At 41.8% G+C, this 114,997-nt stretch overlaps 1 protein-coding gene and 1 long non-coding RNA gene across 10 annotated transcripts; one reads left to right on the forward strand and one right to left on the reverse strand.

Moving 5' to 3' along the window:
• Nucleotides 1-225: 225 nt before the first annotated feature.
• chd6 (chromodomain helicase DNA binding protein 6) lies at nucleotides 226-101,454 on the reverse strand. Of its 9 annotated transcripts, XM_030419215.1 has the most exons (46): nucleotides 100,401-100,768; nucleotides 80,874-80,923; nucleotides 55,303-55,930; nucleotides 53,422-53,527; nucleotides 47,597-47,750; nucleotides 46,225-46,374; nucleotides 45,492-45,557; nucleotides 45,293-45,354; nucleotides 42,456-42,573; nucleotides 41,174-41,260; nucleotides 40,821-40,958; nucleotides 38,222-38,343; nucleotides 37,204-37,447; nucleotides 33,367-33,543; nucleotides 32,919-33,062; nucleotides 32,704-32,802; nucleotides 32,448-32,604; nucleotides 31,979-32,189; nucleotides 31,660-31,855; nucleotides 30,173-30,337; nucleotides 29,854-30,033; nucleotides 29,137-29,247; nucleotides 28,049-28,251; nucleotides 26,880-26,960; nucleotides 26,545-26,663; nucleotides 25,935-26,094; nucleotides 25,277-25,366; nucleotides 24,941-25,044; nucleotides 24,548-24,677; nucleotides 21,022-21,100; nucleotides 19,007-19,064; nucleotides 17,566-17,938; nucleotides 17,078-17,286; nucleotides 15,639-15,736; nucleotides 13,161-14,012; nucleotides 12,940-13,044; nucleotides 12,790-12,900; nucleotides 11,855-12,167; nucleotides 9,476-10,909; nucleotides 9,161-9,312; nucleotides 7,985-8,248; nucleotides 5,803-6,438; nucleotides 5,375-5,614; nucleotides 5,070-5,237; nucleotides 4,453-4,557; nucleotides 226-4,262 (listed from the first exon to the last, which is right to left on the reverse strand). In XM_030419215.1, the coding sequence occupies exons 2-46, from the start codon at nucleotides 80,901-80,903 to the stop codon at nucleotides 3,024-3,026; spliced, it is 10,668 nt and encodes a 3,555-aa protein (XP_030275075.1). In that variant the 5' UTR covers nucleotides 80,904-80,923; nucleotides 100,401-100,768; the 3' UTR covers nucleotides 226-3,023. The 9 variants fall into 9 exon arrangements, with proteins under 9 accessions (XP_030275075.1, XP_030275070.1, XP_030275069.1 ...); XM_030419210.1 differs by lacking the exon at nucleotides 100,401-100,768 and adding an exon at nucleotides 101,349-101,454 and having other exon boundaries at nucleotides 12,790-13,044; XM_030419209.1 differs by lacking the exon at nucleotides 100,401-100,768 and adding an exon at nucleotides 100,875-101,018 and having other exon boundaries at nucleotides 12,790-13,044.
• A 94-nt stretch (nucleotides 101,455-101,548) lies between these two features.
• LOC115582955 (uncharacterized) lies at nucleotides 101,549-104,125 on the forward strand. The gene is made up of 2 exons (XR_003984283.1): nucleotides 101,549-101,742; nucleotides 103,656-104,125. It is a non-coding gene; the product is annotated as an uncharacterized LOC115582955 (long non-coding RNA).
• Nucleotides 104,126-114,997: the final 10,872 nt, after the last annotated feature.

The following is a 114,997-nucleotide window of genomic DNA, read 5'->3' on the forward strand; positions in this document are numbered from 1 at the left end:
ACACACACACACACACACACCCCCAAACACTCTCACAATCTCACACACACACGTACAGAAACAGGTCAACATTCACAAAAAGACATTGTGCAAAAATAATGTTTTCATGTATGAAAACAAAACAGGAAGTGAAGTCCAAACGTCATGAACAGAAACATTTTTTGACATAAACCCCTCCTCCAAAAAACACGGAACCCTGTTCTGAAAAGACTGAATAGAACCAGCGACTTGCATCCATTTAATGTACAGTACAGTCCGGTTGATACAGAGAACACTGGGACTAAGCTCGATGCAAAACTCCCCCTCGCATTCGTCAAGTATTTCTCTTTTTTTTTTGTTTTTTCCCAACGGAGAAACAAAAAGGTGAAAGAAATGAACGGTGCACTAGAAAAAAACAAACAAAAAAAAAAAACAGCAATATACAGCGATAGATTTACATATTTAGAAACTCTTAGCATGAACTGCAATTAAAACTAATCTGAGGGAAAAAAGAAAGGAGACGAAGAGCACCGACGAGGCCGCTTTGTATCCCTCCTCCTCCTGTTTGATCTGTTCCGTTAGAGACAGATATTCCCTTTCACTGGACAGATGGTTGACGACGCACACAGAAAATCTCTCTGGACACGGACTTTAAAAAAAAGGAAAAAAAAGAAACAGGAAGGAGAGAATGGGCAAAAAAAAGATGCTACAGGTCAGGATTGTAACCTCTTCGTGATGAGCCACAGTTTCACTGATTTCCTGCGAGTCAATTTCATTTGGGACTCAGTTAAAAGAATAAAAAAACCCACCTCTTCTCCTCTTTCCTCCCTCCACCCTCACGTTGTCAGGGACGCGATACAATCGAGTCTGCCTCATATCGCCCCCTGCTGACCACACTGAGCTCTGAACTTTGAGATTCCTGTCCTAATCTCTTCTGAAGGGGAATCTCTCAAAAGTGACTTTGTGTCTGAGTTTATAAAAACAAAAATCTTTACATGGCGCTAAAAAAGAAAAAACAATAAAAGAAATGAATCTCATGATTGTTCTCTGCTTTTATCAATGAAAGCAAAAGAGACGGAGTTCTTGTTCTGAATATCACTCAACACTTCCTGTTGTTGGGTTCGGAATTATTACTCTACACTCGAATCAATCATTCGCCTGAAGTTTTTCATCACATGTACATTTGTAATAGAATTCTTTTACATAAGTTCAATTTAAAGCCAAGATTTTCTGTCAATTTGAGTCAGTGTGTAGAAATTAAATCACCAGATGTGTGATTTATTACAGGAGACAATAACCCTTCTGAAAAGTTACTTTTATGTAAAATACTTAAAAAATAAATGTTCAAAAGACACATCATGTTTATATAGAAGTTCCCTTTAACTTTGTACATAATGAATGAACGAATGTTTGTGTAATATATTAATACTATCTGATCCTTCTTTTATTTCCCACTGAAGTTTCTCAAAAATCACTTGTGCGTCTATTTTGCAGGCATCTTAAATCTGATCATGTCACACAGCGCAGCCTGAAGCTCACATGTGGTCTATGCTTTTTAGTTTTCTAAATATTTTTGCATATGATAAAAATGCTGAATATCACCCTGATAGAGGTGCGAGACTGTGGCGCTGTCCACAGTACTGAAATGGACCGGAGGCGATCGATCAGACGGACAGAACATTTAGTTTAGTTTCTAAGCCTGCTGCTTTTTCTCTTTCAGCCATAATTCCACTGCAGCCGTCCACAAACGGAAGACAAGACGCATCAGCTCAACATGATAGAAGAACTCTGCCTTAAATCCGACACTTTACAGTGAACTTATGTCGTAAAAACTGAAAATGTACATGCAATTAAAATGCTTCAAGTCACAGTTTGTTTCTTTTTTTTTTCCTTTTTGAGTGTAGTGTGAAAAGAAAATTACTTTGTAACTCTGAACTTCTTCTAAAAGAAGTTATAGCAGCAACTGTGTAGCGTTTATAATAATAATAATAATAATAATAATAATAATAATAATAAAAATAATAAGCGCTGGCAAGTTAAAGTTGGCGTAAATGTGAGAAAGTAAAATGAATTAATGAACATTCAGTCCTGGGATCTATTAACCTCACTGGTGTTGTGACGTTTTGGAGCTTCCAGTCACCGTTTTTCAGATTCGGCAGCTTTTTTTTTTTTTAAAGTACAACATGTCCTTTTATTCTTTGAGTCACTTTAAGAAGTATGAGGGTTCTGAAATGTATCTGAGCTGCTGTTTGTTCTATCTGAACATTATTCCCCTCAGTATCGACGTGGAGTTTTAGTGTCACATGAATCTGGGACTGCTGCTTCAGACTGGTTAATTAATCTGCAGGTTCTTCGACATTGCACAGAGGTAATCTAAACAAATATCACTCAGTGAAGTGGAGTGTGCCAGAAGACAGTGCTCGGGTGAACAGGCTCGGGTTTGACCTTGAACTTAAGATACACAAGTTGCTGCTCTGCTTCTCTAAATTCCCAAACTGTGGTGAGAAATTCTAACGGCTTTGAGGGGAAACGCGACCGACGCGACTCTGCGTCACCGTCCTGCAAACGCACCAAACCTAAATCTGAAACTTTGCGACAGATCGTCTCATAACCGGATTGATTTTTTTACAGCCGACGCCGCTCCTGGTTCGCACGTCTCGTCTGCAGTGTGTGTGTGTATATATGTGTGTGTGTGTGTGTGTGAGTGTGTGTTGACAAGCGTCCCACCTGACCCGGTCTTGATGCAGAATGCAGGGGAAGAATACACAGAAGATTTCTTACACTAGTTTTTTTTTTTTTCTTTTGTATACAAGGAGGGAGTGGAGAGGGTGGGGTGGGAGGGGGCGGGTGGGGTCTTGGTATATAAACATAACCGAGGTGAATATAATCATCATCGTTATTATTAGTCATCATCATAATAAAAGTCTTTACATGGACATTGACTGACAGACACGGCACAAACTTTACACTGTTGCTCAGTCGAGAAAGAGGAGGCAGGAGGAGAGAGCAGGAGGTGGTCGTCTCTCTGCGAGTTTTCTCCTCCTCTACGCCTCCTCTCCTTCCACCTGTCTCTGCTCCTCAGTGTCCTGCTTCTCCTCCTCCTCCTCCGCCGCCTCCCCTCCTGTGTCCTCCTTCTCCTCTGTGGCCGCTCCCTCCAGGTGGTTATGGGAGTCTGGTTCCTGGGGCTCTGCGGGCCCGTCCTCTCCGTCTCCCTGCCCAGTCTGGGGCTCTTCAGTCGGAGACAGGCCCGGGTCCGGGGCCGAGGTAGAGGGGATGGAGGGAGATGAGGAGGAGGCTGGCTGGGAGGTGACAACACGTTTAACTGTACTTTCTTTCTCCTCTACCTTCCCCGTCACCGCCTTCTCCCTCTCCTCCTCTCTCTCACCCTCCTCCCGCCCTCTCTTCCTCCTCCTCTTGGGGCTGCCCGGGGAGCCGTCCACGGCACCGGGGGGCATGGCGGGCAGCGCCATGATGCCGCCGTGCGGTAAGAACATGTGCGGGTACAGCAGACCGTGGGACATGCCCGGGATCAGGAAGGGGTTGAAGGTAAGATGGCTGCCGGTCCCGCCTCCGAGATGCGCAGCACCAAGATGTGCCCTGCTGGTGGAGGTGATGATGGCTGCCGTCTCCGCCCCTGCTGGTCTTTTGTTTGCCTCCACTGCTCCTTTGTCCTCCCTGCTCCTTTCCTTTTCTCCACCACCAGAGCCAGAGGAGGCGGCGCTCTCTCTCTCAGCAGGCGTCGTCGACGAGGGGCTGCCTGCCTCCGATGTCGACGGTGCGGTTGTCGTGGTGACTTTTGCAGCAGACAATGAAGAAGAGGAGGAGGAGCTGGGGTGAGGAGGTGGTGGCGCGTGCGCCATCATTGCACCAACGCTGAACAAGGCGTGTTGAGGGATCCCAGCCCCATGGGGGTGCGGGATGCCATGCAGCATCATGGGTAACATATTCAACCCGTTCTTGGCATCGTCTGCCGATGCTCCGGGTCCACCCGCCTGCACGGCTGCAGAGAAACCATGAGGGAATCCTGCCGCCATGATCCCAGAGATGGGAATTCCGGGAATACCACTGCGGAGGTTCTGCATGGCCACCATGGAGTCCATGCTGCCGATTAATCCGCCGTTCATGAAGAGTGGAGGGCCGAGGCTGGATGAGGTGGAGTCAGAGACAGTCAACAGGGGCTTCGGCATCTCACTGCGAGGCCGCCGCCCACGGCGCCGAGAGCCCGGGTCTCTGTTGACCGGTTCGGTCAGGATCCTAGAGAACTTCCCTTCAGGGAGGAAACCCTGCAGGAGAGGGGGAGGAAGAAGTTAATAGTCAAGGAGTTACACATCAGGAGATTACAGTCAGTGTGTGACGGTTTAGTACAGAATCAACATTTGGATTTTCAAGTTGAAAATAAAATATGATTTAATTGCCAAGTGCACAACTCTGCATGTTTGTTCAGCAGCAGGTGATGAATGTTGTTCTACTCACGGAGTGTTTGACCACATCCGCCCAGTCCGGAGCTACATAATACTCTGAGTTTGCATCCAACCACCTGGAAAGCTCCTTTATGGCCGGAGCCATGGCGCCACCAAGCTGCAAGACAGGAAAACCAAAGGAACATTATGACAATGATCATCAACTCATCCTCATATTCATTTTTATGGCTGCCTGTATTACGATTAAGGATGCACCAATTTGTTTACCAATTTTAATAAAATGACAGTCATTGATGGCAGTGACTGATGTTTATCTGTAGTGTCAAGTTAATTTTAGCTGAACTACTGGCTTGTGTGATGCATCAGTGTGAGGTTATGCAAGTAAAAATTCTAATGGTTGAATAGTTATGTGGCAAAAAAATCTTTAGAAGCAGTGACTTCAAAACAAAAAATGTTTGAATGTGAAAGAAGGTTATTCTAAAAGTCCTAAAAAATTTCATATTCTTTATTTTGTTATTTACTGTGAACACTGGTGATGTCTTAGAATTCAGGAGGATTCCTGATTATTATCAGACACTTTTTATAACCATTTCCTACGACTGAATATATTTTGATGATGCGGACGAGCTGTTGTTTATGTGCTCGGTGTGTTGTTTGTGTTTTTCCTACCCTGCGTCCGGTGCCTCGGTGCACAACAGGAACCCTCTCCTCCCCCGTCAAAGAGTTGATGTCCAGCTTGGTCGGGTCTTTGCAGCGATGCCTCCGCTGCTTTGGACGCTCCACGAAACCGTGTAGCAGACCCGCTCCAGACTGCAGCGTGGGAGAGAATAGACAAGACTGATGAGAGAGAAGAATGAGAGGATTACTCACACGCTCAAAAAAAAGCAGCTCGTTTAGGAAATCGTTTACAGAAAATATGACACTGATACAGACGGTTAAACACGGGAACAAGCAAATAAAATGTCCAGACTTACATGAGTGAACGTGGGGAGGTCCATGCTGTATCCCGGGTTCTGTCTCAGCCACTCGATCAGACCTTTGCTCGCCGCCTCTCTGTCGATGGCGATGATCTCTGGCTGAGGTGGCGTCTGGGTGGGGGTGGGCGTAGAGGAGGAGGACGGCGTGGGGGGGCCGGCGGGTCGCTCTGAAGGAGAGGGGGACGGCGAGGAGGTGGAGGAGGAAACGGAGGAGTGGCTGATTACCTCCACCCGGCCCTGCAGGAGGAAGGACACACACACAGGTGCAGGTGTTTTTAACAGTCTGATATTAGACAGAATTACCTCTCGAATGCAATCTTCTTTTCTTTACCTGATGATTTTTTTATCCCACAATGCCCTAGGTGTGTTTTCTCTCTTTCACATTGAAGCACATACATGATAATTGCCCTCCTCCCTCCACCCACCTGTGTCTCCGGGAGGTGCAGTCCTCTGCTCTTGGTGAACTCAGAGTACAGAGCTTCCACGTTTCTCCTCCTCCCTCTCCTCCTCCTCAGTGAGTCATCTCCCCTCAGGCTCCCGTTAACTATCTGTCCCGTTACAGGATGGATGAGGCCGGCCTGCAGTATCCCGGCCATGTCGATCCCCACAGAGCCTGTGAGTGGCGCTGTGATGGGCGGTGGTGGAGGCAGCTTATGACCGCTGCCGGCACCGGCACCGTGGTGGCCGATAGCCGGTGCAACCACAGCTTCTCCCGCCCCACTGGTGGTGCTTATTTCTCCGGACGACTTGGTCAGATCAATGGCCGTTTCTTGCCAACCATTAATCAACATGGCTCCCGTACGGTGAGAGGGCGGGGCCACCACCGGAGTAACGCAACTGGAGCTGGTGGTGGTCGCAGTAGTGTGGCATGACGTCGCTGATTTGCCAGCTAAAACCTTGGCGGCGGCTGCAGCGGCAGCTGCCTCGTAGTCGTAAGACCTCCGCCCTCCCGCTCGTTTGAGCTCAGGGAGGTAGGGAGGAGCCACGAGCCTCTCCTGTAAGAGAGGCAAGGAGGTGAGGCGCCAAGCTCCGCGCCCGCATGCCCCGCCCCGCTGCATGTACTGTCAGAGTGGACAGGGTGGGTGAGGGGTAGACAAGAATGGGAGAGAGATGATGGCTTTGTTAAACATACATATGGACTGAGACACAACACAGTGGAGGCTATCAACCAGACCTGGGTTAAACCATGAGCGCTACACCTGAACTGATGCTTAAAATCTCCCTCTTCGTTTAAGATTAGGTCATCGGGTGCCTGGAGAAGCTTCTAATGTTTTCCTGTTTTGTTCAACTCTTAAATTACGAGATATGAAGTGAAATAAGTCGCTCACAGCTCCTCTGTTCCCTGACCGATTGAGTGTTACAATTTGGAAGCGATACCATTGGATAAAACCAACTGTACAGGTAATTAAGACTATAAATTGGGTCTAAATAAACAGCACTTGTAAATTATTATCCTTAAATTTAATGAATAATGTATATTTGCTAGTTAAAGGAAGACTAGCTACCCAAGTCTGATATCAACATGTATAATATCAACAGTACACATTACAGAGACAGGGAACTTTACAAAAAGCAACAAAGCGATGGTGTGAACTCGAGGTGCCCAGTTACAGTTACAAACCCACTCCTGCTCACTAATCTCTTTGCTGTATCTATCTTCAGCTGTAGCTAGCTATCATTAGCAAGTTAGCTCAGTTTGTCATGAAGCTAGAGGCCCCATTAGCTGACAAGAGTCTACCTGGACTGTGACCTCAGATCATAAGGGAGCTCAACTGAACTGGGACTGAAAACAGCCTTTAAGACCGAGAACAGAGGTCAGTTTGAAGACAGGGGACACAGTATGGAGGTGATTTACAGTGGCTCTGACCTCCTCACATCTTACTCTGTGAGGTGATTGTAGAAAGACAGAGCAAGACTGTTTTGAGGAGTTATATTTTTTTTATGTCCTGTTTGAATAAAGTGTGCTTTACGATGAGTTAACAAGGAGATTAAGCTCGTCATATCAAATTTAGATGGTACGCGATTATATTTTTCTGTTGAGTAAGAAGTGAGCTACGAGAATTTTAACTTTATTTTTACATTTTTTGAGTTTGTTTCGTTTATTTAGTAGACTAAAGATTAAGAGCTTGTGGAAGATAGAGTACTCACCGCTTGCTACAGCTGAAACTAATGGGACTATACTACTGGACTAGAACAGGCTGGCGCTAGCTGGTTAGCATGCTAACTTCAGTGGACATTTCTGCAACACAGTACAGAGTCTTTGATGTCTTTTAACATCTCTGAATGTCAACACTGTTGTTATTGTTACTTTTGACAATGTTACTTAATTTCTTTTTTGATGTTTTAAACTAAAACTCTGGCCATATCTTAAAAAACTGCCCCCTGAATCTAATAAAGCTAACAAAGATACAAAAGTTTGTTTTCAATGTAAACTACAGGAGTCTACAGTCAGCTTCATTGAGCATTATTAGCAGTGCAAACTGGACACCACTCATATGAACCATGGCGTGAGATAGTGGCGATACATGTGGACAGATGACAGATGCATAGATATGTACATCGAGGGGAGTTCATTCATACGTTCAGAGGGTCACCGGTAATCCTCACCTTAGGTAGTCTTGTGAGAGGAGGAGGGATGGGGAACCCCAGCCCAGCGTTCGCCTGCTGAACCCTGGCCTGACCTGAGACGGAGCTGGCGGCCGTGGTGGGGAGGAAGCCTGTTCGGTGGTGCTGGTGTTGGGCTAAACTGTTGGCCAGGCAGGAGTTGGCAGGGAGGGAGCCGGGCGAGTCGTACTGCTCGCTGGATGAAGGCCACTTCCCCTTCAGGATGGCGTGGCAGATGCTGTCCAGGCGGTTGATGATGACCCGGTCCTACAGGGAGCGACACAACAGAAGAGGACTGAACTAATGATGTGGCCTGAGACGGTGTGAAGGGTTTTATGTTCTTAATAAATCAGACAAACACTCAGCACAACAATCTGACATATGGCTTGATTAATATCTCCTGCAACAAAACTAATCTCCACCTAAAATAATGCATTGACAACATATCAGGGTTAAAATGTGAGTATTTAGCTCATGATGTAGTAGGGGTGTGCCAAAATATCGATACTACGATATATCGCGATATTTTGTCTTGAGGTACGTTATCGATACACTGGTGCCAAATATCGATATTTAAAAATGTAAAAAAAATAAAAACATTTGTTTTGTTTTTTTGGCCCACCACCACCACCCCTCTTCAGAGGACAGCTTTATCTTTATTCAAACATAGGTATACAACCAAATAAAATTTAAATGGTTTAAGCAGCTCCGAAACCCACACATATCGATATTTAATGATAGTTGTAGTCGTTGTGTGTGTTAAGAAGAGTCACTGTGCAATATACTCTTTGTTTACTTGGCTGTCATTCATGTGAAATTGATTGACAATGTTTTGTTATTCTTGTGAAATGGATTCAGTGCAGTCAATAAATTCTGAATTTCTTCAGTGACACAGATATCGTGATGTATCGTGGATGAAATTTCTTGCAATATGTCGATAATCGCAGAATCACTGTATCGTGATATTATCGTTATCGTCGGCAAAATATCGTGATAGTATCGTATCGCGAGGTACTTCGTGATACCCAGCCTTATGATGTAGCACGTCTTGTTGCTAAAAAAAATGTTGTTGTTTGGATGACAGCATTTGGCTGTAACCCTCTGCTGCTCTGTGATGCACGTCATACAATTCTTGAAATATCATAACAGACATTTTAGGCATCGTTGACACCACAGTACCTTCGGCCACTCGGAAAACGAGTAAAGTGCTTTCTCCTGTAACAGCTGAGCGATGGTCGGCTCCCTGCTGTCGTGGAGGCTGTCGGGAATCTCACACATGGAAATTGGAGTTGCAAACCGGGGACTGCTCACATAACCTTCCACCACAGCCACTACAAGAGAGGATGACAGGTTAAAGCTCAACATCGTGTCGTGTTTTTAGAAGCAGAGCATTTTTCAAAATAAATTAAGTCTTCATTAACAATACAGAAATAATAAATAATGATTATTTGCTGCTCTGCTGTGAATAAACCTTTTTTAAAAACACATTCTGACCTGGTGTCGGTGGCCTCTCCTCCTTCACTTGTCCTTTCACCACCAGACTTCCCGACGTGTCCACCAGCCCGTCCGCCTGCTCCAGTTTCGGGGTCAGGACGGTGCTGTCCGCCTCCAGCAGCTCCTGCTTCGTCTCAGCTTTGATCTCAGGCAACACTCGAAACTCGAGGCCCTCCGGCTTGGCCTCAGGTTTGATCTCAGAGCTGTCTGGGTAGGTTGTGAACTCCAGACCTTCTGGTTTTGTCTCAGTCTTTAGCTTGGCTCCATGTGGATAAGCAGCGAACCCGAGGCCGTCTGGTTTTGCCTCAGGTTTGACTTCAGCACCATCTGTGAAGGCTGCAAACTGGAGGACTTCAGGTTTACTGTCCAAACTCTCGGGCTTCATGGGAAGGTTGAGATGTTCAGATTTGGTCTCAAGTGTTTCTGGTTTGACAGGATAGTCTAACCGCTCAGCTTTGGTCACCAACTCTTCGGACTTAACAGCGTAAGAAAATAATTTCTCGTGCTTGACTTGAGAGCTGTCAGGATACACATCATCAGCAGACTCAGTCTTGGGCTCTTCTACCTTGATCGGCAGCTCTAATGGCTGCGGTTTCTTCTCCTCACGACTGTTCGGTGAGAGAGAAAATTTAAGATCCGATGGTTTTGTGTCAATACTGTTTGCAGAAGCCATTTTGATTTCATTTTGTTCAAGCAGATTGTCTTTATTGTCCTGATCATGGGAGAATGTCAAGGCCATATTCCTCAAGTCTCTGCTGCCAGACGGTAAACTCAGATCTTCAGCTGCTACTTCATAGTTTTCCTGATCCATGGAGACTTCCGTTTTGACTCCAGCTCCTCCGCTTTCCTTTGCGATGGTTTCATCAGGCTCTGATGCGACTGCAGGGGATGAGAGAGAAGCAGCAGGGCAGGAGGGTTGTGCATATTGAGAGTAAATGCTCTCCAGCTCCATCTCATTGAGTTTTGTGTCTGGTTGTTTCACAGCCTGTCCAGCAGTTTCATCACACGGTTGAACCACGGGAACCTCCATGAGGGAAACATGATCAATCTGCCCCTCCGAGATCTCATCCACCTGATCTGCAAGATCACCTGGACCCTCCTCTCTGGAATTTTCTACAAACTCTCCTCCTGCGTTCCCTATCAACGTTTCAGCGTCAAGAGAGTTTTCTGTCTCTTCCTCCACTGGTTGATACAAAATCAACCCGTCCACTTCCTCCCCAGGCTCCTCAATAGACTCAGGACATGCAAGGCTACCCTCCTGTTCCAGCTTCCCAAGATAAGGTAACCCGTCTTTGGGCTCCTGCAGGTCTTGAGACAGTTGATTTGAGACCTCCATCCTCTCATCCTGTTCTCCAAGGCTCGGCTCTGGCTCCATCCCATCCATCTGTGGTACCTTCATGGGCGGATTCAAGACTCCCAAACTTCGGTCTGCGCCTGTGACGACACACCATCAAGATTAAATAGTGCAGTATTCGTTCAGTGAGAACTCAACCATGTGGACAGGCGCAAAGCAAAGCTAATTTAAAGATGCTGTCTAGAGGAAATAGCTGTAATTTAAGTAAAATGTTCAGACGGAAAAATGATTAAATGTTTTTTTTTTTATTTCCACAAGAGGTTGCCAAAGTCGGAATCCTCACTTTTCATTAGAGTAACTTATGCCTTCCCGCTTCCTCCCTCCTCCTGTGCCCTGGACATAGTTTCCTAACCCTAACCCTCAGGAATAATCCCTTAAATGTACCTCGAGGAGAAGATGGGAGGACAGGTTTCACCAAGAGCATACAGCGAGGACACACAGGTGTCTCCTCACCTACCTGACTAGAAGCAATTCAGGGAAGCGTGGAGACACGGGAGCATTATATAAAAACACCCAACATGGTTTTTAGGTAGTTAAGAGGGTTGCTAAAGTTAAGATTTATTCAACATTTTATGACCCTGCTCAGGGGATGTCTTTCTTCAGACACTGACAATCTGGATTGCTAACAAATTTAGAGTTGTTTAATTTGTTTGGATAGATTACAGAGCTAAGTGACGGCCCACTTTTCCAACAGTTCTGGCTCAAGAAATGAATTTCCCATCTTTCACTCCACTGATGTTGCAGAAAATCCTTCTATAAAGAATTTAAAGCCTGAAACTAAGCCAACCAATCCTGAGATGAATCCTATTAAATTGATTTGGAGCAACACACATTTGGGAAAGAGAGAAAACATCAAAAGGTATAGATTCCCTGGATTTCAGAATCTGAACTTCAGGAACCTCTCCGTTGAGCTCTATTTAACACAAAACCCAAAGGACACTTTAACAACACAGTCTAGGCTTAACTTCTTTCGTGTGGTCACTTTGGGGATTTAGTTTTTATAGAACCAGCACTTTGTTACATACTTCGGTCTGCATCACACTCTCTTTCCAGACTCGGATCTCTTCCTTCGCTCTGCTCCGCGGTTGCCCTCGACAAGTCTTCCACTTCATCTTCATCTTTGTCGTCAAACTCGAACCCGGTGCCTCCTTCCTGGTCGTCTCCTTCCGCCACGGGACTGGTCAGGCTCTCAGCGACGTCAGAGTGGCCCAGCCTATCCTGCGGCTCGTGGGCAGTGATGTCCGACAGTGAGAGGGGAGGAGGGGGGACGTAAGGAGGAGGGGGACTCGCCGATAGGTCGGTTTGATCGGCGCTGGGTTCCTCGGTCACGCCGATATCCTGAATGCAAACAACGACAATGTTGACATCAGATTTACTAGAGAATCAGATTCTGTTATTGTTTCATTAAATACTAGTTAGGTAATGTTACAGAGAAGTGTGAATAAAAACAAACTAAACAAGTTACTGAGGATTTTGTTTTTCATGCATAAAGACTCAAACGAGTGGAGCATAATTCATTGTCCTGGTCATGAGTGTACATGAGCCATTTTGTAATATGTAAGATAAATATTCCAGACCTTCACTGTGCTCTTCTTTATTAATCAAAAATGTCTCCTGTTGCATAATTCGAACATTCATTAGAGGACACAGTGCTCAGTGTTCGTCAGGTCGAGTAGTTCTTCAACATTTTTATTTAAAATTCAAAAAATGCAAAGCCATTTTAATATATTTTTATATTTCTGTTGGAGAGGTTTGACCCTGAGAGAAGTCAGTCACAGCTGAAGTGGCTCCTTCAAGCAAACATGACCCATTCATTGAATATCTGAACTCTATTTCAGCGTTTTAAAAACATCTTCCTGAAAGCTTTCATACTATAGACGATGGCCCATTTTCTCAGTTTATCTTTTTCACTTCAACTTTGTTCCATCGAATTCACCAGAGAAAAGATTAATTTGCCGACCTTGAAGAGCATGTAACTGGAGGACAGTGGCTCCACAGAGTCTTCTGCAGAGGGGTGGGAGGGTGATGATGATGGTGGGAGGCCCAAACACTCCTCCAGAGTTCCACCTTCCTCCCCTCCTCTGTCTCCCCCCTGCGCCTCCTCGTCTTCCTCCTCCAGAAAGCCAGTCTCCAGAGTGGAAGGACCCAGGATCGGATCGGACTCGTTGAACATGTGGTGTGCAGGACTGGAGTGGTCTGTACCGTCCCAGGGAGCCTGCAGAGACGAAGGTGACGGCCGGTTAAAGATTTTTCACAATTTTCTCACGTTTAAAGGTGTCATTTATAAGAAATGGACAGAATCTAAAAGGTAGCTCTGTGTACAGTGTGTACCTGTAACTGGTCCAACTCCACTGACGGTGCCATCAGCCCGGTCTCCTCTGAGGAGCCCTGCTCTCCAACAAGCACGTCACTCCTCAGTTTTGAATCAAGGTCTGTTCCTCCCACGCCGTACGAGTTGAGCATGCTTTGTCCTCCTGTTGCGGAGTTGAAGGGGAACCCGTTGAGCGCGTCTTTGGAAGCCTTCCCTCCATGTAAAGCCTCTGCAGACATGGCGTCATGGTGCAGCGAGCCCAGCTCCAGGCTCTCATCCAGAGGAGGACAGTCGAGGAAATCTCCCCGTGACCCAGCAACCATTCCCAGACTCGGTGAGGCAGAACTGTGGGCGTCCAATGGTGGAGGGTGGAGGTGAGGGTGAGAGGAAGAGGAAGAGGAGGAGGAGGGAGAAGGAGCTGATGGAGGCACTGTGTGATGCTGGTGGTGATGGTGGTGGTGGTGGTGGTGGGAGGACTGGTGGGGATATTCAGGAGGCTGCGGGGAGTGTCGACCGAGCCCAGAGTCATACAGACAGCAGTGAGGGTGAGGCAGCTGCGGGTGAGACGAGGAGGAGGAGGAGGAGGAGGATGAAGACGAGATGCCAGGGTGAGTCGCCAAGCCCGGATGGTGAGGGTGGTGATGACTTTGAGAATGAAGATGAGCGGGGTGTCCCCTGACGTAGTTCCTGTGAGCCTCCAGGAAGCTCAGCTGGGGGTCGTTCAGGATGTAGAAGTCGGTGCGGCTCAGGCCGTGACGCGCCGCCCCAATGAGGAGGTCACGGTCGTGTTTGCCAGACTCCCACCAGACCGGGAGGTAGAGGGAAGGGCGGCACAGCTGGAGGCGGGTCGAGATTAACGGGTGACGGAGAACCTGAAGCAATACAGGGGGGTGTTAATATAAAACAGATGAAATGCTGAGAATAATAACAACTGCGGTCATCTTTAATCTGCTAGTGATCAGTACAACACCACGCCAACTAGACAAAAAGCAGAAGTTTTCTTTGCTTTTACCCCTTGAACCATGAAGCACTTTTTGCTTGATATCATTCCCTTCATGTATTTATTGAATCTGTCACACTGAGTTTATTATTCTATTTAAGGGCTGTCAAAGTTAACGCGTTAATCGCGCGTTAACGCAACATCCTTTTAACGCCGTTAATTTTTTTAACGCGCGATTAACACTCGGTATTAAAAAAAGAAGGAACGCGCAATTGTTTGATTTACGGCCGTCGGTGGCACCTGTAGTCTTGATCCAAAGGGCGGCAGAATAATAAGAAAGGGAATCAGAAGAAGAAGAGGCAGGGTTGGCGTTCGGGAAAAACACGGTAGACTGAAAAGCAAAAGTGAAAGTAAATGGAGAAAGGACTTATGAACGGCAAATTCACTTTCAAAACACTGCCAGAGGGTTCGGTCCATAGGACAAAAGTTATCTGTACGTACTGTTGACATGAAATGAGTTATGACTGAAGTTCGTCGAGTCTCAAATATCATTTGCAAGCCAAACACACGGCAGATGCAGAGAGCCCACCGCCCCACCTCGCCAAAAGCAGACATCACCATGTTTTGATCCCATTTAGGGTGAGGGGATATTTTTTGAGCCTTTTATTTGAAGTGTTGAATAAACATTTTCATAAAGCAAGCATATTTGCCCTTTCTTATGTTGTTAAAAGTTTTACGAACATGAGAAAAATAAATTAAGGTACATCTAGAACAGAAAGAAAATGTGCCAAAAAAATTGCGCGAGTTAACTATGAACTATGAACAAAATGCGATTAATTTGTTGTGAAAAATTCACAGTTCCAGACAAGACAGAGTCGTCTTTCTGTCCTCGCTTCCTCAGAAAAGGCAAAACACAAAAAAGCCTACTAGGTTCAATCGATCCTGACAACAAGACAAGAGCGAGGAGGGTTTCACTCGCTGATAACGGAGCCGCGCAATTATCCAGATTACTGCCAGGTGTATTTCAGGATATCAAGTGGTCCGGTTTGATATCCTGCTTGCTTTACTATACTGGGAAGTTTATACATAACATAATACCTTATTATGCAGTGAAACAAATGTATATGTGACACAAAAATGCAAGAACAATACCCCTGGCTAGGAGGGACATGGTTCATTTCTGACACTTTTTCTTTTTTGCTTTCAGGATGAATACGTTTTAAGCACTGGCACTTGGGTTCCCATCATGCTTTGGATGATGCAAACAGGATGCAATAAAGCAGTGAGCTCACTGTGGGCATCCCCTGAGCCCCATTTTTTCTTTGTTTTCATTTAGGAGAAAGTGAGGCATGAAAAAGTCAGGGTGCGACAAACAGACTCAACAAGAAATCTCTACACTGATTTACAGACGCGACACATAAAAAGTCAGGAGAGATGAATACGGTCCATTTGTGTCCTGACATGAACTCAAGTCCACGCTAACGTTTTGTGGTGTTGGGGGCGATCTTTGAAGGTAACTTTGAGTCTGAACCAGTATGAAGGATGAAGATTTGCCCACCTGCTCTCTGATCTTGCGCAGCAGCTCGATGCGGTATAAAGTGCGGGCAGCTCTCTCTTCTGTCAGAGGCTCAACAAACACAGCTGGATCCACCAAACCTGCAGGAAAAAAACAGGAGAGCGGACGTCAACACCGGTATGGAGGCAGCGAGAGGCATGACGGAGGTGTGAGAGATGAAGGCAGCGGGTGAGAGGAAGAAGATAAATACGTTCAAGTGTGTTTGTGAGTCACTGCTGTCTTTGATGTATTTACAATTCATCCCTCATGTACAGCGGCTTAGAATAGCTGCGCGAGTGTGTGCTGTATTCTCCCGTCAACCTGTCATCACAGTAGTAGTCATGCTTTATCATCGAAGTGAACGAATATCCAATTTTTGGAAACACGCAAGAGCAAATAAAGTATGTAATATGACCTTACGCTCATTAACAGATTAAAATGCATCATTTTCTAACTGTTTGTCTGTTTTCACTCAGGCTTTTCTCTGCTGGACCATCAACCATCCTGGGAACTTTATCTCTCTCTCCTGGCTGAAAATGCCTCGTTCCAGATGTCTGGATCTGGATCCTCATCCTCCAGGAGTTTCAGCCTCTCTTCTTCTCTTTCCCTTGTGCACGTGTCATCTCTGTCTTTCCCTCCATCTGTGTCTTGTGTGTTATTTCCTCCTCTCTGTTTGAACGCATTTGAGTTTTGCTTCCTGGGTGTTTGAGGAGTTTGTTCTCTTCCAGGTTTCCCCTGGTGGATATCGCGGCTGTTTGGCGACACCTGAAGCTGTTCAACATCTATATGCTTCCATATTCTTCAGGTATATTCAAAATATAGTGAGGTTTACCAGAGAGTATCTGAAGCTCCGACAGGCTTTCCTTCCCTCTAGCACATCCATGACATAACATCCTTACAGCGTCGATAGTATACAGCTGTCAGTCCTGATATTCCATACTTTAATTTTGTTGATCTTTTTGTCCACATAACATCTATTTTACTGTGTATTTTTGAAGACAGATCCCTTCTCTGTTGTTCTATTTTTTCACTGTTAAAGGATTTTTTGGGGGGAGTTTTTCTTTGTCTGAATCAAGAGTCGAGTGAGAGAGAGTGCATGTATGCTGCACAGATTGTTAAGACACTTGAGGCAAATTTGTGATTTGTAAGACTGGGCTGTATAAAAAAAAAAGTGACGACTGAAATGCAAATAACTTGTCAATTAAGATCAAATTAATCCTCCCACCAGCAGAGGTCAGTAATGTTTCCCAGGAGGGATGTGGCTGCACTCCAATGAGACTTGTTATTAATACAGTGTTGGACTCACTGCCAGATGAGCTCGCTACTATATTGTAAAACCAGCCAACAGTGACAATAAAACAAAGCAGGAAAGGAGCAACTTTCACATGTCCATCTGCGTGTGTGTGTGTGTGTGTGTGTGGGATCAATCACAATCACCATACCTTCTTCCTTCCTTGGAGGCAGTTTGCAGGCCGTCCGACACATGTTGACAAACGAGTTGAAGTATCTCTCCAGACTCTCGTCCGTCTTCCTCTCCAGTCGTGCCAGCGCTCTGAACTGAGACCAGTCGAAGGCTTTCCTCTCCGTGTCGTACACGACCCCATAGGACGAAACCGTGCGGTAAAAGTCTGCCTGTTCTCGGCGAGTCCACCTTAAATATGACGGAGGAGGGCGTTATAACGTTTCAAGTATCATGTTCATGAAGTATTTTGAGAACTGCGCTGGATTGATTTTATGTGACACAAACAGCTGCATATAAAAGTAGAAATACGTGCTTATAATTCAGAAAAGATGCTGCATTTTAACAATACAACAGTGTTTTCACGTTGTTAAGTGACGCTTTTCCACAATAAAATACCACAGACGCAGATCCAAAAGTATCTCCAATGAAATAAACATATTGATCTTATAGCATGTAGAAAATCATTACCTCCTCTGCCACTCTAGAAACAGCGGGTCGGGCTCGGTTGCGACCACAGAACACCGCCTCAGCTCTTCACCCAGCTGCCACGCTAACGGCCCTCCAGCGTGATGACTGTGAGTGGCTCCGCCTCCTCCCATCCCCATGCTGACGAGGCCGTCGTGAAGCATGAAGTCGTGCCTGAGCATCGGCTCGCGGCGCAGCGTGAAGCGCTGATAGGCGGTGATCAGGCGCCGTAATCGGGCCGTCAGGGCGGGGCCAGTGGGCCAGAGGGGCCGGGCCTGGACGACGTGGAGAGATGCAACCCCAGTCCCTGTGCCTGTTGTCGTCGTGGTGACCAATGGTCCATCAGTGGCACACAAGTCACCAGACATCTGGGAGTCTGGGAGGAAAAGAGGCACAACGTTTCTTATAATCACTGAACATTAAAACAACCCGTAAAAGCATGTGATGATGATGCTACAACCCAGGATACATTAATAAAAACAGAATGTAATAATTCATGAAGAAGTTACTGACAACGCTGTAAAAAGAAATCAATTCAAGAAAAATTTTAAAACCCTGAACCTAAAAACAGCTAGCTATACAAAGATGTTTTTCTACAAGATTTATCAAATGTGCGATATCAATCTGTGTTCTGTCGGCTGCATCTTATATGACCCAGCGTGGATTTGAAAAGATTCTTAAATTCTCGCTACAAGGCAAAGAATCTAGGAGCTGGAAATCACCAAAACTCAATCGATCAAAATGGTAAGTTTTAAAATTTCATTTGCTCATCTTCGAAAATGTAACCTCATACTCCACCTGTCCTTAAATATTCTCTAAATTCCCTTCATATAAAATATTAAAATACACCAGGACAATGTCAGGATATTTGGCATTCTAGTTTGGAAGTCTTTCCATTTCTTTCTCCAGGGAGCTATTCAACAATTAGGTGTCCATTAAACGTACACTCCGAGACAGAGAGCACCATTAAAACTATCAAAACTCATTTCACACACTGGATCACCCCTGGACTCTGCAGAGCAGCTGTGTAATGAAGACTTCAGCTGAAAGGTGAAATGGGTTCAGATACAGCCAGAAGCGTCGAGGGAAGGAACCTCTTGGACTGAATGGAGGGTGAGATGGATCGGAGGAGAGGTCATATCATGTGGTCTGAAGGGGATTTCTGACTCATTACAGAAAAATCAAGATAACTAGTGAGAAGATATCCTCAACTGCCTTTAAGACCTGTCAATCTCACAGCTATCTGTCTAGTTGGCATGTGTTTATGTGCGTCTGTGGATCTTCAGCGTAAAGATGGTTTCCCCGAGTTCGTTCTTATTTCAAGGTCATTTATGAAGAACATTTCTCTGCAGACCTGCCGTGTTACCCACATGGCTTTGTTGTTATTAACAAGCATGTTTATTTGTATGACAAAAGTAAAAATGTACAGTGCGTCTCGTCTCACCTGGACCTGTGCTGTCAGGCTTGTCTGAGGTGTCTGTGCTGGAGCAGGTTTCCTCTCCCTGTGAGGTAAAGACACACAAATATTAACAAAACAGAAAAAAAACCTGAGTAACACAAAAGCAATATATAAAAAAACCAACACAAGGATGAGGGCTATCAAGTCATAACTCTAACACACAGAGTAACTACAAGAGACAAGTCAGTCTGTCAGACGTGTACCTTGTCCAAAGCACGGGAGCTACGGCCAAAATAAGATAAGCTGTACTTTTACTTCGATCCCGGTGGGAGAAATTCAATTTGACACAGCAGCACAAAGGAACAAACAGAATAAAAACAATAACAAAAAGTAGCAGCACGAGGATAAGAAGAGAAAAACAAAACAGAATACAATAAAAAATATACTGTACGCAAATAAATAGATACGTAGAGTAGAATAAAAATGTTATGACCACTAGATGGTTCTGTGTCCAGATACCTGTGCAATGTTCATGGAAATGGGTAAATGTTACCTGAGACAGAAATACAGTGTATAAACTCATATATTGTACATACAATGTTGTATACACAATATTATCCTGGATCCACACTCAACACTTTTGTCATTATTATCTGTGTTAAGGTCTGTCTTAAACTTCAGCGCCTTACAAGTACAAAAGGGAAGGGAAAGGGGAAAAAAATGTCTTTGGAACCCAAAACAGGATCATTTTTTCCATCATTTTGAATTCCAGCCTGCACACAGTGCTGTTCAGGAAAAACTCACTGAACACAAACCAACACAGCCGTGATAACGTGATAATATTTTTTTTAAATACTGTAGTTTCGGTACGTTGATACTCTTAAAAACAAATCTTGTATCACTTTAAACAAGTGGGATTGAAAAAGTTTTATAGTATTCATAATTTTGACAACCTTAATCTGTTTATTCTGTGTTTTTGTACACGCAACTTCTAATGCATGTCTGTCCTCTGTGAAAGAGGGACGGCTCTTCCTCAGGTTTCTTCTACTTTCTCCCCTGTTAAAAGGATTATTTAGGGATTTTCCTTATAAGAACCGAGGTTGTCATACACTGTAGAGATTGGAAATCCCCCCTGAGGAATCGTGATTTAAATTTATGGGCTCTGACACCGTAGAACAAACAAAACCTTTTAAAGGTATAAAATGCACTCTTGACTTGCATTTACTTGAAATAGATGAACTGGATCAGAGAATTTTGTAACACAACATGATCTGATCACGTCATCGAGACATGATTCCACAGAAAGGCTAAAAACAATTACATTTAATTACGGCCCATCCCGACCATTTCCTATTAAAGAAAAGCCAGAACAATGTTATAACTAATGGTCTCAAAATGAGAGGAAGCTTAACATGAAATTGTTTCCACCTTGTTGGGTTGCTTTTCTCCATGATCTCATCTCCTCAAGTGCAAAACATTTGTAACTTGTCGTGTTTTCAATCTGTCGACTAGAAGATTTCGTTGAGGTGTACGTTGCATATTTAAAAACAGCAATTACACCTTTCATGAGTATTTAATTAAATATAGCAAGACCAGAACACATCAGTTACCTGGTACTTATTTTGTTAGCATGAAGTTTGAAGTTCTTACTGTGATGAATGCAGATTTAAAAAAAACAAACTTAGTTGCCCTGAAGTTAAAAGCGTAGAAAGATGAAACGCAATAAAATAAGCAATAAAAAGATACCAGAGATTATTTTTTACACATCATCTGTTCAGTTATTGAAAGTGCTCTGTATTAAAATGCATCATTAACTGTACACAGTTGTTTTTACAGCACCTGGAGGCCAAACTGTTCTGTTTCTCATCAACTCGGAAGGATCCAAAATGTTTAAATATCCCAGAGGTAGTTTTAACTATCACCACAGAAACTTAGACATTTTCTAAAGAGGTTCACGATGACGTGTCCGACTACAAATAAACCGGATCTGCGTTTGTTTGTGGAGTGAGTGAGAAAGAGAAGAGAGATCTTCTCAAACATTAATGTCTGAAGAGCCTCACCTTGCTGCTCTCGTCTCGATCTTCGCCTCCGTCAGCTTTAATTTCAGTGTCGTCCTTCACCTCCTCGGTTTTGCAAGCACTGATGAAAGAAGACAGACAAGAGCAGCTTTAATGACAATGATAATGTCCCACTGAGCTCCGAGTGTACGACTGCGGGCGACACGTGTAAGCGTAGAATTCAATGGGAGCTGTAAATATGTACTCCAAGTTTCATTGGTGTTTGACTGAAGAAACGAGAAATGACACAAAAAGAAAAGAAAATGCTGTTAACAACGCCGAGACGCAACAAAGAGCCTGTCAGCTTACGACCTGACAAATTGTGATCAGATGTACAGACAACAGATAAAACACGAGACATCAGCGTACATCATGCAGTTGTCTTTACGCGTTAAACTAAAGACGTCCTTAGGCACAAAGAAAAAAGGAAAATACGCAGACGAAACGTTTTTAAATCAATAACGAGGCAGCTGAACATGACAGCGTATCTCCAGGCGTTTGTCTGATGGTAATGTATGAACGAAGGAGGTGAAATACACAGAAAGGCTCCATGTTTCTTCTGTCTTGTTCACAGAATGCAATATTTGCAAAACAGAGTTAAACAACAAGAAGATGATGCTACATCCTGTTTCATCAAGTCCTGCAAATACAATCTTTATTATTATATTATAATTATATAACTAAATTAAAGTGTTGTCTCAGTGTTTGTTTGGAAACAGAGTCTTTCTCTGTCATTTTTCACAACACACAGGCATCCTGCTCCTCCGAGGGCTTTTTTAAAAACCCTTAAAATAACCAGGCTGGTTTTTTAAACGTCTATTTAAAGACACAGCTGAGTGTGTTTTGTTGCGTGTGTGTTTTTCACAGTTTAAGAAACAACCAAACAAAGAACAACTCACTGGTGGGACGTTAAAGTCAAAGTAAGTATTTCACTAGTATTTTCACTCATGTCTGTATGTCGGTTGTTTTGTCAGTAGGATTACACAAGAACTACTGGAGGGATTCCCCCCTCAACTCGGATGGAGGATGGGTCTCATCCCAGAATAGACCCTAATGAGTTTTGGTACGGGACAGATGCAGGAATTGTGGATGTTGGCGTCGATTACCATGTCGAGTGCAGAAGCTTCCAAGCGTTCAGTCCAGCTCTCCTGCACACTTCTCTGGAGCCGACAGTTCTTTTACAAATATCATCCAAACTCCGAAACGTTTAAGTTTCATAAACACCGTCTTTGCTTCCCACAGAAAGTAAACACTTCTAACGCTGCAAGAAGTGTAACATTTTTGCAAAAACTGTTTGCAGGTTTTGAGGAGGCTCATTTACTGTTCCACCTGTGTGTGCACACATTCATCCGTGTAATGTTTCCCGTCTGTTCTGTGTACTTGTTTATTTGTTTCCCGGACCTGTGCAGGAATCCTGCCGAGTTAACATTCTGAGACTAGAAGATCTTCCTGTCACACAGTCGCATTGCTCAGCCGGGAACAGCTTCAGGTTGAACAGGTAACAAAGCGAACGGCAGCTTCAATTACCTTCAGGAAGAGGATCAAAGCTTCCTGAGCGTCTCATCTTCATAACTCTGCTGTCAGCCGGAGCAGCGGCACCCAGAAAATACATTTCCACACCGTGTTTTCACTTTCCTCTTTTTCTCTGTCAATTATTCCAGTCTGGCTCGTACAGGTTCCTCTCATAAGTGCAGTGAAACTACCAGAAAAATGACTTGTGAGGACGGTTTTCACAGTTCTTGTGAGGAAAAACCAGAAACCTTTTAAAGTTCAGCTGTAGGTTATGGTGAGAAATTTAAGACTTTATGGACATTTAGCTGCAGCTGTGTATGTGTGTCAGTCTGACATCCGTATAAACGAGTCTCTTGACATTACTAGCGTCTCTATGCCACCCTTTGGATGCATATTTCTAATTTTAATGTGTTTATAATCTTGTTCTTCCCGCTCAGGATGTAGAGCAGGTGTGTGGGCAGGGAGGTGGCAGCGGCGACGAAAACAAACATGGCAGCAGAGAGGACAGGATGTGTTTTTCACACCAGCGATGGCACCTGCTGTGAACGCTACAACTGAGAATAAAAAAGAAGCAACGACTGGTGGAAGGAGGAAGTGACTCCTGCTGAAGAGCTGCAGGGAAGCGAGGAAGCTGATTTGTGGACGTGCGTGTCACCTGTTACTATACGAGTACGAGAGCCCCACTGACAGGGCTGGATAAACAAATGCGCAAAATACTGGCAATTAAATGAGGGCCGTGATCACACCGGTCACATGTTGTCGTTTGGCGAGTTTAACTGAAATTCTGACTTTAAATATGCACCAACAAAACGAAACAAAAAGGTATCTGTGTCAAAATCTAGTTTCAGATAAATACTGACAGTGCACACAGACATTTACATATTATAATCAGACGTGTATCAGAATATGTCATCCAGGTAATAAACACCCAGATCTTGCTGATAAAACGCAACACTAAATCAGTGGAATACAATTAAAATATTCTTAATTAACGCGATAAGTCTTTCTTGGGTCATTATCATCCTCACTGAAATCAGATGTTTGTCCTGCAATTTAAGATTGTGGCAAAACATCCCCAGACTCCATTGACAAATCAAGCAGTTTTCTGGAAGGTTGAGTGAGAGCAAACTTTATTAACTTACTGAAACACTGTAAACTACAAATCCTGGATTATTCATCCCTTCTTGTAAATTCGGCAAATATAATACTACAAGTTGTTTCTTTGTTTACCGCAAGTTACCCTGCGACTAGATGAATTATACGGCCTTTTAACCGAAGATCAGCTGCACAGACTGTGTGTCATTTGTTTCCCACCAGTTTTGTTTCCATTTTTTTACAGTTCTGTTAAATAACACACTTCCAGTTGCTTTCTTGCGCTTTAGATTTGAAACACTAAATCTGAATGCTATGCTGTGAACTGCGTTTAAACCTAACTAAGGTCTGAACACAATGTGAGCCAGACTACATCCAGATGTGGCAAGTCAGCCAATCACATTCCAATCACGGCACAACATGTCCTAATGCAGATCGCATTTTAACACCAGATGTAAACAGGATAAGAGTGATAAGAACAGTCGGTTATCAGGGCATGGAAATCTATTTTTTACTGTTGAATGTGTTTTTGTATGTTAATTACATTCTTTATTAACACGTCTAATTCAAAGTGTTACTGTATATTTATTTTTGCTGTTATCTTTGATAGACACCTGTATTTTTCCACTGTAGAATACAAGATAATCACCATGTCTTTTATCTTGAATAACCAACAAATCACTGACGAATGTTTATTACAGCAATTTTTTGAAATAAGAATATTGCCTGAAAGATACAGAGCTGCCAGAGTTTTCTCAATAATCAGCCTTAAAACCACTTCTGCTACTTGTATTTATATCAAAGAAAATGCAATTGAGAAACAGAAAACACGTGGGTCCTTGTAGGTTTGTGTTTAAATCTCATGTCCACCTTTAGGTTTTACCTTCAGTATAAACCTGTGTGCATGCGTGTGCGAGCAGATCACCTGTCGGTCATGTCAGGGACCCCCTCGCCTCCTCCCTGTTCAGCAGTCAGCGCTGTGACATCTGGCATCCCCACTCTCTCCAGGAAACACAGGTCAGGATCTGCACGCATGGCGTTGTACCGCTCGTAGCCTGAGCAAAGACACACGTTGATAAACACACAACTAATTAAAAAACGGAACCCACACACACATAATGAGGGCGGAACATTCAACATGTACAATAACAGATGCCACGTTTGTGCAATTTAATTAGCCTTAAATCCCAGCATGAAAATTAATTGTTAAAAATATAAGTCAACTGTGTTTGTGTAACCGTCCACACACAACAAAACAATCTACAAATTTGTTGCATGTTTACTAATAGTCAAGCTGTGAGCAGTCTCCAGTCCTCACCGTATTTGTGGACGCCTATGAGGAGAGACTTGTCAGCATCTGCGTCCCACCACGTAGCCGGGATCTCGATGTAGTCGATGTCGGGTAACGCCACCTCGAGTTTACTGCCAACACAAACAGACACACACGCAAACAGACGATCAGAGCTGTCAGTGTCGAGACAGGACACTCCGGCTCGACAACACAAACATCAGTCAAACTGCATTCTGACGGCGCGTCTCTACCACATTTTCAGTTTACTGTAAACAAGCAGGAAGACAACGATATTCAACAAGTCAACAGACAAACTGTCCAGTAAAGTTTTGGTTGAGCATGAACATGGAGCCTCCTTCATACCTGGCAGGTATCCCCTCCTGAGATTGAGTGGCAGCCTCACCCAAAACCTCCACCTTCAGGTAGTAAAGCATCCGCACCCTCAGCAGCACCCTGCGGAGAGGAAGACAAATTAGATTACTTAGAATAGATTACTCTCTCACTCTGAACAGATTCCATTTCAGTTTGTTCAGACTGGCTCAATAACTCCCCAAAAATGCGCAACTGTGGACTGTTTTATTGGTTTATTTATGCTTTTTTAAATCCTCTTTCTCTTTTCTCACAGATGTTTGTAATCTCAGCAGCAACAGAAATCTGTTCTTCTGTTATCACGCTCTCTTATAATTAAATAAATTCAAAGTCACTGCTCCCACCTGGCCACACAAGCTGATCAAGGAGTGGCGAGCTCATTAAAATAAATGAAACAGCTCCAAATATTTTACATTTTACAAGCACATGGTTTTGTTTTGATACTCATGCTGCATTTATTAAAACTTGAATAACACTGCTTTCAGATTAATCAATCACATAAATGATCTTTAAGACCGAACACATAAAAAAAGCACAGAGCAAAAGTCGAACTGTTACATCATCAAGCTTGTTCATCCAGTTAATCTGAACTACACCCAGTAGTAGACTACTGTTAACAAATAACTGTAATTAACAGTGTAATTAAACTGACTTGTTGCAGTGTTGTTTGAGGTGTTTCTTGTAGCTCTCATCCTGCAGAACCACCTCGGGGTTACAGTGGACCAGCCAGTCAGCGTTCTTCAACTCAGGGACGTTCAGCTGATTCTTCAGCTTCTTCCCCTTCCGACCCCGAGGAACCGGAGCCGACAGACCTGAGGCACAAAAAGAAGGAGAAGGAGAAAGGAAACATAACCATCACATCAGGGCAGATCCTCCTGCTGTCGGAGCTTTGAAGGTTAAAATTTGTTTTGAAAGTGAAATGTCAACTTTTTCGGACAATAACGTTACAATGAAAGTCAACGGATGAAGTTCAAAGACTCCAGTTCCACTGGGAGGAATACATAAAAGAATAAAGAAGAAAAAAAAATCACAGAAAGAAAAATAAAGGAATAAATAAATGTCAAAAAACAAAGACAAACAACAAAATATAAAGGAAAAATGTGCTTTTATTCATGCGTTTCTGTTGTTAATTGTATATTAATCTGTTTTTGTTTGAGAAAACTGTATTCCTTTTGATATAATGTCATTTATTTTGTTTATACCTTTATTTTTCCGTACTGTTTTCATATCATTAAAGTGCATGTTAACGGTGAAATGCTGACCAGAGTGGTTGAGCAGCGTCTCTTCCTGTCCTTCCTTGGTCGGCGTGATCAGATCCCAGATGAAGCTCTTGATCTTGTCATCACCTTTGTAGTGTTTCAGGCAGTAAACCAGCAGAGCCCTGCACAACAAAAAGTAAATACATTTTAAATTTGTACATGTTTTTTATTTATTTTTTTGCACTAGTCTATAAAATGATGGCTACAGCTCTGATCCTGGTGCTCAGCTGCTTCCATAACTTCAATTGTTTTTCTTATTGTTACTCTTCCTGTAAATCCTCCTGGACGTGTTTTATTTCAGTGAGATAAAACTATCAAGACGGACTCGTTTTCCTTACCTACAGATCACCTCCATGTCTCTCTCTGCCAGGTGCCATTTAAACCGACCGTGGTTTAAGATGTCCTTCCACCGACCCCACCTGGAGACACAGTGAAAAACGGAGAGGGGAGTAAGACGTGTAGATAGGAAACAAAGGAGAAAGATGGCGCTACAGAAAATACAGCAGGTCATACAGAAGGATGGAGAGTAATAAATACATATCAGCTAAAACATTAAACAATAATAGTGTGATCACAAATAAAATGTATTCTCTTCACTTCAAACATCAGTGCAGGTTGTTCTCATGTGTTTTCCGCGATTTACGTTTCACTCTTGCAACAAAACAACCTTGTAAACAAAAGATAGGAGCTTTTTATTGCACTATTAGTAATGTCATCCCACAAGGTTTAAGATTTTGGCGGCTGGGTGTGAAGGATGTTTCTGGATGGGTATCGAGGACTGGTAATAAATTAGTACCTGACTGGTTACTACCGAAATATTGCTAAGCTCCTGGACGAATGGTGCTGCCATCAGTTTTTATGTCATATTAATGACAGGCTGATGTGCCAAACTAAAAATCCGACCGTCTCAACCTTGTCAAGTCAGGGTAACACCTGCTCATGGAAGGTAATAGTCTTCCTTTTTAAGACCGGTTGGGTGGTTTTATGAGATTTCTGCTGGAAAGCTTTCAGGTGATATAAAATATATATATAAAAAATTTAAATTACAAGACTTGTATTGCAATGAAATAAAATTACGTGGTCAGGTTTTAGAAAAGATCGTGGACTGGATTGTTAACTTTGTTTCACTTTTGGTTTTACACGGGACAGGAGAAGCGATGATCATCATTTCGGTTTTTTAATGCGAGCTGACGAGAACACACATCAGGCTCGCAGCACTCTGTGTGGCGCAGGAAGTAAGGTGCCTCCCCCGAGAGGAATACCAAGCCTTTAGGGAGGCCTGTCAATAGGTATTGCTATAATAAGACGTATCAGTGGGATGCAATGTCCATGACGCCCATTCAGAGGCTGTGCAAATAACGAGTGACTGTCAGACAGAAAGTGGGCATGTCTGTGCACACCTGCAGCATTAACCGTTCCAGAAACACTCATCAGGGTACTTGACTAAGAAAATAAACTGAACTGAAGTTGTTTTACGATCTGATGTGTAAGGTATGCAAGGTCGTACCCGAAGATAAGCAGATTCTTTTCAACCCGGAAGCACTCAGCGCGGAGGTACCGCCGGGTCCGTTCGCCCAGGCGACGCGTGCGGCACGGCCGCTCCTCCGAGTCGCTGTCCAGCTCCGAGAACTCCATCAGCTCGTCGTCCTCGAAGGAGTTGTAGTGACGCGTCTGTTTCCTCACCCGAGGCGTGTCGATCACCAGAGACTCCTGCGTGAGAGAGAAGAATTTAGTCTGAATGAGAGAAACAAGTGTTTTTAGACTGACATGTAAAAACAAGATGAAGCAGGTGAAGAGAGTTTTTTGGCACGTTACACCTGTTCATTAACGGAGTCAGCCATTAAGGATTCAAAGTACGAGTCATGGTCAACACACACACACACACACACACACACACACACACACACGGTATGAAGACAGTAGCAGAGCTGTGTGTGCAATCTGCTTCATTCATTAAGGCAGTCCATCTGTTCAGAGAGGGAGAGGAGAGGAGAGGGAGAGGAGAGGAGAGGAGAGGAGAGGAGAGGGAGAGGGAGAGGGAGGAGAGGAGAGGAGAGGAGAGGAGAGGAGAGGAGAGGAGAGGAGAGGAGAGGAGAGGAGAGGGAGAGGGAGAGGAGAGGAGAGAGAGGAGAGGAGAGGAGAGGAGAGGAGAGAGAGGAGAGGAGAGGAGAGGAGAGGAGAAGCATGATCCCTGCTTTATCCTCATATCCTCCCCGTCCTTGTTTACTTATTTCCCAGTTTGGAGCTGAGCTTAACTTCCCCTCCCTTCGTCTTCGTGTTCACTTACTTGGATCAGTTCCATTTTTCTGTCCAAGCCTTATGTTGTTCCCCGTCTCACTCTCTCCTTCTAATCCTCCAGTACTACTCCTTTCATTTTTCTACCTTATTCTTACGTTTGCATGATGGAAGTACATCTCCTGCATCACTTTCACTCCACTTTCTCCTGTCCATCCTTCAGTTCTTTGCTTTCTTCTCTGCCACTTCTTTTCTGTCTTCATCCTGTCATGTTCTGTTCCTTCTTTGTGAAACTCCTTTATTTCTTTTCCTTCCTCTCCTGCCTTCATTCTTAAATCTCTTCTCTCCGTCTCTCTGTACCTTCTCAGACTTGGAGTCGATCTCCACCTCAGCGATCTTGGCCCACTTCTGCCAGAAGTTGGGGTCGTCCAGAGAAATGTCCGTTCTGTTACCGGATGAGATGAAACTGGCCTAAGGAAAGAAAAACAGAAAGACGGAGTCAGAAAAAATAACAGATTCATTCAAGCGAAGATTTAGACTGAAGCTGCCAACTGCTGATGGTTTCCACAAACATTCAGTATCTTCACTTTTGATCTTCACGCCAAAATACTCCAAGTATTCAGTGTTTCCTCCAACAAGCCTCTGAAACAGCATTTAGACTAAGAAATTAAATCAACATTGTTTGAAGTCAAGACAACAACTGTCAGTCCAGCTTCAAGGCCTCCACTAAGTCAATCAGTTCACATTGAACACGATATGAGATATATTTTTACAAAGCTACATCTACCTACAGCTGCAACTATTCGCTTATCTCGTTTGTCAACTTCAAGCAAAAATGTCAAACACTGTCTGGTTCCTGGTCATTAAATGTGAGGATTCGCTGCTTTTCTTTTCTAAATGAAGAGTCTTTGTCTTATAAGCGACAGAAAAAGCAATCAAACAAGTTTTTGACATTTTTGAAGACAAAAAGATGAATTGATTAATTGTAAAAGGATGGAGGATGCTCTGGTGAATACAAAAGTGTTTGTGTCTGTGAATAGAGAAGTTTTAATGAATGCTTAATTGAAGGATTTCTACCTTGGCGAACGTCGACCCTTTCCCTTCAGTCTGGATGGTGATGGTCTGAGTTCGTCTCTGAAGAATCTGATCGATGTCTTCCTCGCAGAACTTTGAGCCCTCGTCTTCTTCGTCCATCAGTGCTCCGTACGCTCCTTTTTTTAACAAATCCTCCACCTCCAGCTTAGAGAGCTGCTGCACCTGCAGCAACAAGCCAGCACTGTAGTCGGGATGTACTGTATGGTTGTTTTATCCAAAGCTAGCTGCTGACACGTCCCTGAAGAAAACATCCTGATGCATGCAACGATATTAAAACATCTTATCAGAGGTAAGCTCTCACCCCGTTGAGGCTTCCTTTGCGGTTGATGTCCTGGAGGACGGCTTTGTCCAATCCCAGCTTCAGACTGGCCTTGTCAAACATCTCCCTCTCGTACGAGTTCCTGGTGATCAGTCTGTACACTTTCACCGCTTTGCTCTGGCCAATCCGGTGGCAGCGTGCCTGGGCCTGACAAGGACAAAAAGACATACATCATAGCAGTACTAAACATTATTATCATATTTGCCAACAGACTGAAGAATGGCCTGCTTTGATATGCTCCAGTGTTACATCAGTGTGTCTACTGTGAGCCAACCTCACTGTGGTTACTACATTTTGATATAATTAAATAAAAAGCCAAATCACATTGCAGTGGATTTTAGAGCCGGAACAATACAAGCAGATAAAAAACTTCAATAGGTTCCATTAATTGCTGTGATAAAATAAATTGATAATAATGAGGCATGAAATCCATTTTTGATCCTGCCCAAAAGGATATTAAAAAAAAAAACACACACACTTTAAATTTCCCTTGAAAATTGTTGAAGAATTATGACAGGATTTAGTTTCACGGTCTGACAGCAAGTTTTCACAATAGATGGATGATCAACTTATCAGGGACGGATTAGAAATATTAGGCTGACATTTTGGCACAATAAATCCACCACAAGAAACAATACACTACAATCCACTACATATTCAACAGCGTAGCAAGAAGGACAATTATTGTCCCTAACTGAAAAATGCACTCAAGTCTTTTGGCAAGAAATAGAAACATCCACAGCATCAAAACTGTGAGAAATAATCGAACCCACAGACTCGCAGGTAACACTGCCTGCTCACTTCATTATTCCAGGCAGAAACATCCTCTGAAGCTCGCATTTTGTTATTGTTTCAGTCCCAGATCGTATCATTAACGTCACGACAAATTAAACAGCTCAGACAAGCAGCGACAGCCAGAAGAAAACATTTTTTTATGCACTGGTAAATTTTTGGGATTTTGAGCTATTTTGCTTTCATAAAACATCTTCTTTGAGATTAGTGGAAAGAAAATGAGCAAAATACACATTCAGAAAAATTATCTTTTTATGGCTGCGGACAGTATTTTCTGATTTATGGACTGATTAAAAGAAATATCCTAAATACTCCCGGTGAAAACTTTGTAAAATATCAGCTAAATCAAACAAGACAACAGAGTTTAAATTTGGACCTTGTTCAGCTTTCTGTTCTGTTAGTAGCGCACTCTTTTTTAAAAATTGAACCATTCGCATATTTAAACATAACATTGCAGAAAACTAACCTAAAAGTTTAAAGACTATATCTGTTAATTAAAATCTTTATCCTCCTCACCTGCATCTCCCCTAAATAGAAGATCTCCATTTCATCGTGATATGACAACTCTGTTTAAGTGGTTTAATAACTGATGCTCTGCTCTCTTCAGCAGAACCACAGCGTATTGATTGAGTTGACATCATCCTCCTCTATATAAACTCTCCCAGCTCTCTGCCCACCTGCAGGTCGTTCTGTGGGTTCCAGTCTGAGTCGAAGATGATGCAGGTATCTGCGGCCGTCAGGTTTATTCCCAGCCCTCCAGCTCTGGTGCACAGCAGGAAGACAAAGCGGTCCGAGTCCGGCTTACAGAACCTGTCGATGGCCGCCTGCCGCAGGTTCCCTCGCACGCGACCGTCAATGCGTTCGTACGTGTAGCTGGAGGAAAGATGCACAAATAGATTGATTTCTAAAACGAACTGATGTTCCAGAAATGCACCGTTCCCTTCCTTCTTTAATCTCCTTCCTCCCTCCTTCTCCTCCCACCCCGGTCCTGCTCACCGTCTCTGTATGAGGTAGTCCTCCAGGATGTCCAGACAGCGGACCATCTGGGAGAAGACCAGGACTTTGTGTCCCCCGGCCAGCAGTTTGGGCAGCAGCTTGTCGATCAGCACCAGCTTACCGGCTGCCTGGATCATCGCCTGCAGCTGGAAGTCCAGCGCGTCCGGACTGTGGCACTTCCTGAAGCTCTCCAGAATCTTCTCCTCGGCTCCTGAAAGAAAGAAGGGGAAAGGTGAGATCTATAGAAACTTTTCAGGTTTTGAGTTTCTCATTAAAAGACAATATTTGTGTCTTTTGCGCTCAATTTGAACACTATTTTCTCTCTTTCTCGCCTTGTTTTGACAGTCCGCTGTTTTACACTTTTCTGTTGTGTTGTGTAATTATAGATGAGATAAACTGCTAATTAAACCAAACAGAGAGGAACATCGTCACTGATTTGTGTTCCATGTGTTGGCGTGTGTGCTCTGACCTGTGATAAGGTAGGGGTGGTTGCAGCACTTGCGGAGCTCCATCATGGTGTTAATGAGGTTTGGCATGTTGTGCTGGTTTGCTCCTTTGGACAGGAAGGAGAAGTTCTTCTCTAAGATGGCTCGGTAGTATTTCTTCTGAATGTTCGTCAGCTCCACCTGCAGGAACACCACGAGTCAACTTAGCTTTAAAGCACAGATGGGTAATTAACTAATTTGACATATGTGACTGTTTATATCAAACACACACAGCCGTACCTCTATGATGGTCTCTTCTTTAGGCGCCAGGTTCTTCTCGACATCGTCCTTCAGTCTCCTCAACATCATGGGCTTTAAAATGGCCTGAAGCTTCTTCACCTGATGGATAGAACACAGGAGGAGGTGCGATTGTTACAGACATGTATCATCATATAACATTTTAGGAGGCAGTTAGCTGGTTTTCAGGGCAAAAGCCAACCGATATCTAAACACACCTGTTCATCTGTTTTGAGGTCTCCGAATTCTTCCAGGAAGGTGCTTTCTGAAGGAAACTGCAGCGGCTCCAGGAAGTTCAACAGGCTGAACAGCTCCTCTACCGAGTTCTGCAAAGGAGTTCCTGTCAGCAGAACCTTGTGTTCCTGTAAGAAACGCGAAGAGTAACACAAAGAGCATGAAAAATAACAGAACGAGCTGCCTTTAATGACATTTATTAAAACCGAACTGGAAACAAGACGACATTAACACAGATTAATAGAAACGAGTATTGAGAGTGGGCAGGTTTAAGAGGATAAGGAAGATTAAGCACGTTGCATAGCCTTTCCCATTCATAAAAAAAAAACAACAACAGTGACATAAAATAATAAGCCTATTCCTGCAGGTATTGTATCATCATCATCATCATCATCATCATCATCCCCACCACACACAGACTGACAGACTGACCAGGTTCATGAGTTTGAGTCCCTCCAGCAGTTTGCAGTTCCTGTTCTTCAGTCGGTGGGCTTCGTCGATCACCACACAGCGCCAGTGGAGCTTCTTCAGCTCCGGACAGTCGGCCATGATCATCTCGAAGGTGGTGATCACCCCGTGAAACTTGAGCACACCTGGGATAGTGTTACCCTGTGGGACAGACAGAGGGTGAGATTCAGTACAGTTAAATAGCACACGTTAAAATTTGGAAAACATAACTTTTGGAGCGTACAATGACTGCCTTCCCCACTCTCTAAAGTACCATCTGATGTTTTTCTCTGAAGTTTTAGCGACCAAAGTAAACCTGTCTTTGCAGACTTTTGTCAGCACACAACTCAACAAAATACATAACAAAAGCCTAGTTTTTTTTAGACATGTACATCTTTAGAGATCCTAACCGGGGGTTCAGGGATGGATTAATGTCTCCCTCCCGTATTCTCCACCTCCCTTCACTTTTAACCTTCTAATAAAAACACTAAATGCCTCCCAAAGATGTTGAAACTGCTGAACGGATGAATTTATCAGCCGTGACCAAAATGAATATTCACTCCCTTTGGATATCTGCAGAAAGCTAAATTCGAAGCCATTAGCTGCATACAGCATTGTGATGGCAACTCTCTGTATTCATCTGAGACTCCTCATGCAGTAATAAGAACCCTGCTCTGTTGTGAATATTTATACCAGACCAAGTTATCACCGAGAAGGAACCTGGCTTTCTAAATAACTTCACAGCCGAAACCACCAAGAAAATGTCAAAGATTCTGATCGCTTCACGGCTCAAGATGGATCCACTCTGCAGGGAGAGCGAGGTCGAGGGAAAGGAGGTCAATGAGAAGGAGAGAGAGGAGAGAGAGAGACAGAGAGAGACAGAGAGAGACAGAGAGAGAGAGAGAGATATTTGATAAATGTCCTCTAACTGTCTGTCACATACACAGTACAAAAGTCTCTCAGACGGAGTACGGACGCATAAATAAAACCGCTCTTAAATCTGAAGAACCACCTGGCAATCATGAGGAGAGAGCACAAAAAAGCAGCTTAAGATAACAAAGCAAATACAACTCGCTTATATCAGTATTGCAGCAATATCGTAGAAATGACTATTGGTACTTTCACAACATTTCAACATGATGACACTTTTGACAGATAATCACCAGTAATGTGGACGTTATGACCAAGTGGGTAAAGACCAATATTAGAACAAGTAGAACGACATGACTTTACCGTGATGAAGCCTTTAAAACTAGGAAAAGACAACACTCACCAAATAACAGCATCCCAAATCAAAGACTTATAGAGTCTCATAGCATGATAATGATATATATGGTATATATTACAAAGCCCTAAAACACGATAATAATGGAACACTCAATAGATATGGCAACCTGGGCAGCAAATCACCAGAGAGACCGTTAACGACAGCTCGTCTGAGTTCCGGAAAAGAGAGAAACTAGAATTCAGATGTGTTTGTTTTTTCCATTTAGTAAGACAAATATTTAAGAAATATTTCTTAGGAAGTTTATTTTGTTTATTCACAAAAAAAAAAATAAGCTAAGAGCTAGTGAAACATTCTATCAGGCTATTGCCTAGTGAGGTAGAAAGTGGTATTACAGGGTTTGTACACATTTTTCAAGGTCAAATTGAAACACTTTTCAGGCACTTTTAAAGGTCATTTTAAAGATTTTCCAGCACCTTACTGCTGGGGTAAAATACGTATCTAAAGGAATATATATACTTGTGATTTTTTTCCTCACATTTTATCACAATTATGTACATTGTATTATGCTGTAAACATCTAAAATTATATTCTATAATAGCAAAAACTTCAGAAATTAATTATCCAGTCTGACCCCAATTTTGTAAAAGACAGAGTTATAATATCAAGCACTTTCAAGCACTTAAACTAAAATCCAAGCACTTTTCAGACCTTGAAAACACAACATTGAAATTCAAGCACTTTCAATGATTTCAAGCACCCGTACGAACCCTGTATTACCAGACAGTGCTATCTTTTAAAGGTTATAAACTAAAATCCTTGACATATCTTAAACGTCGCAGCTTCTTTTCTCAGGCTGTGAGGCTCCCTCAATTCATCCTCCACGCTCCATTAGATGGAATAGTTTTCTGTCACGCCGCATAATTGAAGATGATAATAAATTAACTTTTACCTTTCTAATTTTTGTTTTTAAACGATTACCAACTTAACAACAGAAGGGACTTAACCTTATCCCTGGATTATAAGTTTAAACAACACTTTTGTAAAACCGTTCAATAGGAACTGTTCAAGAGTCTTAAAAAATGTGACAGTAAAAACACTTCAACACTTCTGAGGGGCATGTCAGCTCGTTCAGAATAATCCAAAGGTTGTGAAGCGTATTGAAGAGGATTTAACACCAGTGTGAGAAAAGAGGAGATGAGGAGGGGGGGGGGGGATACTGCGAGTCTGGATCCAAATCACATTCATTTGGTTTCACAGATATTAAGAAATCTTGTCACCAGAAGACTTGAGAAGACTTATGAGGATCTGCACTGCCTAATTTATTTAACACTACATGAATTATTGAACTTCACAAGTGTTTTGACTGACATCAGGGCAAAGAAGGCAAATCAAGGAACAACTTCTCATGTTACTGAACTTGTCCAACAACCAATGATTTCTCATTTTATAAAGCCACAACCCTAAAGATAGCCTCGTAAAAACAAAGCAACGCATCACAGTTACAGTAACAGGGGTTGAACATGTGTTTTTGAGGGTAATTAAACATTTATAACCTTTTTTAAAAAGCTCAGCTGTCTTTGCCTTCATGTTACCTCCACAGCCTTTATTCCCACACTACAACATCCACCCTGCACTCTGCAGAGACTGATGAGACACAGACCTTCACGCTCTCTCTCCAAGGGTTTGTCTTCATCAGTAATCAGAGGACAACAGAGTAAACCAACGTGCAACGAACGCAGCCACAAAACTCTTTTTTGAACTCGATTCTCAGTTAGGAAAATAAATTTTTTCCACAGCGATCTCTGTTCTTGGCCAACCTGAACAACTCAACACTGAGTAAAAGAGTTTGCACTTGTTTCCTCTGAGGTTTCCCGACACTTCACTAATTAGTCCTTGCAGCAGACGCAGACACGTGAATGTGGGTTCACCAAAAGGTAAAAATCTAATCAGCATTAGATCATTTCCCTCATTGATTTATCTCTCAAATGTATTTTCTATAAGGCAATGAACTGTTTTGCAAAAAAAATATCTGGATTTAGTAAAAAAGTTTTGTCCTCTCAACAGCGCATGAGCCAGAGATACTTTATTTACAGCTCAACTAATAACTGTATTGACTAATCAGTAATTCCTTTTTCAAGAATGAAAGAAACTGCCCTCAGGAAGATGCGACGGAGCTGCTGCAGCAACATTTACAAAAAGTTTTTCATACCAAAGGCAATAACTTTGCTAAAATTGCTAACTTCCTTTACAGTGGAACCACGTTCTTTATTGTTGTCGGTACTATGCATGTCGTATGATTTATTAGCGTGTACAGCCGAAGGCAAATGTCCATATTTGTGAACAATAAAGCAAATTATTTCATTGTGAAATAAAGCTGGAACAATTTAAACTCCAGAGACAGATGATTCACAACTGAGTCACTAGATGCGTTGGGACAATTTCCTTTAAAAGAATACATCCAGCAGCTGAATGTCGGCACTTTCAAGGATTTCCTTCATGTTTCTATCCTCGTGAGGGATCTGTGGTTTAGCACCTGAACAAAAGTAAAAGAAACCCACCACCACTGATCAGTAAGAGTCTGTTAACACCCCTACCTGTGGGTCTCTGTAAAACATCTCGTACTGCAGGATCATCTGCCGGCTGATCTGCGAGCCGTGATACACGATGACGTTCAGGGGCGTCCACGTGCGGAACTCCCTCTCCCAGTTGGTGATGGTGGACAGGGGGGCGATGATGAGGAAGGGGCCGCGGATCCCCATGCAGAAGATCTCGTACAGGAAGGTGATGGACTGGATGGTCTTTCCCAAACCCATCTCATCTGCCAGGATGCAGTTTTTCCTACAAAGAACAACGAAACTGTGTAAGAGGGCAACAGAGGGCAGAGGGAGCCTGATGTTCTGACATCGTCCTTGAGTGCAACCAATTTTGGCTAATTAGCGCTACAATCAAGCTAATTAATGCTTTATTGCTTGTGTACACACACTTGTTAATATCACTACTTTACTATGAGAAGAAATGAAGTCAAGTTAACAGGAAAAACGTAAATGATGGTGTGTTTGCTCCTTGCCTACAACAACATGAGCCTGCTGTTATTCTGGTTATTCTGGCAACAAGACATCTGTTTTTTTAAATCCTTTGTCCTCACTTTAGGCAAAAAAAAAACCAATTCCAAAGAATATGAATGTGGGGCTTCATCAAACAGAACCAAATCAATAAAGTAGTCTTTTCTATTGTGGCGCTGAGACAGAGTTTCTTGCTAACTCTGGAAGGTACCCACTTGGTTTGACTACCTCTGACTGCTAAATTCTCATTCTGTTCCTGCAGCTGAACTTTAAAATGCATCTTCACTCAGAAGGAGGACAGGTGTTCAACAGGTGTTACTCTGAGGCTGCTGGTATTCAGCTAAATGTATATAAAACATAATAACCAGTCAAGTTTACTGTTTATAATAAAATGTTTACGTCCAACCAAGTAAGCTAAAAAATGTTAGTAAATTAAAGTAGCTGCAGCAACTTCCAGGTGTGTTAATAGTTCTTATAATGTTCATGGCTGTTTTTAATATTAAAGTATATCTGTGGTAGGTGGGAGTGATTTTGTGTGTGCAGTACTCACCTGTTGTACCAGTTGAACAGTAACCAGTTCATTCCCTCCAGCTGGTATTCTCTGAGCTGGTTTCCGTTCCGGTAATCTCTGGAGCGCTCCAACTTCTGCCATTTCTCTGGAGAAGGACGTTCCTGCAAACACACACACACACAAAATGTGATTGATAAAAGACTATGATTACTAACAACCCCTTAGTAGATGATATGACGACTATGTAGAGTTTATCCAACAAAAAAACTGGGAGAATATCACACAATATCAAAACTGTGTTTCCGCCAATAAATCAGAAAGTAAATACGTTTTCTTAAAAGGTAGAAGAGGACTCTTGTCTCTGATGTTGGAGGTTGAATAGCCAAAAATTTAAATAAGTAGTTGTTGCTGACAGAGTGTCATAAGTAATAACACTAGCGGTTAAAGAGCGAGACTAATTTGCTCAGGTCTCATCTCCCAGGAGTGGACAGAGACCAGAAAATTGCTGATAAGTTAAGCAGCAATTTTTAATTCAACATCCAACAAAGTAAATGTCTTGTTGTACTGGTCAGGGTATTGATGACATGTACAAAATGCATCTAAACGTCCTCTCCTTTGATGTCTGGGCTTCGTGATGATGATGCCCTAATTGAAGCGGGACACACAGATGTGGGGATGGCTGAGGCTCACACAGGAGATGATGTTTTAGATGGATTTAATTTCTTGTGAGGGTTTTCAAAACCTCAATGTCACCTCCAAAAACAAACAGAACCAGAGCTGATGGTGCAGAACTCCAGCATGAGAAGAAAGAAAACCTCACAATTGTGTTTTGGGTTTGTTTTTTTTGCACTGATTATCATGGAAACAAGAAAACAAGGCCGAGATGGAAAAAAGAAAGATGTCTGTTCTGCGGCGAGGATTGGAGATTAAATAAAAAGCCTCAGTGTTGTTGTGCAGATTCCCTTTTTCTTACATCTGCCCACAAACCTAAACTCAAAAGGAAAATTTTTTTTTTTTTTTGACTAGTTATCTAAAATAGTCTGGTTCTAGATGTCTGAATCACCGCCTACATCTCCTTATTGTATCATACAGGTCTGGTGGTCTCAAACCAATCACAATCCTCTCGGGTGGTGTAAAAGCCCAGGATGCAGTGATGGCGCTGCTGCAAAATGATGAGGAACTCTGTTTGCACATGGAGTGGAAAGCTCTCACATTAAAATGGCTAAATCCCATCAAAAGAAAAGGGAACAGCTGCCATACTGTTTATGTTTGTACTGTTAGCAAGCAGATTAGGGTAACTTGTTATTGTCAGTGGTAGATTGGTAGCTTAGAGTTTGTTATCGTTTCCCGTAGCGACAGAGATTTTAAAAACAGTCACACAAGGTCTAAATCCGGTAGATCAGACTTTGGAACCCTTTTCACACATGACCTGTAACTCAGGATTTATCCAGAGTTTACCCAGAGGTGCTGTGTACGTAAACAAAGGTCTGCAATATTTGCTGGAGATTTCCTTCTGCCAGCTAACTAGTCTTAAATCCGGGTGAGCCACGTGTGTTAATAGAGCTTAAAAATTGTCTAGAGTGAATTCACACAGAGCGAGAGTGGGCGTATCAATCAAATGCATGACGTGAGTGTGAAGAAGAAGTGAGGAAAGAGAAGACGTCTGTGAACTTGAGGGATGAAGGGATTCACAAAACACTGAGACATCCGTCATATCCTGCCCTCCTGAATGCTCCGCCTCGCCCCTCGTTCAAACCATACAGAGTATTTTCAACATGTGTGAACACTTCTGACACGAACAAGACAAAGTGGACAATATCTGATCTGATTTTCTGATTATTGTCCAAAGTTCAGGGGCTTATGTCTGGTGTGCCCTTTTCCCGAGCTGAGTAGGAACTATAAAGAATGAAGACATCATGGTGAAAATGACAGACGGGATGATGTCTGCAGAAACAAGTTCAGGCAAAACGACACAAAGAAAAATCAGCTAACATCAACACAAGTCAGACTGAAGAATGAATTAACTAAATTCGGACTGTTCACAGCTCGACAGTACTTTGCAAGCTAATAGATGAAGCCGCTATTGTGTTTGGGTCATTAATACTAACAACTTTATGGTTCGCCGTACCAGTATAAGGCCTACTTGCAATATCCAAGCATTTTGGGCACCACCTCAATCAATGTGGAGTACATCAACATTAATAAATAATGCCTCCCTGATTTTATGGACCCCAGTGGACTTCTTTAGTCTAGTCTTCAAACCTTTTGGGTGTTGTTTACATATCATCTGCTCGAGGTTTTTCTACTTTTGTGCACAGATATGGTAATAACAATGGTCCAAAATGTTGTGACTGTGCATGTTTATAATTGAAAAACGTTGAGTATAATATGTCAAATATATGCATGTTAGGATTCCACAAAATGTGCAACAAAACTTCTACGTGTGTTTTGCTTTTTCCACGCTGACCGAGATCTGAAAGTTGCGACTCTCTCCTTGAAATTGAACCCGTTTCCTATTCACCTCCGGATTCTTCACAGCATTGAACTACACTTTTCTCCACCATGTCAACATATTGCATCAAACTGCCCCGTTTTCCTCTATTCTTGTCCGCTCACACTCCATCACGTCTCTGCTCACCATGTGTCGGAGGTCTGCCGGCAGTTTCTGGATCTCCTCAAACTCTTTGATCTTCTCAGGGTCCAAGTCCTCCTGCAGCTCCCACGTCGCCTCCTCGTACGAGAGACTGCACCATTTCACCAGGTAATGGGTCACCTCCTACAACAACATCCAGAAAAAAACAAGGTGTTTGTGTGTGTGTGTGTGTGTGTGTGTGTGTGTGTGTGTGTGTGTGTGTGTGTGTGTGTGTGTGTGTGTGTGTGTGTGTGTGTGTGTGTGTGTGCATCTGTGCCACAGGACTAAGAGTAACCTTCAGTAATAACTGCTTTCAGAGCAGACAATCACTGCTGTCGGAGTGTGTTTCTGTTACCCACCTCTCCGGTCTCAGTATCTGTGGTAACAGCCACCTCCAGCACTCTGTCCACCTCTACATAGTCTGGGTTAAATAAGTCCTCATCAGGCTGCGAACAGGGACAAAGATGGATGGACAGAGACAACAACAAGAGATCATTGATTATTCATTAATAATCAGGTCAGGGATCACTTTGATAAAGCAACAGTGTTTGCACAGACTGGAAAATTAACAAAGAGCTGCAACATAACCAAAGATGTAACCCTAAAAACATGGAGGCAAACAATAGTTAATGCCAGTGGTTATTAAAGGTAACTGCTGTATTTTTTTAACCTTGACCCTATTGCCCATGTTTTTGTATCTAAGTGGCTGACGGGGATAACAATTTTTTAAATTGATCCAATATAGAGCGGGATCTCTCCTCAGGCAGCAAAGGAATCGCCACGGGCAATTGCACACCATCAAAGTACGGACACTAAAAATTGGGCAAATCAACAATTTTTATACACCAAACCAGAGTTGGTGATTGTTAGAACAGTGGAGATACAAACAAAAATGGTTTTGGTGAGATTTATTTGGTTACCAGTGAGTTTTAACTTTTCTACACTACTGCTACGACAATGTTTAAGCGCCGTTTGATAGAGACAGATGGAAAAGCATTAACAAGCCAACCTTCCTTAACTTGAACACATATCACATCATCACCCAATGAACACTATCCTCCCAAGTGCTGTGTTGTAATCACAGCCAATAAACACCTGTGACAGTTTTAGAGTCATCCGATTTGAGAATAATGCCGTTTATACACATTTACATCAAAGACAAAAGCCAGATGTCAGCGGGTGTTACTGGGTTTTCTGTTCAGTGTGAAAGAGGTATAACACAACCTACATAATTAAAATGAGCTTGACATTTCTTGTTACTAGAGACATCTTCCATAAACTCTGCTGATTCTTGTTGGAATACAGAGGCCAACAATGAAGTTCGTCCTGGTACGCCACTGTGAAGTTCAACTTAGAGGAGCATAATTTGTTTTTTGTGTCTCGTCACAGTGTTGCTGTGGATACAGAATGTCACGTTAACCTGATAACCTTTACATCACCTTTCCAAGGTTTCGCAGCAACTCTGGATGAATTAATTGTGGAATATCCATCAGTTTGGCCGATCACTGCACACCTGAAGTAACCCTTCATAAAAAACACTTTGTGGTAACATCTTTGCTAGATTACAACTTTATCCAGCATGACCTTAAAGGAGAAGATTTGCGTTGCTCTGGGGTCAAAGTAGACGATATTAGGAGTTACCTCTGTGAACAGGTGTTTCATCTGCGCTTGTTTGGTCCTGAAGCGTTTAATCTTCTGGTGGATTCTGGGGTCTTTCTCCAGCTCTTCCAGAGTAGCCCACTTGCAGTGCAGGTAGGAACTAAATTAACACATGACAAAGGAAGAGACACAGCTTTCATTCAAGTTGTTTGCCTGTTGGTCATTATAATTCCTAAGTGCTGCACAAATGATTTTGAATTCAGTTACAAAAAGGAACCGTCTTTTGCCTTAAGAAGCAATTATTGGATCAAAACAAAATCATGCACGAAAATGCATAGTGTCTACAGGTATCAGACAATAATATTTAAGACCTTACAAGCTCATTTTTGACCAAATTGAAGACGGATTTTGGTTGGAAAAAATTATGTTTCTCTTACTCAAGCCTTGCAGGTAAATATTAAAGTAAGAAGTTTATATGTGATCCTGTGCAGACCAAGGTTTTATGTTGATTCATGGTTTCTGAATCAGGTTTATACATATTTTGCTGAAAGTATTGGGTTCAGCGGTAGGTTTATAACATCAGAAATGTGGAAGAGCTTGACTCATTTTGACAAAAACAAATTTAACAATGGATGAATTAAATCAGATCAAATATTTTGCGTAACAACCTCACAAAGTCACTATTTAAAGACTCTTAGCGCCTAATAAGATAAAAGACCTGCAGAGACCCTGGAAATAGAATGAGGTTGCCTCGCTCTGTGATATATCCACTGAAAAGAATTCTCTAATCATTAGTTGGAGGGAAAGAAAGCTGAACAAATAATGTAACTATGGCAACAGTTTGACAAGCATGATTTAATCCATAAACCACAATCTATAAATGGACAGATCTAAATGTCACCACAGCGTTCACTGCACAGTACATGCACCATGTAGTTACTAAACTTCCAATGCACCTACTTATACATTTGATAATGCAATATGTATAATGATGATTTTTACAGTAGCGATGTTATACTTGGAGCAGTTTTCTGTAACTTTATAATGCGTGAATACATTATTCTAAATAAAGTCGACAAAAAGTAAAGTGTTTGATTCAACTCAAGCAAACTCTCGATGTTTTATTCATCACCCAAGAGAATAAATTATGATCATAATAAAGACGGTATCTTTGTAGGGCCTTCCTTAAAGATACAAAGTGCTGGAACAAACAGGAGGGTCTCCGGGGGGCATCTGACTGGCTGGAAGAGCTGCGTCTCTCGATTCAGCTACTGCTGAGTAGCTTTTTACCGACTCTGGAGAATAGACCGCTGCTACGGTACAACACAGTCTATCTGGGCAAAGACATCTTACCTGAGAGGAATCAATGTCATAAAAACTATTAACTAAGCAGCTCTTACAAAGTTCCTTAAGCTCCTTAAATATTTCCCGTCAATCATGAGAGCGACATTAAACACCTCAGAGGCTTGCACATGAGCACGATGGCAACCCAGGACCCGTTGTAGATTCACGTGTAAAGACTTTTTACGAGGTTACGAGTGTCTTCAATCAGGTGGAACAGTGATTAGTTTACAGAAGCAGCTCATTGGGTCTCAGCCTTTGTGCTCTCTGGGTGAAGTTTGCATGTTGTTGGAGGGTGCGATTCAAAACCAAACTGGCACAGCACCATTTTAAGCCGAGTGGGCATAGTTTCCTCTGTATTTGTACTCGTTGCTACCATTGCTAGTTAATGATCGCAATACTAGTCCGTATTAATACCGTACATAAGTTGCACCAAAATGTGAACTGTGGGATGTTTTCAACTTAAACCTGCTTTTGATAAAAGCGTGGTGTCAGCAGCAGGCTAGTTAAACATCAGTCATCTCAAATCTGTCACTAATGCTTACAATGCTAACAATACCAGTAAAAGATTGAACTGTGCTAAATGTTGAGGCTTTTCTTACTTATAGACTAGTCTACCAGTCTAAGTTTAAACTTCCCTGCTGAACAACAGGGAAATTAGACTTAAAGAACATTTCTGTTTAAGACATAGACTCTGTAAGGCGAGTCAACAAAATATTGCGAGTATCAACAGCACTGTAAGCAATACAGGCTGATAAAAACATATTTCACTAGGCTGAATCCGAGTGGAAAAGGTTGATCATCATATTTGCTGCCTCATGTCTCACACCAACCATTTCAAGCAGGTTTTCCTTCTCTTGCTGCTACGCTGATAACAAGCACAAGCTGGCATGGTCTAACACAGCGTAGTCCCAGTGATCGCATGAATTTCCTTTCAGTGCTTCACTTTCCAGAGACTAGTCAAGAGTCAAAAGCCTTGGCAGCAGGTCTGTTACTAAACTGCACAGTAATCCATCCAACAAGACATTTCAATTTGAACCACAAGTTGCAACCTGCCAGCTGCACTAGAGGATAATTCGGGGATCACCAAAGTCAGCAGTGTTCATCCACCTGGAAACTGCCCGGATCAACAACAATCTAATCAGTCGGCCACTAAACAGCTCCAATGGAGCAGCTGATGCTTTAACTCGGGGGCAATAGGGAAGCCCAGATCCAAAACCAAAACCAAGTCTGATCTGAAACTTAGATTTTTCTGAAAATGTGTCTGATTCAGTGTCAGACACTGTCATGATCCAACTCTGGTCATTTCTGGATTGTGGAGTTAATAGTGATTTTGCACTGGACCATATCATATTAAGAGGTACTGCTAATACTCCACCTACCACAGAGACAAGATGTAATTGGGGTGGAGAACACCACCCTGGCCTGGTCTGGTCTCATTAGATGGCAACAGAACGTGCAATTACATCCAATAGGTTGACAGCAAGCGGTTAAATGTCTTAACAAATAAATGCCAGCGATGACAAAAAGAGACTCACAAATTTCTGTACTTGACATAAAACTCCTCCGTCTCCTCCGCTTGGTCCTCTGATGATGAAGTCTAAAAGATAAGAGGGAGGGACAGATTTAGTGAAGCAGCAGGAGAGTAGATTTTACAACGAGGGAAAACAACATAATACATTTCTACTCTGGAAGAAATATTTCATTCATTAATGTTGTTTGTGCCCTCTTCTTCACCTCTTTCTTCGCTATTCTGACAGACAGAATTTTCTCAATGATGTTGGCCTCGTCCTCAGGTGGCTCCTGAGGGACACAAAGACAGAACAGATTAGCAGCCCGCAAAGATGAAGGTCAGCTCTCAGAGTTTGTCTTCATACAGCAGAACTGTAGAGAGACTTCAATGAATACAAAACATTCAGAGAGGGACATCACAAACATTTTAAATGTGGGTTACACGATCTTTCCAATAATCTTAAAATGACAAATCTTATTCAGGGAAAAGTTCATGCACCACGGTTATGTGATTGATTCAATACAATCCGACAGCAGCCACAAAAATGGGTAAACAACCTTCATGTAGTTTGTTGGAAGACAGCTGCATCAAACTGCTTTGGCTACTTAGACCTAACACGAGTATTTGAGTGTTTTTATGTTGGCATTTAGCTCTAACTAATTCACATAAACACAACATAAAATATTAATTACATAAAATAAAGATGTTCTGCTGTCAAACACTAAAACAGAGATAGTGAGGATGTGACTTGCAATTTCTTCAGACATGTCAATGAAAGTTTTGGTAGAGATTTGACTGACAGAGACCCAACAAACATCCGCACGTTAACCTGGATATTATTTTCACATTAATATATTAATTGTGCGTTTTAAAACAAAGATGACGCAGCATGTTACAAGAAGAGATTGTGCAATCCAGAGAGAAAAGGGAGGGAGAAGAAAAGAAATAGAGGCTTACCTCAGCCTGCCATGCCAGCGCAGTGGCGTTGAGCGCTGAGATACGACCGGCTCCAAGAACTGCAATCGTCTCTCCGTCATCGTCTACCACCTTAAAATCTAGATCCTCGTTATACTTCCTCCTCTTGACCTGACGTCCCGAACGCCGCTTCTAAAGAACAAGATGAAGGTAGATTTAAAGAAGGAGAAAGGGGGAGATCAGGGAGGAATAATTTAGGAAGAGGAGAGAGTTACAAAGAAGAACCAAAAGTGGAGACATGGGGGATATAATACAATAAGATACCAGGATGAATTCAGATGAAAGTGTGAGAGGAAGAAGAGAGGGAATAGGAAAAGAATAGACATCAAGGTGAAGGAGAGTTTGAGTCAATGGGAAAGTGAGGAGAGGAAAAAAGGAAAAAGACAAATGCAAAGATGGAAGAAAACCAGGACAAAGTGTCATGATAAATGTAACAATTTGTTGCTACTTGTATCTTAAGGTACTTAATATAATCTGTTTAAGGTTTCTTTATGAGACAATCGCTGCCACTGAATGCTGCACTCTGACCTAAAAAGCTGTTATGTCACTCTCCTCAAAGCCACCAGACTCCACTGACAATTTACGATGAAAAAAAATGTAATAGATCAAAACCTTCTTGTCTTTCGATTGCTCCAACAATCAAATAAATCCGTTATTAACCTTTAATTATTATCCTGCTATCCTATGCTTCAGGGGGCTAATGTTTGAATGTAAATGCCTTCAGCTGAATGCTTCAAACTGCATTATTAGTTTTTTAATAAACACGGAGATGGCCAATAGCTTCCCAGGGAAGGACTCACATGCACCAACATGCTTGCATGGTTCCGGGTCTAACAAAAATAACACGCTGTTAATTATTAATATAAATTTGCATAGCTAAGTAAACAATTCAAATCTCACATATAGAGCCTTTAACTGAACATGAAGATGAGCTTTTTAGCAACAACATCAGCAGGTAGTTAAATGTTTAATGTCTAATGTTGTAATTACAAAAGGGTGTTTGGCATCATAATTACACTTCACACTCTTGCATCAATGTTTTTTTTCCACCTTCTGTGGATGCTGTAATGGATACAACACTATCAGTTGTCAAATGAATCACAATACCACGATGCCTTTGAAATATGAACAACTCATCTTCTGTTTCAATGCTTCAAGAAGGTTTCTCCAGTTTACCGACTGCGTTTCCCAAAACCCTTTGCTCCCTGTCACTAACAGGATGATCCAGTCATGCAAAACTAAAGTCTCTAAGAAAAGCGGGGAATGAGTTGCCATGAGTTAAAATGTCACCTTTAACTACACATGTCTAAACAGAAATAGCCATGTAGCTCATCCAATCCTTCTGTCCACTCACCGCGTTATCCAGGGGGTCTTGGCTGTCCTCTCCGACCATGTTGAGGGCTGACATTGAGGTAGTGTCGTCACTCTCGCCCCCCTCCTGGACAGCCAGCTCCTGGTTTCTCCTCTTTCCCTTCTTCTTCTTCTCCACGGGTGCTGCGCCAGGATCTCTGGGAGGAGAGGAATTCTGATGAGTAATTAGCAGCTCTAGTAGCCTGCAGCGGTGTTTTCTCACCGAGCCAGAGGCTGGAAAGTCTCCCGCTCCCTGAGGAATTGTGCAAGGATGCTAGAGACAGTTACATCGGATACAAAGATTTCATCCTCACTTTGCTCTAATCTCTCTAGGTAATATTATTTCCTGATCACAAAGACAATGGACACTGTCCAATCGTTGAGACCAACCAGCTGGTGAAATACTGGCCGGAGAGAATAGAGCACACTTTGGACTGCCAGTTTGAATCCCAAGACTGCTGGAGAAAATCAGAGCATACGAGCTGAATGAAGAAGCAGGTTGTCTCCTGGCTTAAAACAATTATATGATTTGGTGATCTAATGACTAATTGGCATACTTGTGGCAAAGTCAACTAAAAGATTATTTTCATAAAAGACACTAAGACACTTAGAAAATCTGTAGCTTTGCTTAAATGATACATTTCTGCGTTAAACGGGTGAGCATCTTGGGAGACGTCTGATCGAATCATTCTGCGGTTTGATTGCTGGAAAGTGGGCGTGACACAGTGAGAGCATGGAGGAGACAACAGGGGTTTGAGATCAACATCTCCATTTAATTATAGCAAACTGATGAAGTGGTGAAGGAAGAGGAAGAAATGAAAGTATTCCAGCCACGAAGACCACGACTGTGCACTTCTGAAAATGTAAACAAGGTTCTGACAGCTGATATTCAGACACAAACCTACGAGCCAAGATATCATCCACTAGATACTTTGATCAAGGAGCCAATAAAGTAAAGTGCAGTTTAATATGATGAGAGCTGCTGACTGGTGATTTGACAAACAAGATTCATGTAAGATTGTTCTGACATATTCTAACATTTAACAGAAATGAGGAATTTTGATTTAATATTATTTTTAAGGGTTACTCTATCAATTTTACACATTTTATACAATTCCGCATGTAATCTCTTTCAGTAATGTCACTCGGTGGATAATTCTTATGTTGACAGTTGATACGACACAATGTTGCTCTCATGCTTTGAACTGTGGCTGGACAAGGTTATGTCCGAGGGAGGCAGATATCAGCAGCGAGTGATTAAATACACACACTGAGTATTTTGAAGGAGGACATCTCTTGGGGGGGGGAGACATGTCGCACTTTATGAACTTGCTAAGGAGCTCAAACTGGATGAGACACGTCGAGTGTAACTTCAGACTCAATAATCAATTATCATGTTAGCCATCTTCACCTGAAGCCAACATCTGCAGCCATAAAGTATATTTTTACAGCGAGCCTAACTGATCAGCCAAGAATTAAAGTTAGGCTAATGCGGAGGGATACAGAGAGTTAAGTTACGTTTTTATCAAAAGTAAACCTCTCGTCCAGCAGCTGGGCCTCGCGCTGTATTTCGCCGCTTGCAGATCACCTGTTGCCCAGTTGCACTAATGTGTAGGGATACGGAGGTTCTACGGTAGAGAAAATGTAGTGCCAAAAGAAAGGCCGGTCTGACGGTGATGTAAAGCGGTGTGAATTTTCCTTATACAACGTACACTTGAACTGTTATAGATTTATTTAGGTGAGCCTTGTTTTAGGTGGTTAATTTCGCTTTTTCGCTGGACCCCGTTCACTGCAGCACAAAGCTTAGCGTCTGGGCTGGAGCGGCTGTCTACTTCTCCAAACTGAAGCTGCGCTGATCGGTGATTACAGTAGGGAACAGATCGCCATAGATATGTACTTTATATGACATATAGGACTTTCTAACAACATTATGATAAAAGACATACTATTGAATGTATAGTTGTGGCCGATGAAGGTGTTTTCTACCTGGAAGTTACTGTAAACAAACATTGTGCCTGTTTCAATCGGCTGTACAAAGACAGGGACGTACTCGATATTCAGCATGAGAGAGTGACAGTCCAAAAACATTCCAGCAAAGAGCGGAGAAGAGAGAGAAAACACAGCTCTCCGTGCACGGAGAGGCACGAGGGAGAGGGCGCTCAGTTAAAGCGCCCTAAAAAACAATCGGTCTGACAAAACACTCAACAGAGTGAGTCACAGAAATACAAGCTCTCCGCAGATAGAAACGAATGAAAGAGCAGGGGGAGTCGATACATAATTAGAACAGATATAATTAGTACAAGCTGTCTTTCAAATCAAACATCACTGGAAGTGTGACACAAATACATCACATTCTGCGGTCAATTCATGCCTCTTTCATACGGGAGACCCGCAGACTGTTTGACCGACTCCGCTGAACACGCTTTCGACCCGTGTCTGACCCCGTTCATGAGCCTGCTGCCACGATAAATCTCAGAGAGACACGGCGTCTGCAACCGCAGCTCCTCTCACATAACTGCTATCACACAGCGTGACATGTACAAAGAGTGACGAGTGGATTTAGGACTGGCAAGGGCCAAAAAAATTAAATGATCCTCCTGTCGCGGTTAACGGCATTTTCTTATCTCTCAACTTGAACTCTGTGAGAGAAGACAAAGTAACAGATTAAGAATTAAAACTCCACCACATGAGGACTTTTCTAATCTTCTTGTGACTGGTGTTATCCGAACAAAACATGAGCTGATACCAGCGCCCGACCTGGAAATGACCTCGAGTTCACAAGTCCTCCTCCGTCCCCTCCATCCCCTTCACATCCACGGTGCTTTTCTCCATTTTTATCTGTTTCTCCTCTTCTTCTGTGCTCTTTTCTTCCATCGTCACTAAACCCATCTCTCTCTCTCTCTCTCTCTCTCTCTCTTCTTCCTGTTTCACAGCAGTGATTTCCATCTCTTTTCTCTCCATTACCTTTATCCCTTTTTATTCTTGCTGGCACTTTTTCCTCTCCCTCTATCGCTCATCAGCAACTTTTCTCTCTCGGTCTCTCATCAGTCAGCTGTTGCCTCTCTTAACTTCACATCGGTGATTCATCTCCACTTTTTCGCACTTTATTTCCAACATCGCTCCTTTTCTCCTCTTCCCACAATTTTCAAATCATAAAACTCTCTACTTCCACCCGAGAATATTGACTTTTTTTTCTTTCATATCTGTCTGCATCAGAACCCTGTCTCAACTTTGTTCTCTCTCCTGACAAAATCACTCAGAAATATCTTTCCTATCAGCGCTCTTCTCTCCAGTCAACTGGTTTCCTGTTCTATTATCCTGCCACGAAGACACACACACGTCCGTGGGTCTACAGTACAGCTGCACCGACAAGTTAATTCATCAATTGTTGTTTGATAATCCATTAATTATTCAATAATTTTTCAAGCAAAAACATCTCATTCAACAAGTATAGGAAGACAGTTTGGCACTGATTTTGTCAATGGGTCACATGGAATGGAAGCTATCCAAAATAAATGCCGATTTTTTAGTTTTTTTCACACAGAATAATAATTTAAAGGGATGGATAGTGTGTGTTTTTTGAAGTGGGGTCAAATAAAGTACATATCTATAGTCGGTCTGTTCACTACCGTAATTGCCGATCAGCGTAACAGGTGATCTGCGAGCAGCGAAATACAGCGCGAGGCCCAGTTGCTGGACGAGAGGTTTACTTTCGATAAAAACGAAACTTAACAATTTCAGACACAGACCGTAGAACCTCTGCATCCCTACGCATTAGCGCAACTGCGTAGGGATACAGAGGTTGAGAAAATGTAGTGCCAAAAGAAAGGGCGGTCTGAGGGCGATGTAAAGCGGTGTGAATTTTCTCTATATAACGTACACTTGAACTGTTATAGATTCTTTTAGATGAGCCTTGTTTTAGGTGATTAAAATTCGCTTTACATCTGGGCACCGTTCACTGCAGCACAAAGCTGAGCGTCTGGGCTGGAGCGGCTCTCTGCTTCTCCATACTGAGGCTGCGCTGATCGGTGATTACGGTAGGAAACAGACCGACTATAGATATGTACTTTATATGACCCCACTTCAAAAAACCCGAACTACCCCTTTAAGAAACTTGAGGAGCACTAAAATCTATAATAAATAGAGCTGTGTCTCATTCAGCCAGTATGGGAAGACATTCTGCTAAGGATTTTGAGTCAGTGGGTCACATGACATGGAAGCTATTGTAAATAAATGCTGATTTTCAAGAAAAAAAACAATTAATATAAAATTTGAAGAAAGCGGAAATTCAAGAGACAGAGGTGGGTCTCACTCACCTCAACACAGAGAGTATTCTCTCTCCACTTTTAGTATTTGTGTCAGGGATTGTTGTTGAGCTCCAAAGTTAAACACAGATCCTAATGAGTCATTTACTCAATTAGACACTATTGACGGTGAAAATGTGATTCCTTCAACGTGAGTTTATGTTTAATGTGTTAAACTGTGCTGTACACAAGGTACGTCAAAGATGAACCAGTAATGCATCTGTTAGAGGCTCGAAAGAAAAAGCTTGTTCAACAGCTGCTCTCGAGGATGAAGGAAAGTGCAACAACAATACAGTTAGTGACTAAAAGAAGTCTGAAGAGCAACGAAACAGAAACATGTCTGCAAAAACAACCTCATAAAGAGCACTCGGCTGTTCTGAAGAGGGTCAGCAAAAAAATAAAATGTTTCACTATTCAGGGAGGACGGATGGGAGAAACAAAAGAAGAAAGGTTCAGAAGACAGACAGAGGCGGGGGTGACTGTTTGTTACAGAAACATTCCTGCCATCAAAAGACATCTTTTCTGCGTTTTTTACCTTTATTTTAACACTGTAAAAAAAGATGATAGGCTGTAAGTCAACATCTCTGCCTCCCATAAGGGTTAGGAACATTGAAAGTTAAGTTCAGCATGAGATTTTATTTTAAATATTAAAAGGCACTAAACATCTAAGTCAACGTCATGTATATCTAAAGAGGCAATTTCCACCAATACCGACTGGTTGATTGATTATTCGACTATTTTAAAGAACAAGACTTCATATTGTTAAGTATCGGTATTCAGTTAAAGACGAACATTTTCAATGAATTGCTTGGTCTAAAAACCTGTGAACAATTATAATCTCTCACAGGCCAGGGACATGTATTCATATAGCTTGTTTTATTCAACTAAATGTCCAAGTTTTCTATCATATATCAAATCATCACATTAGTGCAGCTGAAACCAGGAAGTAGTCGAACATCTTGCTTGAAAAATGACAACAAAATAACTACAATCGGAATAAAAATAGTTGCCGGTGAATTTTGTGTCCATCCAATTAATCCACTAACCCTTGCAGCTCTAGGTACAGGTTAGATAAATAATTACAGTGTTTGTCTTTGGTCTTTAGAGCAGACCTCATCCAATTGTTCCTCCATTGGTCACATGAAGCATCTCAGATTCATTCATTCTTTTCACATTTTTTTTTTTTTTTTAATCGCAGCTTCGTTCCAGCAGCTCGTTTTGATAAAAAGGTACCATGTTGAACTCGCTCTGAATAAAAAACTCTTCTTCACATCCCAGAGAGAAAACAGAAAAAAAATGGCAAAATATAGCTTTTAAGTGAGAAGTGAGAGGAGCTGTATAATTTGTTGTGGATGACAGGTTTACTGCCGCCTCGCTCCTTCTTACTGGACTTACTTCATCAGCTGTCACTTCTTGGGCTTTTGTAGCTCAGCTCCTTTCACCTCGTTCTTCTAAAAAGTTTTCCCTCCTTTTATTTCTCTCTCACTCTCCTGGAATTGCTCAGAAAACTGACAGAAAGTCTTACCTGGGTTTGCGGCCCCTCTGTTTTGGCGCTGAGGGGACGGGGGTCTTGCTGTTGGCCCGGCCATTGTTCTTGCTGTGGACCTGCCCCTGGACCTTAGAGTGGAGGGCTGAAGGAGTGAAAAACACGAGGAAATGAGTGAGGCAAAGGTCTTGGTGACACTTTCAGCAGAACTTGAGACATTCTTGACCTGAACCTGATTTTTTTAAAATCATTTTTCCATTACACTGACTGATGCTGAGCAAAAGTAGAACATGTCCACAGAAGAGTCCCTGTATGAATTGTTTGCAACCAAAGAAAAAGTGTCATTTTTCTTTTTGTTTTTCTGAAAAAACAACTTTAGACTAAAACCTGTAGCCTTGGATGATAATAAACCAAGCTCACAACCACATCTAGCTCGTATTTAGGAAAGTGTGCAGCCTGTTAGGCTAAATAAATAAAAAGATGTCACTGACAGCAATCGTCTCTTTTTAAAGATTGCCCTCATCACATTCACACAGTTGCACATTCAAACCTGGAAGCAGCCCAGTAAAACCACAGTCTGGTCTGATGGCCACTGACCAGCTCCACCTGAGCAGTTGGGGTTTAGGGTCAAGCTCAAGGGCACCTCAGTGGTGGTAACAGAGTGCTGCAGGAATGAGTCTTAAACCCGTAATAAGTTAGCATCTTTGAGTTTCCAGTTCCCTCGTCTGAAAGTCAGTGGTTTTTTGTGAATGGGTCTCCTTGATTACAGAGTGAACACACTTTCTTTGTTTTTGATATGGATTCCTACCCTGTCCAATAAATCATCATATTGAAGGTTGTATGCAGGCACACAGGAGAAAACAGTCTCTTTTGACATTTTCTTCATGAAAATACTGCAAAATGTCAGTTACTATTCAAACCTGTATGTTCTCTCTTTTAAGTCGAAAGGAAACTTTAACCATGTTGCTGGACACAGACTTTTAACGTATGTAAATATGTATACATACACATTTTAAAAACGCATACATTTCATTATCCTGCATGTTCTAAAAGCATTCGACAGAATCCAGATTCATGACGAGGAGCTGCGTCTTCAAACAAGTGATGATGCAAGACGTCTTTCAGGTCTAGAAGATTGCTAATGCACCCACCCACACGTATGTGCACACACATGCACGCATACTCAGTCTTAATTAAATCCAACAATCGCATTATAATAACACTAATTTACACCGACATGTCTGATCACGATTAAAGAACAATTAAGAACAGAACTGTCGGCATCTCTGCCTTCCAATTAGCGTCGAAATGTTCCAGCTTCAGTGCTTGTTGTGAGAAAACACTTGTGACTTTATTTCTTTGGTTGTTGACTCAGAACAGATGAAGACACACACACACACTCACACACAAACCAACACAACTGATGTATCAAAGAAAGTCAACCTGAATTAAATGCATCTACGACTCAGATGAAACAGCGGTTCAAATAAAAAAAAGTAAGAAGTCATAGTAACATAATGAAAATGCTGATTCCAATATCACAGACCGGCAGTCAAAGACAAAATTAAAAAGTAAAGAAGACAAAAAAAAAAAGAAAAGCAGTAAATCTTCACATTTGACAGTGTCAAACCAGTGAACCAGTGGATGTCATTGTGTTCTTGATAAATGACAATCAATTTTGAAAACTGTCATTTTTTTTCTACCCACAGATTGATCACCGAATCTTTTAATCACAGCCTAAAAATAAAACAGAACTCTGTGTTTAAATGATGATCATTATGTTCTACAACACCAACACATCGCACCTTCCAATCCCACACACACACACACACACACACACACACACAATCATCTAAAAAATCTCTAACACAACTAACACACACACAGAACAAACACACTCCTGTCTTCCTAAAATTGTACCTTGATTCGGGGGTGGTACAGGAGGTAGGACTTTGACCTTCGGTTTCCTTCCTCTTTTGCCGGGCACCTTAACAGGCACCTGAGCTGGTCCGGGGGCCACGGCCACCTTCCCTCCGGCCACATTCTTCAGCTCTGTCCCGCTCCCTCTCCTGTCCTCCCTTCCCTTGGTCCTGCGCTCCTTTCCCTCCTTGAGCTCCTTGCTCTTCCTCAGTGGGACCACCACCGCCACCTCCTTCTCCTCCCTCCGTTTCTTTGGTTTGCTGCTTTCCCTTTCTCTTTCCGCCGCCTCCCCTCCTCCCTTCTCCCGTTCTCTCTTGTCCTTTTTCTTTCGTTTCTTTTTCACTCTACCTCCTCCTCCTCCATCGTCCTCCTCGCTCAGGGAGGAAGGAGGTCGCGGGGCTCCTCCGGAGTGCTTAGCGGCGTGGGCCCCGGCCACCGTGCAGTGATTGGACGTCGCCGTGCTGCCCACGGGGGTGAGGAGGCGGAGCTGGTCCTTGGGGCCCACGACCAGGTGTCCCCGTGGGATTGTGGGAACTGTGGTTTGTGCGTTGCTGTTTTGGTCCGAGGCGGAGGAGGAGGCTGCTGCAGAGGAGGCCGGAGGCGTGTGCTTCAGGAGACCAGTGAACATCTGAAACAGAAGAGTGCGACAGCTTTAACTCAAGGTGAAGCCATCTGCAGTAATGTGTCCAAACAGCATCACCATCTTTTGGCTACATCGATCTGCTGGTAAATTTAAGTAGGGCTGATCTTTTTCTCAGTGAGTTTATGTTAAGTTTGGAAACAGTTTATCTGGAAGAAATTTTGAAATACATATATGGTATAAGTTCTGACGTGACAAAAAACAAAATCTTGTATTCGGATTTTGGGAGACGAATAAAGATGCATGTATTTCTTTGAATTTTTCAGCCGTGAATGAGGGAGACATTTCTACCATACAAGTGAGGGGGTGGTAGTGGGTTGTTAATCTCATATGTATTGTGGAGAAATGGCTGTTCGGCTTCAATAAAAAACACCTTTATAAAAAGGTTTAGAAACAGAGATAAAAGGATATTAAATACTGCAATCTCTGAGATTTGTCTGTAGATTTGGGGCGCCTGCAAGATCGATCCCCATCTAAAACCATCTCGTTGCCAAACCCCTACTTTACAGGACTCTTATTCCCAATTCTAAGTGGTATTTTAATGTGAAACATCTGCAGGAAGGGTAGAGTTTCTAAAAAAACAAGAGGACATGAACATATAGTTAATGGAACTCAAGGATTTTTTTCGACAGCCTTGATAAGCAAACAGCTTTTATTTGTGTGAACAGTTTTTTGAGAATTCACATTATTAATAATATTATAAGTATTCTTTCCACCAATTATCTAGACATCTTCAAAATGACAACTGCCAAAATGCATTTTTTTGTTTTAGCAAACACTACATCACTACACTCAAAATAATTAATTTGACTTCATATCAACTGATCTTGTCCCAGTTTTTTTTCTCTTTTGTTGTCATTTAGCCTAAATCTGTTTAATTGTGCGTGCTGTATTTTGCTTCCTGTGTAAGATACCGTCAAGGTACAAAGTGAACGTGGCACATATTTTTTTTATCCCTCTGGTTGCATCAGGAGTTGGAGAGAGACGGGATTTTAATTGGGAGAGAAGACTGAAGAGAGAGAAAGAAGAGCTATAAGTTAAGAGAAAGAGGAGAAAGCCAGAAAAATGGAGGATGAGAGAGAAAAGGTGTTATTGTTGAGACGCGGGTCCTTCATTTTCTTTTTACCTAATTGAGGATTTAATGAATCATGCACAGCAAACAGCGAAACAAGGCGAGGAAAAATAATGCGCGCTCATCATTCTGGTCACGTACTGTTTCAGGTGTGAATCACACTGTGACTGAAAACTTAATATGCAGAATATTCTTCCCTCAACTCCAGGATGTTAATGCTTCTTGGATCACATCCTGAACACCTGAAACCTCGAGACAACCCGAGTATTAGTAGTATGAAATTATGAAACTATTTTTATTGTGTGTTTATCTTATTTTCAGTGAAATACGTGAGCCTGACAGGCAGAATGGAGGACAGGTTGAACGTGTGCGTTTGTGATGGTTCCGGCTGATTATTCAACGTCTCCTCCTCACAGCACAGCTAGTGTGAGACTGCAGAAGGAGCGGGGCTACCATGTGACTGAGCTCAAAGAGTTTAACAGGAATCCAGCGAAGGAGAGGCCCCTCCAGCAGACACATGCTGAAGACCTCAGGGGAGTTAAGAGGAGATATTGCTGCTCCGCTCATTTTTCTTTTTTATCCATGAAACATGAAACGCATCATTTCCTGTATACGAGAGACTTTTTCCAAGAAGAATCTCAGCGAGAGCTTCAAATAGTAAATGTTGTTGTTGTAGACTTCAGACGTGATGGTGACCGACTGTGCCGAAGTATTCAGACTGTCAGCTGTGCCACGACAAATGACAACAGCCCAAACTACAGAAGATGTGTAGTCGTGCACAAACAACAGTGTTGCGGTAAAAGACAAGCTAAACCGAGTCAGAGTCATGACCAAGACCAGAGTGTACAGAGGCCAAGACAGGACCAAGGCTTTAAAGGAATATTCCGGTGTAAATTTAATCCATGGTCTAACACACGGTGAAACTGTGTTAGACTCCCTCTCAAGAGATCAAGTTAGCAGACCGCTAATTTACGGAGTTTTATCAACCTCAGAAACGACCGCACGACAACAATACACTGTAGTAAATGGATCCAAATATAAACCGCCACCAAAAAGCCACAAATAATGCTCAGAACAGCACCAAACTTCAGCAACAGTACAAATAGGGTCTCAGCACATAGTCCGGGGCATCTAACCTCCGCTAGCTTAGCTGGATTTCTACTGAAAAGCTGACTAAATTTACCACTCTTCTGCAGCAGCTTCCTGTTGACGGGAAGTCCAGACGAGTCGATTACCGAGTGCAGTAGAGTTCCGCGGCTCATGGATGAAAATGTATGATTATGACTCCATGGAAAAGCAATCAAAGTTCATATGTGTCTTACCTGCTAGTATATAACAGTTATTATCGAGAGCGGACAGAGAAAAGAACGGAATTGAGCATTTCTAACCGCACACGGTAATCATCGCTTTGGGACTTCCCCGAACTCTGTTCTTAGCTTCCCAATAGAAATTCAGCTAAGCTAGCAGAGTTTTAATGCCCCAGACTATGTGCTGAGACCCTATTTGTACTGTTGCTGAAGTTGTTGCTGTTCTGAGAATTATTTGTGGCTTTTTGGTGGCGATTTATATTTGGATCCATTTACTGCAGTGTATTGTTGTCGTGCGGTCGTTTCTGAGGTTGATAAAACTCCGTAAATTAGCGGTCTGCTAACTTGATCTCTCGAGAGGGAGTCTAACACAGTTTCATGGTGTGTTAGACCATGGATTAAACTTACACCGGAATATCCCTTTAAGGGGTTGGGACCAAGTCGAGACATAAACCGAGGCAGGGCGAGTCCCACAATGCATGACACACTTCAGTGCTTCCCACACAGAAATAACAAACCACCCTGCTGATGGTCTCGTTTGCGTATGCGGGTCATATAGTTCAGATTGTTTCATAACCAGTTTTAGAGTTCCTTGTATTAACCCTAACCCAAAGTTTACACGTTTTTTCTTGTGCGATTCTTAGTGAAGCATCACTAACACGGGATTGAGTCAGGACTTGGCAGGCAGCATTGGATCTGACTGCGGAGTCTTAACTCGCATGCCCAAAAAGCTGTTAGTGTGGCAAAAACTTAAGTGGCTGTAACAATACAGCGGGAGATGAAAATTGGCTTCATGCTGAATTTTATTGATGTGCCGTTGAAGATGCAATGGTTCAAAAACTTTCTAACTCAAACGCCACAGAATTCATTACAAGCTGTATTTAACCCTCGTGGAATTGCAGACTGTGTGCGTGACATACAGCCGGCGACTGATATTGAAGCATCTCTGCGTTTTTTGATTTAAATGGATAGTGCTGTTTGCCCACATGCTACATTGACCTTGAGGTCCTCCTACCTGTCATGAATATTTATGGTTGGAAGCATTTATGCAGATACCACCGACTTAGTTTAATATCTAGCACATAATATGTGGCACTTAAGCTCTGCTCCCCTCGTAATGTCTTTGAGCTGACGACCTGATGTAAAAATCAGAGGTGGATGTGGAAGAAAGTTCCCTTCTCCTGTATGTGTCTCAGATTAGAGTCACAGACGCCGGCGTGGTGGAAATCCCTGTTCTATTTCTCTGGTACAGCAGCAGGACTTTCCTCATGGAGATGATGCAACTGGAAGAGCAGAAGTTTCTTAAGTCTATATATCTTTTGCATCTGTAGGCAGAGTGGAAGAACTCTGTACTGCTGAAGCACTTGGAGGTTGGATATTGTGGTTCAACAGTTTCAGGGGTGAGGACGGTGGAAACAGTTATGTCACAGACAGCTCAGTCTCCTCAGCGTCGCGGCCCACTGCAGTGTCTTTGTGGGCTGGAGAGGAAAAAGTACCAAAATAAGAGTTTGGTCATCGTTTAAAATGATGAATAATTTTGAGTATAATGAAGCAATTTGTCCTGTTATGACTTCATTTTTACTTTTATTTTAAATAGTTCTGTTCGTTATTTTGGATGTCTTGTTTTCGTGTCTGCCGTTTTTCCACTTGACTCCACTGTTGTGTTCTTGCAGGGAGGTGTGTGTCTGCAGCCCTGGGTATTGTTTATTGTTTACTCTCTATTTATGCATTTAATTTTTTATATCACAAAGCCAGTTATTCTCTTCAGTGGTTTTTGCAATCGCTGTAACTAAAGCTTATGTTCTGTAATTAGTTCAGCTCTCTGTTTCGACACTGTTGAATGAACGAGGCTGCATTAACTACAGACCGCAGCACTGACCAGAAAGACTAAATTAAACTCCATTATTGAATCAAATTTCAAGGTGAGAGCGTTCTGCTGCTCACGCTTTCCTCTGCGAGCATGAATGTGAGTGTGTCTATAATGAATCCTGCTTTATAATGAATGATAATGTGCTACCTGATTGATCCCTGCAGTACCTCAGAGGAAGGTCAGAGCAAAGGGTCAGCGATCCAGCACAATGCAGGAACGGGTGTGAAGCGTGCTCAACCACACTTCAGTGGTGCAAAAGCTGAGAAGCGGATACTACTTTTGAATAAACCTCCAAACTGATTCCGAGGCAAAATCTGCTGTTCTGGTTATTTCATCAAGTCCATGACCAAGAAAGTCCAGAATGAACTGGGCAGTAAAAAGCCTGGACTTAGTATGAAAACTGGTGGTCCCAATAACCTCCTCTTTTCTTACACATCTCTATGAGACAAAACATTCAATCAATGACATGACATCTACCATGAGAGGAAAGAAACCACCTCTATTCTCGAAACAACAAAAAGACCCTCGTATCGATAGAGTGACATTCAAACTATGAAACAAACTATCAATATTTTAAACTGATCAATACTGGATGACGACTACGTGTCAGGAAAGACCAGGGAAATGTGCCTTTATCCCCCATCTGAAGGTCGTGCCGAGGACAGGAAGTCGATAAGCTGTGTGTGTGTGTGTGTGTGTGTGTGTGTGTGTGTGTGTGTGTGTGTGTGTGTGTGTGTGTGTGTGTGTGTGTGTGTGTGTGTGCGCGTGTGTGTGTGTGTGATTTACATTGACTGAAGCTGCTGATGGACACTTGGGAGTTTCCTCTGGTGAAAACAAGCGGTCACACTAAATCCACCCGACAGTTACAGACATGTTAATGTTTGTGTTGGTGTTGTCAGCCTTACACCCTCCACACACGTTAATCACTGACCCGTATTGGTTTGGTAGTGTTTTTTGTCTGTTGCATCTGCATCTCATGCATCTGCATTTTGCTGGAGCTCTGCCGTGCACCTGTTAGCTGAAGATGTATGTATAGGAAATGGGCAGACAGACAGAAGAGCTCCCTCAGCAGGTGTCACTGAGCTTTTTCAATTAAATGATCTATACAATGGCACCAAATATCACAATGCGGTGGATTAATTATAAATTTTTAGCCTTTTTAAAGGGTATTTTGCATTCTTCATTTCAACGGATATCGTCATGCGTCGTTCAAGCTCTTCGTATTTCTGCATTATACGCCTCATAGACATCCCGCTGTGTCTCCATTGTCAGTTTTCACTATAGCTAGAACACATCAGTCGATCAGGCTTTCCTGTGTGGGACACAGTCACTAAAGGCATTAGAATGAAAGGTTTACAGTCAGATGCTAACTACAACTGCTTCTGGTGGCTTTTTCAGATCAGACTCTCTGTAATCTACATGTCTGACTATATCAGGCTTGATAGAAATATGACAATATAATGCAGCCTCATCTGTAAACAAAGGGTGCTTTAAATCATTTTCTTTGACAAACAACCCAAGTGTGTTCTCCACAGGGTGAAAGGTATCACAATGTTTCTATTGGAGACAGACAGCAAATGTACAACATGTGACCCTACATGTAATTATTTTTGTAAGACGCAACAATAAGCGGTCTGAAAAAAGGCAACAACACTCCTCTTCTCATACTATGTAGAAGTCAGACAAATACATGCTGGAAACCCACTATTATGAACTCCTGATTGACAGTGTAAGAGTCCTTTATTCCAAAACACAAGCAGAATCAGACGACAGACATCAGCGAAGAAGAGAAGGTCACAACGTGCATCAGCTGGAGACAATTTCCGAAGCAGGAAGTAAATTGGAAGTGCTGAAGTCAGGACTGTAGATTTATATGGACGGAAACATTTTCACATACTGTTTATCAAAAGCAAAACACTAAGATACAGTTAAATTAAAGAAGATTTAAAGAAAAAATGAAACCAAAATTTGTGAGCGACAAAAATTGCCTTAATGCCTTTCAGTGAACAGCAGGTGATAAACAAAAACAAACTGGTGAGATTAACAACAGACATTCTTAGAAAATACTGAAAATCTTATCAATGATACTTGAGCTGCACTGGATGAAAATCTGTTAGATAATTATGTTTAATGCATCACAAATAAATCACACTTCTGTGCAAAAGAAGGTTTAACAACATCTAATAAACACCTGGCTTGAAAAAACACATCGCTGTGGTTCTCTCTCAAAAGGAAATACCTAAAAATAAAATCAGCTCGTGAAGTGAAAATAACCCATGAATATTTGAAGCTTTGACTGGTAATGAGTCAATAAGACAGGAGGAAAGACATCAGCCACCATCTCCATCCCCGTCTTCCCCCAACGTGTAGGGAGCGTAAAGCTCATTAAAGTGTTGTGCCCGCGCAACCACACTGGTCCATTATCGCAGGGATGCTTTATCGCTTGCCTCCCAGCAAATGTGCAGCCTGGCAATCATACTGTTAGCCAATCGCGGCTCATCCTCTTCCTTCGCCACACCTTCATCCTCTGACTTGTGTGGGCTCCCCGTATTTAAGGGTCATCTTCACCGACCTTCAGGTGAGCCTGAACACTTGTGATGGTTCCTTGGACCTTGGTTGCCATCGTTCAGCTCAGTGGTAACTGTCTTATGGCTGAGTTTCATCAAAAACCTGAATGGTTTCATGATGGTGAAGGACTGTAGAGACAAATCATCCACCGCGCAACTGTATTCATGTGGGCGGGTTTTCAACTCAACTCCACAGATGAGCTCAGTTTCTCCTTTGAAACGTTTTTCAAAAAGTGCAAGGACAGAAGGTTTCATCCACTAGAGTAAATATTCAATTTTCCCAGTTTTTAATAGACTGCTCCGATTGCAGTCTTAAGGAAAAGGTTAGTTTCTCAAAAGAGAGCATTTCAATGACGACTGAGGCCTCGTCCTTGGATGGCAGGTTTTTCGTGCAGCCACTTCCGCGTGATTGCTTCTCTGCCGGCAACCAAAAGAAGCTTTCCAGGTAAAGTGTAACAAAAAATCATTCAACTTCTATTCAAGAAATATTTCTTTACAAAATTAATGCATTAAGTGGTCTGCCATTGAATTGCAACACTGCAACCAACCTTTTTCCTTAAGAAAAAGTTGTATACATTTCAATTTTGGAGTCACAGTGTTGCATAATGTTCTTCCAGCAGACATCTTGCCAGGATCTTGAGTTGGTAAATATGATTCCAATTGTTCTCACACATCTTGAGGCCTGATTCTCTCTCGCATTTCTGTTTGACCTTGGCGCTCCATTTCTTGCTCTTTATCAATCTTTTTGCCTGTTTTTCCACGTTCCGTTCCGTTTTCTTTTCCGCTTTTTCCGTGAGGGCTGGGAGATGTTTTATAAATTTGATATATTTATCAGGGGAGGTTACTGGGGCCAAATCCAGTGAATGTGGGCGAAGGCCAGGGCACACCCTGAACGAGTCGCGAGCTCATTGCAGGACCCTTGCTGATGGCAGTGGCTGCCACACAGGTGCCAACTGCGCATCAGGAGCAATTTTGGGGTTCAGTATCTTGCTCAAGGATACTTTGGCATGTAGCTCAGTTCCACCCCAGGGGAGCCGGGATTCGAACCAGTGACCTTCCCATCACTAGTCCAGCAGCTCTACCCACTGAGCTACAGCCGCCCATGTCTCCTTCCTCAATGCTTCGGCAATATCCAGAATTTTATATCACTCTACTGTCTCTACATCGCGATAGACATATTGAAATATTAGTCAGTCAGTTATGGCATTTAATTTTATGATTTAGGTTGATATGCTGTTGACTTCTTTAAGTCTCTCTTCCCAGCAACACCAAATAATATTAAATAAGAACATTTACATTACAACTTTTGGTGTAAAGAATGAATTGCAAACATAACAGAACAGCCCATATTATCAGGTGCAGCTAGTCAATGGTTATCTTGCCTCTATACTCCTGAAGGCCAGTTGACAAATTGGCATGCTGGCATTCTTTTAAGAAACTAAGTCCTACATGTCTGTGTGTTAAAGCGCTGCCTGCATGCCACGATATCGGGCCAATTAACCTGTAGTAACCTCCACCAGTCTCAATCCCATAACGTCAAAGATCGATGTGATTCACCTCCACGTCCACGACAACTCCATGTGCATTTTCTTTTCATCCCAAAGATCCCATTACAGCTGTTCGATATTTTTGAAAAACCACTGCATATGACAGCAAATATTGCAGTATTTCATCATTTGCGTTATCGGCCAAAGCCTGCAAAAAAACAGTGGGCAAAAACAAAGACAAAAAAATACTCAAGTCAGCCGTAGTTCTTACACAATTTTCTCACTAAAACACAGTATGTGCTGCAGTGTCAATACTAAAATACACATAAAACTCAATATTGAATGCTAATGATGCTGCATTTGACCTCTTTCTTATAAACTCCTGAGATAAAGACAAAAGGCAATCAGCAGAATCAGGACTGCTGCCTGGCTCGAGATGCATAAACAGGTATCGACCACCAGCTGTCCAAGTGTTTATTATACATACAGCCCTATGTACAGCATGCTCCTCCGTCTGGTGAACGCTCTTTTAGCACTGCTGTTCGTGGGCTCCGTCCATCTGTACATAATGTGAGAGACTGTACGTCGTCCGTATGTTCTCGTAGCAATGTCAGCGCCACAAACTGTAGCACATTTCTGCACTTGGCAAAGGAAGTGATTGTGTTTCTGAAAACGAGCCAGCGCTGCCTCATTACTGTGATTATGTGGAATTTTGAATCAGAAAGGTTGATGAAAATGCAGCCCGACGTTCTTCAGAGGGCCTATAGCAACAACACAGGTTTTTCAAGGCCATCGATTCCTCCCTCATCACATCCACGTACACACACGTGTGTGGTGCAGGTTGTCAGAGAAGCGACTGCACGGTTCCTATGACAGCGAAGCAGCGAGAGTGATAAAGCATCTAAAAGTGGATGTCTGATGCCATTGACTGTATTTAGAAGCCAGAGAACAGGGAGCACACACACACACACCAACTCGCCAGGTCAGGCCGATGTGGAGCGGCTGACTGACTGATGTCGGTGTCTACACGCAAATCCTCAAGTGACGCGTGTGTATTTTTGTCTGCGAAAAGCGTGTGCGTGTCATGTTGATGTATGGTTGGTGTATGCGAGACGTGCGGCAGGTGCGTGTGTGTTTTTGTAACTGCTGTTTGATGCAGCGAGTATGACTGCCTCGTGTCGTGAGGCCAATGCAGATGCGCTTAACCGACTCTGCTTCTCGCACAGGTATGAGGAATCATCTCAATGAATCACACACACACACGCACGCGCGCACACACACACACACACACACACGCGCACACACACACACACACACACAGAAAGCGGGCTCTGCGGCCTCCTTGCCAGTTGGTTTGGGGGGGGGGTATCATAGCCGTTTCCATGGAAACTGGCTCTCTGTGCCAAAGCTGCGGGGAGGCGGACGTAAACACGCGGTCACCATGGTAACCCTTTCGTTGCCATTGGCTCCCGACAGTCGATGGACTCACTCTGTATCTGATGTCAGCCTGCATTTTCTAATCTTTACCTGCTTCTGTCCATCTGTCTAAAAGGTGTAGATGTAAGCGGCACGCACCTTTAAAGTTGGTTTGTGATCTGCCCCCCTCTGTGACAAGCACAAAGAAGAAGAAAGAAGAAGAAGGAAGAAAAGAAAGAAGAAGAGGAATGAAAAAGGACAAGGAAGGACAAAGAATGGAGTGGAGGAAGAAGGACAAAGATAGAGAAGAAAGATCAAGAACGAGAAAGGAAGAAGAGGAAGCGGAAAGGGAAAAGGAAAGGAAGAAGAAGAAGAAGAGACATTGCAAAGTGCAATGCATTTCCCACAAGGGTTCTGAGAGGAGGAAAAAATGTTCACACCACAAATCTTCAATCACAAATCTTAGCCTCTCTCATTGTCAGGTTTGCCTGAACTACAAGTTACATATGTGTCTTTAGAATATAACAACGTTAAAGTAATAAGTCATCTTATAATCATAGATAAATTCTAAACAACAGTGAATAATTTTCACCTTTGCTTTCAGTTGCACATAATAATCTATCTGTGAGACAGTGAGTTTGGATGTCGCGTGTTGTGTTTTGGAGCAAACCATTTGCTGTGGGCATGAGCTGTGGTGAGGAAAAGCCATCACACACAAGGAAGTCGTGCAGCAGATAAAACTCACTCTGGTCTGTATCATTTCAGATTACAAGCTGTGGGAGTTGATCGTGTCCTCATTTGATGACCACAGTTCAGATGGAATCAGGAATTAAAATACAGTCAGGTCTACATGTGCGTGGATGTTTCTTAGAGCTTTCTCTAAGCGTTTTGCCCATTTCTGTCTGGATGGGCAGAAACAAGAGATTTTTGAACACCAATGTTCACCTCCTAAATTGGTTTTATTGGTGTATGCAGCAACATTGGCATGAATGTTATATTGTATAGTTCTTAAAAAAGCACAAAGCGACATTAAATATCCCAGTGATGGAAAAGAGAGACAAAAATGGCTGCAGACAGTATTTTAATAAAAATCTAATTATCCAGGATGATTCTGTGAAGACTACAATATAAAAGTAAACGGTAAAATAGTTCGATGTATTAAGTACGCAACCAGCCACAGACTTAAATCTGCCTCTTTTATACATTTGAGTCATGCCACACGCATTTTGTAATGAATATCACGTCAGTTGTGTTAAATATGGATGGGAGATCATTATAGTTTTTAAAAATGCTGTTGTAAATATAGCTATATGTGTCGTCTAGGACAGAATGTTAACCGAAATGTGCTGCGGCTTTGACGAGCAGGGAATATACAGCAGAGAGCGTGCAGAAAAATGTCTAAACTTTCAGTTGTGTCTTGACTCTCTGCAGACACAAACTGTTATCTGTTCGATCAGAACCTGTCATCCAACAAACTATCAACTTCTGACTCAAGGACAAGCCTCCACAAAGCCAGAATAAAATCAGAGCAAATTCTTTTTTTAGAGACAGAAAGTGTAGATGTGTTAAAGGCTCGGGAGCCAGAAGAACAGAGCAGGCTTCTGTCAAGTCCCTACATGACACGAGCAGCAGAGTAGTGAGTCTGAATCCCGAGGTGAGACACCCACATGAAAACGCTGAGGAACACCTCTGATAAGGTCAACTGCTCTAAGTAAAGACAGTAAAAGCCAGTGTAGATGATCAAAAGCAGCTTCAAAAAGGTGAACACATCTGTAGCATCTGCCAATCATTCTTAAATTACCCTTAGTGTCCACTTTATGAGGCACACCTGCACAATACACCCGTTCATAAAGTCGTCTTTTATGATGCCTATCATGTTCAGTCATCAAGTAGGACACAGAGGTGCTGATTAAATTATACATTTCATTTTAACCTGTTTTATGAATGAAAGTCTGTTGTCTTTCAGCAGTGAAAGCATTTTTATTTAATATCTTTTTTCATGAATCGGGTAGAAAATATTTTCTGACCTGAGATACACTTTCCCTAAAGCATACACAATACTACTTTTCTACAAACAAACAATACATTTCAATCCTTACCTGGGTTATAACATTATCAATACAAACAGAAATCAATGAATGCTGATGCAAATAATTAAGAAATAAAGTGTTACTGGCTTATGTGATTTTAAGTAAATGTGCAGATGCTTAAACTGCTTTGAATGGATGCATCATCATCCGAAACTGACATCACTGTTGCCTATTACACTTCTTACCTTTCATAGTATTTCATACAGAGGTCACAATACACAGAACACAAAAACTGAAAATTGTGTTAAACAGAGACAAGATAAGCCGAGTTAAAATGCAGATTTATTTTCTACTAATTGAGTACTTGAAGACGTCGGCCAGAACAGAGCAGATTTTCTTCTAAATGAAATCTCCAAAAAGAAGTTTAGATTGGCATCTGCGTTTGGACTTCGAGCTATTCCTCTGAAAGACTTCCTTTTGATGACTACTTTAAAAAGACTTTAATCTGCTTCTGGACACGTGAGCTCCGGAGATCAGAAGCTCTGGAAGCATCAGCCTGGATACTGCTGGGTCATAGAGGACCTAACCGGGGCTTACTGGGCATACTTTTCCCTACAGGGCTGAGGGAGAGCATATTACTTATTCAGGTTACAACCAGAGCAGCGCCCCTACATCTGAAACCTGCTGGGCTTGATTTAGCACCTCGGATACAAGGTGTAGATTAAAGCAGCTAACAGAAATTGACTTCTTAGTGTGGGTAGTAACCAGCAATACACAAGTTTAGAAGTCCAGGACTGAACTGGAGGACCGCACCGACCATCTTTTAGTCCAGTTTCAACAAGTCCCCCCAAAAAATCCCCCAAAAAGTCTAGCTCGGGCTCATCTGACCTGTTTTTTTTCCTCAGGGGGTTAAACAGGGCCAACACCAGGAGTTATGTCTTATTTAGAGTCACCACTGTTAGTGTTTTCAATTTAAACACGCAGAAAATGAAGTGAAATCATTCAAAACTGTGCGAGCAGCATCTGAAATGATGAAGGACACGGGCGTAACTAGGCCACTCGCACCAGAATGAGTAACACAACAGAATCTCTGCTCGCCAAGTAGGCCACATCTGCATGATGCCACAAACTTCACCTGACACAAAAAAAAAAGCGAGCTGAAGCAAAGAGCGGATCACAGAACAAACCGCGCTTTCGGTTAACTCCATCAAATAAACTATTCTAATTGAACACCAGAGAACTGAGGAGCCTGCCATGTACTCTGTCTCTGATCTGTTGATGAGCGAGGACTGTCTCTGCACACAACGAGGAAGATGCTCTTACTGTACAACGTATTATCGTTAAAGTTGTAGCTCTATTTTTTTAGAGCGGCAACGACCATAATTAATCGCCACTTGCTTTAATAATCGATTAATCACCATCACTCTCTAGCAATAGGAATGTGTCACTTAGATATCAATTTTCACAAGCTCCAACAGACTAAACATTTAATTGACAAGTCAGGAAAGTAATCAGCGGATTATCCATGATGAAAAACATTAAGTGAGGCTCTCACAGTTGTAATAACCTAAATTCCCCACTGATCCATGGCATTCATCTTATAACTGCTCAGCAAATGTCACCTCTCCATGCCCAATTTCATGTCTTTTCTGATCAGGTCACAGAGCAGTTTTCTTATTCTACCTTTTTTACTCCAAACTCCAAGACTATATCTTGCATGTCTCCTGTATGCATGTCATAAGTGTTTGTTTTTAAATTACCTGACTCCTAACTGACAAGAAAATGCTTGTCTTTACCCGTCTTTACCCATTTAATCATTGTATAGATCGGACTTTTTGTGTTGTTCTGTTAAAATCCCAATAATATCACTGCAATATCGATATCCAGGTAATTAGAGAAATGTATTGTGATGTTTGATTTTCTCCTGAACTGTCACAACAAATCATTTTTGTTGGAGGTATTACTGTGCAAGAAATAATTGCAATAAATTATATTACTGTCATTTTAAGATTACTATATGCCACGTCTATAATGATAATATGATAGCATAATACAAAGAACATTTCAAGTACACCTTCACAAAGAGCGATGACTTTTCAATCCTCTACATTTAGAAATAAAACCACACGGCCAAAACAATGTTTAAAAACAAACCTGGGAGGAAAACCGTGCTGGTGCCACTCAACATGCACATAACAAAATGGGCATTATCGAGGTCAGCAACCATACCAGAGTTTTTTTCAATAAACAATACACTAAACTGTTGGAAAATACACCCGGTTGAAATACACTGGAATATCTTTGAGGATAGCTTTAGAAGTAACTTTTGTTTGTTAAGTCAATTATCAGTTAGATCCGCACAAATACAATCTAAATATTATCAAAATCTCCATATGACTCCAATCTCCAAACGATACAAGTTACATATAATATAAGTTACATATAACTTGTATCAGACTTTCTGTTAATGTAACTTGTAAACTGTGATTTGTTGCTCTTTTCTGTACACGCGACATCTATTGTATGTCTGTCTGTCCGTCCTGGAAGAGGGATCCCTCCTCTGTGGCTCTTCCTGAGGTTTCTTCCATTGTTTTTTGTTTTTACCCTGTTAAAAGGTTTTTTTCCATCAACATGTGAAGATTTCCTCACTCGAATCGAGGGTCTAAGGACAGAGGATGTTGTTCACTGTACAGATTGTAAAGCCCATTAAGGCAATGTGATTGTGATTTTGGGCTATATAAATAAAATTGATTTGATTTGATTTGATTTGACCAACTGCAAGAAACTGCAACATTTGGATAACTGTGTGACAAAAAAAGTCATTATAATTAATTTTGTACTCCAGATAACATCTTCACCTGGGACAGACCCCAACAAATGTCACATCATAATGTTAATATTTTTTCCCAGAGAAAATAAAGTTATGATGCAAAAATGATCATTACTAATTGTGAGTCATAACACAGTTTTAGTACATGTCAAAATAATTGCAGTAAGATTATTTTTTTTTTAATCAATCATACCGTGGAGCCCTATTTTCATCTAAAACAAGTGACATGAGGTTCAGTCACAGCTCATTTTGTCTTTCTTTAGTCATAATTTAAGAATAAACAACCTAATCTGGAGGATGGATTCACTGAGCCTTTAACAGACATATGTGGCACCACGTGGGTTCAGGCGTATCACATCCTCATCAGGATTGCTCATAAGATTTTCACTGTTCACTTGCACTCAGTCATTGCACCTCAGATGATGCATTAAAAAATTAGACAAAGGTTTTTAACACACAAAAATAAACAAATAAAACCATTTCCACGCTCACCTCGCTCCATGTTCACTTGCTTTTCCTCCCTGAACAGAAAAAAACGACTCGGCAGACACAGTTGCGGCTAACCTAGAAGCTAAAATTAGCCACTAAGCTAACTGAGGCTCAGTAATGACCCAAGCCGCCGCCATCCATCTCCACAACAACCGAGCAACTGCAGCCCACACACACACACATTCATACACACTGAAACACACAACGTAGTGGCATCACGTCATGGTTGAATGTGCTTACATGACTGACTACACAGGCGCACACACACACACACACACCCCTAAGAGTTTCTCCCTCACACCCACACTCGCACTGCATGGCTCAATGTGCTTACATGACTGACTACACACACACACACACACACACAGGACATACAACCTCCCCTCTTAAAACACACACACACACACACACACACACACACACACACACACACACACACACACACACACACACACACACACACACACACACACACACACTGAGGCACAAATACACAACCACATGCTTCACGGCTCAATGTGCTTACATGGGTGACTACAAGCATCAAGTAGAATTACAGCCTTGCAGTCGTACGCCTCAACCAACCTGTCGAGTTTCAGGTTACATCCACGTCCGTCTGGACTCATCACATGTATGTAGTGAAGAAGGAACTGAAAACGTGCCTTCTACAATAAGAGACTATTTTTACAGAGGAGTACAGAGGACTGATAGAGAGCTTCGTCACATGGTGCAACAACAATCACCTGAAGCTCCATATCAGTAAAACCAATGAGGCTGTGATGGACTACAGAGGACTACAACCAGGGACATGAAGTGAAGATGGTGGACTCAAACAAGCGCCGCGGGGTCCGGATTAATAAAAACTAGATTGGACTCACAACACTGAAGCACTCTTCAACGAAGGACGGAGAAGACAGAGGGTCTGAGGCTCGAGGATTTGGTTTGCTGTGCAGATTGTGAAGCCCCTTGAGGCAATTTTTTTAAAACTGCAACATACACATAAGAGCTTCTACTGGATCTCGTTAAGTGTTGTTCTGCTGTATGTATAAGTGTGTCACTTTATTGACAGACAACAATCAAATACCTTGTGTGTGTTCACGTGCTTGGCCAATAAAGCCGATTCTGATGTTGCTGCAACGACGCTACAAACGCGAATGCTTCTTACACATCTTCAACCACAAAACACAGAAGATCGATACCGTCAGCACAGTATTAAAGGTGAGTATTGCCTTAAATTGTTATTGAGTACTCGAGTACTCTCAAAAGAAGTCTTGGGCCTACATAGCAATAAGGTCCAAATGATCACCCAAGTAAAAATGCGGGTACAGTTTGTGTAACAACACATAAGCTCTAGATTTCACCACTCTTTCCTCCTACAGCTTCTCCACCCTCAAGCCATCTCCTTCCATTTTTTTGTGTATTTATGCAATCTTCTCAACCTTGGTAGCATCTCAAGGGCGCATGCTATTACTGCTAGCAAGTAAGGTCATGAGATAATTCCTTTTTACCGTCTCTGCTGTTTTCAGTCTGTGCTTAATGCCATCAAAAATGACATCCAAACACCCATTCCTATTCACAACCCCCCCCTTCTGTTCCTGAGTCATGGGGTTGAATAAAGGCCAGGGAAGTGTTTTTGCAGAGCATTATGATGTCACAGTGAAGTTGACCCGTGACTTTTTGGATATAAAATGTCATCATTTCATCCCATCTGACATTTGTGTGTAATCTGGTCATAATAAGCGTATGAATTCTTGAGTTATGGCCAAGAACGGGTCTTGTGAGCTCAGAGTGACCTTGACCTTTAACCTTTAACAATCAAAACCTAATTAGTTGGTCCTTTGCATCCAACTGAACGATTGTGCCAAATCTGAAGAAGTTTCCTCGGGGCGTTCTTGAGATATCGCGTTCTTAAAATTGGAACGGACGGAAAGATAATCCAAAAACATCATGCCCCCAGCCATACGAGAAAAAAACAAAACAAAAAGAAAAAAATACAAACACATGCTGTCTGTCTCTCCTCCGTGCAAACACACACTAACACACTGTCTCTCTCTCTCTATAAAAAACATCACACAAAAACACACACACACACACACACAGCCTTCAGTGGCGTGCTGCAGTGTAGCACGCTCTGCCAGCCCAGCAAAGCCGGACGACCACAGCTGAGGGAGGCTGCCTGCAATCACACTGCCTATGAATCAATAATACTGCCTCGCAAACAAGCAACACACACACACACACACACACACACACACACACGTGCACCCGCACACACACACACACCGTCTGTCTCTCTGTCACGAATATAGACCGTGAGCACTGCAGTCTCATCAATGCTGCTGCTGCTGCTTCCTTTCACAACAGCAAGCAGGGTAACAAAACGTGGCTAACACTTATGCTAGGCTAACACCCGATTCACGGCCGTTTGTCAACATGTGTGATCAACCCTGGCACATGACCCTGCTCCCAACCACGGCCTCAGCTCACACTACGCTTCTCGGCTTCTCTAAAAATGGATTCACGCGGGACACATGTCAGAGAAGAAGAATAACGGAGGGGATGTAATTGAGTTACATAAAAAAAGGCTACAACGTCTGCCATGTTGAAAATAAAGGAGCATCTTCATACCTACATTCTTTTAGGCTCGTGAATACATTTAACTTTTTTTTTTTCTAAATTGATGACATAAAACCACATAGACTGAGAGAAATAGTCTATATGATTTGAATGAGTCACATTTAACCGATAACATGTCGGTTTAATAAGCGTTTGGGCTCAGACAATGACTCAGTGTATCAGATAAGTACATCAGTAAATGTGACAATCTTGTTTAGCAGAGACAAACAGAATACAAACAGAGACAGAGTTTGTTTTGACGCATATATAAGCCAATTCTACCAGTTGTGTTTCATATAGCTATACACTGCAACTGTTAATGATTTTTTAGATGAATCAATCAAACGTTAATTTCTGAGCCCGATGTGACATTTCCTAACAAATTGTTTTGCCAGAACTTTTCTGCCCGAACAAACAAAAATGCTTCGTGGACTCGGGCCCTTACTTAAAAATGTTGTCGTGGACTGAGAGTTTGAGGCACTGACCATGTTATGTTGAGTGTTGAATTTCCATAAACCACATCTTCGTCTTCCAATATCTTAAGTGTGATTCAATACGACCTTCAACTACCCTTATCTTACCATCTCATGAAGCAACGGCATTGTTTTAGAAAGCTGATATATAAAAGGCTTCACACTAATGAATTCTGACAAATCTCATCAACCACATCAAGGACGGATACTTACGAGATGAGGCGGATGCAAAAAGGAACTGAAGCGAGTTTTATTTGCGTGTAATCGTGAGTTCATATTTGTGCTTTTTAATACAAAAACCTGCTTTCATCTTTGGATGTAATTTCAAAAACAACGTGAGTCTGTGATCAAAGATGGTTTGCAAAAAAAGTGGTGATGGAACTTGGATAAAAAAAAAAAATCCAATTCATCTTTCACTGAGCTTAATACGAATCTGACTAAAATACTTACCTATGAAGTATCTTATTTCATGAGGTGCACTTTTACGTATCCTTCTACCCATAAAGGTTTTGTTTCAGAGAAAACAGCAACATGTCCGACACTAAACTAAAAAACAACAGTTGTATGGAAAGACTCGACCAAAATGCTTAAAAGGAATTCCAGCTCAGAGGAGAGCCACATTCTTGTTGTTTCCCGATAATAAAAAAAAAAAAAAAAAATGTCAGGAGAGGACGACAAGGAGGAGGAGGAGGAGGAGGAGGGGGAGGAAGAAAGAAGGGAGCGCTGCAGACGGACGCTTTAGCTGTTTGGGTGAGTACGGTGAGATGATCAAAGAGACTGAATCTAGGCCTCAAAAAGAGAGAGAGATTCAGTCTTTTCTCTGTTTTACCTTGAAGTGCAGACAACCCAGTTTCACACCGCTGATTCATGAATTGTGGTGGGAGAAAAGTATTGGAGGGAAAAAAAACATCATGTTTCAGAGCACAGAGTTCCCTTTATATGCACTCATCACACAGCACTTGAGTGTGAATGTTACCCATACAGGGCATTAGGGCTTTTATATGTTCGCTAATGGTTGATTACATGGTTTAATTAATTAGTCAATCAACGTAAAATGAACTGCGATTCATTTCCATAATCGGTTCAATCTTTATTTCATTTGAAAAGGAAAATACCGCTTCTAAAATGTGATGTGTGTTTGCTTTATCCGTTTGATATCATTGTAAACTGAATATTTCAGGGTTTATGGCCGTTGAGCAGAAGACACAAGACACCAGAAAAAGTCACTCTGGTTGCTGAGAATTGTTTCACTATTTTCTGACATTTTATAGGCTGAATGATTCATTGATTAAACCTCTGAATCAAGTATTTTCCGGGTGTGTTTTGGCTCCTGTCACAACTTTACTCACTGTCAGCTCATTTTTCAATGCAATGTAGAAGTCCAGCACGTCTATAGAAACAGTACAGTCACGGGCAGAAGTATGAAAAACTCAAAAATGTCTTTTGTGCAGCAGAACAGATATAATGCCACAAATCCTACAATCTTTTTGTTTTTCAAGCTAAAACGCAATAAAACTCTTTGATAATTGATTTTACAAAATGTGCCCACAACTGATACCAATATTGGAAAAGACGCTGCCTCCAGATGCTATACATAGTGAAGTAATTACATTTTTACAATCTTTACTTACAACCCATCTAGTCTTCTTGTCTTTGCTCTGTGTAAACAGCCTGCAGTTCAGTTTCACTGAATGTTGGCAGTGTCATTCAAGGCTGCGCTGAAGATCTCAGAATGTAATGTTTTTTACAGGATCCTGTTAATGCAAATGATTGATTTTCTTTTCGGCAAAAATTTAAACAAAACACGAACATTGCTTCGTTTTTTCAAATGATTTATTCAAGGACCGTCAGAAATTTGAACTCGGACAATAATGCCTGTGTGTAGCGAAGAAAAATGGTGCTATTTGAGGGATTCGTTGTAAATAAATTAACCCTTTCAAAACCACCACTAGGTTGTGGGTTCCAGTCGTAGAGATATAACATCATGACATAATTACATTAACGATATTTTCATCATCAATTCATCTCTCTTCATGACTAATCTGTTAATCCTCGAGTCCAAAATGACATTTTGAAATTGCTTCTTTTGTCCAACCAACAGTCCAAAACCCAGATCCTCCTCATTTCATATATCATAAATGACAAGAAGAACAACAAATCATTCAATTTAAGACGCTGGAAGGAGCAAATGTTTGACATTTTTTGCTTGAAAAAATGACTGAATCCATCACTTGGTTGACAAAATAGTAATATCTAACATCCAACACCGCAGACAATATCCAGCATTATTTCTATGCTACATTTTTTTCCCCAAAACTGCAGCACAAAACAGCCGACACAATATTCTGTACATTTCCGTCAGCCAAGTCAATGACAGCTGGAAGCGTGTCAGAAAAACAGAAGTCAAGCAAACACAATCACCTCCAATAAGACACCGACAGAGGGCTTGCATCTCTTCACAGAGTGGTTACCAGCTATTTCAGTAGAGACAACAGTTTATCACAGCGGACTGAAACATATAAATGAGGCACTGCTGCTGCCAGAAAACACCTGCAAGATCACCAGCTCTGTTAAAGAAAACAGTCGTATTATCTCCTCGTGAACAATCTACCAGCGCAGTAATGTTGTGTTTATGTAAGAGATCGCCATATTTCCTTTGTAGTCATTCTTTCAACATTCCAGACAGACATCAGATTGTCTACACTGCACTCTGCTGTGGTGACGTTATCACTCTGATGGTTCAAGATGTGTCGGGCAGATATCCAGTTAACTTGATGGCCACTTGAAATGTAGATGAGATACCAGAAACAATCCCATCACCTCTCCTTCTGTACACAAGCCGATACAAACCAAACAGCACCGTCTGAAAATACAGCGAGAATCTGTTGAAGAATGCAATCTAAAACATGATGTTTTAATGTAGCCCTGAAGCCATATGATTGTTTAAACTGTGACTGCAACTAAACTGTCCCCTGCTGGAAAAAAATGCAGCTCATGTTATTGAGGAGATGATCAATATATCGAGGATCACAGTGAAGTACAAGCTCATAAAAACTCACTTTACTGTATATAATATTGATTAAGGGGCACATCCTTTTCAAGCCTCTATCAATCATTCTACAAGTCAAATAGACAGTCTAATTAAAAATGCAGCAACTAACAACAATACAACACTTAATGCAACAGGGGGTCAAACTAGAAAACTTGTGTATACTTAAATCAAGAGGGTCAGACGACCTGAAACCAATTTTAGAAATTAGAATTCTCTTTAACAAAAGATAAAAGAGTCTACAGCAATGCTAATGAGTTATGGATCTTGGACATGAAAGTTATTATCTAGTGTAAACAAGTTATGGATGCTATGATAAAAAAATAATTAGCTTGAGTGCACACGATAAAACATTTCAACTTAAAGGACTTTAAAGGCTCCATAAACATCAGCATGCTAACATGCAGATACTTAGAAAGTAAGGTTTACCATGTTTAACATCTTAGCTTAGCATGTTGGCATTATAACATTTTCTGGTAAGCATTAGGGTCCTGACACACCAGCCCGACAGCAGACCACTGATGGGCTGTTGGTGATTATCTGTGGCCCTGGCTGTTGTGTGTGCACAACACAAGGAAACTAGCTTCACTAGTGTTGGAGAGTCGGATCAGTGATCTAGGTTCCTCAATAGAACGGTAACGAAAGACCAAGATGGCACGGAACGGTTCTTTAGTTACCATCCTCAACTTTTGACAAAGAAATGCAGCTCTTCTAATGTGTAATGAACTGAAGTGAACCAGACTTTTTGGACACAAAGCAGAGCTGAGGCTGACGGACACGTCATTCATTTTGTGGTCATAAACCAAAGTGTTGTAGACATCAAAACTTTGACCTGATGATGGCACTAGATAAGAAGTCAGACAATCAACAAAAATGTTACAATTCAACCTCTCGGTGCCATGTGACAATTTATCCAATAGTTCTCAAGACATATCACTAAAAAACTACAAGAAAAGTCAGTACAGACTCGCCAATCGCCAACATTTCCTTAAAAGCTGTTTAATACTTGTTGAGATATTTTAGTCCAAATCAAGGTCCAACAGACCAACATAGCCTTCCATCGAGCCTTGCCACCAACATGGATAATAAAAGTGCACCAACAACAACAGAGACACCTCAATACATACCATTTGTTTCCTGTATTTGACGAAGACATCAATCTGATATTAAAGTTCTTTTTTTCCAAGCTAAGAAAGCATTTATACAGTCATAAAACTCAAAACTACTAAAAGACTTTGAATACCATGAGTTCACAAACTGTTTGATTTGACTGTATTCAAGTTTCAGGTTGTCAAACAGTTTGAATGCTGTTTTCTTCTTGTGTATTCTTCCTCACTCTACTGTGTTTAAAGCACCATGACGATAATAACATTCGTAAAAAAGAGGTCAGCTTCAAAATAAAATCACAGACAGCTACAGATGGAACCGCTGGTGCTTGTAGAGATTCAAGGTAGTCGTCATTGAAATTTAGAGTGGTCTCTTTCTGCTCTCCTTCACCCTGCTGACCTGAGAGCTGCACCGGCAACAGAAGCTATCAGGTAACCCAACTCATCACAGTTGACAGGAGTACGAAAGTGAACTTTTTACCTTTCTAAAATTGCTAAATTTTTTAATGGGTCATATTCCTGAAAAACCTCACCAATTGTCACAAGTGAAAAGCCGGTCGAGTCATGCACCCGACCGGCGAGTAAAAAAAAATCATGTGCTCCACTTGTACAAATGTGCCGTTTGTTAAGAGGGATGGTGCATTGCAAAAACATGTCCTTCGGGAGGTTCTTTGTGGGTTTTATTCTTGTCGGTTAAAGAAACGTTGGTGAACTGCTTACTTTAATGTCTTTCCAACTATCACAGACGATTTCGCTGGAATAGTGTTGATGAGACAAGAGTGTGTACGTTTATTTCTTATTAGCTGTTCATCAACAAAAATATAATATTCAAGCGTGTAGAAGCACCAAATAATGGTAAGTAGTGAATGATCACGTTTTCCTGTTATATCGGTGCAAACGCCCGTCACTGCAGCATGAATCCCTCGTGCTCAGCTGAGAGACTGCTGTGTCACCTCGCACTTACAAAAAACTCTGACTCATCACTCTGCTCAGCCTGACTCATAAATATTACTAACAGCGAGACAACATCTAATGCAACAAGGAATACTTATATATTCCTTGAACAGAGATGTTCAACTGTACAATGAGCTAAAAGGCTGGAGGAACACCTGGAAACATAACAGAGGCGCATCAGGTGAATTAATGCTCCCTCTGTTGGCTGTGATGAAAGAACAAATCTCTATTCAATCATCTGCTCACCGTCTTTGTCAGTTTATATTTCAGACTTTCTATCACAGAACTTGTTAAGAATGTCTTCTTATTAGCTGAAATGTGAGTAGTAACTAGGAATGATCAACTTCACCATTATCTGTATCTCTTAAGGGTGGGCAATATATTAATGTTATATTTTCATACAAGACTTTATCTTGTCTTAGATTTTTTTATTGTCAGTGATTAATTTTCCTGGTTTTAAAAGGCTTCATCACAGTAAAAAGGTGTCATTTTCTGAACTAACCAGACTGTTTTACCTGTTTTAATACTTGCCTTTACTCCCGCAGACATTATATCCAAATTACTGATGATTACTGATAAAAAATCTTGTCGTGTTAATATTTTGTTAATACCAATAGTCATCCCTACAGTAATGTCGCAATATTGATATGGACTTGGATGGATAACGATTTAGGAAAAAAGCATAATCTCAATATGTAGGAAAATGTGCATACTCTATGAGAATTGTTGTTCCATTGTGTGTATTTCCATGAAAGGGATGGGGTTAGAAAGCAGTGCACATGGTCGCGAATAGAAAGTGATTTCAGACACATCCAGATTTTTGTTAGGAGTGGAAACAAAATGTTTCCTGAGCTGCAGGAAGCTATATTTGGAAACAAATTAACAGATCATGCAATTCAACTTTAGCATTACTGAATGCATCTAGAGGCAAACCACAATCTTCTACAACAACTCTCTTTTCCGTACACAGGTTGGATTGCTTTTATATAGGTGTGTGGATAAAGGGAGTGTTCCTCACAGATGTAGCACTTCAGTACTATAGAATATCACAGTTTCAAGGCAGAGTGATGGTGGCTTCAGACCAAATGCGCAAGGGTAAATAGCTGGTGTGAGGTGGTGCCCAGAAGGAAAAGCAGCACATAATCCAACAAAGACAGACTACATCAGAATGTAAACAATGACAATATTAATGCCTTAACCCATAGCTCACATTCTAGCTGATCGAGTCCTGTAAGAATACAGGCTGCAAGTAAAATTACAGAACTTTGTGAATCAGAGAAGCAGAAAATAACCTTTTCTCCACTCTTCTTCTTTACAGTAAAATATCATCTGCCAAATCTGCTGCCTCCTGTCAATGCCCGGGAGAGTGGATCCGCTCTCTCCATTGATAGCATTCGTCCTATATTACAGGAGCCTCCATTCATTCATGTGAACAATAAAATAAAACACACTGAGCTAGGATCTGGGGTTAAGCTGCGTTACAATGGTAAAGGGCTCGTCGTGACTATGGCCAAAAAAATGTAAGCACTCGACACACGAGTGATTGAAGCCTGAAATGATTTATTTAGTATCGAAGCCACAGTGTGTATGAAGGTTTCTCATAAATGACCTACTTTTCCAATGTGCATATTCGTATGTGTGTGTCTGTGTGTGTATATAACAAACCTGCTGCTTGTCCTTCTTGTGTATTTTCATCTTCTATCCCTTCACTGCATCTGTCAACAGAAAAGGACATCATTCAGATCACTTCAAGAAATGCACACAAAATAAACAGCAGTGAGGACTTATGATTATAAGTTATAAGTATATAAAGTTTTGTAAAGCAGGTGAAGGTGAAATACTGGACGCACTTCATACTGCACAACGCCAGCAAGTACGAAATCATGAGTACATGTTCCTGACAGTCAAGTGCAGTTTTAGACTTCAGCATTTATTCAAGTTGATCCTTTTTCACATACCAATCACCAAGCTGTGAAAAACAAGAAGTTCTGAAGGGGAACAACGGATAAAAAAAAAAGGTCACGACTCAGGCAACACTTAAAGTTAGTAAGAACAGCTTAATTGTCACGATTAGCACAAGCCAAGACACTGGTCTGACCATAAAGTTGTTTTGTAACCTACAGGTGTTTCTGGAGTTTTCACGCCTTGAGACTTTTTCCTTTCTCCATTTACTTTTCCATGGAATTAGGTGAAGTTGTGCCAGAAATTCTAACTCTTCTTCTATGGAAAACAGCAGATATACAGAGTGTTTTTAGGTTCTGAAAAAGAAGCTCATATTCATACGCAGCTGAATCGAGCCCTAGCAATAATCAATGATGATGACAGTCGCTTTGTTTTTAATTTAAGAGCACCCGGAGAAGACAATGAGAAATGCAACAAAGTACATTTTCAGATGTATTTGCCTCTGTGGTGACAAAGCCCCATTGTTCTATTAAAGCACATCAATATGTAGCTGTGGTTAGTTGATCAGTTTGTCGTGAAGTAAGCATACGTCTCGTATGCTTACTTCACGACAAACTGATCAATGACCTGACCTTATTTATGTCATAAGACGTAAGTCTAGATTGCTATGCAAACCTTGCAAGTTGTTGGTCCTAATTTAGACCCCAATGTGGACCTAATCAGTTTCTGATTCCCATCCTGAAGCGGGAAACTAAGAAAGGAGGGTGGTCTATTAGCATCTTTCCATCAACAGCCCACGATGGCAATCTGACAATGAGCGCTCCATACAACAAGAATACAAAGTGCAGATCACGAGAAAAGATCTCAGCATGCTGAAAATTTTCAACAAAAATATAAATAAAACTAGAATTGTGCTCAGAAGAGCACATACTTCTGGCAAGGCAAAACAGTCCCCTTATGACAGCCAAGTCTGAGTCAATATAAAAATAATAAAACATAAAAATCTTCTAGATCTAGACTTTTATATAGATTTGCATTAAATTGAACTTAGTCATACCAGCCACCTAAATATACTAGCTTTTTCATCAGGATACACACCAAAAGTTTAAGGGGTCTATTCTGGGCCAAGGCCCATCCTCCACCCAGGCTTAGTGAAAGTCCATTGCTGACAAACCAACCAAGCAACAAACAAACAAACATGGGTGAAAACTTAGCCTCCTTAGCGATTTAATAATTGAAGCCATGTTAATGAACTGGCAACAGAGCACAGGTTCAGCTTGTTACTCAACACTGAAATGCCAAATTTTCACTTATTTGCATCAAACACATTCCCAAAGTCTAAAACAGTGTGTGTTGATTAATCACTGGACAGCACTGACAGCCACAGCGGGGACGACAGTCCAGAAAGAAATGAGAAATTAGAGTTATGAAGAATAGTACAATCATTACTGGCTGTACTGTATGTGTTTTTACTGCAGAGTATCATGTTTGGACTGTACTGTCTGTGTTCATAATATCTTTACCCAGTGAATTAAATACTAATGCAGGGCAGAAGTGCGATTCAAGTGTGACGGAGGGATTCTACAATGGCTACTACTTTAGATTTGGGTTTTAGTGCTGCTGGTGCATGGTTACAGGCTGCAATGACACAGCACAGGAATGCTGAGACAGAACATTGTCCCACAACTCCACGCTGTATCTGAAGCTCCTTTTGAAACCCAGGTACAGTAGCAGTACTGCCAGCAGGGATGGTTTCATGCAGGGATAGTGAGGTGGATGGGGCCGCTGCCAACAGAATTCATTCAACTTCACGACTCTCGAAAACATTACCGACACTCATTCAAACACTCCACATGAGTACTAAAAGCAAAACCCCAAATATATCCATTTCATTTGATAAATATGCATTTTATTTCAGGTTATTCTGTCTTTATGCAAGTTAATTAGTTTCCATCACCAGATGACAAAATAAAATGTTGGGCTTAGAATATGAGTCAACCAGCAGCCTCCACCCACTTAAGTAATTATTTTCAGTTCTGGAGGAACAACTGCTCTGAGTTTAGCTTTTCAAGTTTAACACGCGGTGTAAAGCATCATGTAGCTGGATTTATTTGACTTTTGTCTTGGCAACTGACCTGAACTCAACTCAAAAAATGATTGAGACTGACCTCCTATCTGTCTGTCAATCTGTATTTTTATGCATTTACACATATCAACATTCATTCTCCTCAGTTTACAAGCTTCACCACACCAGAAGGTATCCTCAGTGCGCCACTCTTTAGTCCGTGGCAATCAGTTTGATCTGCCCATTGCAATTCCACGAAAATCAAAGACATTTTTTCACCATTGGCAAGACCCACCTCACTGCTAAAACTGAAGATTAATGCGAGAAACAAATACATTCCAAATCAGTTTTCTGCAGAATAAAATAGACAGATAATGACAAGTATTCACCATGCAACACAAATAAAATGTTGCGTCTGTAAAGCTTTTCTCATCCTAAAAGCTAACAGCTAAATTTGCATTAAAGATGAACAAGCGGCATCATTTCCGCTTTATTTTTTGCAGCTTTTTCCAACCAGCTCCTGTAGCTAAACCCGGACAAATGAACTGCAGTGATTATTATTATCATCTGCACCTCGGTAATGACAGTGAAAGAAGTAGGGCTGCAACTAATTTAGCTAATCTGTTGATTATTTTCTCAATTCATTGGTTGGTTGTTTGACCTATAAAATGTCAGGAAAATGTTTCCAAAAGCTTAAGATGACGTCCTCAAATGTCTTGTTTTGTCCGTAACCCAAAGATATTCCGTTTACTGTCACAGAGGGGGAAAGAAGCCAGCAAGTAGTCACATTGAAGAAACTCAGATTAGAGAATTTTGTCTTTTCTCAAAAAAATTATTCAAACCAATTATGGCTTATTAGTAACGATTAATTTAATAGTCGACAGCTACCTGATTAATCACTGCAACCCGGAAGAAGTCACAATTCAAGAAGAGAAACAATAAAATGACTGATCTAAAAATGAAAACCCTACACATGTAACTCAACAGCTACACACACACACGTCTCCACTGGCCTGCACCACCTGCATACCTGTACACACAGTGGCTGAAAGATGAAATCACACAAGTCCATACACACATTAGAAGTTAGCCAATATACAACTGAGTGTGGTTGAAATTAAGTAGAGATTCGTGGAAACAAACATTTACACTAAGCTGTGTGCAACACACGTGTACATTGGCGAGAGAGAATGTGTTCCCGTCTTACCTTCCTCAGGGAGAAAATCAGATCAAACCTCTACTTGTCTATTTACACTAACACACGCTCAATAAACTCTTCTTCCAGCACAAAACTACATAACAGCCTTTACTGTCTCTGTAATATCGACACCACTGAGCCTTGTAAGGCAGTTAAATGTCTCTGAATATCCGGTGGGGCTCTGACAAACAGGTCAGACAGTGGGACAGCAACTGGTTCCACAAGGCAACCCAACCATTCACACTTCTTATGAGCGCTCACCTCTCTGCCTTAGAGGCGAATACCACTAACGTCATGTTAGTCCAGAACATGTTGAGCGGTTCACCTCACAGCTCAGACTGAAAACCCTGTTCTGCAAAGCTTCATCAACAATAACCGTACATCAATGTCACATGTAGGCCTGCACAAAACTGACAATATTTTCTATTTTTGATTAATCTGCTGCTTATTTTCTCAAACGCTTGATGAATAAAAATGACATTCAACAGTGTACAATGGCCTCGTAGAGCTACTTACTAAATCTGTCTGATTAATCAATGAGCTGTAACTAAATTAATCGCCAAATATTTTGATAATCAATTGATTGGTCTGAATAATTTCCGCTTCTTAAGTGTAAGTTTCTTCACTCCTCTATGACATTTTACTGGGATGGACAAACTATTGGCTAACATACACGCCAATACAGATCTACCTGATATGCCAATGGTGATAATATTGGCCAACCAATATATATCAGTAAGGCTCTACAAAATATACTACACAATACAAAACCGCTGCAAACTACAACCTCTATCAGAAGCATCTACTGAACAGACAGTACATCTCTGTAAAAGGGTCAAATTAATGGCTGAGCTGTTATTGTACTGCAATAGATTGTGTGTACCAAATAAAGTTGCCATTAGTGTAGATTAGATTTTGTTCCAAAACAGAATTATAGAATAACCATAATTTATTTGCAAAGAGAAGAAAATATTTTCAACACAGCTGATAGAATTTCAATTCAGTTTATTTTCCCCTCTGCGATCAGAAACAGATCTGATGTTTCCTAATCAGTAAGCAGCAAAAATCTGCATTGAGTCACATGTTCTCCCAGTTTCTATCTGGACCACAAAGATGTGAGACATAAAATCTGATCCCGAGGCATGTGACCTACATGCAACTTAAATCCGGACACCATGATATTCGAATTTGTCTACATTGATTCACTCTGACCAAAAGGATGACATATACAGGTACAAGTCTACTCGTGGTAGATTTAATCAATGTTAGTTTGCGGATCTATTCAGTATCATTCTTATTATATATTGCCATATAAAAAGATATCTGTTAAAGGCTGCTTTCATTGCCAAGATGCTTCAAAAAATCCTCTTCGACACAAACAGGAACACGGTGCACTTTGCAGTATTCCTTTGGAAAACCTCAGGGTGCTGACACTGTAGTCTAAAAGTACAGGCACAGAACAGGTGCAACACAGCACCAGTGTCAGAGACAACTACATTCATTTTACAACTCACTCTCTACTCTACAATATACTGTGTAAAATAAAAAGAAAAAAAAAAGGCAGCGTGTTGTACAGTCGGGGTGGAACAAATCCATTCCACACATTTCTCTCTGAGGAAGACGAGAGGCAGTGTTGACGATAACTTCACAACATCTTCCTAATATCTGTAGACGTTATGTAACAGTGTTTGGTTGCAAAATCTAAAATACAAAGTCAAATCACATGGTGTTAGAACATCTATCAACACATCCTGGAGCACAAACTTCTCTGTAAGAATAACAGAAGCATCTCTGTAGCTTTACATGGATTGTGTGCACTTTACCATCAAAAGGAGTGAGACAGATGTTCATTTTTTCCAGCTGTTTTAACCAGCTCTAAAGTATACACTGGCAAAGACAGCTCCTCTATCCGAATATGAGGCTGGCTGCCTGATTATTTTTTCTCCAACAACCTATGTCAGTTTTGAAAAGGCTTGTGAAAATACTTGTGCAGACACAAAGTGCTGCACAAACAAGAAGCAGTCAACAGTCAGAAAGCAGCTGTGTGTAAAGTTTACATATTGATAATACAAGCTCAACATTTTAAGGAAGGCGCTAAGGATAACTTAATTAGATTTTAATCCAGGTAAGAAGTTTGTTTAAGGCAGAAGTGTCCAAATGTTTTCTCTTAGGAGGGCCAAATCTGAATTTAACAATACAATAGGTGTTAAGTTACGGTGTTAAGATAAGATAAGATCCTTGATTAACAGACTTATTGCACAAAGTGTCACTCTGCCCACCGTGCTCTGATTATAATTAATAATTAGTAATTCATGGCCCGTGAGCTCCACATTGGGTGATCCTGCTTTGAAGATTTTATTACTGCTTTTCAGGCAGCAGATCGGTTTTACAGAAATTCCAGCTACCTTGGGAGTTTTGATTACTTTTAGACACAATCGATGCAGGTAAGGTCCAAGGTTCCAAGTTTTAAAAAGGTATGAGCATTCAAAGCACTTTTAACTTCAAACTGTTCTCATGGTTGACAAAAAAAAAAAAAAAAAGTGGTGTTGCCCTGTTTAGTTAACTTCTGCTTACGGCAAAGAGGACATGTAGCCTCGTTCAAAATCCCTTGGCCTTGCTTTAAGTTCTCAGAAACGTAGTCCACACAGTAGTATGTCGCTATGTAAAAGCGCTGAGTGAATAGCGCTAAATCAGACCAATTCACACGCGTTGCCTCCACTACCAGTTCTGCATACATTTTCGTTTCAAAATAAAGCCTGAAGATGCCAGAACTGCTCTGTGTCCCAAGCCTACCTCCTGCTAACTTCAACACAGATTTGTTGCTCACAGTGGGGAGTTATTAGTGAAAGAGATATGGTGCCTTCCCTGTTGATAGCCCATTGACTATACTTTGGATTTTAACAGCTCAAATTTGTAATAGATATCACGCTGAGTATCCAGTCAGTACCAAATGCTATAGCACTGAGACAGCACTATCGGAATACACTGATGAGCCACAACATTAAAGGAAATGCCTCGAGGAAGATCTCTGTTCATCCCAAACATATTTTCTATTGTGCCCAGGACGACAGGACACCATTAGTCTCAAACCCTGAATGTGTTTTCCTAAGCCACTGCTCCACACTCGCTCCATCATTCATTCATTTTTTTTTTTTTTTACTTTCTCATCCTCATCAAATTCGACACTAGAAAGCTGAAGCAGGTGATGTCAACAGCAGGTCACCAGCTTCACTGTGCTTCATGGAAACAGCAGGTGCTCTTCATATTTTGTACACTCTGTACGTGACATTAAGCAGAGCACTCTTGTGCTGCTTAACACATGGATGATAAAATGGCATCGGTGGTACACTGCTCTGCGGTAGCACTCCCATCACCTGTCTCACTGCACCATTAAGGATAACTGCAGCACCTGCACACGACTTTGGACTGGAATCAGAACGGCCATCTTTAAACATGTGACACCTAATCCTTAAAGCAAACACTCCCGATAAGGTGATTATTTGCAAGTGAAGAAGACAGTCTGTCTGTGATTAATGTGCCGGTTAATTACTTCATACGCACCTGCGCATACACACCAGAGCTGCAAACACACAAACACATGAAAATGGGGCATGATTGCTGGTGAAAAAAAAGAGTACTACCAACATGAATGTAATCTTATAGCCTACCAGGTGATCCCTGGGAAATTTTGTGCAGAAACACCACAGCAATAAATGCACACAATGGTGACTAAAGTAAGCCTGATGCTTTGGGGTATGTGGGACACTCCACAACCCCCCCGAGCCCACCGACACACTGGAGTGTGTACGCTGAGAGGCGGGGCCAGTGTGATGCGTTAAGTCCGTCATGTGGGAGGATGCGTCATGTGGAGGGCACGGAGTGAAAGTGAACACAGAGCGAGAGTGAACCAGTATGAAAACAGGACAACACAGCATCACACCGCCGTCACTTCATCTCCTGTTGCCATGGAGACACTAAATGACGTGCAATTTGTCAATCAAGGAATGAGTTTGTGTTGATGAACAGTACTTTTAAAACCACAAATCTATTAAAAGCATTAAGTAGAACTATTTTTTACTACTACATATCAATGCTATGTCAGTCTGTAGTCCAGCCTTTCCTTATGACACTGTTCACTGCTTCTGTCTTTTGACTTCACTATCAAGCATTTTATTTTAGGAAAGCTAATAGACGTAATACTTCCCTAATAACATCATGTTATATTTGGCATATAAACTGCCTCAGCACAAGAACAGACCGTATCTGTGTTTAATTAAGTCTGTTTGGATTCCTTTGTTTCCTGCACACGTGGCTAAAGTCATTTTTGGGTGTGAAAGATTCTCCCTGTTCCTGTTAACGGGAAGGACATGTGATTTGGGGAAACGGGGCACAAAAAATCATCTATATCTCCGGAGTGGTTGAACAAGGAATGTATGGAATGGGGTCAAAAAAAAACATCAGTATTTTTCTCCAGGTCGCTGCTCCATCACACGGCAATGATAAACACCTAGTGAGTGCTACAAACTGATACACACCAGACCCAAATCAAACCACAAGAACTTTAGGGCGATGAAGGCTTACTGTTGCATCACCTCATGTCGCCAAGCTTCACTTGAACACACCACAGAGACAACAGCCAACTGTTGTGATAAAACAGCGATTTCAGCTTTCACTGACATAGTCCCTTCTAATCTAGGACATGTCTGATAAAAAAAAAGTTGCACTGGTGAAGAGGCTGAGTGGAAAACTGGTGAAACTGGCAAAACTGGGCTGAAAAGGGTGAAATCATGGATACTACAGCAACAGACTCATGGGAACTTCCCGTTCGTTTTTCCATTTCTGTCACTGTGTACTGACTGATTGGCTTGGCTAAACCTAAACAGCCAACCCTCTCTGAAAGCTCTGCCGCCGATTCAACATGCTCGATCGTCGTAAAAGCCGCCAACTAGGACCAACGAGCCAACGGGCCAGGGAACACATCAAACACCTAAGGTTACAAACACACACCTTTGGCCCCGACAATTGCCAGCGGCTGACTATCAGCCTAGTGTGTCAGATCCCTAAGACCTGAGTCCGCCATGCAGGATCCTCGACCCTTATAGGATCCTCAGAGTTTCTGCAGGACGACCACCAAATTACTGAGGGTTTTCATTTTGTCATGAATCTTAATTTGTCTGAAATAAACTTTAACATGAATCTAAGATATTATTAGCAACCTACGGTTAACATACATAGTTAGCTAACTCATGCCAGTCTCATTCCCAGGGTGTAAGGCTTTCTGGCAGGAAAGCTTTGCACGTCGCACGCAGCCTTCCTGCATGTCACCACCTCTTACCCTCATCTTAACTGTCACTCCAAGTTTAAGGATGGCAATCTAATGTCGTTTAAATGCCTTAAAATGACCTTTAAAAATGACAAAGAGATTCAATACCCTGCCATCGCACCCCAACGTACAGACCAACACCGCTGCACACTCTGGCATCACTTGGAATCTCACCAGATGAAATACAGCATATTTTAAAGTCATTCAGTCAGTGCCCATGTAGGTCCTACAGCAGGTGATACAGCAGAACAAAGTTCCTCTCAAACATTACAAATGAGACACAGCGAGTGCCTAAATGCCCTGGCGGTGAATGTACTAAAACACTGTGGTTTTAAAATGATTATTGCGCCAGAAAAGGGAAACGCTGTGGTAAAGAAGGTATGGACTTCCTGCTCTCTTCGCAACCTCCAACAAATAAAAGCAGTTAAATCTAAGTGAGGACGACAGCGTGTGGAGGCTTTTTTCAAGCTTTGTGCCAAGTTGTTTTATCCCAACACACCTGTCACCCATGAATATTGATGCAAGAGCAGTTTTCAGAAATGAAACAACCGTCTGCTGCTCGCTCACTCACTTTGCAGCCTTATGTAGAAGAACACAAACACACACACACACTCTCACACAAACATACACACACAGTAGTGCACGTGCACAAGGAAGACCACGTCTGAAGTCTTAACTCATGAGTGCTACAAAACAGATACACTCAACGTACATGCATAAATGTTTCGAGGTTTTAATAAATCTTATTATTATATCATATAAGATGAACCATCAAAATTAATTATTCAGAAAAAGTTATCAATAACGTACTGAAGTTCTTGATTTACAAACATTATGAGAAGATATTTCAGACGTAAGACACAATGGTGGAACAAAGGTATTCAGCATCATTCTGAATATTATACAGGTTATTCTCATACATTTGCAACACTGATATTTAGGGATATATGAAAATTAGAGCTCGGCTGGCCAATATTACTGATTATTATATATCGATATTGGCTTATCACAGACATATCGAAATCGGTTTACTGTTGTCCAATATGTGCCGAATTGAAATCCCTATTTGTTAAGTGATCACAATACAGAAAAAAACATTTTTGGGGTCATTTAAAATGATTACATTGCCAGTCAAGTTTACCGTTCCAGGGCACTGATGTTATTTTGGACAATACATTTTACTGTTAAACTCTCTTTGTCAAGTGTTGATAACCACATTAGAGCGTTCACTGCAAACATTGTGTGTACATCAGCCAATAAATCGATTTCTTAAAATCGTTATCAGCCCCAAAATTCAAGGTTCTGTCAGAATCTGAACTATCCTTATTGATATTAACATAATGGTTCCAACAAAGTTTTAGGGCTACAAGTAAAGATCAAGTTCATTGTCCAGAAGTCTGTCAATTGTTTCCTCTATTAATCGTCTGAGAACCGTCAGAAAAATCTGTATTTCCCAAAGCTCAAAATGGCATCCTCAAATGTTTAGTTTATTCCACAACCAAAAGATATTCAGTTTACTGGAACAGAGGAGGAAAGAACCCAGCAAATATTCACATTTAACAAGTTTAATGTTTGAATATACATTTAATATTCTCTGTTCAAACCTCACAAAAGCGAGGATGTTCTCATTTTCTCCGTTTTATATCATTTGGAATTTAAATCAGTGCTGTTGGTCAGACAATACGAGAAATCTAAAGACACCTCGGGGTCATAAAGAGATGTGACAGCCATTTTCCACTACTTTCTGACAATTTGATATGCCAGCCTGTAGAATAATGATGAGATTAATCAATAATTAAAACATCTTTGAGCAGCAGATCTATTTCAGATAAAACATTTGTCATTTATGGGGATTTTTACACACTATAAATCCAATTAGCAGTTTTAAGTATTGCCGATTTAATCACCTCCAGAATAAACAGCCTCCAGGATGAATTTTTATCACCTGTAAAAGTGGGTGCTACAGCAGACTTTACTCAGCAGCCACAGACAGAAATCCTTCTCGGCTGTCTCAGCCACAGACCCGTTCACTTTTCAATGACCTTATTCCCGTCGCTCAATCACTTGCCCTTGCTTGCACAAAAGAGCAGAGGAGCCTCACGGTTACTGCGGCTGAGAATCGTCAGGAGACGACTCACTAAAGGGGGACGGGGAGGAGCAGCCGGCTGTGCTAAAATCACAACAAAATACAGCCGCGTTCCTTACAAACGTGTGTGTGTGTGTGTTTGCATGCACGGAGCGGGGAGTGCATCTTTAAAATGGAACACAGCTCCTCCTCGCTCTGTCCCTGCTTCAGCTGTACGACGCTCCCACGAGGGAACAAACAAAGGAGCGGACAGTGTTGTCAGAGGCAGCCCGTGTTACAACACATTCGGACTTCTCATATTAATTAGATAAAAATCACCGATCACCACAAAATCTCCACCTCTGCAGCATCTCCTGCCCGCTGACACATTTCTCCTTCTTTCATCCAGCTGACCTAGTCCACTGCTACTGTGACATTGACATATTTAGACTATAGTGTGCTATATTTAAAGGTCACAACTGAATCCCCCAGTTTTTTCCATCCATTGAACCAAATCATCACACTGAATCCAGTGTCTAAGTTACTACGTTTATGGTGAAAGACTTGCAGCTTACAGATAAGACCTACACGCACGTGTTGTTTCTTTACAATATCACTGTGGATATAAACCTGCCACTGGCCAAATACAGTATTTCAGTCGGCTATCTGCGTGTTAGCTTTCTAAAATCCTTACAGGAAACAACACCATCCTTAAAGCTAGCAATCTACACTCAAGTTACTCTTAACCCAGTGGTTCCCATAGTAGAGGAGTTACAACAGGAAGGGGGGAGCACGGCGAGGCTAAATGGACGAGACGTGGTTCTGCACCGCTAGCAAAGCATGAACACGTTTGTGACAGGACACCCCAGTAAACGTAAAGCAGACGATGAATCATCACCAATCGTCACAACTACCAAAACAAAGCCAAGGAAATATGGAAAGCAGTATCTCGCCCTCGGCAGCACAGAATAGTGTGTTTCTTGCCAGGAAAATGTTCATGTTTTTTGCTCTTTTTTGTTTAAAAAAAAAATAATTCTTTAAAGCAATGAATGCTGTTACGAGGTGAAAATCTAGAAAGGATGCTGCACTTTTAATACTCACACTCTAAAGGATGACTTATTCCTTATTTTGTCTGTTCAGTAAGATGTCGCACAATTACAGGTGTTTTAAATATTTTCTAAAGGAGTTTGCAAGCAAAAGATGAGGGATGGGGGCTTGAAAATACTGTTATCTAAAGAAGGGAGGGCCTGCAGAAAAGGTTTGGGCTGTACTGCTCTAAACCTAACCTGGTCGCTAACAGTACAAACATTTGCAAGCTAGCAGCTGTTACCTTCTCTTCTCAATTTAGAAATTTTAATAACAGAGCTCAGCTCCACATATGCAAAACAAATTTGGCCCAAAACTATTTTGGCAAGGCACCAAAATCAGAATTGATGCAGCCTGACCATTATCCATCACTAACAGTGTTGTGGAGAAAGGTCCAGCTATGTGAGACCAATAAGACGCAAACGGAATCTGCAGATATTTGTTATTTTTACAGTTTACAGCGGAGATCCAGAATGGAAATCAGCGTAATGCTTCTTTAAAAAAGTGCAAGACGATATTCACTGAAGGTAACAAAGACTGCTTTTAAGCAAAGAAATACAAAGATACTGCATTCAAAGAACCTAAAATGATCTCAGGCAGGTTGAAATTAATATTTTGTATGAAGTTCTAAGCAGGAAATGACATTTTGGACAAAAATGATCACACTGCACCACAAACTCTGGTCTCAACACCAACTGAACAACTGCCCCACACATGCACACAGGGGTGGAGATCTGTTAATAATAATTTGTTTTTATTTCTAAAACACAAACATCAATCTTTAAATAGTATATTTTGTCTGACCAATGCATCAAAAACACATAGTATTACAAGCTAATGATTCCAAAACACCAGTGAATGTTGTTTCTTTTCCTTGAAAATGACAATAAATGATCATCAAAACTGCTGTCAATCACCCCTTCAATTATTCAGTGAATTATTTCTGCACTCTTTCCATTTAAAGATTTTAAACAGTTAATAAAATGAACCTACAGTAAAGGCAAAGGCTGGTGCTCTCACAATGTGCCCAACGGTTTGGCACTTTGTCAGCTGTACACTGTGAGATCTGTTAGATGGTCTTAAAATAAATAAACCTCACAAGTTAACTGATTCTTCTCATTGAGCCATCATGACGAGGCTTAATCAAAGAAGACACAACAAGACTGAATTCAGTCGACATCATACCTCCACTAGTATTCAAAAGCCTCTATAACTGAGCTATACGGGGCATTACTGGGAAACCTTTACCAAGAACAGATGTTAAGTTCTGTAGCTGATCTCAGGCCTGTCACAATAATTACCTTATTGCTTTCTTGCACATGTCTTATCGACTCATCTATGTATGTACATGACCTCAATCAATTTTGCTGACCTCGATATTGCCCGTTGTGTTGACATGCAAGTTTGTCGACAATGTGATGCCAGAATAACTAAAAGGGTTTTCCCTACCATTATAAGATTTTTTTATTTTATTTATGTCATAGACAAATGTCTAAATATCACAAACTGAGTGGTTATTGCCCTTTTGAAACGGTGTAATTGCTTTATTATTGTAGTAACTATATTATCAGTATCAGCGACCTAAAATGGTGTTAAAATGCCTGAATAACAGGGTTTATTGCAATATTTTTCCTGAGACGATATATCATCCAACATCTATCAGACTCACATTTTTATGTAAATGTTCAGGTGCCTCCTCAGCCTAAAACACAAAGACAATAAGAAGAACTTCCATCCCAAATAATTGAGATGCTGACTGACATTGAATGAGACTCTACAGTAAGATTCACCCCATCTGCTAAGAAACTAATTTAATCTATCTCAACCCACAGATGTGACAACTTGAGGATGAAAAAATGACACCGCACCTTCTTAACAGCAGCGTGTGTGCGTCTAATCCCACTGGTAACTTTTGCCTGAAAGCATCACAAAAACTCACGTCTACCAGGGTGAAACATGCTGTGTGAACTTTGCGTCACTTTTACAGAATTTTCTGGGTATTTAAGCTCAACTTTTGACACAGCCACCTGGCAGCGCAAACACCTGCAGCTGAACCTGTGACCCTGTAATGAAAGGATGGTGTCTGCGAGGTAATGCATGATGCTCTAGGTTTTCTCTTGATCGTGTACCTTACAAGTTTGCATAACCTCACACGAACCTGTTCTTTTCTGGAAACAAAAGGTGTTTGATGGCATCATATGACATTAGTTGGTTTGGATTAGATACATAAAAGTAGAACTACGTGTACTGTAGTGTGGAAAGTAAAATAGAAAGTTGTATAAAAAGTCTGCCACTGTGTTGCCTTGTGATGGATTAACAAAGTACCTGCGTTTGCTCCAGACGATCTTTTCTATTTCTTGTCCTTCAAAATAGAAGATGTAGCATTAATTCGATCAGCGCCAAAGTTTAAGTTGTGACCCAAATCCATACTGCACACTAATTTAAGACAGTCTTTTAGTCTGTATGTGTTAACATTAAGAGTCCTCAAAACAGTCATTCTAAGACACATGATGATTGTATTGATTAATATGTTGCTGACGTACACTCTTCTCCCGCAGTGCAATGAACAAATGAGATAAGCGCAGCTGCAAAGGATTAAGACTACCTGTGGAATGGAAACAGCTACAGGAACTCCTCAGAAAACCAAAAATGTGCCTATATGGCGCTCAGATTCTGGTGCTTAAAGCGCCAAAAAAAATGTGTTTTGAAAGAAATCAAGATCCGGTTGATCAAGTTCATCCAGAGCAGATGTTGTGAGCAGTTTCATATGGGAACTATTTTTCTCACTACACCTGCCAACCATATGAACGAGGATAAGCAAGCATGCATCAACTCATGAACAATAGGTTGGCTAACTAAGCTAGCTACGACACAAGCGGTGCTACAGCTGGCTGGCATGGTTTGGTTGAAAGAAAATAGTCCCTACATGAAACTGCACACAACAAGGTCTGTGGGTTATCTTGAGTAACCAGGTCACGATTTCTGGAAAGAGTGCGATGATGCAGGACAGACATCTCCAAAACTCCAGCAGTGCATGGAAAAATCTGTATTTGAATTGTCCCTTTGAGTGGCAGTTTGTATGACAACCGACTGACATCAGTTAGTATGTAGTATGGAACTAGGGCACACCCAGTGACTGTTTTTCCTTCATAAATCGGAAACAATGAAGTCTGCTCAAAGTAAAATAGTGATTAGTCATTCACTGCACAGACAGAGCGTGCCTACAAAACCCTGAACAACAATTTAGCTAATTATTATCAAGTTGTATTAAATTATTTATAAGACATGAACAAGTTGGCAGTTAAATTTAGCTGGGGTTTTGGGTTTTTTTTTTGCTAAAAAGCAGTAGTATAAGGTCTATAATGGTGGATGTGCTTTATCAACACTGCCCTTTATATCAATAACCCATAACTTCTGTCATCACTTTGATGCTGAAACAAGCAGTTTTTAAATTCCCTGCAGAACAATCATGTGTAAAGTTTCAACCAGTGATTTATCAACCAAAATATACCTGGAATGTGTTGTACCTGAAAACTCAAACAATCAATACAACAACTCATCCATGAATTTCTACTTATACAAAGAAATCAATGTTCAGTTTTCATTATTACTGTCGGAGAGCTATTCATTAAACTCTGCGTATAATACTGAGGTTGCACTTTGCAGCGATGTTGAACTGGACCGCGTTGTAATGGGAGGAGGGCAAAAAAAACAATATTGGAAACACATGTCGGTATAATAAAGTCCAGTGCAACACCACCACTCACTACGACCCCAATAATAAACAGATGGTTGATTTGAAGCATGACAATGTCACCAAATCCAAGAACTGAATATTAGAATCTTCCTAAACGTAGATTATGTGGCACAAATGTTGTATTTGAACAGCAACTCATTCTACATAAGTACCTAACAAAGAGGCCATGGAGTGTAGATGTCACTTATCATGAGTATTTGACCTGATTAATCATTAGATTATATGCAACTATTACTTCAATTCAAATGTAGATAACGGATGATATTTGTTTAGTCAGAATATGCTGGAGCATCGTTGCCCCGGCATTTCCATACAACAGGTGGATCCTGAAAGATGTCAGCTGTCACACTGTCAGCACAACTGAAAAAGGTTGTCTGCATCCTAAAAATTGTCATAGGAGGGTTTTAAAAATGCACAAACAGTTATCTGTGGTCTTAATCTTTTGAAAACTGAGCATTAGTATTGCTACTGAAAACATTTACCTTATTATTACCCAATCAGTCATAAGTAGAGTATGAAGGTGTGCTGTGTTGGTTATGATCAGTTGGTCAGTGTTTTATCTACAAACACCAGCTGAAAAAACATCTGCCATCATGTTTTTATCTTGCATCCATATGAAGAACATAATCCTACAGAAGATAATTTTTGAATCAGTGTTATAAAGCAGAACTTATGCATTGTACCAGTAGATATAACAAAGTACACTGTGGTCTTTACTCCTGCTTTAACTGTCTCAACTAAGAAGGGGGCAAAAGTTTTCCTCGCTGATGCAACTTAATGATGGAGTCAAAGTGCAGCAGCAGTTCTGCAAACAGGCACAAAAATGAGTGAACAAGTAGGCAGACAGACACATTCATTAGAGTCTTCAAATAGCCTCGGCCGCATGTCTTACACTGCTGTGGGAGGACAGACACACCAACACACTGGGTCACCATGCCGCCTGGTGATGAAACCATGTCATCCTGAACAGGAAGTCTTGAGAACTGAACCAGCAACCTTCCAGTACATCACAAAACAAAGGCCTCGCTTCCAGATTAGACAGAGGAGAGGAAATTCTAGTTTCCCCATCTACAGATGCAGATTGGTGATTTGAGATGATCATATTTATTGTCAAATAATCTGTCTATTGTTCTCTCTATTTATCAGAAATTTGCTTTGTCTACAAAATGTCAGAAAATGGGGAACAATGTGGATTCTCAGTGTTTCCCAAAGCTCAAGATGACGTCCTAAAATGTCTTGTTTTGTTTACAATCCAAAAATATTCAGATTACTGTCATAGAGGAGGAAAAAAAACTAAAAATATTCACATTTAAGAAGCTGAAAACAGAGATTTCAACTTCTTCTCCTTAAAAAGGGATGTTGATCGATTCAATAGTATCAAAGTTCATTGTTGCTCTTCTACCCATGTACTCCAGCACTAATTAGATGTTAAAATAAGTTGTTCACTTTTGTACTTTCATGGAAAAATGCCAAACATTAAATGCCAGGAATAATTTCTTTATTAGAAAATTACTCCCACTGATTAATCAATTATAACAATAACTGGTAGTTCATTTAAAGTTGACAACTAATCGATTAGTTGCAGCATAATGCCAAACACAGAAAATCTGTGTAGGACCACATCTGACCACCTGACAGGAGTGTGAGCGAAACATCCTGCAGCCAGGCTGACAACAAAGTCTTGACTCTAAACATTCAATATAATGTGGAAACTTTAGACTTTAGCTTGAACTCATTTTTAGTGTTTAAAATGTGTGCAATTGTGATTAGGTGATTATCGTCATAGACGAATAAAGTAAATATGTATTACATGTAAGAAGTTGGAATAAGAGAATTTTAACTTCTATAACTACTATCAATTACCAAAATAGTTGGGGATTCATTTAATAGTTGACAACTAATCGATTTCTCAATTAATCGTTGTAGCTATACTACCTATCTAGCCCTACAGTGATGTGTCTACTTTGATGTTTTTATGTGGTTTGTCAAAGAAAAATGACATGGCTGTAGCTCAGTGGGTAGAGCTGGTTGACTGGTGATCAAAAGATCACTGGTTCGAATCCCGGTTCGCCAGGGCGGGACTGAGCTACATGTCGAAGTATCCTTGAGCAAGATACTGAACCCCAAAGTTGCTCCTGATGTGCTGCCTTTCACCTTGTGAAGGCAGCCACTGCCATCAGTAAGGGTCCTGCGATGAGCTGGCGACTCATCCAGGGTGTACCCTGGCCTACGCCCATAGAGTCAAACTGGATTTGGCCCCAGTAAGCCCCGCAACCCCTTAGGGGGGGAAAAAGCGGCAACATCCCGCGACCCTCACGGAAAAGAAAACGGAACGGAATATAGACCAAATATACTTTTTCTTTTTTTTAGAAGACTAACTGATTAATCAATTATCAAAATAGTTAGTTATAATAGTTTAGTTTCAAGTTGTCTATTAATCGATTAGTTGCAGCTTAATACCACATCCAGAGGATTTGAGGATATATTGCTGGAGGCCAAAAATCATCATCAGCTCAAGATGACATCATCAGATGTTTGTTTACAATCCAAAAATAGTCACTTCACTGTCATAGAGGAGGAAAGAAAGCAGAACATATCCACATTTAAAAAGCTGGAAACAGATCATTTTAACTTTTGTTTCTTAAAAGATTCCTCAAAGAACTTGATTATCAGAATAGTTGGCGATTAATTCAATAGCTGATATCTAAATGAGGATTTGCAGCTTAACGCCAAATACTGAGGATGTGAGGCAAATTCTGTGGAGATCAGCATTGATTCAATAGTTGACAACTAATCAATTACTTGACTAATCGTTTACGCTCTGCTACCTATGGAGCCCTACATTAATGTGTCTACTTTAAGATTAGAGCTGAAATGATTAGTTTATTAATCATTTAGTTGTTCCACTGTTTGACTTTGATGTACTTTTTTTGCTGAAAAATTACACATGGTATTCCAAATATTCTTTTCTTCTTAAATAATTACTCACATAGAATAATCTATTCATGTCAAATACATTGGAAGGGAGAGAAAAGAATCTGTAGGACATCATGATCCTGGCAGGTGTGGAGAAAACATCCTGCAGTCAGCAGAGTTTTGACCACTGAGTATCAATGTAATGTGGAAACCTATTCAACTTTAGAACTTGAACTTATTTATAATGTTTACCATTTCTGCAGTTACCCAGAAAAAAAAAACAGATCACCATGACTGGGGTTAGCTCTTGGCACACCCTTTGTCTGTTGCCCCAGGGTGTTTCCACCTGGCCAGGTGAAAGTGTGTGCACAGACGAACACACTAACCCCGTACCTGGGTGACTCATTATGTGTCCGCACACATACCTGGCTGCTATAGCTACGAACGTTTCGGGGGGCTAACGGGCTAACAGCCTAGCTTACACCTCTTTGAGGTTTTGGCTGTAACGAACGCTAGCAGACGCAGAGGGGCTAACACCACTGCTAGCTTGAATGTTGAAAGCCCCCGGATCGCCACAAGTTGGGAGAGCTAGCTCGGAGGAGCAGAAAAAAAGAAGTTCCCGGCGAGCAAAACGGCGACTTGCGATGAAAAAAAAACACACACACAACACACACCTACAGAGACAAGGAGACACTGTGTCCTATTTCATGTTAGCGCCCGCTGCTACCGAGCTAGCTCTCTCCGCTAGCTCTGTAATGTCACTGCATCGCTGTTGTAAATACATTATAACAGCCCTCTCCTTACACGTGTGGACAGCCTCTAAAAACTCCTTCTCGGGGACATCTCTCCACAGAAAAACCCTCCCCGGCTCACTGCTCACCTGCTCCGGACACCGGACACACGCTCTCACCGGCAAGACATCCTCCCGGTTAGCCCGAAAAACACTGGCGCTTTTTATTTCCAAGGACACAAAATCGCCATGACAGTTTAGAAAAATGCATAAAAAATTAGCAGGCGAGGGAGGGAGGGGAGAGAGGAGAGAGAGAGAGAGCGAGCGAGAGAGAGAGAGAGATGGGGAGGTGAGGAGAGGAGGGAGGGGTGAGGGAAGAGAAGGAGGAGGAGGAGGGGGAGGGATGAACAGAGGAGGAGGAGGAGGAAGAGGAGGAACTCCGTGATATATCTATTTAATCCACATAAAGCGAGCAGCTCCGCGGAGTATATTCAGTCTGGATGCCGGAGTCCTGCGCCGGTTTGTCGCCAACGGCTAGTCTAGACAACACTAACGGCTATTCACACATACACATATACACACACAAAGACAAGCCGCATGAAAAAGTTAAAGGGCGCTTCTTACCTAAAATGGCCACTGCAGCAGCCAAAACACACAAACGGCTTTATTTAATTAATTATTTATTAATATTTGGTGGAAGTTTTAGCAGCAGCACTAGCAGCGGCGGGCAGTAGCGGCGGTGTGGCTGCTGCTAGCCAGCCTAACATTACCGCGCGGATCCAGTAGCAGCTCCGCATTTCACATCCTTCCATTGGCTGCAGCCTCAGCGCAGCTGGCCTCGTGCACGTTTCCATTGGCCCCGCAGCTGTCAAGCAAAAAAAATAAAAGGCGAGAGACGAGCCGAGTCTCTCTCAGAGTTTGTCTGAGAGCTATCGCGGCAGCCCCAGGCAACACCATTGTGTATTGTGTACATTTTTTTCTTCTCCCCTCTCTCTCTCTCTCTATGTGTGTTTGTCTCCCTTCCTGGTGAGCCTCACGCACACTCGTCTGTTTGTTTATTCTACGTGCTGCCGTTGTTGTTGTTGTTGTTGTCCTTACCGCACGCTCGCAGGGAAATCCTTCTCGCACCGGGGGGAAGCTTCCCACCGCACCGCCTGGCCCCGGCTGGCTCCTGCTGTCATTGAGCTGAAGGGGAAAAAAAGAAGAAGAAGAAGTAGAAGAAGAAGAGTGGTGGTGGGGGGGGGGGAGCGTTCAGCTTTCAACCCCCCCGATGCAACAAAACCAACGGGGCTTGCATTTTCTCCTCTACCGGCTTGCATCCACCAATCATGTCGCCCTTTTTCCCTCCTCCATCATTACCGGGTCTGAAGGGCGGAAGGAAAAAAAAAAAGAAGAAGAAAATAAGACATTCCACGTCTTTTAGCAGATCGAGGTTGCGTTTCCCGGATGTTCAGATTTGTTTGCTGTGAGTTTAGAATAAGTCTGCTGAAGTGTGAGTTTCTCCTGCATGACCGTTCAATGACTGTCTGCTGCTGTGGGGAAGAGTTAAAGCTGTTAAAAGTCACGTTTTATTATGTCAAATAGGCAAAAGTCTAAATATGGCTATAGAGAGGAAGTTCATCCACATCCAGTGACACACAGTAAACTCCTCAGAGGTCAATGTGGTCAAGACAACCAGGAAGTTGTGAGCAGGTCATTATTCTATTTGTGGTGTACATGTGTAAAATATGAGGAACAGGCAGGTTTCATTGGGATAAAAACAGATCATGAGTAAAAATTATTATCATTAAAATAGTCTGACACATCAATCCAAACTCAAGAGCGACCTGCTGGATTTTACTGCAGCTTTCCACCTCGTCACATGATCCAAATCAGCTCTGGTTGAAGTAACAGAACTATTCACTTGCAGACAACGGATCTGGTAAACTTCCAACCATGGATGTAAGAGTTAGGGTGCATCACCAACAAAAATTCAGCTGTAACATGCTGAATTAACCAGAACAACCCAATAATTAAAATCTTTTCGGAAAAAGCCCTTCGTAAAGTTTATAAAGTTCCTCCTGTCTTGACAACTCGCTAAATTTACTGATTTTATAAGGGAGCCTGGGGAATTTCTCTCCCTGTTCATCTCCTTGCTGCTATAGTTCATGTGGCTGTCTCTCTTGGTTACCAGTGATTGCTTTTTAATGTACTTTTAAAATGTTTGACTCAAGCCCGACCGGTACACGATAATAGGAAGGAAAATTCCAGTATCAATATATCGGCTAATAATCACAATTTATTCAGCTGGAGTTTCCCTTCGTCTTACTGCCTTTTATATTTTCTAAGGGTGTAAAGTTTTGTCATGATGCATTATTTGACGATTTCACAAAGCCTGCAACATTAACATCATATGATGTGTAATATTACTCTCAGTATCGTGCAATTACCATTTTTTTAATGACAACATTTGCTTTATTACCTTGTTGTTCTGTTCTGCACACATCTATTGCATTTCCTCCTCTGTGGCTCTTTCTGAGGTTTCTTCCATCTTCTTTTTCCCGTTAAAAGTTTTTTTTCAGTATGGCAAGTTTTTCCTCTCTTGTATCGAGGGTCTAAGGACAGAAAAACTCATTCACTGTCAGGATTGTAAAGCCTACTGTGGCAATGTGATCAATAGAAATGATTTCATTTGATTCTGGTATCATGTGTCATACATTTAGATTTTCGGCCATTAACTGCCTCTTTCATACGATGCATGGAATAATTCGCACAGAGATCTCACGTCAAAATGTCTCATGTCAAAGGGGTTTCACATCTAACTGCTGCAGCGATGTACAGTTGTGCTTTAAAGGTGTGTCAGTAGTACACTACAGCATCAGTATTGAGTGTGTTTGCAGGTAACACAAAGCCATAAAACACAGGGAACTTTTCTGTACACAAAAACCAAAGCAGACGTCCTGTTCTCCTCCACATGTTCAGTCATATTACATCACCGTCAGATAAACTCGCCCTCTGGCCTGCAATTCTGCAACAGCACGACCAGTTAATTTAGGTTTTATTACAAGTTGAAACTCATCAAAACAAGTCCCGAGCTGCGCTGAAGCCAGTAACATAAACGCCCCGTCTGAACAATCCCACCTCCGTCAGTTAAAGCCCCGACAGACAGACTCGAGATGATAATCCTGATCGTGCCGCGAGCGCTTCACTTCACACGGTTTCTGACTGCTGAGATTTGAATTTTTCAAGCAGCCGTTTCCTGCTGCAAATCGAGAGTTGCTAACATGCAAAGCAGAGTGTCCTGACCTGTTCTGCAGAGCTCAGATGAAAGTCATGTCGTGGTGATCACTTAGAGGGAAAGAGTGGAGATGTGAGCAAACTACCCGAGTGTGTGTTTTTGACCTCCGTGACCTCTTTGTGTTGCAGGTCAATCCCTCCCTGTGTGGAAGAAAAAGAAAATCCCACGGCGCTGGATTCGCTCCACCTGAGAGAAAATGAGCTGAAGGCTTCTCTGCATCATTAATGTCGACTAAATTAGACATACACATCATCCACAAGGCAACGCTCATTAAGGCCTCATTGATTCACACTGTTTTGCTGCCGCCCATGCAGCAAACGCGCTTACGGGTTTATCGCCGAGGAAGAACAGGAGTGAATTCTGGGAGAACCAGTCGGTGAAGTTGAAATGTTACTGAAACACATCCCCCCGAGCGGTTCAACGTCACAGCGCGGTCGGACGTGCAAAGAATGCTTTTGTTTTGGAATTTCTTTCTTCTTCTTCTGCACATGTAACCTGTTTCCCTTCGTGAAAACCTTATTTATGTAGTCCTTTATTGTGTCGAGTTCTGTTGTTTTTTACCATTACGTTTGAATTAAATGAAACTAAACGGACTAAATACATGTATGTGGCAATGCTTCTTTGTTCCAGAAGCGTCAGTCTGATCTGTAGATCATTTATGAGCTAAATGTTTTATTTTTCCTACATTTATAAACTCCTCACTTCACACTTTTACCAGCAGTCCAGACTCTTATAGAATAAAACTACAAATTGTACAAGGATGAGTGTCTACATACAGTTAATACTATGCATATAAATAGATAAATAAATAACAAAGAGACATGTTGAAGGAAAGCCGAAAAAGACAATTCACTCATTATCTCCCCTCCCCCCATTCTGGTGGAAAGTCAGGTGAAGTTTCCACTAAAGTCCACAAAACATTTATGGAGCTTCAGAGCAAAACAGTGTAGCTGGAGGCTTGTTTTAAAAAAATCCACAAAAACAGCTGAAAGAATAAATGAAATGGCGCGACACAGCTTGTCCAGCATCCTAAACGGATCTTAAAAGATGATATTCATGTCATCTTTAAAGGCAGAATCGTCACAGTGGCTGCGAAGCTAAAAGCGAGAGCATGAAACCAGTCTGAAGTGGGTGCACGAGCTCGACTGCGTGTCACAGTAACATCTTTCTCTGCATCTTAGAGCTTCTAGAGAATCGGAAATCACAGGACGAGCTGCATGGAGTCTTATTTTAGTTGTTTTGTCACGTCTGTTTCCAGCTATTTCAGCGCTACAACGCTTATTTGCTGTGAAGCTCCAGAAATATCTTCTGGATGAAGAAACTTCACCCGACTTTCCATCAGCATGGAAGTGAAGAGATAATGACCGAATTTTTGTGTTGGGTTGAACTTTACCTTTAACGTCACCTCCGAACGTCTCCTGATGAAGTTAGTTTGATGGATCAGTGGACTCTTCCTTTTTGAATTGGCTGATTAATATAAAAGATGCTTTCTAGAAATCCAATGTTTCCCACTATCAAACATGAAAAAGTCATGTTTGAGGAGATATGTATCTTTACTAATGAGCATGGCGATGAATCTCTGTTGCGTATGATGAGAAATGAACTGCAGTAAATTAAGAATACGTCATCACGGTTGTTTAGAGGCGGTTACAATCAGGTTTATCAATAAACACACGTGTGCTCATTGGGTCGAGGCAGGTCGATGCTCGGTTTGTCTCCTCAGGACGTGTTTGCAGGACAAACTGCAGTGACAGGATCAAACGTGTGACCTTTTAAACCTTCAAAAAGCTCGTTGTTGTGTTTTCTCTTATGACGGTGTGTTGTGACTCTGTATCTTCAGATGTGCGGTACCTGTGTTTACCCTCAGCTACACCCGCGCCTGTCTTTGAGCTTTATTAGACTAAAGGTCATAGTTTGTGTGGCAATTAGAACATGCTGAATATCCCTTTAGGCGGGTATGAAAAGAATCCAATAAAGCAGAAATAATTTCAATAGCACAATTTCATTTTTATTTTAGATGTGGAAGTCTGTAGCCTCGGGCTCTGCTGGTGGCCTCGAGGCTGATCACTCCTTTCCATCCGACTCCTGCTGGCGATCCATCGGAGCTCACCTGTTTACACAACATTACATACATATACATACACTCACGACCATATATAGACATATACTGAAACCCCCAGCCTGCTCTGATTGGTCAGCCCACACACGCCTGACTCAGCACCGCTTAGCAACAAACAGAGCAGCTGTGCTAAACCAGCTCTCACGTGCCAAACTAGCCACCACGCATACATTTTGAAATGAGCGTGCGACATGGTGACATAGTGTGATGTCACAACGTCGAGTGTAGACAGGACAGCTGACGAGACGTTTCAGGAGCAGCGTTTCCTGTGGGAGAGAGGGGCTTCTGTTGGTGCGGCTAAAAACACTCAAGGAAAGGAAAAAATGGAGAAAGTGTACTTGGTCTCCTTTAAAAAACATTTATATGAATATGAAAAGAGTCCACATATGCCTGGTTTGACAGTTCAAGACAAATTACTGAATGTATCATTTTGGAAATCAATTGGTAATATACTGTAAACTGATATTAAAAAAATTCAGTTACTCAAAATATAAAACGCGACATCACACGGTCACTTGATCTTGTGAATCCAGCCGCCCCTCGCAAGTTAAAGATAATGATTCCAAGCAATAAATCAAGTCAGATTACGTAAACTCAGATTTAAATGCATCCAGCAAGCAAGTTTGTCACTTGGTGCTAATTCGAGAGTAAACAGACGAAGGAAAATGTGATAAAAATGCTGGTTTGTCAGCAGTGTGAACATCTTTTTTTCTTCAGGGCTCAACAAAGACTTTCTTTTTTTTTTTTTATCCCCCTTCATTTAATGCTTTTTTCGAGATTTCACATTTACATGCACTTTGTTAACTCTGTGTTTTCACGAGCACTTACAGAAACACCATTACCCTAATTGTTAATATTGTGAAAACATAATAAAGCTCCGGTTTTCAAAGGCTCGCATCCGTCATCTGATTTACACAGTCTGCTCCGCGCTAAGATCTGAGTTTATAAGCTGCTGCAGATCTGAGAGGCCTCATTAGGAAAGACAAAATGTTTGGCCAGATTTCATTACACAGACATTTCAAAGAATAACACAATCAGGCGATGTGTGTTCCCCGAGTAATGATGCAAATTAGTTTGACTTTTCGGATGAAATAAAGATAAAAACAGCAGAGATTCTATCGGAGAGATGTCGGTAATCTGTAGCTTTGCTCTGCATTGCATGATAATTATGTGTGAAAATGTCAAGAACGCGCCTTTAAAATCACACAGAACGCCCAATATCATGAGGTTTGGCACTCGACCTGAAGAAAAGGGGTAGCTGATGAGTTTTCAGTGATTAAAAAATGAAAACTCATCTTGCAGAAACTCACGTAGGAACAAGGAAGAGAACATTTCAGGACCATCCACATTGTTGACTGACATGTAACTCCAGAGTGCAGACGTAAATGGTAACTTGCATTTTCATAACATATTTCCAGTCTACAGATCGCTCAAAGCGTTTTACAACACCTGTTATATTCACAGATACAAACACACATTCATACAGTGATGAAAGGTGCCGACCTGCTCATCAGGAGCAATCCGGGGGTTCAGTATCTTGCTCAAGGACACTTCGACATTCAGCTGGGGGGGGGAGATGAGGATTCGACCCGCTCTACCTGTTCTGTTCAGTGATCCCTCTGGGGTCTAATAACAAGTAATAAGTCACAGGTGCATACACAGACGTCAAATGTTCTTATAATGATGCCTCGGGAACAGTGGCGTGCGCAGACTTTTTGAAGGGCAGGGGCGAAAAGAAGGGCACTTAAGCGCGCGTTTTGGCGCCCAAGAGGACACTTTAGCGTGCGTTTTGGCTCCCAAGAGGGCACTTTAGCGCGTGTTTTGGCTCCCAAGAGGGCAGTTTATCATGTTTTAACCAGCCAAGGGGGCAGTTTAGTGTGTTTTGCCAATCAAGAGGGCACTTTAGCATGCTTTTTTGGCTCTCAGGAGGGCACTTTAGCACGCGTATTGGCTCTAAGGAGGGCACTTTAGCGCGCGTTTTGGCTCTCAGGAGGGCACTTTAGCACGCGTATTGGCTCTAAGGAGGGCACTTTAGCGCGCGTTTTGGCTCTCAGGAGGGCACTTTAGCGCGCGTTTTTCAACAATTGGGCCACGAGGGGGGGCGACCCTGACCCCCCCCCCTTGTGCACATCACTGCTCGGGAATGTTACTTAAGAGACTTAAGTAGTGCAAGAGAAATGTTCGTTGCTGCAGGAGTCGGTACTTTTCAAGCTGTTTTAAGAAATATTATGGATACGTTTATTTTAAAGTGTATTTTTAAAGTGACTATGAGTGACTCTAAAGTGTTCATGGAACAGTCTCGTGGTTCCACTGATGATTATAAATGACCTGTAACAGCAAGCGAGACCATCAGCGAGAAGACTGCTATTTTTATATAGTTATTATTAATGCCTGTGCTCGGCTCCGATCATCAGACATTACGTCATCGCGATCCGTCCCATGTCCGTCTGCCTTTATCTTTAAACCTTTTGCCATTTCTCAAAGCACCATGTTTGGGTTTGGAAAGGTCTCTGCAGAATATCCGTCCTCTTCCTTTAAGTGTGCTGTTCAGTTAGATCTCACTGCAGTCGACGCTCTCTGGCGTGAACGTGTCTTACTGTTGTTGTAAGTGTGGAGCAAAGTGGTTCTGAAAGAGTCCATGTGTTCAGCAGAACCTTAGTTTATATGCATGTGGGAAATCCGTGGTTTGGGTAATTGAAGACAGAACTTAAAAATTCCTGAAAATAAAGGTGATTTGCAGCAGCTTTTTACAGCTTTTTGTTTTAAACAACATTGATGATCTGATGAGGAAAACGTGTGTGCAAAGTTTGTTGTTGCTAATTTTCAAAAGAATATTTTACTTAAAGCAACAGTCTGACTTAAAGTGATGTTTGAATGGTCGAGCTGCCTTCTATTTGTAATTGTTTCATCACCAAAATTAATTTTATAAATATTTATTTATAGAATGCAACTTTACAAACTAAGAAAGGAAGAGAAGAGAGCTGCCTGTCTAGAGACCACTTCAAGACGTAGTTTCAACATGTGTAAGAGTTAAACCAGAGGAAAGTTCAGGACATCTTCCATCCGTGCTCATGGAGACAGAAGCAGGTATTTTAAGTGAAAACTCGATTTCTTTTTCTGAGCTTAACCAAATGTTCGTTGTGCCTATCAGACAAATTAGCGCAGCGTTGTCGCAACTTAAAATGGCAAATCAAACCTAAAGAAATGTGAAGTTTCAGGGTCTGCAGAAAGCTACGTCAGCAACATTAATTCAGGCGATTGTGTTGCAGGTTGAAAACGTCTCCTCACCAGTTAATGACCTCGTTTTCTGTGAAATGCACAAATTAGATTCTTCTTCAACAAACACATTTTGACCCTGCAGACAGCTAAAGGCTCGCATTGCCTGATCGGCTAATTAGCTTTGCATGGCTGCTGACGGATGAGCTGCCTGTTTCCTTTAGTTGTTTATGTCTTCTCCTGTTTTCGGCATTTTCTACCTTTTTCGTCTTGCTTCCTTTAACTTGAAGTTTCACACACCCAGTCAGACTCAGCCTGACTTACAGTCCCGCCCACATGACTGTGAGGCCTTCAGTATTCAGTATTTTGTCAGATTTTCGATCATTTCCACAGTTTAGCACTCAGAGTGTTATCAGTGTGACTCAGCACTTCCTCTGTTCTGCATCTTAAACAAAACTTAACTTCTCCTTTTGTGTGCTGGTTACAGTCAGGTGTCAAACTGTCTTTCATTTCAGTTTCATAAACTTAAGTCAAGTATGTGATCAGTTTGTCTTAAGAGACAGATAATGAATCAACGCACTCCACCGCAGTATGTACATACAGCTGCAGAACTGAGAAATGTTGATATGCTTTGTCTCGATCTCATCATTTGATTTGCCGTGTGTAATGTTGCTGAAAACATTTTGAAGATTCATTTTTCTTTTGCATTTCCCACAAACAGCCTTCGAGGGACGTGACGACTGAAGTCGATACGAGTTGGAATAATTGCGGTGCAACATGTTTATTATGTGTCCCAGTGTAAATAAAGCGCACCGCACCGAAATAAACATCACTGATGGTTAAAAAACTACGCCATGTGCAACAGATCTCCTCCGCTGGATGATGGACGGCCAGTGTCAACAACTTCCACTCGCACACACGCGTAAACACACAACAAAGAAACGGCACGGAGCTTTGATGATTTCCACTTGTGAAACGGTTTTGTTGACAGATTTAATGACAGCTGGAAAAACTGCGTCAGCGTGCATCCTGCAGAAATAGTGACGGATTAAAGGAAAAGAAAAGTCTATTTACGGCCTCGTTGCTGCGGAACATACAAATCTCAGTTTAATCCCAATAAACAGATTTTTCAAAAAAAAATCTCAGTTTATCCAAGTTAAGATGCTCTATTCTTGATTGTCGGCACAGAAATTAAGGATGAGATCTACTTTGCAGGGTTTCAAATTAAGCTGGTAAATGCTGTGGAGGTGCAGTCACATTGCAGCAAATGTTCCAGGCAGACGGGCGGCCATGCATACATAATCAGAGCGCCAGCCATTGTAGATGTTTACCTGACTCTGTCTATCCTGCATTTCCTAAGTGAAATGTCTCCTCTGGGGGGGCGGAGGGATGAGCGCAGCGCTGCATCACGCAGGTAAAAAATAAAAACAAACAGGATTTCTGTTGGAGCTGAATGTGGACGTGAATATCAAACCACTGCGCTGCTCGCTGATGTTCATGTGTTCAGTAAAGCGCCTCAGAGAGGCTCCTCGTCCTGCAGCTATCACTCACCCACACTGAAACAAACCACTGCAGCCCATCATTTATTAAAGCTTTCAGACGGAGCTGAACAGACACGTCGTGATTCAAAACTCTCTCACATTAACATATTGTTGCCTCGACTGAAGTTTGACTGTCTTCTCGCTGAGAGCGCCGAAAAAATCTTGAATTTTACAGATGTAGTTTGGAGCTACATGCCAGGCTCACGCTACGAGAGAGTGTCAAAGTGATGCATTTGTACTGATACAAAGAGAGTTTTTACCCTTCAGTTATCAGGATGATAATTTGTTTACTTGACTGAATCTTTTCTGAAGGCCCCACACTGCAGGAAGTGAGTGCAGAGATGCATCAGATTAGCTTGTCATGCTGCTGCGATACTTCCCTCAGACTGAACACCCACTGCAGCCCATTATTTATTGAAGGTTTTAGACGGAGCTCAACACACATATTAAGACTCAAAACTGATCTACCATCACACTGCACACTAGACTGTACAGTAAGGAAGTGTGAAAGTGATGTATTTACGCTGAGTTATTGTCCTGCAGTTATTATAAATTTCTTTAAAGGTCCAATATTGTAGAAAGTGAGATCTCCTTGTCCTTTTTTATTAAAAAGTAATGTAGGTGCTATATAAATTATCATTATACTATTATTATTATCTTTGTTCATGAGTCTCCCACCCTGTGCGACCTTAAAGGGATATTCCGGTGTAAAATTAATCTATGGTCTAACACACCGTGAAACTGTGTTAGACTCCCTCTCGAGAGATCAAGTTAGCAGACCGCTAATTTACGGAGTTTTATCAACACACCGCACGACAACAATACACTGCAGTAAATGGATCCAAATATAAACCGCCACCAAAAAGCCACAAATAATGCTCAGAACAGCACCAAACTTCAGCAACAGTACAAATAGGGTCTCAGCACATAGTCCGGGGCATCTAACCTCCGCTAGCTTAGCTGGATTTCTGCTGAAAAGCTGCCTAAATTTACCACTCTTCTGCAGCAGCTTCCTGTTGACGGGAAGTCCCGACGAGTCGATTACCGAGTGCCCCCTTACAAAAAAGCCGGCCCCAACCTGGCCCCCCTATTAAAACTGGTCTAGAGCCGCCACTGCCGAGTACAGTAGAGTTCCGCGGCTCATGGATGAAAATGTATGATTATGACTCCATGGAAAAGCAATCAAAGTTCATATGTGTCTTACCTGCCAGTTTATAACAGTTATTATCGAGAGCGGACAGGAAAAAGAACGGAATTGAGCATTTCTAACCGCACTCGGTAATCATCGCGTCGAGACTTCCCCGACCCGGAAGCTGATGGAGGAGAGTTGAAATCTGTTTTTAGCTTCACAATAGAAATCCAGCTAAGCTAGCGGAGGTTAGATGCCCCGAACTATGTGCTGAGACCCTATTTGTACTGTTTCTGAAGTTTGGTGCTGTTCTGAGAATTTTTTGTGGCTTTTTGGTGGCGGTTTATATTTGGATCCATTTACTGCAGTGTATTGTTGTCGTGCGGTCGTTTCTGAGGTTGCTAAAACTCCGGTAATTAGCGGTCTGCTAACTTGATCTCTCGAGAGGGAGTCTAAACACAGTTTCACGGTGTGTTAGACCATTGATTAAACTTACACCGGAATATACCTTTAAATCAGCTGTCTGGACTTCATAGTAACTGCGAATAAACACCCAAAGTCGAGGAGAGCTGGATTTATCTTCACTCTGGATTCTCAGCCTGTCTGCGGCAAACTGCTGAAACGTAACGTACGTAATTCCGTTTATTACAGCTAAATGGAGGAGAAAGGTACTTTACTTCATACACGTACAGAGAAAAGACACTGCAGGATATCAGAAAGAAACCGAGTCTCTGGTGAGTGCTGAGTTCAGTCAGAAGAAAACTACACAAAACACCGACACACATAACATCGGCATCAGTTGTTGCTCGCTGTCTTGCAGCACACACAATAGCTTTGTTTTTTGACTTAAGGCATGTAAATATTTCCTAGTCGACACCCAAAATAAAGTTAGGAATCTAAAAATGTTTCATCAAATCATTTCAGTTTATCATAAAGGGCGTTTTCTCCTCATACGGCAGGATTTCACAAGACTAAACAAATCTATGACCGAGCCAGTCCTCGGTCCAGGAAAGTCATGAGCAGACAAGAAATCAGAAGACTTTTTGCAGTTGTTTGGAGATGAATGAAGCCACAAATCAGCCTGAGTTTCTTTCAGGGTGCAGCAGACAAACAAAAAGAGATTTTAAACGTCTCTGTTGTTTCAGTGTATTCTGGACTTTACGTTATATATTCATACCTTTGAGCACTAATCACCCCCCCCTCATTTAGGAAACATTTGTTCATCAATCAACATAAAGGATTTAATCTACAGAGTTTATCATTTCGTAGATCAGGGAACCTAAACTGGAGGCTATCATTCATAGGGGAGAGACAGATGAAGGAGATGAAGGCAGTAGTTTGGTTAGAACACGAGGAGCAGCTCGCTCTGTGTGGAACAAAGCTTTGAAGTGTGTTTCTAATCAGAGCTGCGCCTCACCGAGCGCGACCGCGTCTGGCCGAGGAAGAGTTAAATTATTCTGCATCTGTTCCGTGCACCCCTGCAATCCCCACAGATCCTGCCCGCTTTCTCCCGCTCTCACTCCCTCCTCCTCCTCCTCCTCCTCCTCCTCTTCTACCTCCTTCCTTCCTCCCCTCGCTTTGGCCCCGAGCCCAGAGAGAGAGAGCTGGAAAGGAGGACCAGATTTTTTTTCTTTTTTGGGTCTTTTTCTTTCTCCCTAAAACAAACACGTTCGCGTCTTGTGTTTCTGGAGTTTTTCTTTTTGTTTCCAGATGTAAATGTGGATTTCCTTTTGTATTTCCGCCTCCCCTCGTGACCTCCACCTCAACATTGGAGGAAAAGAAAGAAAAAAAAAAAAAACCCACCAAGATTCGAATCCGTTCCTGCATCTTTGTGTGTAGCGTGCGGTGGGAGGCTCGTGAACTCACTGGCCGCCTCTTCCCACATGGCTGCCGAGTATCACATGCGTGCACGCACACACCACACGTCATTTACTAATAATCTATCCTGCAGCGGTGAACCGCCGCCCACCGCCACATTCTCCGCTCCCTCTTACCTTTGAGGCCATTAACGTCTTGTGTTTCTCTGCCCGGCTTTGAGAAAAACAGCCCTCGGTATCGAACACAAAGTGGCTGACGGACCCGGATAGAGTTGCAAAATGGTTCTGAGGCGGTTCATTAAAAGATGATTAAGTGGACGGTATAGAAAAGAGATTAATGGATGATTCAAGTTGAATAAACGGATCAAATTAAGATCCAATACATTTGTATAAATGCATAGATAAAGCAGAGGCAGATACTGCTTGGATACACAATTGCATTTGCAAATAAATGTCACTAGTGACTCTATAAGAATGAAAAATTAACGTTTGTTTAGCTTTGAATTTTTCCGTCGCGGCGCTCTGAAGCCTTGTTGTGGAAACGCCGGCTCAGCCACCATGAATGAAACAAGAAGTCCAGAGTGGAAAAACTCTTCTTTGGCTTCACAAAAGACTCTCACATTGACCTTGGTTATTTTGGTTACCTTGGTTATTTTAAACCTGGGAAACAAAGTGATGTTGCGTCATGTTATGAGCGAAGAACCGCAAAGGTTCTTGTGAAAAGTCCTGTGTTTGTCTGACCCTTCACCCACCTTCCTCCCTAAACCGACCAAGGAACCTAAAGAACTCTCGCTTTGGTGTCGGACGCGTGGTGCCAGTTTTATTGAAGTCTATGGGAGGTGCACGCTAAAACCCAACACGACGACGCCGTACGACTTTCTGATGAAGAAATGCCTCCATAAAAATGGGAGAACACACTTTCAGAGAGCAGGATAACGGCTGATTCTTCCCCCTAAATGATTGACAGGGCTGATGATGTTGTGATCAAACGAGGCAGGACTGATTTCGGCTGATGAGGCTGCAATTACACCGCGAGCAGCGGCGCGATCAGGAGAGACTTTCCTACACAAATCTCAGGACAGGAACGAGGTGTGAACAGTGGTAAAAACCTACCGTCTGTGTGAATACAGCTGTAACCACAATCTGGGATTCAGTTCACGATCCATGAAGTTGTTTTTGTTATGGGTGGAGCTGTGAATACCTCTGATTTAGGCCGAAAGTACCTGGTGAAGCTTCCTCACGCGGTTAACACACACATATGTTGAGTCTGGGAGCAGACTGTACTGATACTGTGAGAAAACAATCCGAGTGTAAGGTGATTAAGTCGAGTTTTGACGTCGCGTGTCGCAGCGCATTAGTGATGTTTCAGGAGCGAGAGAGAGCCTCAGCGGGCTCCTGCAGACGATTGTTCCTCAGCGTCTGTGTCCATTAACGGGAACGATCAGAGATGATTTGCAGTTTTCAAAGCTTAAGAGCCGCTAGGTTTGTATTTCGAGGCACTTTTGCTGCATCAGAGGGAATCCTGCAGAGAAATACAGAATAATGAAGGCTGTAACGGTATTTATGTCTCCCGTGTAGCTCATCCAGGTACAGAAAAAGCTCGAACTCCGCAGGAGTCGGGACTTCGGTCCGCCCGTTTATTTATATG

Source organism: Sparus aurata, chromosome 6, assembly GCF_900880675.1.
Source record: "Sparus aurata chromosome 6, fSpaAur1.1, whole genome shotgun sequence".
Classification (NCBI taxonomy): domain Eukaryota; kingdom Metazoa; phylum Chordata; class Actinopteri; order Spariformes; family Sparidae; genus Sparus; species Sparus aurata.

Bases quoted from the DNA above. Each gene is read 5' to 3' on its own strand.
- chd6 (XM_030419210.1), bottom strand. From the start codon at position 80,903: ATGAAAATACACAAGAAGGACAAGCAGCAG. The intron at 4,558-5,069 runs GTAGGAAAAACA...CCTGTCTTGCAG, and splicing joins ACCGAGGCACCGGACGCAGG to CTTGGTGGCGCCATGGCTCC. The intron at 4,263-4,452 runs GTGAGTAGAACA...CCTCTCCTGCAG, and splicing joins CGGATGTGGTCAAACACTCC to GGTTTCCTCCCTGAAGGGAA.